Source organism: Macaca mulatta, chromosome 10 (genome assembly GCF_049350105.2).
Source record: "Macaca mulatta isolate MMU2019108-1 chromosome 10, T2T-MMU8v2.0, whole genome shotgun sequence".
In the NCBI taxonomy this organism is placed as follows: Eukaryota; Metazoa; Chordata; class Mammalia; order Primates; family Cercopithecidae; genus Macaca; species Macaca mulatta.
Genome location: NC_133415.1, coordinates 72,766,651 through 72,904,084, shown reverse-complemented (window position 1 = coordinate 72,904,084; position 137,434 = coordinate 72,766,651). Strand labels below are relative to the sequence as shown.

Genomic DNA, 137,434 nt, shown 5'->3' with positions numbered 1-137,434 from the left:
ATGAAATAAAATAGTACTCCATCTTTCAACATATTTTCAGAAGTACATTGTTCAGTAAAGTAGTTTCTGGGCTTCTCCACTAGATATGGTTTTAGAGTGTGATTTTTTTCGTCTGGCATGTCTTTGTCTATTGCTCTCTTTGTGGGCTGTTGAACTGAATAGAGACAGACATTACTCAGAATGAGGATGGAGACTGTCTGTTTTCTAGTAACAAAATTTTATTTTAAATGTCTACTTTGCCCCCATTTTTTTTTTGTAATGATGCAGTAAAAAATTATAGGATGCTTATCAGCAGACTATAATGTACTACAGATCCAAACAGAGATTCAGATCCCTCAAACACCTCTTAAAAAGATGGGCCAGAAGGTGCCTTACAAAAGGATGGGATGTAAACCATGAACTTATTTTTCTGATGCCCAAAACTGCCATGAAAAGTTCATTCCTTTCAAAATTAGTGCTTTTAAATGACTCAAAATCATTATTTTTTCATTCAAAAAATCACATACTTAGAAAGCACTGTATTTTCACACTGTATTTTCAGTTTATTGTATACAGACAAGAGCTCATCACTGGTCTATTTAATCATTAATATCTTTACTTTTCATAGTACATATTTTTACAGAATTACATTCCTGCATTTAGCCAGAACAAAACAGTTCAGTTAATTTTGAATATTACTCATGTTTACATAGAAAAGAATGAAAATATTCTACTGGAAAACAAGAGACAATTCATCTTACTTGCATCTGGAATCTTCTGTGAATCATGGAAAAATATTAACTTGACTCATATATAAGGATTTCCTCTCTATTAAATAAAAAATGACTTATCTCTATACCTTTTCAGTCTTGTTACCGAGTGTGAGAGTTTATTTTTCCCCAATGTCTTCTCTAAATGAAGTTTTAAAAATGTATTCTAACGTCCAGCATGATGTAATATTGAGTCATAAATCAAGAGACCAGCGTTAGGGTTTCAACTTGGCCATGGATTTGCTGTGTGGTTTTAGGTCTAATCACATAATTTTTATAGGCGTCAGTATCTTCACCTGGAAGAATCTGCAGGGAACTGAGTATGAATGCTCCCCTTGGCATGAGCACTAGGTCAAAGCCTTTGGTGACACTTAGTATGAATTTTACCTTGACCATCAGGAGTTTGCCCTGGACCTGCCTCAGAAAGGTATTATGTAAGGGATATTGCATTCTTCTTCCCCAGAGTCAAACTGTTTTCAAATTCACTTGTAGCTGGGAATGAAGAGCTCACCCTATCAGGGCATATGTTTTCTATTTGGAAAACAGATCTGCGGAGGCCATTCTAATCAGTCTCACGTACCTTCCTTTGAACTTGAAGGCTCTGTAAACAAAACAATACCTCCAAACTATTCCAAACACCAGCATGAGCTGCCATCCTTGATAAGTTAGTGTGTGAATCTCCCTTTCCTTTTTGCTTTTATTGGAAGCGACATAGAGTATTTCTGCATTAAATTAAATCTGGCCCACATAGAGCTCTTTCATAAGGAAAATGCGAGAACATGGGTTGTTGGCAGAAGTAAGGTAAATATAGAATCTCTGATGGCATTTGGGTGCTATGAAGCTTATTCATTGCCATAGACCAGCATGACTACATTGTTCACAAGTGGTGAGGTTGGGATAAAGTAGTGCAAGTCTTCCAAAAGATGCGGTATTAAAATTCATGCTAATCACTCTCCTGCCATTTTTCTACATGCCCACATGTCTAATTGTGCTAACTTCCATGGACTATTTCACTTCTTTTCATACCTCTTTTTGGTTACTATGGAAAGAATTGGCTCATGAGTCTGGGTGGAGAAAGAAATGATGACAGTCTTGAGTTTGAAATGTATTCTGGAGTCTGAAAAAAAAGGGATTTGAATGAATACTGAGCTCAGCTGTGTATAGTCAGTAGTTTAAGTGAAGCTGTGCTAACATAAATCTCGTGAATTAGCAGAACATGAACTTGAAGACAAGTTAGCATTTTGTGGGGAAACAGACTTATTACCTCTGGCAGTGAAAATATGACTAGTTGTATTTTGTTCAAAGCATAATAAACTATATAATGACATTACAATTTGAAAAATAACTTGATTTTGAATTTACAGTTTTGAATCCACATGAGCTGTCTTCAAAACTGCTTATCTTACATTTCCTTCACACTGATATGTGATATTGATCCAATAAGGAATTAATGGGGGACTACTATGTGCTAGGCATTTTGCTAGAGGTTGAGGATATACATATAGCTCAAAATCGACTGGAATTCTAGGCACTGTAGAGTTGAGACATTACTTATTATAATAATTGTAATTTGACTTCTGAGGTTCTTTGTGGGGGACATTCTAATGACTTCACTATTACATTCATGGAGAGAACTCTGAGGTCTTGGCATACATAGGTCCATCTCACACTTTGAGAATTTGGTGAGGTTCCCTGGAATGATCTAGGAATCCAGTATTGACATTTGCTATTCAATTTAGCATTCAATTCTTTTCATGAGGCTTAAGGGTCATGGTTTCAAAGTCTTTTCACCTATGAGTAAGAACGAGTCAATTTGGAGAAAACAGAGCAAGCAAATTTTCCTGCTTGTGATCATACAGATGTTTCTGGAACATAAAGGGGAAGAGCCAGGTGGAATCACTCAAAGTTTGCAGTGCATAGAAGGGTTTGTTATTCTGTTTGTGAGTGATGAGGAGATGAAGCTGAGTTTTATGGAAAACTGGGAAAAATTCTTATAAACCAAATAATTCATTTACAAACACATTTTCTGTTATATCTTGTGCTAGTTTTAGTAAGTATATACTCCTGGATATATATTCATTTTATCTCAATTTTAATATATTGACACAAAGTTGATTATATACTCTTGTTTTTTGTTAATGTCAGTAGGCTCTTTAGTGGTGTCCTCTTTTTCATGACATGATTATCTGTGTTCTCTCTCTCTCTCTCTCACTTTCTCTCTCTCTCTCTCTCTCCCCCTCTCTCTCCCTCTCTCTCTCATCAGTCTTGCCAGGGGTTTTTTCTATTATTATTATTTTTTTCTGATACAGAGTCTTGTTCTGTCACCCAGGCTGGTGTGCAGTGGTGCAATCTCAGCTCACTGCAACCTCTGACTCCGGGGTTCAAGCGATTCTCCTGCCTCAGTCTTCCAAAAAGCTGGGATTATAGGCGCCCACCACCACACCCAACTAATTTTTGTATTTTTAGTAGAGATGGGGTTTCACCATGTTGGCCAGGCTGGTCATGAACTCTATTAATCTTTTTTAAGAACTGCAATTCGACTTTATAGTTCCATTTATTTTATTAAATTTTGTTTTTATATTTATATTCATTTTTCTATTTTCTTTGGATTCACTATGCTGTTCTTTTTGTAATTTCTTGATATAGACCTTAGATTACTGACTTTCAGCCATTCTTTTCTAATGTATGGATTTATGACTATGAATTTCCCTTTGAGCAAGATTTCAGTGAAGCCCCGTAAGTTTGATAAGTACTATTTTCATTGTAATTCAGTTTAAAATGTTATTTAATTTTCTTTGTTTCTTCTTTGAACAATGGGCTGCTTAGAGATGTACTGCTTAATTTAAAAATAGATTTTCTAGTTTTTTTTGTTGTTGTTGTTATGACTTCTACTGTGGTTACAGAATAACATTTGTATTATTTCAATTCTTTGAAATTTGGTGAGATTTTCAACATAACCCAACATATGTTCATTTTGGAAATGTTCTGTAAATGTTTTTTAAAGATTTGATTTCTGTGGTTTAATACAGAAGTTAGGCTTGCTCATAATTTTGTATATGTCTGCTCTCTACTTTCTCATTTTTTGGTCTGCTTGCTAACTAAGTTTTCATCATGAACTGCTGCCATTTCTATCAAATTCTAACTACATCTATTGAAATGCTGTGTTATTTTATTCTTTATTTTATTAAGGTGCTGAAGTATATACATTAATTATTTTATTTTATTTGTTTATTTTTTTTAAAGCCTGTAGCCCAGTCTGGAGTGCAGTGGTGCAATCATAGCTCATTGCAGCTTCAAACTCCTGGGTTCAAGTCATCCTCCCTCCCTGGCCGCCCAAAGTGCTGGGATTGCAGGTGTAATATATGTTGTCCTATATGTTGATTTCTCAAATGTTAAATGAAACTTTTCATTGTTGTTCCTGATAAATTGTCTGTTTTTATGTATCTCTGGATTTGTTTGCTAGTAATTTCTGCCTCTTGGTTTTGTGGCTTGACGACTTTTATCATTTTGGAAAATCTCTAGATATCAAACTATCTTTCAAGTATTTTTTCCTGTCACATTCTCTCTCTCCTTTCCTTTTGGAGTTAAAATTAAGGTATGTTAGAACCTTTCAGTGTCTCCCATATGATTTTTATATTATTTTCTGTACTTTACATATTATTTTTCAAATTTCAATACATACATTTTTTCCTGATCTGTTTTTTCATTTCATCAATTTTCTCTTCAGTTTTTTATGTTATTAAAATCATTCATTGAGATATTAATATCTGTTACTGTATTTTTAGCTTGATAATATTCATTTAATTTTTAAAAATAAGTTTCTATTTTATTCCAAAATTCTTCTTCTCATCTCTGTTTAAAATTTCTTGAACATATTACTCAGCATTATTTTTATGCTTGAGATCTTCATATTCAGGATATCCTGTGTATCTGTTTTTATTATATTTCCTCCTGCTTTTTGGTCATTTGTTTTGGTCATCTTATTTTTAGTATTCTGTTTATTTTTTGTGGAATACTAGACAATTGTGTTTGATAATTTCTAGAGACATTTTGAAGCCTCAGTTGATGTTTATCTTTCTTCAGAGAGGATTTATCATTGTTTTCGGTAGGCAGCTAAACTAGTTACTAACAATCCCATATCACCTTAATCCAGTTGGGGATTGAAGTGATTTGAATCTGGGTCCAGTCTCTTTGAGGTCTGGGCTACTTCCAGCTCAATTTTCTTTCTTAGGTGTGGTCTTAAAGGTACCAACCAAAAGACCAGGGTGTTTACCAAAGATCTTCCTTCGCATGCAACACACTCCAATCTTTGTACTTCTAGCAGTATGAATCTAGCAAAATCTCTAATCAGTTTCTCATACTCTTGGTTTCCACATTCAAAGCGGGGAAAAGCCCTGGAGGAAAAGTGGAAATCAAATGCCAGGATCATTTTTAAAATTTTCCTTTTTAAAAACTTATTACTCTACAAATCCTCACTGCCTTGATAGCACTCCAATGCCTTTAAATAGATTTAAAATCATTTTCTGCATCTCTTCTTGTTGTTTTCAAGGGGGTGGGAAAAGGCCAGGACTACTTAATCTACCTTTTTTCCCGGAGCTAAACCCATAACTAAAAATTTGATTCAATGTACCTTTTTTACCCATGGTCTTCTCTATTTTAGAAAATGTCTTCAATTTCTCAAGTCTAAAATATAGGAATCATCCTTGATTTGTCACTTCCTCACACATCTCACATCCAACTCATATGTACGTCCTGTGAGTTCTACTTCCAAAATGTTTTTTGAGAATTTCTGTCCTCTTTGCTACCACCAACTCTGAGCCACCTTTCTTTCTCTTCTGTTTCATAGAAATAACCTTCACACTGATGTTGTTACCTCCATTCGTTCTTCACAGCAAGAGCTATCTTCTAGTAAACAAACTCCTTCTCTTTAATGTAAATAACTTTACAGTGGGCTGAATTCAGATAAAATACACCTCTTGGCATGGCAGCCAAGGCCCTACCTATAGTCCAACCTCATCTGGAAAACATTTGCTCCTTTTAAGCTACATGTCAGCTACAGTGGCCTTTTCTGTTTTCTTAAACACAATTTCTTTATACAAATTTTTTCTTTACAATTTCTTAAATATACAAAATTATTCCTCCCCTTTCTCCACCCATAAGCTATCACAGGGTCTGTATACAAGCTATACCACCTTTCATTCTTTACTGTGAGTTCAGCCCTTTAAATCTTTCAGGTATTCACTTAAATACCACAATAGTGATGTCTCCTGCAATGTGAGATATCGATATTCTGCCCTAGAATTGTAAAAGAAAGACAAATAAAAGTGAAGAAGTAGTAGTTATGGAATGCTTTTCAGGGACATGAATTGGGACAAAACTGCACAAGCACAGGGCTGATGCCAAGCTTTGGGAGGGGACAGACCAGCACTGAGCACCGTGGAAAACATGCTTGGGAGGTAGAATCTATTCAAGTTTTGAAGAAACTTGGGAGGCAGGCGGAAGAGTTTAAAATTGCCGTAGAGTCAACGTAAAAAGGGTAAAGAGGAAGGATGAGATGAGGAAAGCACAGGTTAAAGCAAGTTAAGCTGACAGTAGTATGTAGGGTAGCCTAGAGGGCAGGAGGAATGCTGAGATCAGTGAGGTCAGCCTGGAGGCTGCTCTGTAATCCAGGTGTGAGGTGATGAAGCGATAGTCGATAGTCGGGGGTTGGCAGGGGTAGGGTGGGGGGAAGCAGTCAGGATGGAGAGGGGATGGATTTCAAAGGGCAGATTGGCAGAACTTGATGACTGACAGGGTATAAGAGATTAAGAGGAAAAATACTTCGAAGATGGCTCCAAGATTTTGTGCCTGGGAGACTGGGAGGTGGAAAAATGAGAAGGAGAGAGAATGAATTTGTTGTATTTATATGTTGATTTTGAGGTAATAACAAATTATACAAGAGCAGAATGGCCCTGGAAGAAGTGGAAAATAAGGAAGTTTTATCTTCAAAGAAGAGGATAAACTTAGAAGTGTGGTGATAGACACCAGGGTCCCAGAAGCTAAGAGATGTCTTTTGGAGTATGCCACTTTCCCTCACAGAGTCAGCAGCCAGACGGAATGAAACCACAATGTCTGGCCTTAGAATGTGGACCCAGCAATCTCACGGTGCTCATCTGTTTCTTGACTTCCTTTTTCTGTGAGAAGATAGCAAGGACTTTGCTGACCACGAGAGAGATAAGGGGAGGTCATTGTTTGGAATCCTCTTGCTATGAGTTTCTAACATATTGGGCTTATAAAACCCTAAGTGTGTTTTTGCCCCAAGTACTTTTCTTATTTTTTAAACCCATATGTATTTTGAAGTCAATTTAATCCATATGTTTCTGATTAATTTATGCTTAGCTCATCAAAATGTTGTTTTAAGAAGAAAGCTTATAAAAAAAAAAAAACAGAGTCATGCTTCACCAGCCGCTGATGAAATCAACTCCAGAAGACTATGGCTCAGTCACAAAATCAGATGAGCTCAGGGCACAAGGGGACAATGGGTTCCACAGTCTGGAAACTCACTGTTGTGACCTTAGGAAGACTATGTTCAATACTTGATCGGGTGGGGAGGGGGAGCTTAGGCTTTTGGTTCTGGGGTGTATTTATTTTTCATTTCTGGATGTATTTATTTGTTCCTTGTATTAACTATGATCCCTATACTTAGTTGTTCAGACAGCTTCCAGGTTGTTCATAAAACTAGTAATAAGTGGGAGGAAGCTGCGATATGGTATAAAATGAGGAGTCTATTTCTATACGTGATTGTGTTTTTGTCAGTTGCAAGGCATCTCTGTACAATGGTTCATGGGAATTTTAAGAGACAATGTACATATTTTACCTACTTGGGCCATAAAGATGGAATTATGATGTATAGATCATAAAGATAGAATTATACTGTATGTCTGTCACTATATTGAGAATTGTAAACAAAATAGTTTTCAAAATAATTCATTATTTGAGATAACCTGTATCTTAGAAAAATCCTAAAAGGTAATAAATATGGGGGCTTTATTCCAGAGTTGAAATTTAGATAACTTTTTTTCCTTAATGCCAGAACAGTTGCATAGACATCATAAACAATTTTCAAGAAAATTAAATTTTGTCTACTTTATTTGAATGTTTCTTCAACATCACTCACTAATAGATTAAAATGAGCAACTCTACCTCTCAGATCTATAGATATAATTTTGCTGCTTTCTCCCTCAATGTTGGTTTCAGCCTTATTTTTCTTTTCTTTATATTCCTCACATACTCTTTGAGTGATCTTAGCCACTCCAAGGTTCGATGGCCATCCACGAACTAATGACATCCAAATTATATTCAGACTTTAGTGAACTCTCTTATGTTCTATACTTGTGTAGGCAAATGCTTCTAGTTAAAAGTGCAGTGGAATAAAAAAGGTGAACATGCCCCAAACAAAACTCAACTTCATTTCTCAAATTCCTCTTTCTCTTCCCCTGTCTTGTCCTATAATCCCTGTTGTGATTCCTGGTATCATCATCCACCTTGTAACCCAAACACGGGTGTCAGCAAAGGTTCTTCTTTCTATTTCACTGCCAACATTGAATCAGGCACAAAACTTTCCACTGTACCTCTTAAACAATTTTTATATTTTTTCTCTTTTCTTCATTTCCACTGCCACCACCAAGAGTCAAGAGTCTCCAGCTAGTATGATTTTTTGTTCTAGTCTTGACCATCTCCATTAAAATCTCACTGCTGCTACTGCTACTATTCTAAGGCACAAATATGGTCATTTTGCTCAGCTGCTTAAAACCTTGAGCATTCCCTATATTCTACATGATAACATCCAAACCAGTGTGTGTTGTGTCTAACATACTTCATTATTTCCCCCCATTTATATCCTAAAGCTCATTTCCTTCCACTTTCACCATCTCACACTAAATTCTACCATCCTGGAGTTCAAGGTCAAGTTCTTCTAACTCACATCTTTTTAGAGCTCATGCTGTTGCATATAATATTCCTTTTGCCTGGAATGTTCATCTTATATTCTCTTTGTATGTATCACTCCTATATTTCTTTTGGGCCTGGGTTTAAATAAAACTTCTTCCAAAAAGCCTTCTCTTATTTCTTTTGTATTTATTATTATTATTATTATTCCCTTATTATTATTATTTTTTGGAGAAGGCATCTTGCTCTGTCTCCCAGGCTGGAATGCAGTGGTGCGATCTTGGCTCACTGCAACCTCCACCTCCCAGGTTCAACCAGTTCTCCTCCCTCAGCCTCCTAAGTAGCTGGGACTACAGATGCATGCTGCCACGTCTGGCTAATTTTTTGTTTTTAAGTAGAGATGGGATTTCACCGTGTTGCCCAGGCTGGTCTCAAACTCCTGAGCTCAGGCAATCCTCCTGCCTTGGCCTCCCAAAGTGCTAGGATTACACGCATGAGCCACTGTGCCTGGCCCTTCTCTTACTTCTTATCCACATACTCTGCAGAAGCCTCTGCTATTTTTTTTCTGTCATAATATTGACAATACTTGATTTTATTTAAATTGCATGTTTAGTTATATACCCATGCCAAAAGAATGTAAACTCTTTGAAGGCAAGTTTCATGTTATTCTTACTTACCACCGAACCCACAACTCTTAGCAGTCAATACCTGGCACATAGTAAGTGTTCATTAATATTTAGTGAACAAAGTAGTGAAAAGCTTTTTTCATATCTCCATACTTTCACATACATTATTTCCTCCATCTTGAATCCCTTTCTTTGTCCTATTTAATCAGTGAATCTCTACTTTTGCTTTGATAATTTATATCTCACAGAACTAATTTCTACAATATAACACTCTGAGAAATGCCAATCTAGCCCAACTCTCTCCTTTGACACAACAGGAAACTGAAGGCAAGAAAAATAGGTACTATTGAAAGTGAGACAGCTGGCTATAATGGAGAACCAGAATGCAAGTACATTCCCTAATATGTCATAATTTTTTAAATAATTATAATTTAAACAATCTAACCTATTTACACTTGGTTTTATTTGTAAAACAAAAGACTTGTCATTTTTGTGACAGCAAATTCATCTTCAATTACTTTTTACTAACAAGGACATATTTTGTTAGCCCACTTTTGATTCATCCAATAACAAAAGGAAACTCGATAATCGGGAGTGAGTATTCATATGCCATTGATAATGGGAGAATGAGAACATTAACAAAAGGATGAAGTGAGTTGCACTGTCTGAGTACATTTTTCCACAGTAATAAAAAGATCAGTGCTGCACATCATCAGAACTTGGTCTTTCCTTGGGAATTTGGTGTTTATTTTAACCAACACTTAAAAAAATATGTTGCTCCTCCTAAAGATGTAAAATTTCACCATTTATTAAGTCTTCTCGGCCAAGTTGAGAATTGTAGCATCCACATTCTCACATGTAAAATATTTCCTAATCGCAGCAAACGTTTCACATCTGCTGTGGATAACTGGCCCAAAACCAAGAAATGGAAGCATTCTTAGAGGATATTTGTTGATCCCCAGCCAGTCTCCTTGACACTGGAGAAGAACCACAGTGAGAGGGACTACTTCCTCCACTGTCTTCTCCCCAAGTATTTCTTCTTTGGTTACTTGATGACACCCCTCTACATAGAAAGCACAGCCCTCCACGCTAATATTCAGGAACCATGCCAGAGTTCAAGTTGTGTTTTCAGTTCTGTCTACCCTTTCCACACCCATTGGAAAGCCAAGAACAGATTTGTGTGACTTCCAATTACTTCTTGGCTATCCTAGTCTTACTTTCACCACATGGAAATTCTTCACCCATTGTAATCAAACTTAACTCCAACACTTAATAAACACTCAAGTGGTGATTTACAAAGATTCTGCTAATACTCATTTTCTCGTTCTGTTCTTATTTATTGGAATTATTTTCTATTGTAGTCTCCACTTCATAGTCTCATTCTGTTGTGTTTTTGGCTAACCTATCAGAGTAAATGAGAAGAGACTCTTGTCTGTCTCTGGAGTGAAGGGAAATGGAGTTGTCCCAAAGATTATTCACATTGGAAATGATTTTCATTGTGCTTTCATTATGATCCAACTTTTTCTATTCATTGGAAGCTAAAGTTCAGTTAGTGATAAATCTCTTAGCTTGTGGGTCATTTTCATTACTATCACCTGATTTCCAGGCATAGCTTTAAGTGACAAAGTGAGAACATTGACGATTAAGTCTCAGAGGGTGTGATGCACTGGCACAGAAGGGAAGATTTTAAAACAGCACCTATTTTGTGGCAAGTGGCAGAAAATCTAGCATAGACTGCCTGAAAACCTAACTCAGAATTAAGCCAAAAAGAAGAAGCTGGCTGGGCATGGTGGCTCACACCTGTAATCCCAGCACTTTGGGAGGCCGAGGTGGGTGGATCACCTGGGGTCAGGAGTTTGAGACCAGCCTGACCAACACAGTGAAACACTGTCTCTACTAAAAATATAAAAACTGGCCGGGCATGGTGGTGGGCACCTGTAATCTCAGCTACTTGGGAGGCTGAGGCAGGAGAATTGCTTGAGCCCAGGAGGCAGAGGTTGCAGTGAGCCGAGATCACGGCATTGCACTCCAGCCTGTGTGACAAGAGCAAAAATCTCCATCAAGAAGAAGAAGAAGAAGAAGAAAAAGAAGAAGAAGAAGAAGAAGAAGAAGAAGAAGAAGCTATGACATAGAACTTAAAAGATCTGAGGTAGAAGAAGAAGCTGTGATGTAGAACTTGAAATATCTGAGGTATTTTGTCTTCAGGCATGGTTGGATCTAGACTGACACGATGCCATTAGTACTAGGTCTCCCACTATCACCTCCGCTTTCTTTTCTGTTTTTTGTTTTTTTCTTTTTTGAGATGGAGTCGTAAGAGTAATCTGTCACCCAGGCTGGAGTGCAGTGGTGTGATCTCAGTTCACTGCAACCTCCATCTCCTGGGCTCAAGCGATTCTCCTGCCTCAGCCTCCTGAGTGGCTGGGATTACAGGTATCCACCACCATGCTCAGCTAATTTTGTATTATTATTATTATTATTAAGTAGAAATGAGGTTTCGCCATGTTGGCCAGGCTGGTCTTGAACTCCTGACCTCAGGTGATCCACCTGCCACGGCTTCCCAAACTGCTGGAATTGCAGGCATGAGTCACTGCACCCAGCCTCACCTCTGCTTTCTTTTGTGTTGGTATCATTCTCACACACACTCTCCCTCCACTGTGGCAAAATGGCTTCCAGCATACCTCCATGCATACATCTCATCTCTTTGGTAATCTTAGTAGAAGAAAGAGTGCTTCTTAGAGGTTTTTGCAGCAAGAGTAGTGAAACTAACTTTGATTAAACTGACTTGAGTCACATGTTTTCCCTGAACCAATAATAATAGTTATGTGTGGAAGATGCTAATTGGTCAGATACAGGTCATCTGCCATCTTCAAGACTCTTGGAATAGGAATAGGGTTGAGATAGGATCCTGTTACCATAAGAAAGGAGAAAATACACTTGGCAGAATAAGGTAACTCATGTCCACTAAAGTCTTATACTGAGACACAGGTGCAAATAAAAAAATATGAACAAACCCTGGTTGAAAAAAAAAAAAAAACAGGAATAAAAATATCTTTGGGGAAAGACTCAAAGTCTGTTTATATGACTGTTGTCATTGAACACAAACCTGATAGCTTTGAGACCATGGCAGCCCCAGAAACCCTTGACAGGGCCTACTTACCAGAAGTTAATCATTGTTTGAAACTGAGATGACTGTTCACAGGTGGTTTATTGTGGAGGTGAGTCATGTCTGTGGACAGAGATATAGTTTGGCATCACCTGTGAGGACCAAGCATAATAATGACCTATTATCTATTTTGAAATAAAACCACTTTTATTTCCTTTATTTATTTTTAGTTGTGCAAAAGTCATACCTGGGGATTTCCAAGGGGATATGGTGAGAGCCAAGTGACTATTATTGTGTTTCCTGAGACAATGTGGAAGTAAGACCCATTTGCCTGCCTTTGCCCATCAGGAAATTGCATCCTTCTTCCCCCTGATAAGGGAAGAAAAAGTTGGGGGGTGGTGAGCACAGCTTCTAGTAATGAGATACCTTAGGAGAGACGGAGGCTAATCACAGATTGCGTTTTGCCTCCTTTCACCCTCTAGACTTTGTGTAAGTGGATAATTTGGATAATGTGACTGCAAGTAAATCAGTGGTAGGTTCCATAAGGGCGTTATCCAGTCTGAGTGTGGAAATATGTTTGGAAGTCATGCTGGTTCGATCTACAGTGGCTATGCAGCTCTGCATTGAAGTGTGGAACTGATGGCCCGTCTGTGGGTCTTGAGAATTTCAGCTGCACTTGGAAAGGCAGCCTTTTCTCTACTCCTTTGTTCTCTTCCAGACTCCTTGCTCCTGGAGCTTGGGGTGTTTTTTGTTGTTATTTTTTGTTTTGTTTTGTTTTTTCCCCATCTCTGTTCCCAAAACAGACAGCTGGAAGATGTTTCACTTTTTGAAAAACAACTGTGTAGGACATGAATAAATTCATTTTTGGTCAAGATATTAAAGTCTACTATGGAAGAATGGTCCCTAAATACTCTCCAGGCTGTCAAGGGACCAGGAGAAGCATGAAACCACATGTGTTGACATGGAACCTATCATTATCGTGGGAAACTCTCATTGCAGGAAGGGACCCTCCCTATAGGCAGCACTTTACCAAGAGAAGCTGCATAAAAGATGATGGCGCTTCTTCATTCACTGTGTCCTCAGATGGAATGAGGAACCCCTGGGCCTGTTTCCTTAACACACTCTCCCCTGTTTCCTCCTCTTTCCTTTGGTGGGTCCAGGCTTGTCCCTAACTGCTTCCTTTGTTCTATTTCTTCACTCCCATCTTTCTTCGGGCCTCTGTGTCTGGAACAAGCTCCCTTTTGCAGTCTGCCAAGCCAGCAGGCTCTTTGCTGACCTGTCCTCGGTATGTTAGCTTTGAAGACATTCAACTCTATCTTTTCACTAAGGTCAGGGGTTTGGAAGGAGGAGGGAGGTTTGTAACAACCTTCAGATGAAGGAAAAATAAAAATAATTCCTTCTGAAGCTTTGGAGAGACTCACATCCTCACCTCCACACTGTTCTCCACACAGAACAGTAAACTCTGTTCTGTCAGTGAGTAGTTTCTTCCCCCCTCAAAAAAGCAAGGTTATCATTTTCTACTTAACAAATAATGACAATACATAGAGCAGCAATAATAATTTCTATAACAGTTTCCAATTAATTTCACACTTTATTTCCTTTAATTCCCAAATGATAATTCTCATTTTATAGTCAGGACAACAGATTCAGAAGTTACATGTTTTACCAAAGACACGTAGCTGGAAAATGGTCTTTCCACATGTAGCAAATGCTTCCTATCACTAGCAATAAGCGGGAGGAAGAGTAATGAGAGGGTGATGTCTTGAATTAAAGAAAGAAAACTGACAAGTTTGTGTGAGTTAGAATCTAGGGAAAAGATGTTTAAAAAGATTCTTATTTTTATCTTTTAACCATGTATCAGAATGTGAGTCCCCAAAGTCCTGACCCACCAGCTCACGGCTATAATCCCAGCAGTTTGGGGAGGCCAAGGTTGGCGGATCACCTGAGGTCAGGAGCTCAAGACCAGTGTGGCCAACATGGTGAAACCTTGTCTCTACTAAAAATACAAAAAATCACCGAGCGCGGTTGCGGGTGCCTGTAATCCCTGCTACTCGGGAGGCTGAGGTACAAGAATTGCTTGAACCCGGGGGCAGAGGTTGTAGTGAGCCAAGATCATGTCACTGCAGTCCAGCCTGAATGACAAGAGTGAAATTGTGTCCCAAACAAACAAACAGACAAAAACAAACCGTTTGTATTTAATATTCTCTACCTGGATTCTGAGTGGAAATGATGACTCTCAGACGCCCTACAGAGCAGCACTCGCCTGCTACGCCATTCATCCTGCTTTCGGAAGCTCCTAGTTTTATTTAAGGTTCTCCCATCTGTGTGCCAACTACCCAACTCATTCTAGCTTACTTAAAGTGAAAACACTGATTCCTAATTGAGTCAGCAGATAGCAAAAATTGCTTATGTATATACTTTCCACGTGGGGGATCAGGCCTGTCTTTCGGTGTTTGCTCATTTTATCCTGCAATTCTATGGCTGATAACTAAGGAATTTATTTCTGTTTTCTTTCTATATTGGTCTTCATTGCAGGAAATGGTATTCAGTAACACTGTGAGGGCTTTCTTCACATGCAATTGGAGCTTTGTTTTCTTTTCTTGTGCAGTGCACAAGTAATTTCTTCCTGACTTTAAAAAAGTAAATGTTTTATTTCATTCCCCACACTACTCCCAACTTTCCCTATCTAAAGATACAGGGAGAAATGTGAGTCAGGATATGTAGAAGGAATATTTTACATGTGTCATTTGAAATTCACAGGCTAGAGGAAAAGAGTCACCAAAACTTTGCAAAATTCTCTGTGTTTTCTCCCAGGCATAAAGCATCATGAGTTTGTCCCATAATTGGAGACAAGATTATCAAGTAATATCGAGGGCTTGGTTCAATAGAGGAACACATGGAAATGAATCTCATGCTGTTGGCAGTGTTTATGTATCTGCAGGAAACCCGAGGCACAGTCCCACTATAACTGAAATAATTAAATCCTTTGCTTATGTTATTTCACAGCTTTTGCAAGATTTTGCCAGGAATGAAAACTGAGACAACTATTGGTAGATGAAAATAGTGATTTGAGGGGACCTGGAGGTGGATGTGTTGTAATGATAAAGAGACAATTTTTTAATGTGATTGGACTGAATGTAAAAGGCAGGGTGTCTACACCTCAGAGTGAAGTGGGCAATGATCAGGAGTAGATTATTGTCTGCTTCTCCTGGTGCTGCACAAAATTTAAGAGCCATTTACAAAATGGAACAAATGAAAACATAAGCTAAACATCAAGTGGTAAGAAAAGATTTCATGATACAGAAATTATTACTAATTATTTTAAATATGTAGTAGCAACATCATGGTTTAACTCATTTAATTCTGGTCTGGACAACAAGCAATGAAGGATAAGGAATAACCTAAGGAACACTATTCCTTTGGTGATAGGTTTCTAATGAGTGAAGATTTATCTGGTTCTGTGTTGTCTACACTCAAGTGTTTGGAAGACAAGGCAAAAAAGTTCCACTAATTCAGACACTTAGAGAATGGGCTAACTTTTGGGAAACCAATATTATGGGAACAGAGACACCCCTCGAACCTTTGAAGAGGTGGAACAAAACCAGGAATGGCTTGAGAATCATGGAGTTGTCCTCTAAAAAAATGCTCTTTACCTACACATAAGCCAGTTGGGCATGGGAGGGAAAGAACGTGGCATTCCTTTGTGTGTCAGAGAAGCATATTGACTCAAAAAGAAAAGGAAAAAAAGAGAGAGAGAGAAAGGAAAAGAAAGAGAGGAGGCAAGAAAAATTAAAGCAACAGGATGTAATTATTTTATCTTTTAATGTCTGTATCATCACCTTCAGAACTCTGATTTTGATTTGATTGGTTCCTTTTCATTTAGGATTGCAACTCTCTATATAGTAGCAGGTGTGAGAAGCAAAGAGTATTAGGACAATACCCCTATAAGCTTCCTTGAAAATTATGCTACCTTGTTTAACTAACCAAATAAATGAATGTATGTTGACTTTCTAAGGGAAAGATCCATGGGATTCATTCCAGAATTCTTTGACAATGCTCAGTTTTCCCAGAGAAAAATAGAAACTCTCATTACAGAAACTTTATACCTGGGCTTCATTTCTCATATTCTCAAAGTTTTCACCTCTACCATCAATGTGGCATCCTGTAACTGGCAGCCTTATCTTTGTCTTTTTATTAATATGAAAACCACACCACAGTTGACCTTCACAGTCTTTGCTAAGCTGGTAACAGTGCCAATGAGGACCCAGAGTGGGAAATTTACCTATGTTTTCTCCCCTCAACAGCTGCAAGTGAGATCTGAAGTAAGGGGCTGGATAAAATATTCTTAGGACATTTTGGTAATTATGATTTAATCCAAAGGTACAGTTAGACATCTTTGAAAGGAATTGTGAGCATGTTTCTCTGAATTGCTGAGGAATGCCAGGGTTCTGACAAACACATAGTTTTTAAGGAGATCCAAAATTTCTTCAGTATTTATCATCTTTCTGAGACATGGTTCCCACAATGCTCCTGAACCTGCTGGAAAAGCACATAGCTTCATATTTCCCTTTGCATAATGATTTATTTGTCTGTTTCAATTTGACTTAGATGTTTTCCTATAATCCTAAAGATGCCCATTTGTTATAGATGATAATGTATCTATTTCCTTTATGGGCAAATGCTGTCATTCAATGTGGAGAGAATTCATGCTTGACATTCCATGTAAGTCTTGTGAAGTGTCTGGGAACTTTCCAAGTCTATACATTCTAAGCAGTGGTGGGGAAAGAGGTAAAGAGTGTGGGCCATGAAGTCAGATTGACTGGTTCAAATCCTTCTACTGCTTCACTGTTATGCAACTATAGATAAGTCCTTTAATCTTTCTGTGCCTCAATTTCCTATCTACAAAATAAAGAAAATACTAGTATCTAACCAGAAAAATTGTTGTGAGGCTTAATTGTGCAGCCCTGCATGTATATGAACCCCTTTAGCTGTGGAAGTCCAGAAATATGCATGGAGTTTCTAGGATACTTCTGGGACAAAGTCGGGGAAACCTTTCTTAGACATTTCCCTGGAACATGTCTTTTATTGTTCCAATGCTTCTAGTCCTACACTGGCCTCCTAGTTAAAACCGGGTGGTACTGCTGATCGTTCATGGACATCAGTCATCAATTGACCTACAGCTCACAAGTAGCTGGTAAAGGTTTCACTGTTGTCATATATGCCATCCTTATTGATGGACAGAAGGTTTTAGCAATTTCAAATGTCTGGATTCTGTTTCACCACTTACTTAAAATTAGATCCAGAGTGATGAAGCAAAGATTCACCAGATGCTGCAATTGCACCTAATTCTTTTCGTTTAAAAAGCATGGAATATTAACGTTCCAATGACAGAACATTCATCTTTTTCTAGAATATACCAGGGGCACATCTCTTAAGTATAGTCTACCTGCACCAGTAATTGTAAACACTGAAAGCTTTTAAGCAAGCATATGTCAAAGTGGCAATTTGTCATCTTTGCAACAATGACCATGCTAACTTTAAAACTTTGTTCGCTACTCTTTCTTTCCATTAGCCTATTAACTAGGACACTTTAGCCCATGAATCATATCACTTATTTTTGGAACTGGAAGGGAGAAAGTCATGTTGTTTAAAATATGATTTATATTAAGGAATGTAAAAATAATTTCTGTCCAAAAATAACTGAAATAGCACTTGCCAATACTCTAGGTTCAGAAGGCCATCAAGATTTTTTTTTTGCAAATATTTATAACCCCACATAATCTATTACCATCTATCAGGTACATTTTCTAACTTATATGTTCTAAAATCCTAAAATCCTGAAATGTTAGATGTAAACTTGGGAATCATTTAGTTCTACCACCCATTTGATGATGAAATTTCAAACCAGATACTTTTTTAGTTGACTGACATGCTTTCTGCTCTTTTTTAAAACTAAAGTTTCTTTACAAGCTCCTTTAAATTATCTTCTACCCATATTTGCTAAAAGCAGTAATGAAGTCAAGGGTCACTGTTCTGGGCAGATGCCTGTGGATATCAGATTCCTAGGAAGACCAAGTTTAGGAATTTAGCTTTGGAGGTCTAAATTCCTTTGAAGCAACCACGTTCATGTCCTGTTGCTTTAGAACCATGAGCTCAAACAAAAACCTTCTTCTGAGGCATTACACTTTTGCTTGTAGTTATCCTTAGTACTCTTGTTGTAGCAGGTCATTTTTCTTGCTGCCTTTTCTGCTAGTTTTACTTTTTTTGAAATATATAAAATTGTTTGAAATATAAAATCCCACCTCTCCTCAGCCTTATATTTGGAGTGTTCTCTATCACATACTGAATCTTTTCATATTCTGTGGAAGCCTGATGGCTTTCTCTGGAATTCAGCAAACTGGGCACAGTGGGTCTTTCAAAGGCAAGTGAGTATTGTGAGCAACACTTTTTCAAGGTGAAGAGTGTCCCCTTATGTCCCCTTATTCAGATAGCACTGCCCCTGAGAGGTCACTTACTGTTTCTGCTAAAACTGACCTTGAGCTCAGGTGTCCTTTAGACATGACTCTGAAGCTGAGTTTCTCCATTTCCTAAGCCTGATTTTGGACAAACTGTTGGACCCTTTTGACTCTTCATTTTGCCCCTCTGTGCATTGGGAACCAGGACGCCTAGTTCAGTGGTGGCCATGAGAGTCCACTGAAGCAATGCAAAACATTCAATGCAGTGTCTGGTGCCTAGTGGGCCTTCGGCAGCCTTGATGCCTTTGGGGCAGGCTTACTTTAGAAGTTTTAAGAAATCTCAAAATGAGTTCTATGATGTTTGCCTTGCTTGGACACAAAATGAAAAACAGAAAATCTGCCTTCTCACCCTATGGGTGGAGTGTTGCTCTTCTATATTTTAATTCTTTTTAATAAGAAAAGGGCGTCTTGAATGTGGTGGGAAAGGGCAGCCCACATGGTGGGAAGTCATGTAACACAAGATACACTTTATTGCATGGCGTGTTTCTGTACCACAGATGTGCACACAGATGTGGTCATCAACAGAGATAACTAGTTTACAAGCCCTCCCTGGAAACTCCTCATCGTTCTTAGTAGAAAAGTGATTTTCAGCCAAGGCCTGCACTGAAGCTCATCCCATGATTAAAGCATTTCCAACTGTTCTACGCTGAAAAGAAAGAAAAGAGAAATGATCAGCAGTGCTTTTCCAGCCAAGGTGTGAGACCAGAGGTCACCTAAAAGGCTAAAGTCTATTAAAACAAGTATCTGCTGTGGCCTTTTCTTTCTGACTTTCCCTCCTTCCCTCCCTCCTTCTTTTCCTACCTTCATCCCTACTTTCTTCTTTATTTCATTTCTTTCTTTATCATATATTTTTTCTCCTGCTCTCTTCTTCTTTCTCCTCTCTCCTTCCCCTTTATTCTTCATAGAAAAATATCACTTTATGTCAAGGAAACACTGAGCAACATCTACTTATCGTTGAGCCTGTCAATGTGGAGAGGACACATTTCTTTACTTTCTAAATTGTGTAACTTTAATATTTTTTTTTTATTGGTGAGATGGGATGGAAGTTTTATGCAAATGTCTAAGGCTGCAGTTTGTTATAATAAATAGAATCTTTTTAGGATTCAGGAAAAAACTTGGGTTCAACCCTGGTTCATAATTCTCAACTATATAGTATTCTCAAATACAGTAGCTCTGTGGGCTAAATAAAATAAATGTATGAACACAAGGTATCTCTATAATACACATAGAACTACAGCTTAAGTCTCATTCTCTATAATAGAAGTAGGGCCTGAAAAACAGATTCAGGTGCATGTCATTTTGGGCCACAAACATCTCAGAAGGAAGGGGAGTGAAGGAAGCAGATGGAGCAGGTGGAGGAGCTGAGCTTAGGATATGGTCTCTTCTGGAGTCTGGATTTACCCTAATCCCACAGAGAGCTCTGGAGTGTGAATTACACACATGGAGTTGTTCCTGCCTTGACGTGGTTGCCTGGTCTTTTGTATTCTTCATGTCAGTCAGCCCTTGCAGGTAGGAGGCTGCCCCTGGGCTGGGGGTGGTGAGGTAACCTCCTGGGCAAATGGCCAAGAGGAATTCTCTGGAGAAGGGGGCAGTTATGAGCCATAGCAGCCTCCGCTTGCAGCACCTGGGGCAGAGGCACCAGTCTGGTAAAAGGCGTTGGCTGGGATACCAGAAGCATCCACTATGGGGCTCAATAAATGGTAGCTAAACTTAGTATAATACTTGGCTGCCGTATGTCTAGTTCAAGTCCTTTGCTGTGGAGGGTCAATGTACACCTATCGTAGTAGTTTATGGCCTTCTCAAAAATCGGAAAAGCAGGTTCGCTTTTAACAAAATAACTATACTATTCTCTATAGCTAGGCTTCTCCATCCACCCACACTGAATTTGGTCAATTCCCTTCAATGATTCACTGATGGGAATAAAAGCCTTTCATTGCAACGTACTGAAGGTTTTCATAACTGGAGAAGAGGTACAAGTCTCGTAAGTACAACATGACTTGGAAAGAGAAAGCAATCACATACAAACCTGGGCTCTTAAAAAATCCAACAACATTATCTGCAAGTAAAGACAGTATAAAATAAGATGCTGATGAGAACCAAGCAAGAATGACTATTGTAGAAGAACAATTAGCTAGACTTGAATGTATTTTAGTTTCTCCAAACATTGGGTCTTTACAGTGGTTTGCGATTTGAATATTTTGTTTAACATTTATTGGGTCTCCTAATTGATATTTTCCATCATTTCAACTCAGTGATAGTGCCTGGGTGGAAGGTAGGGGATTTACAGAAGACATTGTCCAGATTTGTTTTGAGTCTGTAAGTCTGGCCATGTCAAAGTGTAATAAGACAAGCAGGAGAACAATGACAACAGCAGTAAAAACCTTAATTGAAATTATACCTATGACTGTTTAATCTAGCTCTGCCGGTTTTGCAGACTAGGAGCTAATTCTTCCCATCAACATTCTTCCCTTGGGTTGCTCTTGACAGCTCTTCTGTCTATATAATATTACCTTTGCACACATAAAATCCCGTTTTTTTTTTTTAACTTGAAACATATGAAAGCTTTGGAAGGGTTTTCATGGGTATCCTCATTCTCATTCCCTTCAAATGCTAGTCTCTTCTGTTCTTCAGACTGCTGGATCAATCTTTTTCCACCTTCTGATCAAATTATAAGATTATATTTACTTTCCTGTTAATGAAGAAGGTACCTGTGATAGAGCTTTGCTATTTATCACTCTGCCCTTCAAAATCTATTAAATGAGGAAAATATAAATTAACTCTTATTTGCAAAAATTATACCACATAAACATAGTTCATTTTTTATATTTTATAACCTATACACCTCTGTGGGAGACATGGGATATTAATTAGCTTTGTAGAATATAAAAATGATACTATGGTAATTAACACTTAATGTTAGCCTATGTGTGTCACCCCAATAACTTCAGATATACTTCCTTCCTATGTAAAACAATACATTTCCCTTTGTCTTCTGGAAGTTAGAATGATGGTTGACCCTTATAATTGTTAAAATGCTGCCCAAAACAATAGCCTGATTTGGCTTGCTGTATAAAATAATTTATATAATAAATTAATTACATTTTCCTGTGATTCAGAATTCTATCTTGGCAAGATACTTTTCTGGACATTGGGCAATAGCAGTGCTATCATTTTCTTGTTTGTTTGTTCCTGAACAACAAGAGGCCCTCTTTCACTATCTCTGGCTTTTTCTCCTTACATAAGTGAAATGAGTTCATGACAAAGTAATGTTCAAGAGAGCAAAATGATGACAAAGCCAAGAGCATGAAGTGACTAAGGCTTTGTTGCTTGTGGCTTGAGGGGGTGGGAGGCACCACCCTCTGAGGTGTCTGAGTGGGTCACCCAACAGACTTGCCAAGGGCTGGGAAGGAAAAAAAAAATAAGTTGGACAACTCTGCTCTTGGGACAAGTCTCAGAGTTACATCGTTAGTAGTGATAAAAATGTGTGTGGGGATTAGGGCACGTAAGTGAAAGGAAAAGAAAGGAAAGGAATGGATTGGAGTGGAACAGAGGTAGAGAAGAGAGTTTTGAAGTGTGATGACTCTGGCTTCCACTCGAAACCATACTTCTCATCTTTACAAAAATCCAGGATGCATTTTGTCTATGAACTAGCCCTTTAAGATGCCTACACACAAGCGGAAAACAGAAATGTTTGAACTTTACCATTATTCTTTTTTGGCATAAAATATATTTATGTAAACAAAAATAAGTCACAAGTTATCTCAGTGGTTGATTTTGCCTTAGAAACTTCAGCTTTTTTCTTTTCTTTTTTACCTTGAGTGTTATGCTGAGATATCGGGGGGAACTACTTGTTTGTAAGTCAGGTCATAGCTAAATCTAGTTTCAGTTCTTTTCTCCAGCACATACACTATGTGATGCTAAAAGTATAGCCATTTTACAGATAAGAAAACTGATCCCTGTATAGTGAAATTTATACTATTGGCTAAATATAGTGAAACAGAACTTTGACTCTGGGCAATGCTAACTAGGAAACTGCACTCATAAGCATTGCTCTGAGTATTGCTATAAAGGGCCCTAGCTTTCACCAGGCCTTCTAATCTTTCCTTTACCCTGTAGTCAACATGTTCTACCTGCATTGTGAATCTATTCATTTATCTTTCTGCTTAAAATCCGTGGGTACTGTTAAAAGGTGAACTGTATCCCCCAACATTTATTTGTTGAAGTCCTAACCCCCAGCTCTTCAGAATATGATCTTATTTAAAAATCAGGTTCTTGCAGATATAATTAGTTGAGGCTGTTAGAGTAGGCCCTAATTCAATATGGCCAGAGTCCTTATTTAAAAAAAAAAAAAAGTTGGACACAAACATACATATATGAAGAACACCATGTGAACATAAACATGGCCATCTACAAGCCAAGGAGAGAGCCAGGAACAGATTCTTCCCCCACAGTGCTTAGAAGGAGCCAACCCTGCAGGCACCTTGATTTCACACTTCTAGCCTCCAGAACTGTGAGACAATTAATTTCTGTTGTTCAAGCTGCCCATTTTGTTGGGCTTTGTAATAGCAAACCAATACAGATACCTTTCCATTATTCTTAGCATGATGTGCAACATCCTACACCTGGAAAGCAAGGAGTAGAACATCAAACTAAAAAGCAAATGTGACTCAAGCTAAGCATAGTAAGATTTCTGGAACTGTGAATGGGCTTAGTAAAAATTCATTATGTAATTGTCATAATCTTACATGCCAGGAATCGTATTTACACAATGCAGGAATCTTACATGCCAGGAACTGCTGCATATTTAGGTGTGAAGTAAACTGACACAGTGCCTGTTCTCAGGGAGCTTACACTGAGGCAGGCAACTAATTACACATATAATTAATTACAGTAAGAGTGAAGAGTAGTAGCAGAATGTCCTAAAAAGTAGGATACTAGAGGAGCCAGCCTTCTTCTTGAAAAAATCAGGAAAAGCCAGAAAGGTTTCTGTGAGGCAGTCATGTTTTAACTTATATCTGAAGAATGAGTAAAAATTAGTTAATAAAAAGAGATGTTGGGAGAAGTAGCTCTGAGGTCAAGGGGACAGAAAATATGAAGATTCCAAAGCCAAAAGCATTATGCCACTTTCCAGAACTCAAAAGAGGAAAGTATAAGTGGAGCAGAAAAGGCGATGTAAAAAGTTGTGCAGATGGAATAGAAGCAAATAGAGTCAAGTCCTGTGGGCAGTGACATAATCAGAGTTGCAGACCAGAGTTAAAATGTGCCTCTGGCTGCACTGTGAAGAATAGAGCTGAGGAAACCACTTACGAGGCTACGGTAAGAAGTAAGAGTGGGCCAGCAGTGGATGGATTTAAGAAGTAGTCCATTGATGGGATCTAGTTGATAAGGTCCAACTATTAAATAAATGTCATACAGTCTGGAGAAAGGGAGGCATGTGTTCAAGTTGACTGCTCATTTTCTAGCTTGGCCAACTGAGTGGAAGGTAGAAGGTTCACTGAGATAGGAAAGATTAGATGAGGTCATTTTTTTTTTTCTTCTTCTTGGGGGAAGGAGGGAGAGAAGAAAAAGTTGAGTGCCTAATCATGCCTTTGAAGCAATTGTGAGATGTCTGATGTCCTGCAGGACCTCAGCCTCATTGGTCAGGATGTCTGAGCCACTGGAGATGTAAATTTGTCTGTCATTGGGATACAGATGGTAACTGAAGCCATAGGAGCAATTGAGATCACCTGTCAAAAGATGGTAGAATGAGTAAAGAGAAGACTGTGCACAGTTGAGGAATTCTAGCCTTTCAGGTTTGACTGGAGGAAGATGGCCCAGCAAGAATGATGAGTGACAGGGAGAAAAGGAGAACACCCAGAACGATGTGTTGTCATGGAAACCAAGGGAATAAAAGGAGCTTCAAGAAGGAAATCATGGCTGGTAATCTGTAAACCATGGAAGCAGTTTAAGTTTAAAAAATATTCTGGCTGTTGTAGCCATTTGGCTCTTAGCAAGACCTCTTGCAGGGGCTTGAGTGGAGGAACAGATGGAAGGTGTAGAGGATGATATTGGTGTTCTGTCCACATCCCTCTGAAAGTCACTTGCATATTCCAAGGACTGCTTATTATGAACACCTGTAACTCCTTGCTTAGGGCTTTTATTTATTTTCATTATTTTATGGCTGAAGAGTACCCTTAGCCTAAGCACAGAGCAAGTCAGAATGACAAAGAGTTTATGTCCTCAGACAGCTCTCAAACAATGACAAACAGAGATTTGAAAACTATTCCAATCCACTGACCCTCAGTTGGAATAATGCTGAAGAATGTTTCACACTGTCTCTCAGAGTTCCCCAGAGGGATCGACTGGTTTGATACTAATCTTCAAGAACTTGCTGTCCTGTCTTTCTCTGATATACTCCTCTACTCCCCTACCAGTGTTTCTGGGAATCACCTACCAAATAAATTACTCACTCTTGAATCCTTGCCTCAGTGGCTGCTTCTGGGAAACCAAAATCATATAGAAGAAAAGAGTTAGACCAGTAAGTATAAACTTAGTGAGAACAGCTGGAAAGGGGTATCAGGAAGAGAAACAGGGTCAAAAATGGCTTATTATAATCAAGAAAGTGTGCTAAGCTTATTTGACGGAGGGTGGAAGGAATATAAGAGAGATAGGGGAGAGATCTTATAGGAATTCATATGCACAAATATGTTTTTTTTTCTGATGCTGTTGGTTAAAATATAAAAGGAGAAAAAAGAAAAGAAAAAATAATACAATTTGCATTATAAAACTTAGGAAACCTCTTTCTAGATAAGACAGAGGCACAAAAGTTTCCTCTTCAAAAGCATAAAAGAAGTCCTGATGTTCTTGGACTTTTGTGTGTTTAGGAATTTCCAGCATCTCTAGAATCTGTTTAACCACTCCATGACACATTTTTTCTCTCCAGATGTAAAAACTGAAGAGTCAGTTGTCAGTTGAATACTCTAGTATTATTTTCTCAGCAATTATTTTAAGGAATGCATTTGAATAAAATGCAGTTTTGGCATCATTTAAAAAAATGGATGATGATTTATGCTTTTCTTGCAGGGACAAGATGGCTGTGGGCATGAGTCATGACTGTACGCTGGGAAGATTCCGATGGGAACCTTGCTTTTGCTGGTTGAGCCATAACTTACATGGACTTGAGGCTGTGCGTGGCTTTTATTAACATGTGCATTTTGCTTGTTAAGGCTGGAACTTCATCTTTTTCTTCCCAGCTAAAGCCCTGTTTGTATTTCACACACACCTGATTCAAAATCTGTGCTTGGAACCCAGAGTGGCTTGGGAATAGTAATTCGGAAAGATATTTGATTATTTGTCAGTTAAAGTAGAATGATGTGTTCTCAGCTGCAGCTGGGAAATGGGCTATTTCTCTGCAGGGGAGTAAATTCAAATGATAGACAAAATTCTAACTCTTCCAACATCCCTGTCTTTGTGGAGAAGGTTTGGCACAAATCAAAATTGTTTAAAGGCCAAGAAAGGTACAAATCATAGCACAGATCTGTGCTTTTCTCAACTGCACAAAGAGCTGTTTTGTATACAGTTTTCACATATAATTTTTCTGGTGAAAAATCCCTGTCCTGGAGCAGATGTGCCATGGAAACAACATTGAAGTTTTTAAGGGGCCAAGGTGAATGAAATGTAAGACTGGTTCTTGAAGTTTTCCAGGTTAAAATAATCTCTCTCATTGTCCTTGGAACTGGTTTTCAAAATGTGTTTTACAGCTTTGCTTCTCAGATTTTAACATGTGTACAAATCACCTGGGGATTTTGTTAAACTGCAGACTTTGTTTCAGTAGTTCTCGTGTGGGGCTTGAGATGCATTTTTGATAAGCTCCCAGAGGATACTGATGCTGATCTATGTTTATCCCTGAATCCTGCTTCGAGTGGCGAGTAACAGAGGGATATAGAACGTTGGTCATGCAAGATTCTGTCCAATACAAAGATTCTCTAGTCTCATAAGTTCAAAAAAATTCACATTTTTATCTTTCTCTCTAGAATTCTGCAAATTAACATATTAAAGACTCTGAGAAGATTTGCACTGATAAAGTGTGCGGTCAAAATTGATAGACCAAGAACTATTTTAATATGCTGTCTCCCAACAACCTATGGAATTTGATTTTGTGAAAGGAAAGGATAATCTGATGTGCTCTATTCATGGGAATATGTGTTCGGGCACTTAAAGAGATTGAAGGGGAATTTTAGAAAATGTTTGACTCTCTTTGTGGTGACCCTTGTAACCTTTCTCAGGTGAGTGTTACTGCTTCTCTAAATAAGCAAGATTCTAAGTCCAGCTCTCAATATCCCCAGTAGAATAATAAACTTTCCACCTAGAGTTTTGGTATTGAGAATGTATGGTGTGCCTTCTAATCAACTCTAAAAATTGTTCAGGGTTTAGGTGCCACCATGCCCTGTCAAAAGGCCAGCTTAGGAAAGTGTCAGACAGGAAAACTAGACCAAGGGAATTTAAATGCCTCCAAGCATCTTAAATTGTTTGCGAACCTCTGTGTGCCTATGAATTGATTCTCTAATAATTTCCCATGAAGATTCCTGGCTTCTGCCCCAGAAATGATTATTCTTTGAGTCTTGGGTATATCCTGAGAATCTTCATTTATTTAAGCGTTTCCAGGATTTTCTGATGCAGGTGTTGTAAGGACCACATTTTGAAATTAAGTTCTATTTCCTCAGTTATAGAACAAGCAATTGGGCCTCTTTGTTTTGGCTTTCTGAACAGGCACCTTTGTGAGTCATGCTTTAATGTTCTACTCTGGATTTTTATGGAGACTATATATGAATGAAGGAGAATGTGTTAGCATTTTCTCTGGAAATGTTATTAAAGATACTGTCATTATGCCAGGCTTGAGAAACTTCTGTAAAGGGATCCTCTTGGCAGTGAAATATAACCTTGATCCTGTGGTTTGGAGTATGAGATCACTACGACAGATCATCACTTGACATGTCTTATGGTAAAAGTAAATGCACATTTTGCTCCTTTTTTCTTAAGAAACTCATTGGCATTACTACAAACACATAAGCTTATGTAAATTTTACCCAAAATTGTTAAGTTGAAACTCTAAGTCATCTGTGGCTTTAGGCACACCCTGGCATATCCCCATACTCTGGCGATATTTTCTCCACAGCTTGAGAAATATAGGACTGTATCCTGATTAGGGACCCAGAAATAAAGAATGAGTACATTCGCCTTACAAGGTTCTTTAGAAATAAAGACTTTCTGATATTAATATTTTTATATTGAGATACTTTATAATAAGAATTACATCATTTTCTTTTTAAAAATGTCAACTTGATTGGTTAGAAATTCAGAGCAAAATTAAATGCTTAATTAAGGTAATGTTTATTGGTCTAGTTGTTTAATATATTTGTAAAACATTTCCAACTTTTCTATATACATTTAATTTCAACTTTTCTGGTTAGTTATCTTACTCTATATGTGATTTTTAAAAATTATACTTTTAAGTTCTAGGATACATGTGCACAATGTGCATGTTTGTTACGTAGGTATACAAGTACCATGGTGGTTTGCTGCACTCATCAACCCGTCATCTACATTAGGTATTTCTGCTAATGCTATCCCTCCCCTTGCCCTGCAACACACAACAGGCCTTGGTGTGTGATGTTCCCCACCCTGTGCCCATATGTTCTCATTGTTCAACATGTTCTCATTGTTCATATATGAGAACATGTGGTGTTTGGTTTTCTGTTCCTGTGTTAGTTTGCTGAGAATGATGGTTTCCAGCTCCATCCATGTCCCTGCAAAGGACATGAACTCAACTTTTTTATGGCTGCATAGTATTCCATGGTGTATGTGTGCCACATTTTCTTTATCCAGTCCAATATTGATGAGCATTTGGGTTGGTTCCAAGTCCTTGCTATTGTGAATAGTGCTGCAATAAACATACATGTGCATGTGTCTTTATAGTAGAATGATTTATAATCCTTTGGGTATAAACCCAATAATGGGATTTCTGAGTCAAATGGTATTTCTAGTTCTAGATCCTTGAGGAATCACCACACTGTCTTCCACAATAGTTGAACTAATTGTCACTCCCACCAACAGTGTAGAAGTGTTCCTAGTTCTCCACATCCTCTCCAGTATCTGCTGTTTCCTGAATTTTTAATGATCGCCATTCCAACTGGCATGACGTGGTATCTCATTACGGTTTTGATTTGAATCTGTCTAATGGCCAGTGATGATGAACTTTTTTTCATATGTTTGTTGGCTGCATAAATGTCTTCTTTTGAAAAGTGTCTGTTCATATCTTTTGCCCACTTTTTGAAGTGTTGTTTGTTTTTTTCTTGTAAATTTGTTTAAGTTCCTTGTAGATTCTGGATATTAGCCTTTTGTCAGGTGGATAGATTGCAAAAATTTTCTCCCATTCTGTAGGTTGCCTGTTCACTCTGATGACAGTTTCTTTTGCTGTGCAGAAGCTCTTTCATTTAATTAGATCCCTTTTGTCAATGTTGGCTTTTGTTGCCATTGCGTTTGGTGTTTTAGTCATGAAGTCTTCATCCATGCCTATGTCCTGAATGGTATTGCCTAGGTTTTCTTCTAGAGTTGTTATGGTTTTAGGTCTTATGTTTAAGTCTTTAATCTGTCTTGAGTTAATTTTTGTATAAGGTGTAAGGAAGGGGTCCAGTTTCTGTTTTCTGCATATGGCAAGCCAGTTTTCCCAACATCACTTATTAAATAGGAAAACCTTTCCCCATTGCTTATTTTTGTCAGGTTTGTCAAAGATCTGAGGGCTGTAGATCTGTGGCATTATTTCTGAGGCCTCTATTCTGTTCCATTGGTCTATATATCTGTTTTGATAACAGTATCATGCTGTTTTGGTTACTGTGGCCTTGTAGTATAGTTTGAAGTCAGGTAGCATGATGCCTCTAGCTTTGTTCTTTTTGCTTAGGACTGTCTTGACTATATAGGATCTTTTTTGATTCCATATGAAACTTAAAGTAATTTTTTCTAATTCTTGAAGAAGGTCAATGGTAGCTTGATGGGAATAGCATTGAATCTACAAATTACCTTGGGCAGTATGGCCATTTTCACGATATTGATTCTTTCTATTCATGACATGGAATGTTTTCCCATTTATTTGTGTCCTGTCTTGTTTCCTTGAGCCGTGGTTTGTAGTTCTCCTTGAAGATGTCCTTCACATCCTTTGTAAATCGTATTCCTAAGTATTTTATTCTCTTTGTAGCAATTGTGAATGGGAGTTTGCCCTTGATTTGTCTGTCTGTCTATTATTGGTATATAGGAATGCTTGTGATTTTTCAACACTGATTTTGTATCCTGAGACTTTGCTGAAGTTGCTTATCAGCTTAAGGAGTTTTTGGGCTGAGACAATGGGGTTTTCTAAATATACAATCGTATCATCTGCAAACAGAGGCAATTTGACCTTTTCTCTCCCTATTTGAATACGCCTTATTTCTTTCTCTTGCCTGATTTCCCTGGCCAGAACTTCCAATACTATGTTGAATAGGAGTGGTGAGAGAGGACATCCTTGTCTTGTGCCGGTTTTCAAAGGGAATGCTTCCAGCTTTTGCCCATTCAGTATGATATTGGCTGTGGGTTTGCCATAAATAAGCCTTAATATTTTGAAATATGTTCCATCAATACCCAGTTTATTGAGAGTTTTTAGCATGAAGGTGTGCTGAACTCTATTGAAGACCTTCTCTGCATCTATTGAGATAATCGTGTGGTTTTTGTCATTGGTGCTGTTTGTGTGATGGATTACGTTTATTGATTTGAGTATGTTGAACCGGACTTTCATCCCAGGGATGAAAATGACTTGGTCGTGGTGGATAAGCTTCATAATGTGCTGCTGGGTTTGGTCTGCCAGTATTTTATTGGGGATTTTCACATTGAGGTTCCTCAGAGATATTGGCCTGAAATTTTCCTTTTATGTTGTGCTCTGCCAGGCTTTGATATCAGAATGATGCTGGTCTCATAAAATGAGTTAGGGAGGAGTCCCTCTTTTTCTATTTTTTGGAATGGTTTCAGAAGGAATGGCACCAACTTCTTCGGTAGAATTTGGCTGTGATTCTGTCTAGTACTGGACTTTTTCTGGTTGGTAGGCTATTAATTACTATCTCAATTTCATATCTTGTTATTGGTCTATTCTGGGATTTGACTTCTTCCTCCTAGTTTATCTTAAGATGTGTATATGTCCAGGAATTTATCCATTTCTTTTAGATTTTCTAGTTTATTTGCATAGAGGTGTTTATAGTATTCTCTGATGGTAGATTGTATTTCTGTGGGATCTGTGGTGATCTCCACTTTATCATTTTTATTGTGTTTATTTGATTCTTCTCTCTTTTCTTCTTTATTAATCTGGCTAACAGTCTATCTATTTTGTTCATCTTTAAAAAAACAGCTCCTGGATATACTGATTTTTTGAAGGATTTTTCATGTCTCTATCTACTCTCTGATCTTAGTTATTTCTTGTCTTCTGTTAGCTTTTGAATTTGTTCACTCTTGCTTCTCTAGTTCTTTTAATTGTGATGCTAGGGTGTTGATTTTAGCTCTTTCCCGCTTTCTCCTGTGGGCATTTAGTGCTATAAGTTTTGCTCTAAACACTGTTTTAGCTGTGTCCCAGATATTCTGGTATGTGCTGTTTTTGTTCTAATTGGTTTCAAAGAACTTATTTATTTCTGCCTTCTTTTCCCTATTTACCTAGTGGTCATTCAGGAGCAGGTTGTTCAGTTTCCATGTAGGTGTGTGGTTTTGAGTGAGTTTCTTAATCCTGAGTTCTAATTTGATTGCACTGTGGTCTGAGAGACTCTTTGTTAAGATTTCCATTCTTTTGCATTTGCTGAGGAGTGTTTTACTTCCAGTTATGTGGTCGATTTTAGAATAAGTGCTATATGGTGTTGAGAAGAATGTGTATTCTGTTGATTTGGGGTGGAGAGTTCTGTAGATGTCTATTAGGTCTGCTTGGCCTAGAGCTGAGTTCAAGTCCTAAATATCCTTGTTAATTTTCTGTCTTGTTGATCTGTCTGATATTGACAGTGGGGTATTAAAGTCTCCCACTATTATTGCATGGGAGTCTAAGTCTCTTTGTAAGTCTGTAAGAACTTGCTGTATGAATCTGGGTGCTCCTGTATTGGATGCATATATGTTGAGGATAGTTAGCTCTTCTTGTTGTATTGATCCGTTTACAGTTATGTAATGCCCTTCTTTGTGTTTTTTGATCTTTGTTGGTTTAAAGTCTGTTTTGTCAGAGATTAGGATTGCAATCCCTGCCTTTTTTTTTTCTTTTGCTTTCCATTTGCTTGGTAAATTTTCCTCCATCTCTTTATTTTGAACCCATATGTGTCTTTGCACGTGAGATGGACCTCCTGAATACAGCACACTGATAGATCTTGACTCTCTATTCAATTTGTCAGTCTCTGACTTTTAATTGGGGCATTTAGCCCATTTACATTTAAGGTTAATATTGTTACGTGTGAATTTGATCCCATCATTATGATGCTGCTGCTTATTTTGCCCATTAGTTGGTGTAGTTTCTTCATAGTGTCGATGGTCTTTACTTTTTGGTTTGTTTTTGCAGTGGCTGGTATAGGTTTTTCCTTTCCATATTTAGTGCTTCCTTCAAGAGCTCCTGTAAGGCAGGCCTGGTGTTAGCAAAATCCCTCAGCATTTGCTTGTCTGTAAAGGATTTTATTTCTCCTTCACTTATGAAGCTTAGTTTGGCTGGATATGAAATTCTGGGTTGAAAATTCTTTTCTTTAAGAGTGTTGAATATTGACCCCCACTCTCTTCTGGCTTGTAGGGTTTCTGCAGAGAGATCTGCTGTTAGTCTGATGAGCTTCCCTTTGTGGGTAACCCTATTTTTATCTCTGACTGCCCTTAACATTTTTTCCTTCATTTCAACCTTGGTGAATCTATCAATTATGTGTCTTGGGGTTACTCTTCTCATGGAATATCTTTGTGGTGTTCTGTGTATTTCCTGAATTTGAATGTTGGCTTGTCTTGCTAGATTGGGGAAGTTCTCCTGTGTAATATCCTGAAGTGTGTTTTCCAGCTTGGTTCCATTCTCCCCGTCACTTTCAGGTACACCAATCAAATGTAGGTTTGGTCTTTTCACATATTCCCATATTTCTTGGAGACTTTGTTCCTTCTTTTTCATTCTTTTTTCTCTAATCTTGTCTTCATGCTTTATTTCATTAAGTTGATCTTCACTCTCTGATATCCTTTCTTCTACTTGATCAATTTGGCTGTTGATACTTGTATATGCTTCACGAAGTTCTCATGCTGTGTTTTTCAGTTCCATCAGATCATTTATGTTCTTCTCTAAATTGGTTATTCTAGTTAGCAATTCCTCTAACCTTTTATCAAGGTTCTTAGCTACCTTGCATTTGGTTAGAATATGCTCCTTTAGCTCGGAGGAGTTTGTTATTACTCACCTTCTGAAGACTACTTCTGTCAATTTGTCAAACTCACTCTCCATCCAGTTTTGTTCCCTTGCTGGCAAAGAGTTGTGATCCTTTGGAGAAGACACATTCTGGTTTTTGGAATTTGTAGCCTTTTTGCACTGCTTTTTCCTCATCTTCGTGGATTTATCTACTTTTGGTCTTTGCTGTTGGTGACCTTTGGATGCAGTTTTTGCATGGCCATCCTTTTTGTTAATTTTGATGCTATTGCTTTCTGTTTGTTAGTTTTCCTTCTAACAGTCAGGCCCCTCTTCTGCAGGTCTGTTGGAGTTTGCTGGAGGTCCACTCCAGATCCTGTTTGCCTGGGTATCACCAGCGGAGGCTACAGAACAGTAAAGATTGCTGCCTGCTCCTTCCTCTGGAAGCTTCTTCCCAGAGGGGCACCCACCAGATGCCAGCCAGAGCTCTCCTGTATGAGGTATCTGTTGACCCCTGCTGGGAGATGTCTCCCAGTCAGGAGATATGGGGGTCAGGGACCCACTTGAGGATGCAATCTGTCCCTTAGTAGAGCCCGCGTGCTGTGCCGGGAGATTAGTTGCTCTCTTCAGAGCAGGAAAGTTTCAGTCTGCTGAAGCTGTGCCCAGAGCTGCCTCTTCTCCGAAGTGTTCTGTCCCAGAGAGATGGGAGTTTTATCTATAAACCTCTTACTGGAGTTGTCACCTTTCTTTCAGAGATGCTGTGCTCAGAGAGGAGGAATCTAGAGAGGCAGTCTGACTACAATGACTTTGCAGTGCTGTGGTGGGCTCGGCCCAGTCCAAGCTTCCAGGTAGCTTTGTTTACACTGTGAGGGGAAAACCGCCTACTCAAGCCTCAGTAATGGTGGATGCCCCTTCCCCTACAAAGTTCGAGCATCCCAGGTTGACTTCAGACTGCTGTACTGGCAGTGAGAATTTCAAGCCAGTGGATCTTAGCTTGCTAGGCTCCATGGGGGTGGGATCTGCTGAGCAAGACCACTTGGCTCCCTGGCTTCAGCCACCTTTCCAGGGGAGTGAACAGTTCTGTCTTGCTGGCATTCCAAGTGCCATTGGTGTACAAAATAAACTTCTGCAGGTAGCTCAGTGTCTGGCCAAATGGCTTCCCAATTTTGTGCTTGAAACCTAGGGCCCTGGTGGTGTAGACACCTAAGGGAATCTCCTGGCCTGTGGGTTGTGAAGACTATGGGAAAAGAGTAGTATCTGGGCTAGAATGCTCCATTCCTCAAGGCACAGTCCCTCATGGCTTCCTTTGGCTAAGGGAGGGAGTTAGCTGACTTCTTGCACTTCTGGGGTGAGTCAATGCTCTGCCCTGCTTCTGCTCGCCCTCCATGGGCTGTACCCATTGTCTAACCAGTCCCAATGAGATGAGCTGTACCTCAATTGGAAATGCAGAAATCACCCTCTGCATTGGTCTTTCTGGGAGCTGCAGACTGGAGCTGTTCCTTTTTGGCCATCTTGCCCGGGAATCATGATTTTAAAAATAAGGCACATTACAGTATTATAGCTTTAAGTTGATAGAGGATAAGTTATTAATGATTTTTGATTATTGACTTAAATTATCTCATCCATTGATATCTTCTTACTATTTAAGAAAATATTGAATACTCTTCAATATTACTGTGGTTGATTCAGGAGGTTCTTCTTGAGGGTTCAGCATGTAAAACTTGGAGCTGCTATAAGGCAAGGTGATGTAGAGGTCAAAAGAGAACAAAGATTATTTTTCTGAGGACTTCTGGGTAGCTCTGCTCCTTTACGCAGAGTCCCAGAAACCGTATCACTGTATTCCTCTGCCTTTACATATCCTGTGAAGTATTTTTGCATACCTTCTCTTATTCAACCTTCCCCAAAGCACTATAAGCATCATCTTTACCTTAAAGGCTGAGGATTGAGGCCCAGAAGACATTGAATGACCTGCCCAATGTCAATCAAGGAAGACACAGAACTGACATTGAAATTTGGTCTTTAGATCCCAAATCCACAATTATCCTCCTAGAGCACAACTCCGTATAGTATGCCTGAATTGTCTCATTTGTTACAGCCTCTTGACTTTGCCATTTGTTCAAAAGGCAAAGTGGTTGGATGAATAATAACTAAGTAAAAGGTATGTGTAAGAAAGCAAAAGAAAACACGTTTGTTTTAAGAAATCAACATGCCAGAGTTTGACAAAGTGCTAACTGAATGCTTCTGTTTGGTTATAAGGTATTTGGGTTTGTCTTGAAATAAAATACAGGGATGACTTTAGCACAAAGGAATTTTCTAAAAATTTCAATTCATTGGCTAAACAAAGCATATTATTTTAATAGGAATAAAGTCCACATGAGTATTGCATACAGATAATTTTTCACCAACAAACTGCATTATCCCCATGCCTTAGTGACGTCCTGGACTAGGAATTAAATGACATCCACCGAATATCATGACAACAGTTAACACTGGAAACAGTTAACACTGGGAAGCAAAACCAAACAAAACAATCAACAGCAACAGTCAATTAACGTATTGTTTGTTCCACATTATCTCAAACATTTATTCTGATTTTAAATATCTTAATTGCCTCCTTTATTTGATGGAGAAAGTACTCAGTTGTGGACCATTTGAAGTGCTGCATTGATCCTTTCAGGTTGGAGAAATTTAAGTTAAACTGACAAATACAGTCAGTCTCAGTCTCTCTGTCTTTCTTATACATGTACACACACACACCCCGCCCCCATACACACTCGAGAACAAATATTGACATATGCAATGGGGCATGGTGAATACTTGATAAATAATTATTGAAGAAGAAAGATCAGTGAGATTGCCCTCTGTCTTAGCCATTCTCACCATAGCCACCCAGTGAGATGCACATTGACCATGGGTCACTATGCTGATGAGGAAAAGGCTTTATATAAGTGACAAAATCCCAGGGCAGAGCCATTGTGGGGACATTATAAGTGGGTAGTAATCATCTGGAGACCAGAGACATGTCTGACACTTGCTCTATATCATCCACACTATCTAACACTATCTAACATATCTAGCACCTAGAAGATGTTCAATTAGACTTCCTGACTGGCAGAGTGAGAGAACCAATGTCAACTACTTTCATTGTCTGATACTGGTGAAGTGGGAAGGGAGAAAGGTTGTGTAGCAAATATGTATGGAGTAAATGGAAGTCAGGAAAAAAGTGAATATTTTCACTTTTACCTCTCCCTTCTATGTTTTTTCTTAGAGCATATATTAATAATTATAATAATCAATGTTTGTATTGGAATATGGTTTATTATGTAACTTATACCAGTTATTATTTACCACTATTTTTACATTTCTTTATGTACAATTATAGCACATTTATAAATAATACACGACATATCCATTAGATACTTATGTGTAAAAGTTATACATATTCAACATTTAACTTCAAAGTCAGATCCTGTAATATGAGAAATTTTACTAAATGTAATGCTCTAGTCCAGTGACAATAAAACTTATAACATGGAGTTGATTCTCCCGCAAAGGCAACTTCCTTTGCCTTCTTAGCGGAAGTGAAAACTTTGACCTAATGAAATGGTAAAACAAACCCCCACTTACATTCAGTTGCCAACAAGAAGGTCCACAGCCCGAACACAGGAACTGAGCACAGGAAATTCAATATTTGTTTTGCATTATAAGACTATTGGAGCCATAAAACTATTTTTTTTAAATTTTTGATTATTAGAGATTTGAACGATGTTTACATGCAAGATACCAGTCCATAGAACACTATATACTGGCAGAATGCCAGCCTGTACACATACAGCCTCTATTGTGTGCACAGACAGTGGCCATTGGGCTTTGGCTTTTATAAATTGAATTAACAAACATTTAATGGAAACCAGGTTTAACAGATAGCTTGGCCAGATTGAGGAGGAGGTTTTTTTGTTGATGATTTTTTTTTTAAATTCCTTCCCACTGACAACTGTTACAAAAGCAGACAAATATTAACTCTTCATCTTGTCTATCAACTCATAGCAACACACATCTCTTGCATCTACTTAATTTTTTATTTTAAATTTTAATTTATTTATTAATTGTTTTTACAATTTTGGATTCTCCCAGACATCCATTTGCTTCTTACCTTCAAACAATGAGCTCCGATATGGTGGTCATGGGCATTGTGGCTGGGGTTCTTAGGAGGTGGGTGTACAGAATTGAATCCACAAGTACTGTTTTCTTGCCAGTGAACACTTTGAAAGACACTGAGAATAAATTGTTAGGGCTATAAAATCTATATCCTCTTATCACATCTACTCTGCGGGATAGACTTTTCCACAGTGGCTTGTGGAATCAAGGGTTCCTGCTCTGTTTTCACTGTCAAGTCCATCAAAGGCACAGAGTAGCCCCAGAACATTAATGACTACATGAACACTTATAAGGTTCAATTTCTATTCATTCACTCCCTATGGTGAAATTAATTGTCATATATGCATATGAAATATGAAATCCTACTGTGCTTTATTAATATAACTTTATGGAAAAGTTTGTTTTGGAAAACATTAACTTATATGCCAAATTCAACAATACTTTTCATTATAAATTAGTGTCTTTATTCTGAATACTTACAGTAATTCTCCTTGAAAAAAATCTTCAAGAATATAACTCCTTGTTATTGATGGTTTGTGGTAGATTTAGGGTTGTCAGATAAAATAGAGGATGACCAGTTACAATTAAATTTCAGATAAATAAGGGTTTTTTAGTATAAGTGTATCTCTAGAAATATGCAGGACAAAAATATTCTTTGTGTATGAAATTCAGATTTAACTGGGCACCTTGTATTTTTATTTGCTTAATCTGGCAACTCTAAATAGATTGTAAATGTCTCCAGCCATCAGAGTTTAGGCTTTTCATTGTCTAATACTTGCCCGGCTTGCATGATGACCTCTAATAATATAAAATCTTACTAAGAATAGAGATTTTTAAGTTTGGTTCAAAGCTCTCTACATTTACTTAATAGACACAGTATTCTTAGGCACTATTTTAGAGAGTATGAGTCATATTTGATAATATTGAAATTGATTATGGGACATTTTTATGAGTCATTTCATTGTTCTTTAATCAAAAAAGGCAGTGGGATGTCAGGAAACGAGGAGCAAACCAGAATTCTGGAGATCTGAGTGCTAGTTTTGTCTCTGACTCAAACTATCCCTGGGTCCTTCTATTACCTGTGATTGTGAATATATCAATGACTGTGGTGGATTCATTGCACTAAGGACTCCAATTATTTTCCCCTTCCTGCGTTCACAACTCTGACAAAAAAGGATGGTGGAGCCTATTTGCCTACCCCTTGATTCTGACTGTGGCCATGTGACTAGTTTTGGCCAATGAGATATTAGCAGATGGAACACATGCAGAGGCTTGAAAACCAACTTCACTTCTATGTTTCTGCTTTTAACTATGTGCTTCTGCCTTTGCTAGGAGAACATGCCAGGACTGGCCTGTTGGAGGGATGGGAGAGTGAGGTGAGGAGCAATATTTAGGTTTTATGCATTCCTGACTCTCACCCAAGAGAGAAAATAATCAGATTGACAGATTTCACTTTTCTCCAAGACTCATTACTCATTTGTTGTGTGTAGATTTCGGCAGGGGTTCAAGAAAGCATATTGATGCATGTATGTTGCAGTCTTAATGCAAATCTGATCTGGCCTTAGAACTCTGGGCATACCAAGAACCTAAGGGTAAATTTATTTTTCATACTGCATTATCCCTTTGAAACTTAAAGAAAGACAAGGAGGAATATAGAATAAAAAGCAGATTAAAATGAAGGGTGCATGCTGAAAGCTGGTTGGTCCATATGGTAAGAGTTTTATGGGCATCTTAAGTGGGACATGTGAGGGTGTTTAGGTGTTCATTAGTGTGGTCATGAGATTGGCTGAGTTTGGAAATGAATGCTGAATGGAACTTATTTCACCTAACTGCATGTCCAAGTTTCTATGACTCTCTGACTTGTTATTTACAGCCATCAACAAACAGAGTAGGAAGATATGAATGTTTTTGTTTGCCATGCTTGACAGAATGTTGAATTAATATCTGAGCTCTACATGTTAGCAACAGAACTTTTCGTCCTGATTTACAATTAAAATATTTGATTTGTTTCCATTTCTTCCAGGTTAATTGAAAAGCTAGGATCATCCAGATCAGACCCAGCTGGATGTCTTATACCTCCTCTTCTTTGTCAGTAGACTCCTGAGTTACTAAGTTCAATAAGAAAGGAAAGGGATGGAAAGGAGTGCCTCATTTCAGGTGTAAGCCTTTATGATGTCTTCATATACTCCTGTACCAGTAAGTAAATTGAAGTTTTACAGAAGGTTACAGCCCAGGCTTAAATAAAACATGCAAGGTACTATAAACCTAAATTCTCATCAGACTTTGACAAGGGTTCAAGAGTGTATATTCAGAAACCTGTGCATATAATAGTAATAATAATAATAGTAATAAAATTCACATTACTAAGCAGCTCTAATCTAAATGTCAATATAACTCTAAATAATATAAGCAGATGAAAGCAGTGTGCATTTTCTTCAAAGTTTCTAACTTTGGAAGGAATTCCTAGATATAATAGGTATGTGGGAAAAAAAAATCGTGTTGACAGCACAACAATTCATTCACTTCCTAACATGACTAGTCATGTACTGTACTTTAGTGCAAACAATAAGGTTATTGTTCGGATGGGAAAACAAGCAATTTGTTGGAAGGTGAAAATGTTCTATAACCTGATTTTATTTTGGCAGGCTGCACGTCATTTTTTAGTCTTAAAAGATGTATTTAATAGACACACGTTTAAAGATTTGGCCATTTGTGAAAGCAAGGATTCCTTCTAGTTTTTTTACTGTTTTTGTGTGGGATTTTTTTTTGCCTTTTTATTTTTATCTGTTTAGATCCAGTGGCCTAACATTCTGATCAAGGATAGCAGGGTCCCAGATAACACTGTCTGTTCTATTTCTCTCTAGGGTGCAAGCGTTGGAGGTTTGTGGTTGGAAATCCTTCAACGGTGACAATATGCCAATGAGTTGATATGAACCAAGACTGGATGAATGAAGCTACTGGTAGGTTCGGTTTATGCTCCAATTAAGAGGACTTTGCCAGAGCAGCCTCATGGTTGGGGCCACCTCCTTTCCTTATTTTGCACCACTTTGTTGACTGACTATGGTCCAATAAGAAGTGGAGCAGGGAGGAGAGAAGAAAGAGCCAGGTACTTTGAGAGAAACGATAGAAGTTTCCAAGGCCTTGCATCATGTCTATTCCCACATTTCTGAGCTCTACAGAATTAAGGCATTCTGTTTAAGTTAATGGTGTCTGGATATTTGCAAGGTGGCTTTGGGGGTCCTTAATGATCTCCGAATAAATACCACTCACATAATGTTTAGAATCTATTTTAAGCAAGACACCTGAATTTAGTCTGAGGTTTTTCTGGAAGTTTCTAAACCTAAAGACCTGTTTATGTTTTTCTTTTTTGTGGGGGAAGGGGTTGCCTTTTAGTTTTAAAAAATACCCTATTTGTATTTTCTTCCTTTGTTTTGTTTTGTTTTGTTTTGTTTTCAGTGGCATGATCATAGCTCACTGCAAACTGGAACTCTTGGGCTCAAGCAACCTTCCCACCTCAGCCTCCTGAGTTGCTGTGACTTTAGGCATGTGCGGCCATGCTAGCATAATTTTTTCATTTTTTGTAGAGATAGGATCTCACTCTGGTGCCCAGGCTGGTCTCTAATTCCTGGCCTCAAGCAGTCATCCCACTTCAGCCTCCCTAAGCACTAGGATTACAGGTGTGAGCCACTATGCCTGGTCCTGTATTTTCTGTCCAAGCAGAGAATGGCAGGCACCTAGCCCTTCCAGGCCACCTTTTCCCGCCAAAAAAAAAAAAAAAAAAAAAAAACTTTAGGTACACACACACACACACACACCCTGTTAATAAGCTCTTCCCAACCTGCTCCTCTCAGTTTCCATCCTTCCATCCTAGTGTGAAATATCAAAATATCTAAGAAAGATTTAAGGCAAGTTCTTAACTAGAAGGGGCTGGATTTCCAGCTCCTTATATTCTGTCTACAGAAACTGCTGTGGGCGCCGTGGTCAGACGAGATGCTTCTTCCTACATTTGTTTATAGGTTCCTCCCAAACATTTGGATCACTCTGGTTTCCATTTGAGTGTCTGCGGCTGAGAGCAACCATGTGAGCAAAAATAGTCCAGGGGCAAAACAAACTCAGACAGGCCGTAGTGTGCAAGGAACTGCAGCCTGAAATATCTGCATTGTCATCAGTCAGTGCTAAAAGGAGGTCAGTGATGTTTCTGGATTTGAGGCATAAGCAGGATATGGAATCTTGGAAGGTTTTATTCTATTGATATCCATGTGATTTGGGGGTTTTTGCTAATAGTTCTTGCTGCTAACTTTGAGTGCCAGAGTAAATAACAGTGGCCAAGGAAAAAAGACCTCTGGAGCTCATTTAAAGAAAAATGAAAGGAGTTTTTTCCTGCCAACCTGGGCTTCATCTTTCAACCCACAATTAAGAGAGATTGAGACTGAGACAGATATGCTGCAGTCTGGCAGACAGTTTGTAAAAGAGGAGTAGTCATTTTCAATTTAATTTTTATGTATTGGTCTTGATGACTGACCTGATGATTATCGTATTATTGGGTGTTTACTATGTGCCCCTCATTAATTATGACATTTAGTTCCCTCCAACAATACTTACAAGTAAATGCTGTTACTGACCCCAATTTGCAGATAGGAGAACTGACGGATAAGCTATAAGTGGTTTGCCATTGATATATGGTTGGAATGTAGGGAAAATGAAGATGGATCTGAACTTCAGGAAGGTTGCATCCAAGTAACGTGCCTAGTAGTTACCCAACATTTTTGTTAATCTAGCCTTAGTTTCTCAACATACTTTACTTTTTCCCCTTTTCATGAGGCTACTCTGAAAATACCTGGGATCTAGATTAGAGAGTATGGAGAAATCAGTCATTGACATGGCTGTTAAAGTTTGAGGGATATTAGGGGATTTCAGTGGTTTCTGCCAACACTATCATCAATAAATGCAGATAATCAGGAACTGATTCTATCCTAATTTACACAGCCATCTTACTCTTGCTAAGACATATTTCCCTTTAATGTTTTTCCATTCAGAAAAGTAATTTCTGGGATTTAGAGACACACCATCTTCCGAGGAACTCCACAATCTTTATATCCAGATTTTTTTGGTATATAAAACTTGGTACCTGTTTGACCTTAGAAATGGCCTGTAGGTTAACTAATAGGATGAAGATGTCAGGGAGGAAGGGGACGCCGCCTAGCATAGTGATGATGATTATTGGCTGTGATACCACTAACCAAGTCCAAATATTGATGTTAACACTAATTTTTGCCTTTGGCAAGTTAAGTAGCCCTTCTATGCCTCAGTTTCCTTACCTGTAAAATGAGTGTAATAACCGAGCCTGCTTCATGGAGTTATGAGGTTTATAATGGGCATTTTAAGCATTTTAAATCACGTTCTTTACCAATACTCAATACAAATTAGATATTTTTACTCGTTCTTAAAGGTGTGACACTTCAGTGACACTAAAGTCACCAGGTGTAGATTGTGTGTACTTTCTGAACAAAATATTCTAGAGTTTTGCTTATCAGTGATATAAGATTTTCTGTGTTCCATGCATTTAATTTCATATGTAGATGGCATTGCCTCTCTGCAATTAGCCAGGTTGGAAAAATAGGTGTCATTTTCAGAATCTCCTTCTTCCTCCCTCTGTGCATACAATTTGCCACTCAAACTTATAGACCATCCCTCTGTTGTGACTCTGAAATTGCCTCCTTTTTGTCCACCAAGTTGAAACTACTTGGCATCTAGTGCAAACCAGTGTCCTCATATCCCCACCTCCTGCTCCCACATGGATCCACCTCTTACTCAAAGCCTCTTGGCAGCTGTTCTATATGAGATTCCTTTGCCCTCTCAGCTGCCTTCTGCAGTTTCTTCAGATGCCCTAACTCCAGCCATAACTTTATCCCTTCTACTCACTTTCATGGCCCTTTCATTTCTTAGCAAATTCTTATTTCCCACCTGTACTTGAGGTCCTTCAGACTTTGCATTATCCCCCACTTCCAGAGTGTGCCCCCATCCTGCATATTATTAATAATTTCACATTTCCTTTGCTCTTCACTCAGTTTTGGGACAGGTCTAGCTCTCTGAAATCCAGCGTTGCTCAGAGTTATGGTCCATAACCTTGCCAAGATGGGAATATGCAACATTTTCTGTTAGACCAGTGTCTTTCATACTTTACTCTTTCAGGGATTTGACTGAAACAGGAGATTCTAGGTTAGTAGGTCTGGGATGGGGCCTGAAATTCTGTATTTTTAACAAACTCCCAGGTGATGCAGCAGCTGCTGCTGTATCTCCTACGGAACCTCTTAATGTTTCTCTCTGCCTTTCACCCTCACTCCTCCATCAGCTCTGCTGCCAGAGCTGTTCCCTTAAATAATTCTGCTTAGTTATTATTAATGGTTCCCCATGGCTTATAGAAACAATCCAAACACATGTGTGGAGCATTCAAGGCACTCTACTTGAAATCCTACTGAATATTCAAGGACCAGATAAATATTAATAACAACTCCTCCGCAACTGACCTCTACTCCTTGTCAGCCTTCATCATCCCTCTGCACACAGGTTCCTACTTTGCACCTCTGTACTGCCCTTTCATTCCTTTACATTCATAGATACTAGGTGCTCTGAAGAGCTCATTGAGCATCCCCCACAGTCCCAGAATAAGCTAAGAGCTGGGGGTATAGCCAGCACTCACGAAGTGCCTGTTCACATGAATTGTGTTAGACTTTGAGTAACCAGGGCAAGGCCACAGGGGTTGGTCCAGCAATGGAGTCCAGGCAAATGATCATGATGAAAGGTTTTGTTATAAACCAATTAAAAAAAAAAACTGGGGAAGAGGTCAGTTGTAAATAATAGAGCTATGCATACCAGATGCAGAACAGAGAGGAAAAAGTACTAAGCCTCAACACTGAAAATTTTAAGCACTGATTGAAAATTACTACCAGCTTCCCTCTTTGGCAGATGGTATTTCTTGAAAAGTGTTGTTTCTATGACAACATGGATCTGAGAGAAGTATATCATTAATATCTGGGTGTTAGATTTGAGGGTTGGTAGGACATTATTGATTCTGTCTTCATGGTTTTATAAGAATATTTACCCAAGATTTTGAATCCCTTTCTTTTTCTGTCTTTGATAAATTCTTAGAACTCAATGGGTAATAATTCATTACTTCAAGGATGGGTGAAGATCCATTTTTTCCCATTATAATCTGCTTTAATTATGTATTTAATTATACTTATAAAATGTAAAGTTACAATTTTTTAAAGTATTACTTTTTTGTATACTAGGAAAAAGTGAACAGTTTTACAAATGAGTTTAGTTGTTATTATAATAATCCTGAATTACTGAGTCATTGGTTCAGACTCATTCTCTATGATTAATTTATAATCCCAGCAGCCAATACCTACTTTAGGAAATTAGGATTCAAACAAGCTTTCCGTTCTTAACATTATATGGATACATTCACCGGAAGCTGCAAAGACTCCTTTAACTCAGGACTTGCATGGAGGCTGCTGTGTAGGCAAACAGTGGCTCCCCAGATCCTGTTTTATTATTTGGTTCAGCCACTAAATAGTGTGTGATCTTAGACTGTCCCCCTTAATTCCCTGAACTTCAGTTTTCTCACATACAATAGGCTAGATCTGGAAGAAATTCATTCAATCAGAAGTATGTATGAGATGCTGGTAGACCAGGGGATATGCTTGTGTGATTAGAGTCCTGTCCTCCAGGAACTCATAAGATACATATATAAGTTGAGTAGATGAGAGATAGAATGCAATGGGAACTTGTGAGCTAAGAAGACAGGATTTTCCTAGATTCATGAGCTCTGTGTTCTTACCATATTGAGTTTTTAAAATTTCTGTTTTTTGTTTGTTTGTTTGTTTTGGAAACCGAGTGTCGCTCTGTCACCCAGGCTAGAGTACAGTGATGCGATCTCGGCTCACTGCAACATCTGCCTCTCGGGTTCAAGTGATTCTCCTGCCTCAGCCTCCTGAGTAGCTGGGATTACAGGAGTGCGCCACCATGCCAGCTAATTTTTTGTGTGTTTAGTAGAGATGGAGTTTCATCATGTTGGCCAGGCTGGTCTCAAACTCCTGACCTCAAGTGATTCTCCTGCCTTGGCCTCCCGAAGGGCTGGGATTACAGGCATGAGCCACCACGCCCAGCTGAACTTTTTAAATTTTATAAACACAGAAGCGTCTTTCCCATTCTGTGGTTTGGTGCCTTCTGCCTTTGCATAAATGTGACCTTTTTCTTTCTCTCTGCAACTCTTTCCTTTGTTTTTCTACCTTTTCCTGCTTATCCTTTACGATTTACCTCAAGAGTTACTTCACACGACTAGGTCTGGACATCCATAGCCCTCATCTTTGAATTATATCTCAGCAGCATATTATGGTATCTATTTATTTATCTGTTTTCTGACTAAATATAAACTCATAGGACGGGATCTTTTCAAAAACCTGTGATAGTAATAACTACTGCATAGTAGATACAATACATATGAATTAACCAATTAATGAATTAACTAAAAAGGGTCCATAATTGGTTAATTATTATTAGTATTATTATTCTTATTTTGAGACGGAGTTTTGCTCTTGTTGCCCAGGCTAGAGTGCAGTGGCACAATCTTGGCTCATTGCAACCTCTGCCTCCCAGGTTCAAGCAATTCTCCTGCCTCAGCCTCCCAAGTAGCTGTGGCTGGGGTTACAGACATGCACTACCATGCCTGGCTAATTTTTTATATTTTTAGTAGAGACAGGGTTTCATCAAGTTGACCAGGCTGATCTCGAGCTCCTGACCTCAGGCGATCACCCACCTTGGCCTCCCAAAGGGCTAGGATTACAGGCGTAAGCCACAGCGCCTGGCCCCAATAATTAGTTAATTACCGATGCTTGATAATGTCAGTACTTTATGTCTCTCAAAATATATCTCTTTATAGCTCTTAGGTCCTTGTTTACAGAGCTCAAATGATTTTATAGTGATGTGCATCATATAAGGTAGTATGTGACTGTAGAATTGTTCTATTTTGTAACAAAAATTCAAATAAGATGAGTTTTGGTTTGACACTTTATTCTTATTTCATTTATGCAGCCTTCACCTTGCCTCCCAGCTGTCTCTGACTTTGGACTCAGAACCTTGACTGAGTCTCTGACTCCTATTTGACCTTTCTCATATCCAGCTTTGATTTTCTTTCTGTTTAATGTATGTGTAATCTTTACCAATGCTTCTGTGACCTCCCCTGGTCCCTGAAACATGTATAGTTTAATTGCTCTTTAAGAAATTTACAGCACCCATGAATATAAAACTAATTGTTTGTTGGCTGCATATTTGTAGCCATTAAAGTGGGCAATATACCAACTTGTGGCAGGTAATCAATGACACTTTGAGAAAGAATAGACCCTCAGGTTTGGTGTAGTTAAGACAACCATTTGCAAGTTACTGCTTTATTTACTAAATCTCCACATATCTGAAGGATCATGGAGAGGAGGATAAGAGCCGTGTCACAGAGGTGTAAAGGACCAGGCATTCCAGCCAGGGCTACATCAGAATCACCTGTGGGCTTTTAAAGCATCAGATGTCCAGACCCTTTCCCCAGAGAATCTGACTTGGGAGGTCTGGGATGGAGCCATAGCATCATGGTGCGTAAAACCCCTACAGACAGCACTGACAAAGAGCCAGGGTTGGGAAGCTCTGTGGTAAACTTAAGACAATTAGGATAGATTTGTCCCAAGGACTTCATGACTCCCTCAAGGGATGGACAAAAGTTATTGCTTTTGAAAATGTGACCCTGAGGGCTTCCATTGTCTTTGTTTCTGAGAATATATTTTGATTTTAAAGCTGTTCGTGTGAGCTAACCAGTTTTCATGAGCACAAAAACAATGCATTAATTAAAGTCAACCATTAAGTTGAAGCAGAAATGCCAGTCTATGGACTTGTTGATTGTTGACAGATTGTAGCTGAGGAAGTAGAGCCAGTTCACAGCCTATGCATTGTACCAACAGGATTAAATGAGTTGATCTTTAAAAATTCTGTAGCAGATGATTTAAATGTATTCATGGACTTTCTTAGAAAATAAGGAGGCTGTGTGGTCTCCAGAAAAAGAAATCAGGACCTTGGACCTCCTCCCAGGGCTGCTACTAACCACACATGTGACCTTGGGCCAATTATTTAACCTCTTGAGGTCAGTTTTCTTATCTGTAAAATGCATGGACTGTATTTATTCTCCAAGTCCACCCTCAATATAAAACTCTATAATTTAATATAATTTAAAGAATTTTCTTATATTTCTAAAACACCTAACAAGGTAAAGTTCTCCCTGGAAACAAAAGCCAAAAACTGAAATATAACCAATGTTATATTTTGTCCTGAATTTCATGTATCAAGATAATTTACGTTGGTTCACCAGTGTTTCTCAATGTGGACTAACAGAGGCTTCCTGCTAATACTCCATACTTGGTTTAATCTCTCAGCATTTCAGTAGTGACATTCATGGAAGAAAGATAAATCTGAACGACCCCAAATAATAGATCATTCAGTTCAGTTGAGTAAGCTTATTCTCTTACATCTTTTTCTGAAGAATAACATGCAGAGAGGTGCAAAAATTTTATCTATACAGTTTGATGATTTTTTCCAAAGTGAATGTGTCCGTGTAACTAGCAGTCAAGTCAAACCAATAAACAGAACATTAAAAGTGCCTCCAGGTGCCACCTGGCATGCTCCCTTCTAGTGACCATCTCCCACGCTCTAAAGGGTAAACTCCCATTATCCTGACTTGCAATATTACAGACTAGATTTTGCCTATTTTTATGCATATTTGTGTTTGTCTTCTATTGATATTATGTTTTGAAATTTCATTCACATGGCAATGTGAAACGGAGATTGTTCATTCTTAATTGTGTATAGTACTTCATTGTATGTGTATGTCACAATTTAATGTTGATTAGCATTTGGGCAGTTTCCAGTTTGAGGCTCTTACAAATCATGCTGCTATGAACACTCCACTCATATGTCTTTTGATAACATATATCTGCATTTCTGCTGGGTGTATTCCTAAGAGAGGAATTGCTTGGTCATGAGGTACATCACACTGTTGTTTGATTGCTTCGTAAGAAACTGGTGTATTGCTCTGTGCTGAGGTCCTAGATATGTTCTAGCACTCAGGGGTCCAAACCATCACTTTTGGGTTCGAAATGCATGAAAGAAACATGCACATCTATCTGAACTACAAATAAACTTTCTGCTTAAGTCTACTTAGGCTAATGTTGAAACATTTGTTCATTCAACACAAACCACATGGTGGCAGAAGGAGAGAGACCCTCATTACACCACATAGTAGCAATAGGACCTGCAATGTCATAATGAGTTAAAAAAAGAATGCCTCTTTAAAAGAAAAAAAAACAGGAAAGAAAGAAAAACATCATGTTCTGCTAATAATCCCATTTAAAGTCATCTGGGGGGTATTAGGTACGGCGGGACTGCACTTTGTTTTGCTTTGTTTTTAGTTTAACTGAGGTTGTAGACAATACACTCAGGATCTGGAACAAGGGCCCCCCACACATCAGTCCCTCCACTTGATCCTAAGATTTGGTATATAAAAAGTGTTATGGTTCTTTCTTCCAAAGTCTCCTGAAGGATCCAATTTTAGGTCTCTCAGAAGGTCACGTGCTCACTATTTCCACTGTGCATGGGTGGAGCAGTTTCGCCTGAAGGACAGTTCCAATGCCTTTGTGCTACTATTATTGGAGATTTGTTTCTGCCTGAGGTCACGTCCACCTCATCAGTTAGTGGCCTGCCGGCCCTTCAATGAAAGGGGCCACTTTAGGTGATGCATTTGGCTTAGATTTGCAGCAGATCCTGAGAAAGTCTGTGGGTGACTGAATGGGTGTCTTCAGGAAATTGGAAAGACCTCACTTATCTTTATCAGAGACTCGATCAAGGTCTGGGAAGGACTAAATGAGTCATAATGCCTCTCCCTGTCAGCTTATGAAGAAGGTCCACTCCTGTTGTACATATAGGGTCTTGGATGAGCTTTGCTGGAAGCAGAGCCTGAGACAGATTTGGGTGCACATGACTTAACGAGGATGAGCTTTTGTAAGAAGGCGATGAGTGAAGCAGAGTAAGGCAGTGGAAGATATCAAATGTGTCATTTTGCCTGCTTCTATAGCAGAAGGAGGAGCTCTAGAACATAAATCGTATGACCCAGAGGCTTAGGGGCCAGCATTTTGTACCCTCTTGTCATTCATGTCAATTAGTCATCGGTTGTAATGTAGGCTGCCAGTGAACAGGGCATGTGCAATCTCTTAGGCAGGGACACTCTCTTTTGGCCAAGGATATTTCTTCAGAGAAGTGGACAGCTGAGAGCCATTAGTAGCCAATAGAAGCAAAGGGATGGACGCAGGAGTCAGGAAAGGAAATCCAAGTGGGGATGGTAACAGCATCTGCTGCATACAAATTGTGATTCTTAGAGACCTTTCTCCAGGGCATAGGAGTAGGGGGACCATTTTTTTCTAAACGTCTGTTTGGTCTTACTTTATGATGGCATCTTCTGCTTGCTGATAAGTATCTGGCAAATTTTCATCAAACTCATTCTGGGGAAAAAAACTGTCCCTTCTCACCCAACTCCCAGTTTCACAAACACTCTATACTCTTTTCCTGATTCCTAATATCACTCACCTCTTATATCCAGCTGATAATCTACTATATCTCTCACAATCTGGCAAAATATCTCACCTCCTCTCCAAAATCCAAAGTATGTCTCTCATCTTCAGCCAAATTTATCTCCTTATTCTATGGCATCAGCTCCTGACACACAGTCTAACATTTAAACGCTGGTGTTGTTCACTTTTGAGATGTATTGTATTATCGTCATACATAGACTATAAGACTGCTTTAGGTAGGGATTCTGCAGACCATGAGACCGTGAGAGGAAGATTTAAGTGTAAAGATGTGATTCCAGGAAGCACTGGTAGAAAAATGTTCAAGTGAGACTGGGGAGGGCCGACAAGCAATTCAAAGTACATTGCCAAGGTTACCACTGTCAATGATTGGCACATAATTCCACCAAGGACTTGTGGGATGATCTTCAGTGCATATCTTAAAATTGCACCACCCAAGGGGAAATAAATGGGACATTTATCTTCCAACTCTTGTTCATTATTAGTGAAGGCTTCACCTGGGCAGCTAACTCTTTGGTACTACTAGTGTGTATAGGCCAACCTCTTCCTACCAGAGAACATACTTAAGCTGATAGAGGTAGGTTCTCACAATAAGAAGTCTGTGAAAGTTGAGAAGATATGGGTGGGATATCTGCCCTGAGCTTCTGGAAGACAAGAATGACATATGCATCAAATTCCTCCATTCCAGTTTACAGAGATCATGTATTAACATTCTTGTTTCACTGATATGTTGGTTGCTGATAACTGAGAAGTGGTGTTAATGTCAGTGTTAAATACATATTTATATTAGCAGTCTTGTAAGATTTAAGGAACCTAAGGAAGTAACTCAACAGATGAAAACTAAACTTTTCCAGGATTAAATGTCACTATATTTTTACCACACTAATTAATGGAAGTTGTTTATCAGGAGTTTCATGAATTTGATGAGGCCATATCATAGGTTGAATACTCAAGCATATTGTATTTGGGGGAATATTAGACATCTATGCAGTTTGGAGCATCTACCACAAAGGCAAATTCCTAAATTCAGCCTCTAGTTGTCACGGCACTCAATCACATTTCTCATACTCTTCTTTCTCTAGGACAGTTTTTTATTTTCATTTTTTCCAATTTTTCTCTAATGTTTTCCAAATTCCTATAAACTAGTTTGGTTCTAAAAACAGATGTAATGTTGGTCGTCTTTCCTTTCTGTGTCAATATCAAATGCACCCATTTTATAATTGGGAATCTCAAAGTTTAAGTTCTGCATGCAAACTTGCCTCTTTGAATATTGTGTTTTTTATTCTTTCATGCATTCAACAAATGCTTTTTCCGTGCCTGCTTTGTGCCAGGCACAATTCTAGATGCTTGAGATACATCATTGAACAAACATCTATTTACTTTCAGTGGGCTTATACTGTAGATGGGGAATAGTGTCATTCAATATGCAAAATAAATGAGTAACTAATATAGTATACGAGAATATGTTGTATTATGGGGTAAAATTAGGATGGGATAGGGGTATAATGAACATAGGCGGGTGAGTACAAATTTTTTAAAATATTCTAAGCAATGTTTACAAAGTTTTAATCTAAACTAAGAAGTGAAAAAAGGGAGGTTTGTCAATCTTTTTATTTCCGTTGGCTGGAAGCTACATTATTTCCTTTTCTTTGAAATATCTCTCATGTTTTCTTTTATGTCTTCTAGTTCCTGAAATTAACCACCAAACCTCCCTTCTCCTGAATGCTCTTAGCCCATTGTTACCCATTTCCTTTCACATGTAATAATTTTGACTCTCATGACTTTCGCCTGGCTTTTTCTAACACAAATATCACTTCACAGAAGCAAAGCCAATTCCCAAACACTCTATATTTCTCCTACTTTTACAGTCAATCTTATTACTTCTTTTGACATGCTTAACGTGTTTCTTTGGATGTCAACCTTGTTTTCTTTCCTTTTCTTTGCTTAGACTATCTCCTTTTAGGAATAGAATTTCTTCTTGCTCATTTTCTATCCTCCCTCCTTCTCCCCATGCCCATCCCATACAAAAACACCACCCACAGAGGTAAAAACATAAGTCTACACAGTTCATATGCTTAATTTAGCTGATTCTATGTGTTTTGATGCACACGGGACCAAATGGCCAAGTGCTACTTATGACTTCTTTCCAATCTAAATGACTGCTTCTTCAAGGAACATTTCTAAAACATGATCACAGTTTGTTCTCATGCTTTTTTTGGGGATGGGGTGGGTACATTTCTAATGAATCTAAGCAATGCAAAGATTGCATTTTTCAAGAATATCCCAAATGAAATGCCTTTTCCTGCCTAACTGTGCTCTGTCAGATGCTACAGACATTTGGTTTCTTCTTGTGGGATCTCTGCCCAGCATATTGCTTTATTCAACCTTGTATTTATCCATCTGTCCTCTCTGGTCTTCAACAGATATATTGTACATTTATAGATAATGAGGAATTCATTATTTCAGAACCTAAATATGAGAAATGTCTCTGAATTCATATCGAGTTGTAAAAACAACAGAGTAAAACTATTTTTGCTTTCTCTTGCTTTCCAAACATATTTAGGACCAGGAACAAGTTTTATTACATTTGCAACTCATTGGAGCTTTACTTTATGACTTAAGTTAAATATAAGTGAATTTATTTTTGTAAGATCCAGAAGAAATTTTTGTTACATAATTTTTGTAAAAGCTGCATATACATTAGATTTGGATAAATCAAATCTTATTTTAAATGTACAAAATGGCTCAATGTACAGGAAATTTATCTTGTCTACAAGTAATTCTTTTAAAAATTAATATCCAAGTTCTCTATGGTCAAATGTTTCAAATTGTTTCCTCCTCCTCCTCCTCCTCCTCCTCCTTCTTCTTCTCCTCCTTCTCCTCCTCCTCCTTCTCCTCCTTCTCCTCCTCCTCCTCCTCCTCCTCCTCCTCCTCCTCCTCCTCCTCCTCCTCCTCCTCCTCCTCCTCCTCCTCCTTCTTCTTCTTCTTCTTCTTCTTCTTCTTCTTCTTCTTCTTCTTCTTCTTCTTCTTCTTCTTCTTTCTTCTTCTCCTTCTCCTTCTCCTTCTCCTTCTCCTTCCTCTTCCTCTTCCTCTTCCTCTTCCTCCTCCTCCTCCTCCTCCTCCTCCTCCTCCTCCTCCTCCTCTTCCTCTTCTTCTTCTTCTTCTTCTTCTTCTTCTTCTTCTTCTTCTTCTTCTTCTTCTTCTTCTTCTTCTTCTTCTTCTTTCTTCTTTCTTCTTCTTCTTCTTGGACTTGCTCTGTGCCCAGGCTGGAGTTCACTGGCATAATCAGGGCTTACTGCAGCCTCAACTCCTAGGCTCACGTGATCTTCCTGCCTCAGCCTCCTGAGTAGCTAGGACTACATTAAAGCACTCTCCAGTTATTTTATTTGTTTGTTTGTTTGTTTTTGTAGAGACAGAATCTCACTATGTTTTCAAGGCTTTCTTCTTTTTATTTGATTTCAAATTAGGTAGCCTAAAACTGGGATGAGACCACCAATACAATTTTTTTTCATTGCGACATATTTATAAGTAATAAATTTAATTTATACAATTCATCAGAATGTATAACTCTGAATTATTTTTATATTCTTTATCCTCTGATTGTCTTAAGGATTTTATGACTTGTCTGGTGAATTTCAAGACTTGCCACTGTGGAGTGGTAAAGAGTAGAGTTTGGCCACAGAGGTAGTCCAAACCACTTGAAGAATGTGCATTAACCCAAACACCTCTAACTAGACATGTTCACGTGTCAGAACACTGAGTCCAAACTTGGACTCGGTAAAATATTGGATGCAACAGCTTAACTGGTTTAGGCTAAATCTCCCCTTGAGATTTCCACTGCAGTTGGAAAGATTCACAAAGAAATAATAAAGCTTTTTGGTTGTTGTTTGGCCTTAACATCAGAAAACACTGAGTTTTTTTTTCTTTTTGTTTCTCCAGTTTTTGTTTGTTTGGTTTTGTTTTGTCTTTTTGTTCTTAGAGAGAAGGACTCATTGATATATTTCCTAAACTCTTTTCCTGCTACCCAACCTACCCCAAACAACAAAATCCAGGGGAAACTAAAAAGACCTGAATCCCATTTTAAACTATGTGAAGTTTAATTTTTTTGTTACCAAAAACAAAAACAAACAAACAAAAACAACAACAAAAAAATGGTGATCTGTATTTTTGTCCCGGGATTTGGGAAGCCTGGACTCAAAAAGTGGTCATTAATTGGTATTAGAGTTACATTTTTATCTACTAAAGATGTGAACTAGAGAACAAACTGGGGCAATGATTAAGATTATTTGCTTAATTGAAATCAGAGAACCCCCTAGAATTTTGAATATGAATCCATATCAGAGCCTTAAAGGTTTATAATGCTAGTGTTATAGATGCATGTTTTTCTTTGACTATATTGAAGAAATTTTGAGTTCAAACACAGAGAAATGCTCAATTCTAAAACTATAGCAATAATTATTATTAATAGTCCACCAAGAGTATCCTGATATTTATGGCTACCTGTGCTCCCTGGCTCCTGAGCACTTCTGTTTCAGCAGACACAACTTAAGAAATTAATCAGTAGGTTAGGATTTTTCTATGTGCTTCTCTCACTAGGTAACTGGTTGTAAAAAAATGGACATTCTTAAATTCCCTTGGGGCTTTTCTTTCTCCATTTGTGAAACGGGACAAATACAACTTGATTTTGTCTTTAAAGCAATGATTAAACAAAATGAAAACGAAGTGGCTATTGTACAAAGAGTCTCTCTCAGTATAAAGTGTCTTTATTAGCAGGCCCATTTTGAGGATTAAAAAAAAAAAGCATTGTGATATTGAGAAATCCAAGGTCCTTGGTTCAAATCCCAGGCCCATTGCATATTTTATTTTTCATTCCAATCATCTGTGCAAGTCCTTTCTTATCTCAGAACTTCCATCTTCTCCATTGTTCGCTAAAGTGACTAAAATCTACTTTTATCTCCCATTTGTGAGAATCGAGTAAAAAATATGAATAGGAGCATGTTGTAAAAGGCAATGAGCCCACTTACCTAAACGATTGTTGCTGTTACTTTAGTTGTTTTTGTTGATATCATTATTACTATTGCTGAAAAATAAAATAGTGAAGTCATCCTGGACCTGGACGTTTGAGAGATAGTTTGCATCCATCTGAGGAGGACATAGCAACAGCGTTCAGCTAAAAAATAATCACAACTGAATAAAAATATCTCTTTAAATATTAATTTTGAAATTTATGCTCTCACTTCTTCATCTTCTATAAAATTTCTCTTGAATAATTATACTTGTTAAACAAATAAATAAGTGAATGAATGATTCTACATGCTGCTTAAATGTTTTTAATTACTCTATTATTCTGATCAGTGCTTTGCCTGCATTCACTTAACCTGTATACATTTTACCCATATAAAAGTGTGGCTTGATGGTATTCCCAGCTGACTGCATAAAATGAAAAAGACAAATAAGATCAAGTATTGATGAGCTTTCCAATGTCTTACGTGCTGCTTGTGGAATGTAAATTGATACAGATCCTTTGGAAATTGGGGAATGTTTGTTACAGGTGAACATATGAATTCCCCCAAAACCAGTAATTCTACTACAAGGATTAAATATCCCCTCAGAAATGCATGTATTTGTACACCATACAAGAATGTTCATAGAAGATTTATTCCAATAACCAGAAACCTGAGGCTACTCTGACACCTTTCAACAGGTATATTGAAAAAGAAATTGTGGTATATTCATACAATGGTAAACTACATAGTGATGACACTGAATGTACTACAACTATCCAATGACATGGGTGAATTTCACAAACATAATGTTGAGCAGAAGTACCCAATCATAAGACTATATAATGTATGTTTCCATTTGCATGAAGTTCAAAAGCAAGCAAAATGATCCCTTGGTGTGAGAATTCAGGGTTGTGGTTACCTTTGGGGACACGGGCTGTGATAGTGACCAGAAGTCATCATAAACATAGCTTTTGGGACATTAGCAACTCTGTCTTGATTGAAGTGTTGGCAGCTTATGAACGTGATCTCCATATGTGAGAGTTTTCCAAGCTTTATGCTTAACATGCATGACTTGATTTGGATCCCGATCTCGAGACTCTAAGAATGACTATGACTAGTTAACCAGTTTGGTGAGATTTTTTGGAACTTAAGGAAAATTTATTTCCTTTGTTTTCAGAATTAGGTTGGCATTTTGGTGACTTATTGCTGAAAGAATGACTCTATACTCTTAGTCTATTTGTCTTCAGGACAAACTGGAGTTAGAAGCCCCTAAACAAATGGTGATTATGACATCTAAACTTTGACGGCAGAGCCATGTAGGTCCTTAGTTAGACCATGTATGACATAACTCAGTTAACTGAGGCAAGGTCTGTTTTATGGCCATGCAGGGGTCATGTTCCTTGGGACACGCAAGTGCTCTGTATGAAGCCAGGATGGACGTTATTTCTCATGCAGTTATGTGGGGACAAAAAGCTGATGAGGCCCTGTTCCAAGTCCTTCAGAAACTTACATAATGTAAATCCATTGACAAAGTCTTTATTACTCTCATCTCCAATTGAAAGTGGCTGGAAGCATCACCCTGCCTCTCTTCAAAGCAGTGTAAGATGCACCAGCTTGACTCAGAGCTGGAAGCAGAAGTCATGCATGACTCTATATTCGCACTGACATCAGTTCTACCACTAAAATACCTGACCAGTGGCTGGTGTTTGTTATTTCTGTGGTGCCTAACATCTGCATCATACGGCAAGATTCATCTCAACTTCTGGGCAGTGCCCTACTAAACTCGACCTGGAAATTGATTGCCTCTGTGCAGTTGATGCCTGCACTTCCGGGCTCAGTGGCAGGGTTGACTCGTATCATGGCCTACAAAGCTCCTTGTGCAAAGAGCTCTCCAGTAATCTGGTTGACCTGGAGCCTGTTTCCACCAGTTGATAATTTTGCTCAAGTGCTTTCAGAAGCTAGAATGGCCTGATAAGTTGGTCTTTGTATAGAAAAAAAATGCAAAAAACTAGAAGACAACTTGTTCTCACAAATCATGTTTCAAGGAACTATTTTTATTCCAAGATATGAGAAGCAGTACTTCTGACATGTTTTATTGTCTGGTGGCTAAAGTCAGATTCTTACATAAAAGTAAGAACTAAAAAATGTTAATGTTATTCGAGTATGTAGAGACCACCCTTGTCAACAGCAGCATATTATAGATGAAGGAACTAAGACCAAGACACTTGCTCTGTCATTATCTCTATTACTATGAACCCTCAAATGGTGCCTGTCCTTCTTGTTTTATTTTCATATCCCTCTTTTCTCATTCTTACTCCCCTCTGTATTTCCCTTGTCACTCTCCACTTTATAGCCAAAGAGAAACAGAAAGAGTGTAACGTAAATGTGGGAGGTACACATACAATTTTCTTCTGTCACGTCTTTTAATCAGCATCTCTTTCAACTCATACTATTCTCACTTTATCATCTCATGTTTTTTTTAATTTGGACACTTTCAATATAGTTTTATCATTAAGAGACATAAAGGTTTCAATAGCCAGTGGTGATTTTTAGGATTACACAGCTCATATTTTTGGCTTTTTAGTGTCAAAAATAAAACAATATGGAAAGTGCCCAAATCAGCAGTATAAGCCCTTGTTGCAAAATTATACCCATATTCAAATTACAATATTGGTAGTCAGATTCTTTTTCCCTTAGAAAGGACATTTTTAACAATAGTTTTCAATGACAGCAAAGAGTCACTTATGTGTAACAGAAATCATAACCTAAAAAAAAAGCCTTGAGAAATTGACACTTACTTTAGAATATCTTTTTATATTAATTGTCCTAGTGCCAATCTGGTAGATTTAAGCTAAATTACTTTAGAAAGCATTCCCAGGCACAAATGTGGCCAGGGAACTCTTCTACAATTTGTAAATTTTGCTGGAGGACAAAAAGTGGAAGTGGTAATAAATTGAATTTAAAGTCACAACTAAACAATGGTACTTGTATGTGTGTCTGTGTGTGTCAAACGTAAATGCAACTGGCTCAGATCCACAGAGCACACAAGAGCAAGTCTTCTGAATTTCAGAACTGACCAAAGGCAGAACGAACTTCAAATCTGGCACGTGACACTCTACAGTGTCTCCATCTGATGAGTTTGCAAACTTCCAGTGAAAAAAAAGCTATGTATTATTCCATTCATATAGCTTTAGGGTATCAAGTTTTTAAGTACTGTAACTGTTTGACCTCCATAGAAAAAAGGATAGTTTTAATTCTTTCCAAAGCTGTAGTTTGTGCATCTGTGGACACTCCTTCAATATTTTAGGAGAAGGTATGAGGCATATTTAAAATAATACCATATTATTACTCACTTTGTCAACAAAATTTGGTGGTTTTTCCAAAGTGCCATATGAAGCCACATGAGATTTCTCTTGATGGGCTAAAAACCTGGCATCCCATCAAGATGATGCTGTTTACGCATTCAATCATCATTTACTTTGTGGAGGCAGAAGGAAACTTTTCAATTAATTTTTAAAAATTGATGTTTAACATAAATTCATAATTTCTTACATATGTATTTTCTGAACCAAACAATCAATTTCCCTTTTCTTTTTTTCTCTTTTCTTTTATTTTCCTTCCCTTCCCTGCCCTTCCCTTCTCTTTTCTTTTTTTTTTTTTTTTTTTTTTTTGAGACAGAGTCTTGCTCTATTGCCCAGGCTACAGTGCAGTGGCACAATCTTGGCTCACTGCAACCTCCACCTCCCTGGATTAAGCAATTCCCCTGCCTCAGCCTCTCAAGTAGCTGGGATTACAGGCGCATGCCTCCATACCCAGGTAATTTTTTTGTATTTTTAGTAGAGATGGGGTTTCACCATGTTGGCCGGACTGGTCTCAAACTCCTGACCTTAGGCAATCTGCCCGTCTCAGCCTCCTAAAGTGTTGGGATTACAGGTGTGAGCCACCATGCCAGGCCTCTTAATAAGAGGCATATCAAACCATTTACATTTAGAAAACAAATGCCAAATGCCAGGTGAACAGCCTTTTGCCATGTGTCATTCAGTTTTAGAATTTCTGCTCACTTTAATTATATTTCTGGCAACACTCAACTGCTTCAGATTGTACCATGAAACCTACACTTACGTGGAGCAGAAACTTTAATAGAGCTAAGGCATGTGAGCAAGAAGTGCTTTTAAAATTTCCACTGAGGGCATTCTCTACTTTGGGGACTAAGGAGAGTTCTACATTTTACCAGTTATGGAAGGACTCTCAAGTTGAAATCTAAGTGAAGTGGTTCCATTAATCCAATTTATCACTGTGATAATGTAATGTACTGTATGGATTGGTGATCAGGGCAGTCGACCAGTTTTCTCTCCCTTAACCTGGCTTAGTTTCCTCATAGAAGAGACATTTTCAATATACTAAGTTTCGGCTCTTGCCTAGCGAGTTTTTTCTTCCATTATTCTTTATACTGGAAGAGTAGCTGGTTTCAAAGACATAAGTTTCCCAAATCCCCTAGCTGATGTTTTCAGGGCTTCTCCCACATCCTTAGTCTTTACCATTTCGGTACATGTTTGCCCGAATCCCGACTGCCAGAGAGCTTACTCCTTTGCCTGAGGACTTGCCCTGGATCCCGAAGCCTGTTTGCCCATGCAGGAGGCAGGTTGGAAGTCCCAGGAAATTAATGATCCTTTGGAGAAGTCTTTAGTCAATGGCTGAAGAAGTCAGTGTATAAATACCCCAGCTCTCTCTCCCATTGGGGAAGCTAATCCGGAAGCATGTGCTCCACAGGCTTCCAGAGTTCCCCAATAAGACTGAGATCCAATTGCCCACAGTGATGACTTGCTTGACAAAGCACCCCTGTTGGTTATCTTCCCTTGCTAGTCTGACTGCCCACCTCCCCTACTAGTATTTCCTAAAATCACCTCTGAAACAATTTCTTCTTGAATCTTTCTCTCAAGTTCTACATCTAAGTCTACATCTGGGGAAGTTCTGAATAATTTGTAATAGAAACATCTTTGGCTTTACTCTTCCCCCTTAAAAAAACTAAATAAGCCACTTCTCATCCCCAGTTATGCAGGGGCTATGTCTCCACTTTAAGGCATATTTTCTAGGTATTTTTTGTGGCATATTTTTGCCTTGGAAAATCTGCCAAAATATATATAAAATGACAGCTCACTTTAATCACACTTAATGAACACTTGCTCTGAAACTCTGGCTAGCAGCCAGCTGATACCTGGATGCTCCAAACTTCAAAAGTTGTATAGCTCAGCGGCTCTGGTAAATGCAATTCAATCTTGAAATTAAAATGTTGCAGAGATAGTTTCTGATATTGTTTTCCAGATAATTGGCCTTAATAGAGTAAAAATAACGTTCATATTTAATCTTCTTTCCTTTTCCTCTCAGCAATTTAAGGAAAAGTTTAACTTAGTTTACCAAGGCCCAAGGCAATGCTCAGCTATATCAAAATAAAATATAATAAAGCTTTCTTAAAATACATTTCTCTGAATTCTATCTCAAATCTGTAAAATCAGGACCTTTGAAATTGAGGAATTAATGTTTTACAATTCCCCAAAAATAATTTTTATACAGTCTCAGGTTATATTGCCTTGGTGTGTGATAGTCGTTTTTTTTTTTGTTTTTTGTTTTCACTTTTCCTTTCTTCTAATCTCATAGTTAAGTTGAATCAGATTGCCCTATTCTTTTGACAATCTAAAGGAAACATATTTGTATGTACACCCTGTAGAACAGTATTTACTTAAGTCTAGGTTTAATAGAAAATAATAAGTCTAATAAAATACCCAAGTTCCTATAATAAAAATGAAACAATAAATGCATAGAAATATGAGGAAGAAATTACACCCATTAAATGCACCTAGCCTGATGAGTGATAGGACGGCTGCTTATTCAAGTTGCAAATTTTACACATGATCGAAGCTTTATTTAGTCGAATGGAATGTGCTTCCTGAATCTGGCTTCTAACTAAGCCAGAGCACAATAGCAAGTATTATGTGATTGGACTGAGCTCATTCCCTTCTCTGAGTCATTGTGATTCAGTCTTGACTGCCTCGTTCTCTCAGGTAGCCTATCACCTTACTTTTCCCCTCTGGTTTAGAAATTCATTCAGAATGTTATAGAAACCAACTTGATCATCCTTATACATCATGGGTTCACGCTCCAGTCTTTCTCTAAAAACTTCTGAAATCACTGGGAATATTTAGCCTTATTTTACAGTTAGAAAACATAAGCTCAGTGATTTATAGAGATAAAATTCACAGAAAGTGTCCCACTAGAGGCCAAGATGAGACTGTCTCACTGCTAGAGGATCACATGGGTGGATGAATGCCATGCTAATTGCACCAGCAAAGTAGAGATGACTCCAAAATATATTTTTAGGATAATTTAATATTTGCAATTCTCAAGAACAATATTAAATATATCATCTTTAGAGGTTTCTGAACACTCATATATGTCCTTACATTTATTAGTCTTTATTTTGACATATTTAGAGAAGTAGGGATATATCAAAATCAAATTATAACTTGTGGCTTCTGAATATTCTTAATCCAAATATTTCCTATCTCCATGCATTGCTTAGCCACTGAGCACAAACCCATAAGATATAGTATGAGGAAAGCATTGTCAAGATGATTATATATTCTGGAAAGAATTTTGGTTTTCTTACTGGTTACCCTGGGTTTTCCATGCACTCATCCAAGTCAATGCTAAAGTCTCAAATTGTTTTGAGCATCTGAATTAAGGAAACTTAATATTAGAAGAAACATACTCCATTCCTAGACAGGTTCTCAAGGCTAACACATTTCTAATGCAGATGGAAAGGTTATTTATTGGTCAGGGGTGTTATAAAGTGGCCCATCTACCATGGCTCTTAGACTTTCCAGGAAAGTGGCAAACCTCCCTGTCTTTGTTCTAACACTCTGTTTAGGTCTTGCCTTTCTAAGACTTCTCCTTATATACTGTATCTCTGAGTGTGTCCCCATACAGCAAGGAGATGTTAGGCTCTTACCATCAATGGAAGAAGATTCCCATGTTTCTCTCAAGTCATCTTCCTCCAAAATTCAATATGAGCTCATTCTGGGCCACTGATCTGACTATGAATTCTGGGAAGTGTGCAGTTATCAGATAGTGATCTAGAATTCGTACAACCTACAAAAGACATTGTTTGTAATAACTTAAACCACATCAAAGCTTCCCCTCCCCTGGAGACTGTAGTGAAAGCAGAGCATCATTAGGCAAGATGCCTGATAGAAACATTAGCTGCTGGTTCCAGTTCCCCAACAATAAAAAAAAAAAAAAAATCCCAAGGACTTTAGCCTTGCTGACCACATTGCTAACATTGTTGATATCGTAGGGCTTCGTGGATAGTCCAGGCTGGCTTCCATCTATTTCCCACCTATAGTCCTTGACATCTTCCATGCCAGTGTCACATTGCTGTGCTCAGGGTGAGAACTCCTTCTTCTTCCCTCTAGCATTAACTTGTAATCATTTTGATCAGATCTCTGACACAGAAGTTTTGGTGACTTAGTTTGGCATAATTCTTTTAGCATAACCACTCACATTTAACTCATTTTTCCATTTTTTATAGCCCCAAGTTCTCTTTGGAAATACAGGTTGGCTTCTCTTGGAGATAGTTCTAAAGATGATCTGAGTAAAAATATACAATAGGATACATCGAACAATTCCCTTACAGCTAAAAATCCCTGGACTAAGCTGAGTTTCTTCTGAATCTAGAATGTAAGCACTGGGGTAGCAGATTGGGAAGAATATAAATTCACTGAAATGTAAGTTAACACATGAAAAATTCCACTCTCCAAACAACCAATTTGCTGAGAGCCAATCTGGCTGCCACTTGCATATGTACATTGATTGGTCAAGAACTATCTAGGGCTCTTAAAATGGGAAAGCTATTTTTTTTCTTACCCTGTATTATCTGAAAATCACTACTTGATATGGTTTGGCTGTGCCCCCACCCAAATTTCATCTTGAATTGTAGCTCCCATAATTCCCACATGTTATAGGAGAAGCCCAGTGAGAGATAATTGAATCATCAGGTTGGTTTCCCTCATACTGTTCTCGTGATAGTGAATAAGTCTCACGAGATCTGATGATATTATAAGGAGAGTTTCCCTGTACAAGCTCTCTCTCTTAATCTGCTGCCATCCATGTAAGATGTGACTTTCTCCTCCTTGCCTTCTGCCATGTTGTGAGGTCTCCCCTGCAACGTGGAACTGTAAGTCCATTAAACTTCTTTCTTTTGTAAATTGCCCAGTTTGGGATATGTCTTTATCAGCAGCATGAAAAAGGACTAATACACTACTAAATCAAAGCAATTTAATTGTACTTTACTTTTTACAAAGTATAAGTAATTTCACCCCTGTCTTTTTACTTCTTATTTTCTAATGTGATGCAACCTATATATAATTTAAACAAGCAAATAATTAAGTAAGTAAGTCAACAAATAAATCTCAAAAAAACAAATCTTTCCAAACAGTGGCCAGAAAATATCAGTGGTCCAAAGAAGCAATATAAATTATATAATACAATAAATACACACAAACACACCATCTTTAATACAATTCACTGACTTTCTCTATAACTTTAATAGATAATAGTACAGTTCAATTGAATGTAGATTAATTTAGTGTTTTGGATTTGTAAACTTCTTCTCAGTCGTTTACCATTTTATAGATAAATGACAAGTTGTATTAGTCAGCATTGCTGAGATATCAAATGATCCTTACATTTTAGTGGCTTAAACCACAAACATTTATGCCTTGCTCACATTTCATGCCAACTAATTTGGGACTGCTCCATTGCATTTCTTCTCATTTTGGAACTGAGGATCAAGGAGAAGTGCTCTTTTGGCTTTGCTATTCTCTTGGAAAAGGAAAAAAGATGAAAGTCATTTGTGCAGTATCCCCTAATGCTTCTGTTTACATGTCATGACAGTTTATATTCCATTGAATAAAGCAAGTCATGACAAGGTTCAAAATGAAGGGGGCAGCAAAGCACATTCCTCCCTTGGAAAGGCACAGAAATCACATAGCAACAGATGATGGTGCATATTCTTACAGGCCAAAGAGGCATGAATAATTGAGAACAGCAATATAATCTAATACAAAATTATTTTTCTTAAATGCCATTATTTTTTCCTGGATATAGAAAAATGAAGAAGAAGATGGAGCTTCATTACTGATATACCAGTTTTACTTGATTCTGGGTGTGTATTTGTAAACAAGAGTGGAAGCTTCCATGTGAACATGAATATGGATGCGGTCAGGGGCATGAGCCTGATGAATTAAGTAGGTCAGCATATATAACATAATACAAAGGAAGACAGAAAACCATCCTGCAGTTTCTATCATTCTTTACACTTGTGATATATAAAACACTAGAAGTTAAGATGCACTGGAAGTTCCCATTTCAAAAATGACAGTGGGCAGTACAATCACAATGTAAATTGTTATATGTGTCAATTAGTAATGACTGTGTACCAATCCTACCCAAATCTCAGTGGCTTAAAATAATAAGATTTGTTATTTTCTTAAGTATATGGAAAGATTGTGTGGTTTTTATTCTCTTAGCTGTATTCACTCATACATCTGCGGTCAGGTTTTTCCACCTATTTGGAATGCAGCTGGATGTATGTAGACTGACCTAGAATGATTATAGCCGAGGCAGTTGGTTTGTTGTCCATATCTCTCATTGTTCAACAGGACAGCCTAGGCTCGTTCACATAGCAGTGACAGGGTTCCAAGAAACAGAGCAGAAGTTGTGAGGCGTCTTGAGGCCTGCCTAGGAACTTGCACAACAGCACTGTTGTCATCATAGCCATTCACCAGATGAGCCCAAATTCAAGGAAAAGGGAAATAGGCCCTACCACTTGAAGGCAGAAGCCAAGATATCATATTACAAAAGATAATCCTTTTAGATTAAAAAATGAGTTATTTTAGAATACTTTTATGTATACTGAAAAATTATGAAGATAATAGAGAACCATATACCCCAAGCCCAACTTTTCCTGTTATTAACTTCTTATATTACCATTGTGCATTTCTCGCAACTAAAGAACCAATATAAATGTATTATCACTAGTAAATTCCATACTTTATTCAAATTTTCTGAATTTTTATCTAATGTTACTTTTCTCCAAGGATCCTATCTAGAATACGTTACATTCAGTCATTAAGTCTTGTTAGGCTCCTCTTGGTTGTGATAATTTCTCAGCCTTTTCTAAGTTTTGATGACCCTGACAGTTTTTGTTAGAGTACTGCTCAGGTATTTAGTAGCAATTTTTTTTTTTTTTTTTTTTTTGCTGGCAAGGGAGTCTCACTCTGTCACCCAGGCGGGAGTGCAGTGGTAGGATCTCAGCTCAGTGCAACTTCTGCTTCCCGGATCCAAGCGGTTCTCCCACCTCAGCTTCCCTAGTAGCTGGGATTACAGGCACCCGCCACCATGCCTGACTATTTTTTGTGTTTTTAATACAGACGGGGTTTCACCATGTTGGCCAGGCTGGTCTCAGACTCCCGACCTCGGGTGATCCACCCACCTCAGCCTCCCAAAGTGCTGGGATTACAGGCGTGAGCAACTGCACCCGGCCAGAATGTTTTTCAGTTGGAATTTGTCTAATTTTTTTCGCATAATCAGATTGAGGTTATCAGTTTTTGGAAAGAAGACCACAGAGGTTAACTGCCACTCTTATTACATTAAAACAAGAGTACCTACTATTGACATGCCATCACTTTTGATATTGACCTTGTCCACCTGAGCAGCATAGTTTTGTCAGTTTTCTCTGCTATAAAGATATTCTCCTCCCCTTTTCTATATTGTAATTGTTGGAAGGGAGTCGCCTTGTACAAAACACAAATAAGAGTAAAAAGTTATGTTCTGCCTCCTTGAAAGTGAAGTAGCCAAATAAATGAATTATTTGTAATTCATCTGCATGGGAGAGTTCTCTATTTTTCCTATTTATTTATTTATTTACTTGCTTGTTTAATTATTTATTTGTAACAGTATAGACATACGAGTATTTATTTTCTACTTTGGGTTATCATTTAAGAGTATTAATACTATTTTCATTATTTTCTTTCTCAAGTTGTTCCAGCTTTGGCCGTTGGGAGCTCTCCATTTCTTCTGCGTCTCTTTGTCATACTTCTATTATTGTGGAGGATTTTTAAAAAACGTTTATTTTTTAGCATTCCCTTAATTTTTGGCATTACAGAGACTTCAGCCTTCTCTTTTATATTTTCTGAGTTCCAGAATCAATCATTTCTTCACGAAAAACTTGTTCCTTGTGTTAGAGAATAGTATTACAAACTAAAAGCTGGGTCCTGGGTGTGCTCATTACTGCTGGAGTGTTGTTGCTGCTAGGCCCTTTCAGCCAACAGAATGATAAAATGCACGGGTGTATACTCACCTGTGCATATCCTTGTATCTCTGAATATTTCTATATGCAACCCTGTGTACCTATATTAAGCAAAACATGAGTTCTTACTCATATCTCCAACTCTATTATGATGTGGATCATTTTAGCTTCCTCTCTTTGCTTATTTGTAACCTCTTACTCCAACACTAAGAAAGCTGTCACTTTCCATCTGCTATCAATTTACTTGATTGTTCAATTTCAGCATAAATGTATAGTGGTTTCAGAATTGTTAACTTGAACTCTTATGGGAAACAGCTTTATCAAGTAGAATACAGTGCTTATGTGCAGTTCTTTTTCATCTTTTCTCTCATTTCCAAAATTATTTAGGTCAGCACCTTTTCTTCTATCCTCTTCAGTTAGATTGTTTCATACATTTGTAATATAGTTAGATTCTTTTGCCACATTGTAAATTCCATTCTGGAATTTCCTGACCTCCTAATTTTTTTATTTGCATGCACTGAGGTTCACTCTGTGTTGCAAAGATCTGGGAGTTTTAACATATGCAAAATGTTATATGTCCACAATTACTCTATCCTACAGAATAGTTTTACCTTTCTAAAAAACAAACCAACAAACACAAATACATTTTCACCTATTCAACCCTCTTCCCACTCAGATGACCAGCAACCACCAGCCTGTTTCCTGTCTTTATAGTGTTGACTTTTCTAGAATGTCATGTTAATGGAAGCGTAAATTTATAGCCTACTTAGCCTGGTTTCTTTCACTTAGCAATACGCTTTTAAAGATTTATCCATGATTTTGCCTGGCTTGATAACTCACTCTTTTTATCCCTTGATAACTCACTCTTTTATATCCTGTGAAGGATGCAGAACAGCTTGTTTGTCCATTCATCTGTTGAAGGACATTCTTATTGCTTTCTATTTAGGAAGATTAGGAATAAAGCTGTTATAAACATTCACATGCAGGCTTTTATGTGGACATGTTTTCAAATCAACTGGATAAAATCCCTAGGAGCACAATTAGTGGTAAGAAACTGTCAAACAGTTTTCCAAAGTGGTTGTATGAGTTTGCATTCATATCACCAATGAATGAGAAATCCTGTTGCTCCACAATCTTACAGTAATTGGTATTGTCAGTTATTGGATTTTAGCCATTGAAATTAGTGTGTAGTGCTATTTCATTGTTATTTTCATTTGCATTTCTCTAATGATCATTTTTATAATCAATCTACTGCATCATACATAGCAATCTTTAATGAAATAATTTTTGATTATTCATAAATTGTATGAATGGTTATTCAACATCTTTTAGAATATAAATTATTCATCATGTAATGGTTGGCTAGTTTAACTCTGGGGAAATCTGCGGCCCTAGGGATTATATATTTATGTTGCTTACTTTTACATCCTCAGCACCTGATACATGTTTAGTGCTCAATAAATTTCCTTCTATGAATGGACAAGCTTAAATTCATCCCTGCTAAAACATTTAAAAAATCAAAATATTAATTATTGTGCCAAGAGACCCAGAATTTCTTTGGGATACTTCTCAGTTTTTTAAGGTGTATTTTTTTTTCCTTCTTATTCTTGATCATCCTTTTCCTAGACCTTGATGGTAACACTTGGAAAGATGGAAAAGTATAAAAAAAGTGTATCTACTTCCTACTCTCTTTTAGCACTCTTTAGCTGATATAAAAGCACTAACTTACATTAACATATTGGCTTATTGCTGGAAGTCTCTATGAGAAACTGGAGATTCTAAGGAAAGGCAGTTCAGTGATGGGGAGACAGGGAGAGAGACAGTTCTTTAGTTTTTACGTGTAGTTTTGATATCTTCTTTTCCGTGTGCATTTAATTACTTCACACTGAATGCATGCAAAGTAAAATTTTTTTGAAGACAAACATTCCACATGTATTTTCATGCCTTTATTCTTGTTCTAGCCTGAAAGTGCATACTCTGTGTAAAGTTCATTTTACCATTTCCTGTCATTATACTTTATATCCACACGCACAACTGACTTGGATTTTTTTATTGAAGTGAATCATTAATTTGCCAGTAAACCACTGTTAAACCTTATTAAGAAATCAGTTATTTCTCAATCATCTGTTTAAATAATTGCCCCTTTTTAATTAAGGTTTTGAACCAGCTTGGCCTAAGTCAATGGCGTTATCCACACAAGTACAGTACTTGAAAACCAACAATATCAACAACAATAAAAATAATTTAAGATTGTTTTTCAGGAAAGACTTTCTTGAACTGTGTAATTTCTCTGATTTCACATCACCACAGCAATCATCAACAGAGAAGACTTCTGTAACCAAAGATGTGGATTTTTATTTCCCCACACGCCAAGCAGCAAACACCAGCTGGGTGTCCCCCAGTTCAATTCCAATGCTATCTACCTAGACATAACATCAGATCCCACAGAGTGGGAGCTCTGTCTCCAAACCTGCCTGCCTCCAACTCTTTTCGAAAATTTTTATGTTTAAGTTGCAAAGTACATGTATAGGATGTGTAGGTTTGTTGCATAGGTAAATGTGTGCAATGGTGGCTTGCAGTACCTATCAACCCATCATCCAGGTATTAAGCCTAGCAGGCATTAGCTATTTTTCCTAAATAGGAAAATATTTAGGAAAAATATTTCCCCACCCCCTGACAGGCCCTAGTGTGTGTTGTTCCCCCAGTCCCCTGTCCATGTGTTCTCATTGTTCCCACTCATAAGTGAGAGCATGCAGTGTTTGTTTTTCTGTTCCTGAGTTAGTTTGCTGAGGATAATGGCTTCCAGCACCATCCATGTCCGTGCAAAAAACATGATCTCATTCCTTTTTATCTGCCCCCCACCTTTTTAGACATCAGTTTCATGTCTAGGCCTTTGGGACTTCTGACTGGCTGATTTCAAGTTGAAGTTCCCACAACCCTCTCTTTGGGTTGGATTAATTTGTTAGAGAAGCTCACAGAACTCAGGGAAACAGATTTACTGGTTTATTATAAACAACATTACAAAGGACACAGATGAAGAGATGAGTAAGGAGAGGTAGGGGAAAGGGGTGTGGAGCTTCCATGTCCTCCCTGGGCAGCCACCCTTGTCCAGCCATCCAGAAGCTCTCAGAACCCTGTCCTTTTGGGTTCTTATGGAGGCTTTATTACATAAGCATAACTGATGACACTGTAGAAACATGACTGGACAAAAAGTGCATGATTTAAGCCCAGCAAAGCCTGTCTGTTCACACTTTCTTGGCCTCTTTGGGTAGCATTCCTTCCTCTAAGGTCTGGGGCAGAACTCTGGCTGGAACGAGGGTCTTTTGACTCACAATCAGATTAGTGTCCTACCTTGCGCTGATGAAGGGGGGACAGAAGAAAGTCAGAGAGAAAGAGAGTGAGGGAGAGATTTTGTTTCCTGAGGCCTAAAGTGCCCCAATATTATAATGAAAGACCATGGCAAGGGTTATGGGAGTTATAAGTCAGGAACTATGTACGGACACACACAAATACGTAAAATATCACAAATTGACTCTCTGAGGGAAAAACTGTCTTGACTAATTCTTTTCTTTGAAAAAGCTGTTACTTTTCTGTAATAAAACTGTTTAAATTTCCACCACTATGGAATTCCATGGAAACTGAAACACCAAGTGATACTGGTACGCTGGTCTTTGTGAAGACAGGGCAGCTTTCTTGTCTTCTTGTTACGAACTCAGGGTTAGAAGACAAGGCTTTGCTCCTAGAATGTCAGTTTCTTTATTTCAAAATGAGAATAAGAAAACTCATTTTGTTTCGTACTCTCTTCCCCTACCCCCATTTTATTGAGATATATTTAACAAATAAAAAATTATACATGTATTGTATACAACGTGATGTTTGATGTTTTGATATATGTGTATATAGTAAAATGATTAAGTCAAACTAACATATTCATCCCTTCAAATACTTATTGTTTTTTTTTTTTCTGGTTAAATCTACTTTTTTTTTTTTTTTTTAGCAATTTTCAGGCAAAGTATACATTATTTTTAACAGGAGTCACCATGCTCTACAAGAAATCTCCAGAACTTATTAATCCTGAGTATAAAACATACTGCATATTAACTATATTTATACTTCGACTTCAGTTACACCAATTGTCAATATTGATAACTGAAACTGTACCCTTTTGCTTGTTTCATTTCTTTCTAAGTGGTATAAAGTCAACCTCAAATGTGGACCCATAACACAGGTACCACTTGTGGAGCTGAAATACGTTATCTGATTTTTATGGTGGCAAAGCAAGTAATATAGGGGGCAAGAGGAATTTTCCATGGTTTGCTGATGACTGAGTGCATGAAAAGATAAATTTAATCTGATGGCTATTAATACAGACAACTCTGGGTAGACCAAATCGAATAAACCCTAAGCAAATATTTAATCAATATATTGTGGTTTGAATAAAGGAGACTGAAAATGCCTTAGCCCAGGGCTCAATGTAATCATGCTGACCGCAGTTCTGAGAGCTGGTTGCTGTCTAAGGAGAATGATGATCAGCGTTTCCCAGACGCATCAGTCTAACACTAAATCCACCTATTTGACCGGCCCTATTAAAACCATATCAATCATTGGAAACTGTATTCCCAGACTATGCTATTTAAATTGCTGCTTAAAAAATCAGCATTTTCCATTATGCTAAAGATCTCAACCCGTTCGTTCTGCAAAGCAATGTTTTATTTTTAAACATTGGTTTATTTCACATGGAGGAATCAGTCTATACATAACTCTAGAGAATATTCTTTTTTCCCCTTTAATTTTAGAAACAAAAGGAACCAGGTTATTGTGGTCTATTGTTGTATCATACCCATTATTCAGTCTCCTCTTGTGAGAAAAGTATAACCCTCAACTTGCTGCCATGCAAATTGCAGTGATTTCCCTTGGAGGGAGGACTTCCTTAGCTCAATAACATCACTCTGCCCGTGTGACTTGCTTTCATCAGTGGAATGTGACCAAAGTAATGCATACCATATCTGTAGTTTTAAGTCATTTATGATTCCATCATCTTCATTTTTCTTTTGCTATGAGAAGGGTATGTCCCCAAGAAGGGCCGATTCTACATCTTGGATTCTGGGATGAAGAGTATGTATCAAGCAGATTTGTAGTTAATGTGCAGCTTCCATAACCCAAATATAAGGCAAAGAAGAAAGTAACCGATATAAACCTTTGTAGCTCAGAGCTGCTGGGTTTTGGAAGCTGTTGGTTATTGCAGCATAATGTCGTAAATATTGGCTTACGCGTTTAGCAAGGATTCCGAACGTAGTGAAAAAAATCCTTTTCTTAGAAACTTGGTGATAGCCAAGATCTTTCTCAAGCTACATTTATATTTATCTATTTATTATTTTTGCAAACATACAAAACATTTCAACATTGTGAAATTTCTTCCTTTAAAAATAATACTTAGGACACATAGGTTGATACTTTGTTTTTAAATATCAGGTTGTGTTATATTCTCTACCAGGTCCTTATAAATATTTCCAAGTCTTAAAATACCCCACTGATAAGTTACTTTGGAGCTCCATTTTACAGAGAAGGAAGTTGGACTCAGAGGTGACATTCTGCAAGCCACAAAGACAGGGTTAGGATTTCAACCCATGCCACAGCCCCCAGCCATGCACATTTTATCACCTCTGTCACTTAATAATCTTTCAAATTAAATGATGTTTTAATTATTCAACCAACCCCCACGAACTCCTCCAGAGCTCCATTTGAAGGATAAATTGGTCTTTAACAGTTTTTTTCAATGCCAACATTCTGAGGCATATCACCTTTTCCGTATTTATCTTAGACACGGAACATTTCCATATTCCAGTGTAATCATGCAGATTTCAAGGATGCAATTTAGAAAATTAGACAAAAATTTTAGTAGGATGGCATTTCCTTGAGTTTCATTTTATTAATATTTGCATTTCTGTTACTTCTAATAACAAAAGTAATTCACTTTTTTGTAGAAAATTGAAAAATGCAACAAAGCTGTAAAACTAAAATAAAGAGTGCTATGATTGATGCATTTCTCTGAGTATAATTTATATTTCAACAGAAACTTTGCATACATTTAAAAAATTATGCCAAAACATTGATCTAAAACTTTTAATTGATAGATGCATTTATTAGCAATTTATTCAATACTTATTAGGTAGCTACTCAGTGCTAGACTGGGCCTTCGGATACAGTGAATCCAACAGACACTCAATATCATTGACATTCTACATGGAAGACAGATAATAAACTGGCTTTAAAAAGGGACAATCAAAGCTGTTAAATATTGGGGCATATCCCCTAAAGAAATTTATCAGGGTGAAGACAAAGATGACTCTTTTGGATAGAGTGTGTAAGAAAAGTAACAATTGGGTTTCATTTTAAGGGATGAGAATGAATCAGCCATGCCAGGAACTGGGGAAAGACCTCCCAGTCAGAGAAAAGAGAGAGCAGAAGGCACTGACCAAGGAAAGAGTGACTTCTATAGCAGGGACAGAAGGAAGCCTGCACGGGTAGAAGTACAGTGAGTAAGGGTGGGAGCAGTCTCGGGTGGTGAGGAGATGGATATGAAAGTGGAGTTCATCTCACGTGGAATCTTGTAGGACGTAAGTAGGAGTTTGGATTATTTCGGGGTCAGGGAGAAAGGGAAGTCATCAGAGTGATTATATGACTAAAGCTTTAGCATGTTCACTTCAGACGCTACATGGCAAAATGCACCAAGAGAAGGCCAGAGTGGAGACTTCTATTTTATTTACACATTTTGTCTGTATTGATCGCACAGTTTCATCTCGGAACCAATGACAATAACTTATTTTGCAACGATTTGGCTAATAGAAAAGACAGAAAAGGGCCGGGTGCGGTGACCCACTCCTGTAATCCTAACACTTTGGGAGGCCAAGGCAGGCAGATCACCCGAGATCAGGAGTTGGAGATCAGTCTGACCAACATGGCAAAACTCTATCTCTACTAAAAATAATAATAATTAAAAAAAACTAGCCGGGCGTGGTGGCAGGAGCCTGTAATCCCAGCTACTCAGGAGGCTGAGGCAGGAGAATTGAACCTGGGAGGCAGAGGTTGCAGTGACCCAAGATGGCGCCATTGCACTCCAGCCTGGGTGACAAGAGCAAAACTCCATCACACACACACACACACACACACACACACACACACACACACCAGAAAAGGGGAAATTGCAACTGGACATTTTTTACAGGATTCCAAGTAATAGATAAGGGTAGTTTATCTGTTACTTGGATCGAGATACACGTCATGACAAAATAATTTTATCATGTGATATAAACTACTCTTATCTATTACTTGGATGGAGAGAAATAAATAGATTTCAGGTTTGTTTTGGGGAGAGAATCCATAGAATTCAGTGACAAATTAGATGTGGTGTATAAGAAAAGATCCCTCAAGCATAGTTAGCAGTTTTCTAGCTATAATGACTATGAAAGACATGGAAGTATTTTTTCAGATGGGGAAGATGTAGACCAAAAAAAGCAGTTAGAGAAGAGAATGTTGGACACTGAAGGTTTTTGAGGGACAAATAGAGATATCAGGAATCAATTGTGAGATCCAAATGTTAGGTATTGGCTCAATACATAAATTTGAAGAACTGAGCATTTAGACCAGAGGTTAGCTAACCCTTGCATGTGGGCCAAATCTAATCACTGTCTGTTGTCTTACGGCTGTGTGAATGTTTTTCATGTTTAAATGGTTGGAAAAAAATCAAAACAAAAAAAAATTATGACATGTGAAAATTAAATTTTAGTGTCCATACATGAAGCTTTATTGGAACACAGCCACACTCATTTGTTGATGTATTATCTATGGCTACTTTTATACTACAAAGGTGGAGTAGAGTATCTGTGACAGAGACCATATGGCCTGCAAAGCCAAAAATGTTTACTATACAGCTATTTATAGAAAGACTTTGCCTACTATTAATTTAGATGGTATTAAACCTATGGGACTGGACTGTACAAATCCTAGAAAGTTTTGCTTTGTCTTTGCATCCAGCCAGCCAGATGTCCTGGAAAAATGTGGGAACTTGGAGAGAGGACCATCCATTCACTTGCCTGCTGTGAGTCTCACTTGTGGACTCTCTAAGGAAGAAACAACATCAGAAGAGAATGATAAATGACTGAAGCCAGACAGGGTTCCTGCACTGCAAGCTCCAAATTAACTCTAGAGTGAACAGATCTGCAAAGTTAAAAAAAAAAAAAAAAAAAAGAAAATATGGGAAAAGGGCCTTCTGTTTATTTTTTCCCCCTTATTAATTTACCACAACCACTGTCAAGTATCCCAGTTTCTGTCTGGGAAGAGCAGCTGGCGGGGACAGTGATCAAAAAGCAGTTGGGAAACCCCAAGAAACGATGGAACCCTCATAAAAGAATCAAAGGACAATGTTTTTCAAACCACTTGAAAAACTAAAGCCTCCATTCTGGTCATGCCATTGTGTTTTTCGTGATGTGTTAACTGCAATGAAGGACATGGGCAGTTGTGGATTGGGGTGGAATATTTTCAATGAAACACCAGCCTCCTGAGGGACAAGATTTGCAGGAGCCTGTGCGTTAGCATGAAAATAATGTCCGCAATGTATCTTAACTGAGAACCAGACACGCATTTGTTTAGTAGAACTTCAAACAAGTGTTTACAATAGAGTATAAAACATATTGCATATTGGCCGGGCGCGGTGGCTCAAGCCTGTAATCCCAGCACTTTGGGAGGCCGAGACGGGCGGATCACGAGGTCAGGAGATCGAGATCATCCTGGCTAACACGGTGAAACCCCGTCTCTAAAAAATACAAAAAGCTAGCCGGGCGAGGTGGCGGGCGCCTGTAGTCCCAGCTACTCGGGAGGCTGAGGCAGGAGAATGGAGTAAACCCGGGAGGCGGAGCTTGCAGTGAGCTGAGATCCGGCCATTGCACTCCCGCCCGGGCGACAGAGAGAGACTTCATCTCAAAAAAACAAAAAAAACAAAACAAACAAACAAACAAAAAACATACTGCATATTAACTATATTCACACTTCTACTTGAGCTACACCAGTTGTCAGCATTGACAATATATTTACTACACATCTTATAGGTAGTAATAATTCTTTTGGGGAAGGTTTAGCTGATAGAAGGGAGACGGGGATGGTAGTTATGTACCTCAGGATTGCAACTTGAGAGTGAATGGCAAGGAAATCACTTAATCTTTAAAACACACACACACACACACACACACACACACACACACACACACACACACACACACAGTATTTCAAAATCTTCACTAGGTATTTGAAGTGGTTTTTTATTAGTGTTTTGAAATATTGACTGTGACTCAAGAAAGGCTAGAAGATGCCACATCCATTCATATTTTTCTGCTAGGATTCTTATGGCTTCTAATTGTGGTGAACCAACCTCATTCTACCAGTCATACAAGCTTACAATGACTTGTCAGCTTTTCCATTCCCTGGTCACTTAAGTTAAGTGTATCCATTTATTTACTTCTCTTCAATATTGCCCAAATCTACAGGGAGGAAAAACATTATCTGAGCCATTATATGTTGAACTATTATTAGGAAATATTTGGCATTTGTGTATAAATAGTTCCAAGTGTAGAACAAAATGCCTATATTAAAATTTCTGGAACTTCTTTTTCAGAAAATTTTATCCTTTAAATAGGCTCATAAAATTATTTTGTCATGACGTATATCACAATGTAATATAATCTGTTTATTTGTATTTGTGTGCATATACACACACACACCATACATCAGACATTATGTTATAAATTTCCTATAGCCAGTGGCTATTCAATAAATTTTGGAAGAAAGAAATACAGACCTATCCATACATCTGGAGTAGCTTTGACCTTGACCAACTTAACTTCTACTGTCCATAATCATGTAGTATTCTATTTAGAGCATCCCAGTGTTGTTATTAGAGCACCTTGCATATACCAAGTGCTCAATAAATGATGGCTGAATGCGGAATAAAATCAGTACTGACACTTTCCTTTTTAATCCCCAAGGGCATGGCACATATTTCAGTAAATACCAGGTAATTTCAACTGAAAATAATTTTACTGTAAAATTTACAAAGTGTTTAAGTATCCAGTATCTCATTTAGTCCTTACTATAGTTCTACAAACTAAGTAGTTTTATCCACATTTTAAGATGAGAAAATTACGCCCAGGGAAGTTAGATGACTTGCTCAGGGTCATCAACAAATAAGTTATCATGAAGGGAATGAATCCAAATTTGGTGCCTTTGCATCATCCACTTTTTGTGTAGAGTTGATAAGTCAAAAGCCTGTCTCTCATTTTTAAGTCAGGGTGCCAGGCATACGATCTTGAATGTTGAGCCTCAGGCAATTTGTGTTGTATGAGCAATTTGTGTTATAACCAAATAGTGTTGTTTAGCCATTTTAGATCAGCATGTATGGTATTCATGCCTATGAACCTACCTCCTTTTCTCTTTACAAACTCATAGGCTGACAATTTTTGTGTGTGTGACAATTCATTGAAATGAGATTACTTCATTTTTGCCTCTTGATTTTTGGTGTGCTTTCTTGTTCTTGTTTAAAACATTTGTTTTTGTTTTGATATTAAGTTTCAGTGTCAGTCTTGTGAAGATGTAAGATAGAATCTATACATGTACAATACAATGCATACTCCCAAAGCTACAATAAGCAGTAACATTTTTGGAGGGAAAAATCTTGGTAAAGTGAACAACACGTATTTTGGGGTTTGAGATCTAGGTTTGAGGCCTAGCCACAGCACTATCATGTTCTTTTTGACCCAAGCCAAATCACTCAACCTGCTGCAATCTCGGTTTTGTTTTCTTTTTTAATCCTGGGTGATGGGCATGATGCTGACTGTTCCTCTGGGTGGTTCTGAGGATCTTGGGAGGATGGATATAAGTGCAACTTAAACTCTGGAGCCTTTATAACTGCCAGGCAGCATTATTCACTCAAACATAAAAATAGGTCATTAAGCATCATCAAAGGGAAAAGTAAATGTTCAGGGATCATCTCTGCTGCACTGTTGCTGGGGAAAGAGGCTCTTTGTCCCTTTAAGAGCTCTCAGACACATCTCTAGTCACATCCTAAAAGCCTTCCTAGTTGTGTAGCTTAGGTGCATCCGGTAGCACAGCCGTGTTCTGATCTTCCTGGCAGATGTCATAATTTACTGTCACCCCCATGCAGGAATGCCGGGCGAGGGGCCCTCATGCCGGCTCTGTGATCCATTGCCTGACAAGTCCTGAGTGTCAACCTCAGGCAGGCCCAGCGGAGGTGGAACACCATTTACCTGATAGCGCCTGTGATAAAGTGGGCAATTAGACGCACTTGGAAAAGCCTGGCTGGAAACTGGCTGGCATTTACAAAACATTACAACCAAGTCAGGCTTCATAAAAGTTAATGGAGAAAAATGAAGTCCTTCAAGATCTACCTTGCTCTCTAAGGAAGTCAGGAACACAGGACTCTAGCTTTATTTCTTTTTGTGTCTCTCCCACCTTTTCACTCTATTTCCCCCAGACAGGGTAATATATTCTCATTGGAGATGGGAGTAAAGAAAAGCGAATTGAGAGTTAAGGTCTTAAGTGTTTGATCTCAGAGGCATGCTATTTCTTTAGTCTTCAATCCTCTCTCTTCACCTCCTCTCTCTCTCTCTCTCTCACACACACACACACACACATGCACACACACACTCTCTATACTTCTACAGAGTACACACACTCCATATTTCTCTTTCTATCTCTGTCTCTCTCACACACACATATGCACACACACAGACATACACAATCACAGTGCTAGGATTTAACTTGGCACCTTGGCTTACAATTTGCCTCTCACTGGAGTTTCTAGAGACTGGTGCCAGTTCAAGAGCGTGATTTGTTTGACATGAATTCTACAGCCCCCCCTTCATTTCCTCCTAACTGGATAGCTTCAGTTTGCCAATGATTAATGAGTCTGGAAGGTGAGCGACAGTTATCTTAAGGGCTCTCAAAAGTTTATTTCAAGAGACTAGCCAAACTCTCCTGCTACATTAACTGCAGTGAGGTTTCCTGTTTAACAGCCCATGGAAAATAACTGCCTGCCGCCCAAACTGCCATGAGCGCAGCTCTGTTTATTGGCCGACAGTGTGCGTGTTCTCCCTACCACTTCCTTTCAGGCAGATGAACATTTTACCTATGAGAAGAGGGAAGTCCATTGTGAGGCTGGTCCAATACTGGGACTCATTTGGACGTAGAGGATTTCTGAAATTGGAAAGTCAGGACTGACCTGGAAAATGTGCTTACAGATAGTGGAACAGGAAAATGATTCCCTCCCCAAGGCCAGTTCCTGCTCCTCTGCTGGGTGGAAAAGGTGGGAGGAAGGGACAGGGTGTTCTCTCTGTGATTGGAATTCCCCTGTAGAGTCATAGAGGATGAGCAAGCCTTTGGTTTTCCTTTTTCATATTTTATTTTGCACCTACAATAATAAGCATGCAGAGAGGAGACAGAGAGGCCTACATGAGCTTTTTTCCTTTCTAAATAATGACCAGCTCTATATCAACCTGAAGGCTACTGAGGGATGCTGGTGGCTGGATGGTGGGGCCTATTTAGGGTTTTGGCCTGATTAAAAGGTAGTCCCAGGGACATGGAGGCCCACAGGGTGCACACTGGTGCCAGCCACTTCAGTGGGGTGGGGGAAATTATTGGGCCTGCTGCCTCAAGTTTGAGAGGACATCTGGGATTCTGGTCCAACAATGTCACAGTGTCTTTAACACGAATAAATAGGCTTGTTTCTGCAGTTGTAGGTTGGGGAAGGGTAAGCTAAAATGGAAAATAAATACTTTAAGACCCCAGAAAAGTTCTGGAGACTGAAGTAGAGAGATGATGGAGTGCTCTTCATCCATGTACACTTCAGCCTCTCAGGTAATCTTGGTGACACTGCCAAAATAGACCCAAGTTACATTTTCCTTATGATCTCATTTTACTGGGCTTGAAGCCTACCTCACTCAACATCTTTGGAGAGTACATTGAAACGAGCTGTTTGTAAGACAGTGTTAAAGGAAGTGACATTGTGTGTGTGTGTGTGTGTGTGTATTTGTGTCATATACATGTATGAAACAAAGATATTTGAATATATACATATAGAAAGAGAGTTTCCTAAAAATCCATCTCCCTTGGGGAATAGTCTCACCTTCAGGGAGAGGTGCTAGAGAGGGTCAGAGATTCTCCTGCTCTATGCCATAAGACCAAAGATAGATTGCAATTATGATCCCAATTCTTTGCCTCTGCTCTATCTATGCTATTTGAAAGCCCCTCCCATCAAGAGGTGAGGTCTGGGTCTATTTCTCTACTCTTAGATTATTGGCTGGCCTTGTGACTTGCCTGGGCCTATAGTGGAGGTTACACTGTGCAAGTTTTGCCTAAGCCCCGAGATGTCTTGTGTGTCTCCTCTTGCCCACTCAATCCCTGTAAGTTGCAGCCACGACATTATGCCCTGAATAGCCTTCTGGAGGATGAGACATGAGGGGACAGAGCCACGTCATCCCAGTGGGTCTAGCCAAGGCTGTCCTAAATCAGCCAATGGCTAACAGATCCCTGAAATATGAATGGGCCCAGCAGAGCCCAGGCTAAATCACCAACCTACAGACACAAAAACTCAGTAAATCGTAAATCTTATTGCTTTGAGCCAGAGTTTGGGACTGGTTTGTTATGTGTGTTATTTATTATCACAGCAATAAATAACTGATGCAGGTGCCTCCGCTTAGTGTTCTCTTTCCAAGTCTCACTTTTTTTTTTTTTTTTGGTCACTCATTTACATCTTTGGTAGTGAGGCAGTCTGATAGTGCCCTTTATCTCACACGATTTTTCAGTCCTTCATTTGGCTTTACCTTCATTCTCTTTTTCTTTCCTCACTCCCACTCACTTTGCATAAGAACCCATTTTGTTTTTCTGTGACACTCTTAAGTTAACACCAGACAGCCCTGTCTTTAGTAGGGAATTTTTCTCAGTTCTTCCCAAGCATCTTCCACATTTTTGGTTCTTTTGATATTTGAGAGAAAGAAACAAGCAATAAACAAATCTGTGATGCATCAGGTGATACATGGTGCTATGGAGAAAAATTAAGCAGCATATGCCAAATAATGAGAGTTGAGGAGAAGGGTGCTGAGTGGGGAAAGGGGCACTTCTTTTTCATAAAGAGTCCCTGGGCAAGGCCTCTCTGAGAAGGAGGCATGTGAACAAATTCTAGGTGAGTTGATATTTTTCTAGACTATATTGGAGTAGGATGAAGGACATGTAGGTCACTCCCCTGGTTACCCATTTCAAGGATTGATATGGAGACGTAAAGAATCACCATGTAGACATAAAGAATCACCATGACTTGCCCAATAAAGTGCCACTCATCCATGGTCACTGTGGGAAGGGGGCAGCATTTCAGGGCTTGCAATCCTTTACGTGCTTAATCCTTCTAGTATCAGAACTTTACCAAGCACCTGCTGGGCCTGAAGTCTAAAGAGCTAGATTTTTACATCTATGCTGCCACAAGAAAGTCATGTAACATTGACAAAGTCATTATTTTCTCTGGGTTGATTTTTCTCATCTGGCAAGTGAAGGATTGAACGAGATGCATTTTAAAGAAACTACCAAGTCTGTCATTCTATGGTTTTATGAGATTATGTAGCTAGTGCTACATTGAGTTTTGCAGGAGAAAGAAAAGAAGAAATAATTGTGATAATAATATTGCCCTCCTCACCATCCCTTATAATCTCCTCTAATTCTTCACAAAGACGAGAGAGAGAGAGAAAGAATAATACAAGGGGGTAGAAAATAACACATGCTTTAGGAATCCAAGCAATACTTTTTCTCTTCCTCATTGAGTCTTTGTGCCTTCTGTCCCAAATCCAGAAGAAGCTAGTCTGCTTTCTCGGAGCTTTCGTATATCTAGAGGTCTTTACTCCTTTAGGCATCTGCCAGATCCTAATTCTGAAGGATGATGTAGTATTTGCATGTTAAAGTTGCTACTGTGTCCCCAGTTCAGGGCTCTGAAGTGTCTCTTGGTGATGGGGCACGGCTGCTGATAATTTTGGATGAGAGGTTACCCATAGTGAGCTTCCACTCATTTTCTACTCAACAATAAAGGATTTACATGACATGTGAATAGAGGGCGGGATGGCTGGCAAGGAGGAATGAGGCCAGAAATGGAAAAGAATACATAAGCCAGAAAAAAACCAGCTTCTAGAGGAAGCATTGATAGCCAAAGCCTGCCTGCTTGGGCCTGGCTCAGCACACACCCTCCATTCTTGATGCAGGTGTTGTCAAGGTTAGAGCACGCTGAACTGCTGGAACTGCACAGAAAATGTAATTCAGGAGACAGTGAGGGAGAGGAAGTGGGGCTGCAGCAGCCAGGAATGGGCATAGGGCCTTCCTGCATGGCCATTTTCACAGCACAGTAAGAATAATAGAATGAGAAAATATGATTTTACAAGAAAAAATTATTAAAGAAAAAGAGACAAAACATCACCATCATGCACACTCACAAACACAGACACACACACACAGAACAGGTTATTGACTACAAGGAATGAATGTTTCCGTTCTATCGCCAAAAAGATCTGACTCTCTTTAACTGCTATTTACCATTTTTTGTTGTTTTTTTATTATTATTTTCAAAATCCTAGTTAAGCAATTACCTCAACCACTTTTGAAAATGTAGTATAGTGAAGTGGTTAAAAATGAGAGTTCTGGAGCTGAACATCCTGAAACCAAACCCCAGTTTCTACCACTTTCTGTTTTGGGTCTGGATACATTAGCTCCCTATTCCTTAATTTTCTCATTTATAAAATGAAAGTTATAACAACTTATATGTCATAGAGTTTTTATGAAGATTAGATAAAATTATATGTGTGAAGCACATAGAAAATCAATGCCTTAATCATTTGCTACAAATATTTTCAACTCAAATACAATGCAGCAGTTTTCAGAGGTCTAATAATGAATAAGTATAGTGGTTGGGGGTTATGAGAGATTTAAAATGTATACATAAAGCCATTCCTCATTTACAAATTAGTTTAAGAGGAAGAATTATATGTAAAGAATTTAAATAGGGCAATTATTCAAGACAAAATAAAAAGTAAAATCAAATAGAAATATTAATGAAATAGAGAAGTGATAGGTTCTCTATTTCTTTTTACAATGTGTGAAAAGAGAATATAGTTTATTGGAAATCAATATTAAGGTAGAAAAGAGAATCTCTACTTTTTTATTTAGGCAGCATTTCATCAGTCATTTAGTTTAATCTTTTGTTTATGATACGAACCTTTTTTATGATTTCTCTGAGATCTTATCAGTTAAGGAGTGATTATTTTATATGGCTCATAGTTCATTCACTCAGGAAGCAATCTATTCCATTTTTGAACAGCTATTAAGAAAAGATAAATAAAAAGCTATTTCAAAGAATACTTATTGGAAAGAAGAAAAGGAGTAATACTGTTAACTTGGGAAGAGCTTAACTGGAGTAATTCTATTGAAAGTTTGGTTATTCATATTGATATCTCTGCTAAAAATAATTTTAAAATTCTGAATAAAATATTTTTAAAGGATTAATATGAAGTGTTAAATAACTCATAAGATGGAAATTGTAGAAAAAGATGCAACTCAAAAGATAGACAGAAAACGAAGTTTGATTTTACCATAAAGACAATGGTCAAAACTGAGAAATGTGAACATTGGTTTTGGGGACTTTAGCCTTGAGGAGAAAAAAGAGAAATAAATTATACTCAGAGCCTTCTAAGGCTGAGGAATCATCAATTTCAATGAGGCATTAAAGGATTGTACCATCAGAACAGAAGTGAAGAAGAAATAAGGTGGAACTTAGATGAATTTGCCAACAAATTTGCAATTCCTTGGTGCCTGTTTAGAAAAAAAGAAAACACACACACACATACACATACACATACACACAGTTAATTTTAATTTAGAGTAGTACCAGTGTTGGTAGTGACAATGAGTATATGAAACAAATAATACTCATCTTGACTAAAGAAGGATAACATTGCCATAGCCTCAAAATACTTCTAAAAAATAATTTTCAAATAAAATGAGAAACACAAAGTCAAATAATTCCAAGTACCTACGGAAGCAAGGAAATGTGAGCAAGAACCAGCAGAAAACCAAATATAAAAATGAAGAGTGAAAGAAAAGAAAACAAATGCCAAGATTGTCACATTCTAGAATTATTAGACACATTAGAGAACAATTTGTTTCCTGGATTTAAAGATTTAAAGCCACATTTGAAAATGTTTGCAGAGAATAGGAAAGTTTAAGAAGTGATCTAGCATATTTTTCAAAGTAATATTTCTATCCCATTGGTTACTCCTTTTTAAAAACTAAAAAGTATTATTTCTAGAAATAAAAATATAATACTTAAAAGTTTTAAAGTTTAAAGTATGAGTTTAAATGCATATTAGACACAATCCAAGAGAGAATTAGAACTATAAGAAATTTTAGAATAAATTATTCAGGATGTTGCATGGAGAGACAGTGGATGGAACACAGAAGGTCAAGAGGCAAAAATGATAGATTGAGATGAACTAATATACCTTTAATTTGATTCTGTAAAGGAGAGAATAAGAGGTTAATGTAGAGATAATATTTGAATAGATAATAAATAAAAATTTTCTAGAACTCTTTAAGGACAGCATCTAGAGATTTTTTTAAAAAGCTAATAAATCTCTAGAAGGGTAAATAAAAAGACATTTACACCTAATCATTCTTTCATGAAACTGCAGAATTCTAATGAAGAAGAAAAATCTTGAAAAAGAGAAAAGAAAAACAGATTTTTTAAAAGAAATGACTGACGGCTGACTTAATAGCAACGGTGAATGCCAGTAGCAATGGAATGGTGACTTTAATGTGCTGAAGATGGCAAGTGTCATCCTGAAAATCTATCTCCAGTGAGAATTACCTTCCATGTGAAGAAGAAATTTAGATTATTTTCAGACAAACAAAAAGTGAGAGGATTTGCCACCAGCAAACCTACACTAAAAGAATTAGTAAAGAATGTTCCTGAGGCAGAATCAAGCTGAATCCAAAGAGAAGATCCAAAGTGAACAGGGAATGAAGAAGAGGGAACAAAGTGAATATGTGGGTAAGTCTAACAAAATATACAAAATAACAATAATTAAACATGATAATAAGGTATTAAAGATTAAGAGAGAATTTAAATGCAAAACAACATTAAGAGATTTACTTGAATGTGATAAAAATGAGTTGAAATGTTCTAAGGACCTTGTCTTTTCTAAGGGAAATTTGAAGTATTGATTAATTTTCAACTTTGATGTATATTAATGTTTTAATTTGTAAAGTATGATTTTCAAATTAATATTTAAAAATTAGAATAAAAACATTTAAACTGAAATATTATAAGAAGGAGAGGAAATACAGTAGAACAGTCAGAGAAAAATAAAAAGTAAGGTGGTATATTGTAAACACAAATGTATTAGTAATCATTTAAATGAAAATAGACTACTTGAAATGCAAATAGACTGAATAATTACAAGTAAAGAATATTAGTTTGGATTAAAGAAAATTCCCATGAAATCTGGTACATCCATAATCCCTGGAAGTGGGGAATTCATGTTCTAGTTTATGAGGGTGGTGTTCCCTGAAGTTGTGTAGTATACATCCTATGCGCCCCTGGATCTAACAGAAAAATAAAACAGAAGTAGAAGCTTGGAAAAATATATACTATTTGAGTGTAAAACAAAGGAAAGGTGGTGTAGAAACAGCAATACTAAACATAATAGATTTAAGGCAAAAGGTATAGTCACTTTATAATGTTAACAACTTCAATTCACAAGAAGATGTAATGATTTTACCTATCTATGCACCTAATGATAGAGATTCACAGCATATACATCAAAAATTGATGGAACCACAAGAAGAAGTGGACAATAAGAGAATCAGAAGAAGATATAGGCAAAACTACATTCATATGAGAGACTTTTAACACATCTCTTTCAGAATTGAAGGAACAAACCAACCAAAAATAACCATTCAGAATTTTAGCATATTATCTTGCTCAGTAGTTAATAGAATTGCAAGGAAAAATCAATAAAGTAAAAAGTAGAGGCTGAAATGCACAAACTAGGTATTTGCATTAGTCTGTTCTTGCATTGCTATAAAGAAATACCAGAAACTGGGTAATTTCTAAGCAAAGAGGTTTAATTGGCTCACAGTTCTTCAGGTTGTACAGGAAGCATAGCACACCATCTGCTTCTGGGGAGGCCTTAGGAAGCTTACAATCGTGGTGGAAGGTGATGGTGGAGCAGGTATCTTACATGGTAGGAGGAGGAGCAAGATAAATCAGAAAGCACCACACACTTAAATGACCAGATCGCAGGAGATCTCATTATCATGAGGACACTAAGTGCTCATTATCACGAGCACTAAGTCATGTGGGTTTCACTCCCATGATCCAGTCACCTCCCACCAGGCCCGTCCTCCAACAATAGGGATTACAATTCAACATGAAATGTGGGAGTGACAAATATTCAAACGATATTAGCATTCATTACAAGGAGTAACTAAACCTTCACAAAGTAAAATAAAGCAGTACAAATGATAAAAACAGGGCAGAGAAGATAAACATTGCCAAAATTTGGTTCACTGAAATGACAAACGAAATTTTAAAACATTTAGAAAATTAATTTTAAGAAAAGGAAAAAAAAGAAAGCACAAATAATCAAAATCAGGAAGACAAGGAGGCCATCATACACATAATGCAGACATTTTTAAGATATTATGAACATTCTTGCATATAAATGGAAATTTTAGAAAAAACTTGAGAAACAATCTTAGAAAAATATAACCTGACTCATCTTACTACTTTTATATACACTTAATGGGAACCTACAGGGGTTTGAATTTTAGAAACAATTGTAAAAGGTCTTAAATATGTTCATATACTTTTACTTAGTAGTCTAAATTCTCAGTAAGTTTTCAAAGGAATTATGCCTAAATGCAAACAATAACAACAACCACCTTGCAGTACAAACACATTCCACGTAGTTATTTATTCAAAGAGAAAACTGGGCCAAATCAAGTGTGAAACTATTGATGAACAGCTAAAAAATAGAGTCAAATGGACCAAACCATTGTTTTCTTTTAAATTCACTTTTTTGAAAAACGAGAAATCTATTTTTATTTCATTTTGTTTATATTTGGGCATATACTATAAATGTCCAGCAACAAAAACATTAAGTAAATAAGTAATAGAACTATAGTATGAAATCCAATGAAATCTTTAGAGATGGTTGTGTAAAAGTCTTTTTATATTTTGGGGACTCTTGCCCATTTGCATAAGTTCTGTTAATCCTATGAGAGGAAAATACAAAACCAGTAGGGAAAAAAGAACAAGATCATGGCAAACTGACAAGGCACAAAATTTCAGTAAATCAAGTCAGGATTCAAAGAGAAAATCTAGCTTTATAGGTAAGCAGTATTAATAATAGTAAAACCCCATTGTCCATTGTAAAGCTTAAGACAAGGCTTCATATTTCAGCTGGCGGAATTATTACCACCCTCGGGACTCATGAGCACAAGTCCATCTGTGATCAAAGTAACTCAGTTCCAAGTTCCACTGGATTTGGTGGTGATGTTCCTGATATGCCTTATTTATCAGTTCTATGGTGACCATTAAAAAACAAACAAACAAAAAAACTCACACATACACACCAGCACAATATTTTAAAAATTGAAGTTCATTTTATAATCAATAAGCACACTTAATGCAATGTTATTTTTCATTATTACTAGGTTGATAGTCTGTCTTAAAATTTAAGGCATCTTATTGTCAAGGAACCATAGTGTTTCCAGGGTTTTCCAGACTAGTTCGGAAACTGTGCCTGTGGGTAACACCTGGCACTGTAGTTAGCCTAGAGGACTTACAATCATTGGAAGGGAAAGGAGACCAGAAGTGAAATTGTAGATCATAACACAATCGAGATATTAACAAAGACTACTTCCGGGTCTCAAAAGCTTGTGCCCTACTATGAGAGACAGGCTAAGAACAGCTACAAAACCCTAGAATATCCTCTAGCAAATACTAGGAGGTTGGTTCATAAGACCACTTTTCCAACTGCTACGCCCTCTGTTGGTAGGCACAGTTGATGAGTCTGACCTCACACAGACTTTTGCTTCTGTCTTTCAAAGTCTGCAGGTTGCAAGGTGTAAAGCTGTGGAGTTTCACTGCCAAGTTCTGTGGCACAGGCTATATACTCTAAGAATTTAGAGGACAGATATTGAAAAGGACTAAGGAAGGATTAATGAGTTAGAGTTGGGGCTTAAAGAATTTCAGCAGGTAAAAAGGGGGCTTTTCCAAGGCTAATAAACATGGAACTTGAGAGCGGAAGAAGCAAGGTGCATTTTTGGCATAGTGTTTCTTCTGGAGCATTTCCTGATTCAGCTCTGGAAGTTCTTCTTTGGCTAAATGAGAATTGCAAAGGCAAGAAACTACTTGGAAATAATTGGAATATGACATTATATTTCTCGCTGCTTCTCCCTCCTGACACAGAATTGGAGCCTAAGCCTCTTTGAAACTTTTCAGTCAAAGCTGGATTTTCATGCTGACGTATCTTAACCATACAGGCCCATTCCACATCTTGCAAATCTTGTGCCAGAAAAGAATTTCCACTGCCTTGCAAAGCCATCCTGGCACAGACAGACCTCTGCGGGCATAGAACAGGATGAGCACAGAAAGACTACACAGCTTCCCGTGCTTGACAGGGTAGGAAGGAGGCTCTGTTGCTATTCCCCTCGGGGGAAGAATCCCACACACTAAGTATAATTTCCAGGCATGTTGAGTAATGGGGCAAAATTAAATTGGACTCTCCTTCTGTCTTAAACCTAATTAATCTTCTTCTACCATGTGTTTACTCCACTAAAATATGGCATTAAAATTCCAGCACTTTAGTTTGCTCTTTCCAGCAGCTTTCTATAAGCAGTAGTAACCTGATCTACTAGTTCATGAAATCCTAATATGGGATAATTTAGAAAAGTGAAAGGGTTGGTTCTCAGCAAATAAATAAGATATTGACTTAGGAATTTTAGATCCCAACAGTAGAAAAGCAGTGCCCCAGAGATAAAAGTATTGTTATTATTATTATTTTGTTGTATAGCCTTGAGTCTAAGAAATCTATCATGTTAGTTGTTAGTGTAATTACATGCTTTGTGATCATCCTCCTTGCTAAGGACTTGTGGAAACAGAACTACCTAATCTATAACTGTTAGTAACTCATATTTATTTTGAATTTGTTCTGGCTTCTGTTTTTCACATACATAAGTGTCAGATTTGCTGTTGTGTGCTAGGAAAATAAATGTTTACTTCAAAGTCAAAATCAACCATATTTTGGTTTCATTGTACATCACTGCTTCAGGATAGAAGAGCCCAGGATTGAGCTAGTTGAACAAGGATATGTTTTCAACCTGCCTTAATAATTACAACTAGAATCTTTTCTCCGCCCTTAAGTGAGGAAATCCCAGACCAAACCTCTCCTGCATTTACTTGTTTTGTCCACACTAAGACTACAAAAAGAGAAAACATATTCTGGCAACAGTCATCCTAAGAGAAGATAAGAGTTATCCTAAAAATTGCAAAATACCTAGCATGTTGAAACATTTAGAAATATACCACAAATATTCATGTTTATGGGTTTTTATATGTGTATTTGCATATATATGCATATATTATTATGATAAGCTTAATAGGAAAGATTCCTGCATATTATAAAACTTAGACTTATCACCAACTCTAGTTTTATGACATTGACTAGAAAGGAAAGACCAGAAATAATGGTTCTCTTTAGCTTTAGATTGAATGATTTTTACCATTTATATATATTTTATTTGATTGGCATAATACAGTGGAGCACATGAGCAGGTCATGTACATAATTCTTTTTTTTTTTTCCCTGAAGGCCAAGCATATAAGAATATAAGAATGAAGTTCCAAAAGATTTTGTACATGAATGATTGCAACAAGATGACTATTGATATTTAGGTATGTTTTAAAAGGACAGAAACTTAATTTGTTGTTTCTTATTGTATTGTTTCTTTAATATTTACTTAATCGCTTTCATTACTAAATACCTAATATTAATTAATTGAATGAAGAAAGGAAGAAATAAGTGAATAAAAAATACGTCTATACCAAATGACATATATAAAGTTAAAACAATGATCAGTTAGATCATAAATATTTTAGCTTCTGCAGTTCATACAGTCTCTGTTGCAACTAGTCAATTCTGCCATTTTAGAACAAAAACAGGTATGGATAAAGCATAAACAAATGAGTGTGGCTGTATTCCAATAAAACATTATTTACAAAAAGAGTCTATGGGCTGAATTTATCCCATGAGTTATGCTTTGTCAAGAGGTTATTTGAGGCATCAAGGGCAGCACTTTTTTCTCAAAATAAATAATTAACTTACAGGTGTTTTAATAATTTGCAAGACTTCATGAAAGGATTGGCTCAGGGGAAACACAATTCACCTAAACGATTCTACTGACAAGTCATCAGTATATAGGTGGTGTACAGGACCAACCAGGCCTTTAGACTTTCTCTCCTCCCTGTCACTAAATTCCATTTGGCCTTGCTGTATTTTATGAGCTATTCTCATTTCCAGCCTAATACGAGGAAAATGGGTAGATGGCATAAGAGAACATTGAATGTACTGAAGGCAGCCCAAATATTCCATGCATTAGTCACTTCGGATATCCAGTGGAGTGAATGCGGCATTCATTAATGCCAAGTGTTGTCCCGGGCAAAGTCCAGACAGTCTGCTGGCAGCAAGAAAGCTAAAGGCAAGAAGGCCTGTGTCGATTGTCGTCTGTACTTATGAGCCTGAGAAACAGTAACTATGAATCAGCCTGTCTGAGACTCTGCTGTCTTTATTTGCAACAGTAAGGAAGATAATATTTTAAAAAGCTTTCAGGAATAAAGTGAGTCTTAACCACTAGAGAGAAGAATCACAGTCTGCAGCTACATTGCCTAGAGGCTTAATGATGATTCATTGCAAATTAGACCAATTAAGCATACGCCCCATACTGTAGTCTTGAGTGGCTTAGATAAGATCATTGGTTCCCTTTGACTCCTGGGATCCTAAAATAAATGGGATCTCAGAAATTTTCTGGTTCAGGGCTTGTGGAATGTTAGAAGTATGAGGCATCTCACTGGAGATCTGGTCAACCCATTTCCTTACAGATGCGTAAACTGAGCTCTGGTGAGATAAATGACATCCAGTGATTCATAATTAGTGGGTGGTGAGGTAGAACTTGAGCCAGCACTCTTGATTCTGGGTTGATAGTTTGATTCATTTATTAAGGCAATTGTTATGTATTCAACCAATGTAGTTTTCACATTGTTTTCCAAATTGATTTCATCAGAGAACCCCTTTTGTTTCCTCACATGGTTTGGAGAAGACCAGAGTTCTCCAGAACCTACTTCAGGAACCTCTTTAATGACTACTCAACACCTTCAAGCTCTTTCAACTCCACCCACACGTGCTCTTTACAAGTCTGGAAAAGGAGATCCAAAGAGTCTAGGCTGTTGGCTCCTAAGCTTGTCTGTATATTAGAAGTACCTACAGATCATTTAAAAATTCCAACTCCAAACCACACCCAGACCAATAAATCACAGTCTCTAGGGGCAGGACAGAGACATCATATTTTTTGAAGTTTCTCAGGTGATTCTGAAGTACAGACAAATTTTGGGAGCCACTGGGACAGGGCATTTCTACCTCTGCTATATCTCATGTAGGAAGGCATCATCCATTATGGTGAAAACATGATTTGAGGACATTAGAAGAGATGGAATGGCATTTCTTAAAAGGAGGCCTTGCCTCCATCGCGAACACACATCACTGAGGAGTTCTGAAGAACAAAGGAACAAATATGGGTGAAAGTGCTCTAGAAAACCAAGGGATTTATATAATATATTCTATTATTTTAGGATGCATTCAAACTTGAGCTAGCTGTGAATGCTGTTTTATCTACCTATTTACTGGGACGAATTATTTTGAAATTGGAGAATCAGTAAATTTTCAAAAGCACTTAACTTTTGAAAGTATGCCTGAAATTAATTCAATTTTTCTCCTGAGATTTTTAATATTGCTGCTGCTGCTGCTTCTCTAATGGTATCTCGATGGGAGTCTATCTGTTGTAGGATCCCAACCTAGCAGTTCACCTGCTCTTCTTTCAGAAAAGCTTTAGTACATAGTATATGCTGTTTAAAGACGGTAGCAAGAGTTTGGGTTCATTCAACCTTTATACAGGGTAATTTACTTGTGCTGGCTTAAAAACTAAGACCCAAAAACTATTTTTAGAAGAAATTATATTTATCCTATGTTTAAAATTCAAAATATTTTAGATGCATTCAATGAAAGGGGATGCAGGTTATGTTGCAATTCAGCTGCTTTCTTTTATTTGATGCTCTCACGTAAAAGGCTTGTCACCATATTCCATTTAAACACAATTTTTAAATTTTTTCTGAGTCTTCTTAAATCAAATCCTCCTCTACCAAACACAGTTGGGCAATAGATGGCTTTGGAACAATGAGCTGAAGAGGAGGATGACGATGTACCTTTATATATTTCAATTAGAATAACACTCCAGTCGCATTGTTGAGATTGTTGTTTCTGGATTGCAGTTCCAACGTCATACTGAGTTTGCTCATTTTCATGAGCCAAGATGGGCTCTCCGGTCCTTGCTTCCCTGGCTCATCTCAGTTTGTAATAATTGCTTCCATACTTTCCCATTCGTTCCCTTACTTGGGGTTTGTCCTCTCGTCCCTTCAGTTCCTCTACCCTTCCAGAGGTAAGGCAGAACAGCAAGAGCCCCTATCCCAGGGTTGTTTATCTAAAACCAATTCACTGTCTCAATACAGTCAAATGCATTCTAGTTTCCAGTGACTTGAGGCTGTGGTCGCATTGTAAGCACACAATACTTACTTAGGTTTTGTTTAATTGGGGTGGCTTTAAGAGGTTCTGGGAGGAGCTAAGTGACCCCCTACTCCCAGCTACCCCGCAGTGTATTCTCTCCCGTAGAAGTTTAAAATTCAAGGCAAAATAAAACAGTCTTACAATTCCTGATTCTTATACTTGTCTTCAAAAATCTTGCTTTCTGGAGGAAATAGATTTGTGAGACTTAGGAAGGAAAACCCAAGAAATACTTGCCCTGAAAACCAATGAACTGGGATCTATAATGGAAGTGATATTGCCCTTGTAAGAAAGAAATCTCAGACATTGGTAATCTTTTCTGTTGTCCCAGTGACAGACTTATCAAAATAAACACACAACGATGCTCTCCTGAAGTGGCAGAAATTCTTCCTGAAATTCTAGGAAAGTGATCATGATGGGGAGATCTCCAGAGCAGAGTCACTCAAATCAAGACAAGATAGGAGAAGAGGGAAGTGGAGCTGCCCATCAAGAGAAAGAAAACAGACTGATAGCATCTCCACCTTCACCCAAAAAGGCCCAGTCTTTGCTTTTCTGAGATTTTAACCGGAGTTACACTGATCAAACTTCCATTCTAACCAAACGACAGGTCTTTTTGATCGTTAGTTTTTATGTGTGGGCAGCCTGATGTCCCAGGCATCCATGTGGTTGGCTCGGTATTTTCATCCCGTCCAGTGGATGCTGATCTTAGAAACCACATGCCCTCAGCTGCTTCTACTTCTGGAGCACCATTTCCAGTCCCAAGTTAACAAAAACTAAACAGTCATAGTATATTTCAGGAGGTGAAATTGGAAGAGACAGGAAGGAGGAAGTGGTATGAAGATGCCCCATGCTAAGAAGACACAGGTAACAAAAGAATTGTTAAGAGGTATTTCTATCAATGCAGCAGAGCACTGTAGTCTGTTTATTTCGATAGGTGTGTCAGTAGGACAATAGAAGAGATCTTTAATGTGTTGAGATTTTTCTTTTTGTGTAAGCACTAGTTCTTCCCAAATTATCCTATTCCTTTGGTTTTCACAGCAAACATTTCTTGGCTTTTCTTTCCTAAATCCCACAGATAGAAATTGAGGCTTTATTAAGTACCAGACCAAAGGATAGGTAACAGTAAATCTCATGAGACTTAATTTACTCTACAAATGAACAGTTCAAACGCCTGAGTTCTCTGTTCTCATGGAGATCCAAATACTTATTTAGAAAATTATGTCAAGGTTTTTAAGACAGTCGCTTTCTTGCAACCATTTTGAGCCACATTTTTAGTGGGTATGGAGAGTGCAATCAAGTACATGAGGACATGGAATATCTTTTTGTAGTATTATTACCATAATACTGTCTGAGAATTCTGATTCATCCCTCTCTATGAGGGGGGTGACACTTGCTTCCTGTTGTTTCTGTGTGTCTGTTTGTTCATGTATGGGTATGTACCTGTGTGCATGTGTGTGCTTCTTGCATATTGAACATGAACATCATCTGTTCATAGTGATTCCAAGGAGAGAAATTCACACTAGTGTCCAAAAACAAGAAAAAAAAAAAAGCAGAGATGGTGACCTTACTTCTTAATTCAGAAGACACATTCCATGCTGTGTTTTCTAATACTTGTGGATCATAGAACCATGACTTGTTTTTTTAATTTAAATTGTTTTTCCTGTTGAGTCCAGGTAGGGCAGGGGCTCTCCTATGGCATGCATGTTAATAACTGAGGCACATATCACTGCCCTTGACTCATGTCCTGCTTTTTTCCTTGTTAAACCTCTTTCCACCCACAGTCTCCTTCATTCTCTTCATTGCTTCAAGGAAACCTATAAAAGCTCCTATAAAATACTAGGGCACCTGAGAACTGACATTAGTGGGAACTTTGTCTAGCTCCTTTTACCGGGGCTCTTATTTTGTATAGGGGCAGAGGCAACCAACTCCTCTGAGCTTTTGAAAGAGAGTAAAACCACTGAATGAGATTTGAAGGAGGGCAGAAGGTCGAATCCGCATATATCAAGATCTGCACATGTAATTTGCAGTACGCGTCCCTGTATGGGGCACATGGGATGTAGGTGATATGAATGTGTTCATTTAGTTGTATAACAATTTGTGATTGAAGTCCTGGGTACCAGGCAAAGCATACAAGGATGGTTCTGCCTATAAATTAACAGGAAGCTCTCAGCCAAAGAGACAGGGAAACAATTTCAATATTTCTGGAATCAGAGAGCTCTGAGTTCACATTCCAAGATCTGCCATATAATTAATGTAGAATCACGGCAATAAACTTAACCTCTGTAGGTCTCAATTTTCTCAATGAGGAAGTAAGGAAGAATAGCACCTGCTGTTCACAGAAAGAATGAAAAGTAAATGGCGTCCTATATGTAGAGAGTCTGGAACAAGTGAAGTGCTGAAGAGAAATTAGGTGCTTTTCCCTTTTTAATCTTGTGATTGGTAAGTGGACTCTTTCATATCCCAAGACCTTACCTTATTTTGATCAATAACAGCCACATGGAGAGAGTCAAGTCTCCTAGAAGCAAGACCCGTTGGCGTTCATCCTGCAGCAGACATTTCATTGCCTTAAAAGGAGCTCTGTACCTTATGAAAAGGAGAAAAAGATGCTGCCTCAGACTAGGGTGAATTTACTGCTCCCTGATCCCTGTAATTTAAAGGGTTAATTTGCTTTCATCTTCCTCCCACTGAGAACCAATGTTATTATGGGATGCAGGTTCCCACAAAAATAAAGCGAGATGCCTTTTTCAAAGCATAAACTGGCAAGACCATAGTTAATTTCCATGAGTCAAGAAAGCAAAACCCTGGGCAAGTCTTTGAAAATTCACTTGGGACCCTTTATGTCAGAGAGACGGTGCTTAAAAGACAGGAATCCCATACCTTGGATTCACTTTCCCATGAAAGGCTGCAGAAGTCACTACAGGAAACAAAAAGCAATTCACCTTTACTCTAACCGACCCTTCCCTTCTTCTCCAACTTCCTCCCTCCCACTGCAGTTTGCTACCTGAAAAATTCTAGCATGGGGAGATAACTTGCTTTAACACTTTATTACTCAAAGTGTGGTCCATGGACCAGCAGCATCCACGACACCTGGAAGCTGGTTAGAAACACAGAATATTGGGAACCGCCCAGACCTGCTGAATCAGAATCTGCATTTTCACAAGATCCCCAGAGATTCATGTGCACTGTGGAGACGGGGAAGCAGTACTTGAACTGGCATCCATGTGGACGGACCATATCAAAGCTGCATTTCCTAATCTTGGGAATGCTGATCGAAACTATTTTTATTGTGGATCTTTCATTTTATTTTCCTGTTATAAAAAATATTTGATAGAAAGGAACACCCCAACACCAAATGGTGCAGGTGGAAAATTTAGTCTGAGAGTTTTGGAGCTGTGGATTGTTAATCAAAGGCTTTAAGTTCTATGTAGGCTCACTGAAAACCTGCATGTACATGCAGTGATATTTGCAGCTTTATATGTCATTGTCTAATGGGATTTTATCACTCTTACCTGTGAGTAACTCAGGCCAGCTTTGAAAACCATACTTTTGTTTTCTTGTAGGAACAATTTTATATGGGCCTCTGGGTAAAATGAATACTGTTTGACTGACCTAAACCACATCAAGAAAATTAAAGGGTGAAAAAAATTCACACAAAATTTAAGCACAGTTAGGGATACTGTGATACTGTGAAACTAAAGATATCAGTTAGGATATCTTCAGTTTTTAGTTTATTTTCTTTGTTTGTTTGTTTTTAAACTGAGGCAGGAGGCTAGGCACTGTGGCCAGCAATTTGGGAGGCCAAAGTGTGTAGATCACTTGAGCCCAGGAGTTCTAGACTAGCCTGGGCAACATGGCAAAAATCTGTCTCTACAAAAAATACAATTAGCTGGGTGTGGTGGCATGTTTCTCTAGTCCCAGCTACTGGGAAGGCTGAGGTGGGAAGATCACTTGAGCCTAGGAGGTCGAAGCTACAGTGAGCCAAGATCGTACCACTGTACTCCATCATGGATGACAGAGTGAGACTCTGTGTCAAAAAAATAGTGAAAATAAATAAATTGAGGCAGACATGTGGACTAATAAAATATTGGTGAGTATGACAAACATGCAGTTCACATCTGAATATAATTATAACATGTATAAATTCTGACACATTTTGCAAACACTGTTTATTAGCAAAGAGGTGTTGAGAATCAGCATATGCACATTTTGTTAGAAGGCCTCTTGAGGAATGTGAAATAAAGACAGTTTTGCCTTCCTAAGCTTCCTGTAACTAGAGGGCAAAAATGTGTTTCTGGCTCACCATTACCCATTACGCAGCAGAGGAAGCCATATGAGTGAATAGGAAGAAGGGAAGTAGGAGCGAGAGAAGGAGAGCTGAATCCTACTGCGTACCATCAGGGAAAACTTGCATGTGTCACCAAGGGGAGTTATTAACCAGAAGCTCAGCTCACTGGCTCTGCTAACCTCCTGAGCCTACACATCACACACCCTGCACATTTCCAGTCACTGGGGAAAGTTCGAGGAAGCAAGCCTTCTGGTTGGATTGGGGACAAACCACTTTTATTCATGGGAAATAGGAGAAGTGAGTTGGTGGACATGGCCTGTGACCCCCTGACAGATGGCCTCTTCACACTGTGGCATAACGTGGCCTGGTATGCTTTGATGGCCTACCACGGTGGTGGTCTTGATGTGTCTTTCAGTGGACAGTGATTTTTATCACCAATCCATAACAAACTATTTTGCCGACAGAAGGAAAAGGAGGGAGGGGGAAGGGACAAGCAGTGGGTAGCTGATAACAGTCTACATTTAGAAAGGGCTTAGAAAGAGTCGTAGCAGCATGCTTCAGGGGCTGCCTCTGACTGCTAGCTAAGCTGCTTCCGGATTTTCACACGGACACAGAGGGACACTGAAGTCTACTCTGTGCTTCCAAGTTCCTAGTTGTCAAAGAGAGCTCACACAGATACAAACCAAATTTGTAATGCTCAATGTTTATATCAATTTATACATACATGAAGTATATGTGTATACTTTATACATGTAAAACTCATGTAACTATAGGCTTTAGATCTGTGCATTTTGCTTCGTGTAGACTATCCCTCCTTAAAAGTAAGTACATAATTTAAATAACTCAGCTGGATAGGAATGCTGAAGGGAAGGAATGAGGATGATATGATACATGATTGGCCTGTCATTGATAATTAGGGTACATGAGGGTCCGTTTACCATTTTCTCTTTAAAACCCACGGGCAAAGAAGCAGTTATTTTGAAGTCAGAGGGTGGTTTACCTTTACAAGGAAGGAAGGGGTGGTACTCAGAAGGGCACCAGGGATGCCAGCCGTATTCTGTTTCTTGACCTGGGCAAGTGGTAACATGGGTGTTTGCTTTGTGAGAAATCATTAAGCTCCATGTCATTGTTTTCTGTATATATGTTGCATTTCACAACAAAATTTTTCCACACTTCTGTACCTTAAAAGATACTATAAAATACACGTATAAAAACACATGCTTACAGATTCATGAAAGGATTATCCATCATATGCATTCCTAGATCCTGTCTCATGCATACATTAGAGCACACAGGAAAGAGATGAACATGAATATCCCCCAGCTTTCTGCCCGATTGATTGTCTCTAAGAGAACAACATAAGCTCAGTAGTCACCCAGACGGTGGGGAGAAGTTAACTAAAATATTTTTCATCTTGTGGGTGTTTCCAACCCCGGGTCCCTCTAATCAAAAAGTTCACATCTTCCTCGGAAGTAGGGGCAATACGTGTTCACACATTTGTTCTAAAGCAGTTGCAGCTTCCCTCAGGACCTTTGCACCTGCTGTAGCCTCTGCCTGGCATTGGCTCCCACTGAAACTTGGCAAGTACTTCCTCACCAGCTTCAGGATTTGACTAAAATGGTACTTTCTCACTGCTAAAATCTAAAACTGCTATGACACATTTATTGACACTTCCTAAACGCCTTCTCTGTTTTAATATTCTTCTTTGAACTTGAACATTGTACTTCATTTTCTCTCTCTCTCTGTCTTCTCTCTGCCTCTGTTTCTCCTTTTGTCATGACAGTGATTTTTGTCCGTTTGGCTCACTGCACCTAGAATAGTGTCTGGCACATAGTAGATGTTCACTGAGCATTTGCTGGATTGATTGAATACTAAACAGAGAGAGGCAGGAATAAATACTGATACTAAAGTCAGTCATTGACATAATAAACTCATTGTTTACAAATGGACCTGTTGGCTTAAGAATCAGTTTTATCTTATTGTATCATATTTGTTTTTGTTTATTTTGTAACTGCTGCAGGTAGATTATATTTTGCATGTTACGGGTTGTGGAGCTTAACCTGAGATCTTTGCTTGTGCCATGCATCTAATCAGAAGTCATGTTTGGAATTCCAAACACCAACATATGAGCCAGCCCTTGAAACACAACCTCTTTGGCGATAGAACCATACCTCAAGCATCTCCTAGGTCAGTCTGTGGATTCCACGGCCACTCCCAAGTTTGTACTGCTGACAATTATTACACCAGTTAAAGGACATATTTTCTAGCTGATATCCTGCCGTTGTTATGAAGGGGATGGATTCTAATTGCCAGTTTCCTGCATTTTTCTTCAACATTTAGCTTTTGCAAGAAAAAAAAAAATCACTATGAAAATTCCACACGTTACTAGGATTACTTCACAAACAGAACATTCTTGACTTTGGAATTCCCCCCAGACTCCGAACTGAGCTTATCCATACAGAAAGCTTGAATTCATTTGGAAATGGGAGGAAAGCAGGGCAAAATGTTATCTGCGAGCTATGCCATTTGGCTTCCAGTGGACACACGAAATGGACACACATCAAATGTCAACCGGGCTGATAACAGACAGGAAGCACCGCTGCGGACACAGCAAGCCTGGCCTTCACTGGCAGCAAAAGCCTGGATGAAACACAATTGCTCTAACCCTGAGTCACCCCAGGCACGAACAAAACTAGGCCTGCAGGTGAGGATGCTGGATCATGGTGCTTGAGCATTTAAGGACATCACACAGAAAATCAGACTGAAGTCTGGCCAACAGGGAGGGCTGAGTTTATTTATCCATTGCTGAGAGATGAGCAAGGCAGAAAAAATAGGCCCTGGTTCCAAGTCTTCCCTGGCTCCATGATCAGGAAAACAGGACAATATATACAGAAATAAAATACAGAAATTTCCTCTTCACCATCATTTTGAATCTGTCCTGGCACAGATTTGCACTGACATCAGCTCACAGCAGATTCAGTATGAAATTTATCTTCATAGACATGTGACCCTTGGCTGCCAGTAGGCTAAAAAATATAGCCAACAGTGGGGCAAATAAAGATAAAGAAGTTTGTGGAGGACAAATACTGCATTTCCTACACACAGCTTTGTAATTCCCCTGTCCCAGCAATGAATGGAAAACAAATGGATACAGTCAGCGACCAGGGAACCTTTGGTGTGTTATCTGCACACTACTGCTTGTGAAGAAGTAGATAATCATTTTGCATGAATAGGGACAAGATGACTAATTGATATTACTATGAATAAATTATGTACAAGGCAAGCAGACAGAACTTCTCATAAAAATGTCATTTTCAACTCACAGGCTTTGTGCGCTAAAGTCCTTGTTCTATTTTCATATTCAGGCAGCTTTAGCTTAAGCGTTCAGGAAATGATTGCGTGTATATATGTGTGTGTGGTGTGTGTGTGAATGATTTATGATTTTTTAAGTGTCAGACTTATTGTTTTGCCTGCCATTCTTTTTTAAACACAAGTTAGATTTTTAATTAAATCACATATGTTTTGAACTCAATATGTATGTATATTTTACTTTGACTACCTTTAGGTTATGGTTTAATAACTTTGGTCTTAGTTTGCCAAAACTGGTACATGTTTTGGCCTTCCTTATTAATGTCTTACATTTATACAGCTGTTTTCAAAGCAGCTGTGAAGTATTTAAAAAATTTCTTCCCAAGGGGAAGAAACTTAGTATAAGCAATAAAAAAAAGAAGGGGGGGAAAAAAAAGACAAACATTCTTCTATGGAATTCTGTCAGTGTATTTCAGATAGACCAGGAAATCAGCTAAGCTAAGCAAACATAGACATTTTATGTGGCAAGAACAAAGTAATAGCCTTTTTACTTTAATAAATCACTGTCATAATTGTCCCAAAGTGATTTCATTTGAGAAACAGACTTTGGGGAAGTCCTCCTTCCCAAAATATCCACCTTATCTGCCTTTTTCTGATAGCTTAAATTCCACTGTTTGAGAGGGCTGTATAGAGCTAAAGGGTGCAAATATCTCTGCAAAGGAGGAGTCACTGAGATATTTACACTTCAGGGTGAGGTGTTTAATCAAATGTGATAACTAACTGGGATGTGTTTTTCTTGTGAAGCCACTAATTCTAAGATGGGAGGGGTGTCAAGATAGTGGTGGGAAGGCTTGACAGAGGAGGTAAGAAGGTGTCAATGACAAAAGTCAACATTCTCCTAATATGTTTGGGGGGCAGTGTATGTTTTATCCCTTGTTAGTCCTTTGGTCTGTGCAGCCTGAGATTCTCAGAGTTTAGTTTGAACACATAAGCATCTTGGGGTGTGGCAGCTTTTCCCAATGTCCTAAGTTTTCCCCTCACCCTAGAATTTCTGCAGTCAACCTCTGTTGTTAGAAAGAGATTCCTGATGGATTCTTCTTACGCATGTGAGCACGGAGGAGGCAGAAGAAGGTTTGAGAATCACTTGCAAGCTTATCCATTTGTCTATAGTGAAAATAATTTGAGGCCTGATGGGACATTGCTCCCTGGGCCTTCCTAGCTCTGCACCACTAAGAGAACACAAAGGAACATTGCAGTCTTCATTTTTAGAGGTGGCCTCTGCCTCTCCCATGGGCAACTACCCTCTCTGTCCAGGCCACCTGTCTCTTTGTTTTTCCATCTGCATGCTACCACATGGCCGAAACAATGGCAGAGTTGTCCATGGGCATGGTAGGACTCTGGGTCTTTTCTTACAGAAGGTCAATGCCGTGGTTGTGTGATGGAGAAGCTTCAGGGATTATGAGCTTAAGGTAGGCGGTTGGCATTCTTGAGTCTCTAGGAATCCATCTGTAAGGGGAAATATACACACACCATGGAATTTCAGCCAATCACGTTACCTTCCCAATTTTAATATGTCTATGAACCACATATAGAGAATTACGTACACATTTTTAACTTCCTTTCTTTCACTTTCTTTGACTTTGAAATAAAAACTGAGCTCACCTCACTTCCACTTTTTCCTTCAACGTGCTTGCTACCATTTTAAATTATGTCTATTTGTGTGTCTGGCACACTGGACCTAATCAACACATATTTGTTGAATTTTACTTGTCTAGTGTTGTCAAAGAAATCTTTTCAAAAATATAAAATGTGATTCACCTAAAAATACAGAAAATTGGTCAGCAAGTTTTTTCAACTCTATTATGAGGGCATCTATAGCATGAAAATCTAGTTCCAAAGACAAATAGAAAATCAGGTTATGTGGCACTTGACAAAGAATACTGAAATACAATGTTTAGGTTAGACACAAAACTGGCTAATGTCTCACAGGACAATCAAATAGTCACCTTAGGAGTTTTTTTTGTTTTGTTTTTTCTACCCGACAGAGGCTCTTGCATCTTTACTGGATGAAAATCACCAACATCTATCTTTGCCACTACATGGCAAATTTAATGATAACAAAGACTGTGTCTTTTAATTTACACACATTAACTAAATTTACAAGAAAACTTTTGTTGTATCCATAAATAAAGAATGAGTATTATTTTCTATCAATGGAAGGAAACATGCTATGGTTGTCACAACAGGACAGATCAGCTGAAAGATGTAAGCAAAAGATAAAGGCTTATTTAACATTGATAAAGCATACAGTTGACTATGCACAGATTTGCAAAGAGGCACAGAAAGCCTCTGTTATGGAAGGTCACACTTTTCTGGTCTTTGCTAGTCACAAAGGTGTCCCACTGCTAAAGACATGATCAGGATGACGGTCTTATTAGGTTCTTCAGGGATCAGTCTTTGCCAAAAAATCTTTTTTTCCTCCTTCTAGCCCTTCCCACCAACTCTATAGGCTCTCATGCTCTCATTACCTGCCTGCCTGTCCAATAGGTGCACGTAGCTGAAAATGTATGCTTTGGGACACTGGTGGAAGATCTTTCTCCCAGGTGAACCATGCCCTTATGAAGCCCGAGTTTTAGGTCTGCTGGAGATCTATCCTGGCAGGCAACATAAAATCATTACAATGAATATTGTCTGCCAAAGGTTCTCAATCTAGAGTCTGCTCTTTCTCTGTTATAAAGGGAGATTAGCAAGTGTTAGAGAGGTGTTGAAGACATCCTAGCACGACATTGAGACTTTCCCCTATGACACTAGCAGGGTGACTGATGAAGAATAAAAAGTGAGTAACATTTTCACTAAGTGACTGTAATTGTTTTAATACCACATCTGTTTCACACATTGGGAGACATAGGGCTAGAGATGATGACTAGCACCCTCAGAGGGCCTAACATTCTTATTTTTATTTCTCTGAGAATAGCATTTTAGGAATAAAAGAGATGTTAGCAAACTTCTAATCTAAGACTTTGGACAAAATATTCAAACATAGAATATAGGGACAGAGATTAGAATTAATGACTCCCAACTGTAGTCCAATGCTCCTACAAGTCTAACAGTGGCTTCTCTTAGAAGACTTAAGGGTAGCTTTGTTTCCTTTCTATGGAATTATGTTTCTGGGTCCATTGCTCTAGGCAGAAGAGACTGGATAGGTATTAGGACTAGATGCTTTCTGAAAATGTAGGCAGAGACCTAGCAGGTAGCATTGAAATAGCCTTATTAAGAGGAAGTACAGCCTCTGGTGCCAGAGCTGCTCAGATTTTGTTTTCAGCCTCCACTTCTGACTATCTGTGTAATCTTGGGTAAATTATTTAACCCCTTTGAACTTCTGTTTCCTCATCTGTAAAATGGGGATGATATTTTGGCTTCTCTCATTGAGTTGTTGTGAAGATTAGATGAGTAAATGAAAAATGCTTAGAAGAGTGCCTGGCACACCATCAGCACTGTAGAAATGCTAACTGCTGCTGTTACTGGCCTGCCTAACTCTCTGATGGTTTCATTCCTCCTTTTGTTCTCATTCTACAGCTAATTCTGTTGGTTTTAGAAAATAGCATTTATTCAGTACTCAAGGTCATATTCTTCCCCACATGTTGGCAGAGGAGCCTGGATCCAGCCTGCTCGTAGAACAAAATTCAAGTAGATTGTGCTTTTGAAAAGGAAACAATGAGTACTGAAGGAAAGAAACCCAACTGGCATTTGTTCCAGGAGGACAAAATGATGAAAAACAAGCAAGAACTTGGGAGTATAGTAAACACGCAGAAAATGGCTGGGCAAGATAATAAAGTAGATATAAAAATTAAAAAGTTTTAATTGAATCTAAACCTAAAGGGAATTTAAAATTGTCCTTAAATAAAAAATAAAAATTTGGGGATCCTTAATTAATGACCCTCATAAGACACCCTCGGTAGGAAATACCAGGATTCCTCCATCAAGCAAATGTTCTGATGGTCTCAATCCAGACGGCAGCATTCAAAATTTGGATGCTTATGATATGATCTGGTTTTTAGCTTCTGATTTTAAGGAGTGAATTCAGACAGATCTTCTGATGTAAACAAAGGGGTTTACTCCATTTCAAAAAATTATTTTGAAAAACATTCAGCTATAATTGCTATGTGCTAACCCCTATGGTAAGAGCTCACCTCAAGGAGTTTATAATCAATTAAGTAAAACACAGATCACATTAGTAAGTAGTGACAATGTCAAACACTTTAACAGAGGTGAACATAGGGTGTTGTGGTCCGTTTGTCATCAAACTTGGTCCTAGAGAAAGAAAAGGGACAAGATCACAGGAGGAAAACCCTGACACTCTGTATGCTGGTGAGACACTGCTTTGTTCAGTTTTGGGAGTACCATTTTAAGAGGGACGTCCAGAGGAGGAGAAGATGGATGTTCACAATAAAGGAAAGTGGCAGTGTTGATACTTATCTAGGGAAAAGATGAGGAAGGGGGCCCTGATATCATCAGGAAGGCAAATTGGGAGAGTATCATGAAGAGCATCATGGGAAGAAGTGAATTCTGTCTCTATTGGTTTGCCAGGATGAGTGGATAGAAATAATAAGGAAACAGCTTTGAGCATATTATGATAGTCTGTAATAAATTATGCATGCTACTGACAGTAGAATATGATATATTTTGAGGTGGTGAGCTCCTGACCACTAAGGTGTTTCCTAATAACCACACCAAATGGCTGTCAACCAAGTGACCTTACTATAGGAAAAATTTGAGAGTTGCTTCCAACTCTAGTATTCTCTAACTAGTAGAAAAATCAATTCAAAATAATTTTTTTATTTAAAATGATTCGAAAAGCAGATCTCTTCTACAAAATGATGCAAACGGGTGTCATCTGGCACATAATCATCAGCCAGATACATTTAGATCCAAATTCTAGCCCAACTTCTTACTACATGAGTGTGTGATTTCATATAAGGACATTCTCAAATAACTCTAAATTTAAATCATATCCTCAATCCACCCTCTTCCGTGGAGCCATGTCCCCAACAAAGCAGCTGCTAAGGTGTGAATTTCTGGAGCTTCAGGGTCTTTCAGGACCTTGCTTGTGTTCCAAACCTAATTGGTCTTTGCATGAACATTGTCTCTTAAATATTGTGTTAGATATTTTTACTATCACCCCTCCAAGGAAATAATTTGGAAGTGAGGAGTGGGAGAGGGAAGGTAGAGCTTGAGGAAGAAAGAGATGACATGAAAGTTAAAGACCATGTGGTTTGAGAGGACAAAGCAGAAATGGGTGAGGAGGTATAGAGATATAATGTGATGAAGGACAAAATATTACACGAACTGGGGCCCTGCAGTTCCCCAGTAGCAATGAAATAAACTACTTTCCAGCTTTGTAGCCAAGGGCAAATCATTTGACCACACCAAACCTCAACTTCCTCATCTATAGAATGGGGATAATGATAGCAACCTCGCCTCCTTTTGTTGTTGTGAATATTGACATGATCCATGAAAAGTAAGGATAGAATATGGCACAAAGAAAGCTATCATTACTATTGTTATTGAGTGAATCTGTGCTAAAGGCTTTGCATGACCCATATCATTCAACCCTCAGCATCCCTACTCATCATTGAAAAAGGTGGTAACTCCTAGGTAACAAAGCACATGATAAGGGGGCCCACCATTAGGGGGGACAGATCTCTACCCTGAGTTTGTGTTGATGTTATTAAGCCCATTATCACTCCAGGAATCACGGGTGGATGGCTGGACTGACAAAGCTTTGCTGCTATAGCAACACAGGCCTTTTTGATGTCCTTGCCTGATAATTTCTCAGGCGATGTTGTACATAATAAACATTACATGACCTGAAACCCAACTAGAGCACACTCAGCAATAGAGAGTTACCACAGCCAGTAAGGCATCAACACAGCACAAGAGATATGAGTAAAAGGGAATAAAAGGAATAGCTAGTCTTTAAAAAGTAGCTATGAAAATTGAATGCAGTCATAAAGGCCATTTCTAAGTGCTGCTATTCATAGTACAGATTTTGAAATTTATTTTGCATTTTTTTTAAAAATGGAAAGATGGTCAATGGTTAATTTCAAAATCAAGGTAGATGCAATTGTGGGTAGAGGAGGGAATCACGTCCTAGGCATGATTAGTAGGCACAGGAAGAATTCCTAGAGAAATAGGGAAGAGAGATGAAGGGACTTTGAGAGACATTTTCTAGGTATCTTCTGTTCTGCTTTTTAAATTCATCTCCTCACCTAGCTGTGTTATTTAATTTCTTACATAAGATTCCATTAGGCCTCAGCTCTGGGAAAGAAGTTCTCCATTAAAACCCAGCAATTAATTGATTCAGTGTCCAAGATTGCTGTCTGTCTGGGCCAGTCAGATTTAATACTGATGGAGACTTTGACTCCAAATTACATCTGGACAACACAGTGTTCTCAGAAAAATATGGTAACATCCAAAGAAAATGTACCTTCCAGGTGCAATTGCATTTGAAGATAGCTGGGATCAAGGCTTCTATCTTTATTGGGATCAAGTTAACTCAAAATATCATCAAATCTCAGGGCTCAATCAATAATAGCTATTTGACTCCTGGGAGACCGGTTTCAATTAACCTTCAAGGAAGCTCACCTTGGTTTTTGTTCTGTGTTTATTTATTTTTTCTATTCTCTTCCACATTCTTGGTTAGGAGTAATGACCTACCTTTTCCCATATGACTAGAAAGGGGCTCTTGGCTGTACTCACAGTCAGCGATAAGAGGAGGAGTCAATAATAGCTCAGTAGTGGACCATGTAAGGAGAGACTTTGAGATCCGGCATCGTCCTGATACAAGTGAAGATCTTTATTCAAGTACTGATTTTACCTTTCAGGGATCTCCTCTCTCTGTCCACCTTCCCCTGGAGTCCAGTACATTTATATTGTCCCTGAATTCTGAGCTTTCTACCTGGGATAGTGTTTCAAGGTCATCCCCCAAATAATAGACCAATTGTTTCCTCGTCTGTCATCTTTACCATCCCAACACATGCCTAGACATCCATGTGCTGCCCCAAATTAAAGCTATTATTCAACAATTGCTTGGGAAGGATTTGGGCAACTCATTTCATAAAGAGTACTCATGGCTTAGTCTGACAGGGATTTGCATTGCATAAAAATATATATGTGTGTATATATATATATACACACACACATATATGTGACATTTAAGACATACAGGAGAGGCTACGGTGGAAGGGATTTTGCCAGTGGAAAGTGTTGAGTGATAAGAATTGACCAGAAAGGAAATTTATAGTGGGCGTCTATTGTGTTGTATCAAAGAAAAGGTATTATATGTGGTTAGAAGGCAGAAAGAAGTGGAATTAGGAAACTCTGAAGAAATGCTGTCAGACTTTGTGGAGGGAGAGGTCACCCACAAAAGAAGAAAAAGGAAGCAGAACTGAGGACTGCTTTGCATTTGTTTAGAGACAGTTGTAAAGGGTGCCAAGAACATGGTGTGAATCTGAACAAACAGAGTGGGGTGCCCAAGTCAGGCATGAACTGGATGCACCTTCACTGATGATAGTGGCTGGAGAATGAGAAAACTACAAGCAGAGGAAAGAAGCAGCAATCAAAGGTGCTGTGACCAGCCTGGAAGTTGGTGGGGGACTCACAACCCCATGGCTCTCTACAAATAATTCTTTTCACTGGTCACTCCCTTTCTACTCCCTGATTCATCTAATCTCTGTCATGGAATTGAGTGGTCCCATGATGTGAAAAGCTCTCTTGCAGCCATTTCTTTTGAAACTCTGCACATTCAGGTTTGGCTTCTAACTAACCAGCCTCTGATCACCTTCGTGGCTTTGCCACCAAGCAGCTTTACAGCCACCAGAGGGATTTCATCTACTTAGGCCTTGTGTAATCTACAAGTAAGGGTAGACTAATATAATGCAGGAAGGTTAGACTTCCTTCAACATAAAATATGTGGTGGGTTTCACAGATTCTCATATTTAAAAATAAAAATACTTGAAAGATATTTGAAAACCAAAGATCTGGAGCAACCAAAACAAACCTTTAAGTGGTCCCAGTCATTCTGCTTTTGTTAATGAAATTGTTCTTGGCCATAATAATTTCTGATTTATTGAAGATTGCTTTCCTATAATAATCAGGCTGAACCCTCATCTCTTGATATTTTGCTGCTATGATGGCATAGAGAGGACCAGAAGCATCAGCCTAGGGGAGAGAGAAATTATGTCCATGATAAAGGTTTTATCTAGATTTTACAGTAAGTTTGTGGGGGAAAGAAAGAGGTTTCAGTTGACACTAGCAAGCAGTAATAGTAAATGGTAACCTTTTAACATAGCACTTACAATGTGCCAAGCACAAGGCATATAAGAATTCATTCCATTCACACAGCAAATTCTATAAAATAGGTATTAGAGCCCCATTTTACAGATAAGGAGACTGAAGCACAGAGTAGTCAAGTAGGTTGACCGAGATTATGCAACTATTAAGAGATGAACCTAGGATTTAAAACCAGGAATCTGTGACTTGATTCAATGGGCATAAGATGATGGTGGGATCATTCACTTTTAAATCTCTTGGTAAATATATTATTGGGACAGAGAAATTTCTCCTGCATGTCAGTTCACTTAAGATCAGGCTACTTAACATTCAGATTAAATTCCCAAACGACTCTGCAGAAGATCTGGATTGCTAATTAATCTAAGAGTTGGCACTGTGTGGGAAACTAATAAAAAGAGTTCTGGTAAATTCCATTTTACTTTTTCTGATCTTGTAATTACTCTGGCATGAGAAGTGCTTATAGAGAAAACTATTTTAGAAATCACTAATATATTACCTTTAGTATTACTTTTAACTTTAACAAGCACCATCCTTCAAAGAACTCCCTCTGGACAGAGATGGAAAGTGAAGCCAGAGGGTTATAGTAAAGTGACTTCTTCAAGCTCCAAAGTAAATGATGTCACAGAAAGGTCAACACTCAGATTTTCTGACCCCAGATGAAAGATTTTCATATGAACTACATTGCTTCTGTATTTCAATCTCTGTCTCTCTGTCTCTTTGTTTTTGTATCTGTATTTCTCCATCTCTCTCTCTCCCCCTACTTCCAAATCAATAATCTTAGCATCTGTATAACTCAATTCCCATGGGAGTTGAAGCAGAATGCTTGAAGGCACTGCTTAGAGAGGCACAAGACTGAGCAACCTTGTCCTGCAGATTCTTCTCCTAAAGCTTCCAAGCAGCTCCTGACTACCTCTCAATCTCATGATCACTATCTCAACTCAGGACTTCACGAATTCAGACTTGGACCTCAGCCTCGGGTTCACCTGCCTCTATGCTTCCCTTTTGCCCAGTCCATATCCCTGCCATTTGCAGTTTTATTTTATTTTATTTTATACTTTATTTTATTTTATTTTATTTTTTTGAGGTGGAGTCTCGCTCTGTCGCCCAGGCTGGAGTGCAGTGGTGCGATCTCAGCTCACTGCAAGCTCCGCCTCCCGGGTTCACGCCATTCGCTTGCAGTTTTATTTTAACACTCCTCATTTAAAATTTTCATGGATTTTTGTTGCCCTGAGGCTTACTCCATAGGTCTTTGTTGTGCAGAAGGCACTTGGGGTTTATAGGTAAGGCTAATTTCTACCTGTTTCGCTGTATGCCGGGCTGTCTTTACAGATACTTTAACAGCTGTTAGTTTCTGAGGAAGAGTACACATATTCTGAGGAAGAGTATACATTTGTGAGAAGTGAGCACAGTGTTCTCATTAAGAATATAAACTTAAAATGTAATAACCTGAGCTTGACTTCCAGCTCTGCTCCCAATAGCATGGGATGGCTGAAAGGTTAGTTGGAGGATGTTTGGTCACTCCCATGTCTGGCAGTTGACAGGTGATCAGCCAAGAGCTGGTTGACTCTCAGCTGGTCCACCTTGGATCTCTTCCACATGGCCTCCCATTTCTAGCAGGATAGTTTGAGCTCATTAACATGGTGGTCCCAGGGTCTCAAGTATGCAAGAGAGCAAGCCCCAATTCACAAATGTGTTTTAGTCCTCTGCCTGCATCACATTTAGTAATGGCCAATGGCCCATGTTTCTGAATCATAAATTTGGAGTAAGAATTAAATGGCATGAAATATGTTAAGTGCTCAGTACAGTACTTGACAACTAAACTGTACTTAATTGATATTATTCACTGTTTGCATACAAATGTGAATCCTGCAGCAGTTAAGATGCAAAGAACATTCTTTAACCTCTTGGAAAATCTAAGTTTTCACTCCATTTTTGCTATACAGTTTAATTCAGATGGCTTCTCCTTCTCTTTTACTACCTTATTCCAGAATATTGATGTGTGAGTCTAAAGGATTTACTTGATTTCTAGTGGGGGTCACTTTTAAACAACCTGTGGGGCAACATTAACATATGTAGACATCACAATGGGCCACAATAGGTTAAGAAACTATGGTTGAATTGTGATGATAAAAAGTACCTCAGAATGTCCTTTGGATTTACTGGCTTCATTATAGAAGAATTATTTGGATAGGATTTTCAGTTAAATTCACAAAGCCCATGTTTTTACATTGAAGTCAATTTATCAGAGTTGTGAGAGGCTACATCTGGCTGTGCTCTAAATAGTATGGAAGACATCCACAAATTGGTCTTACGTTAGAATACAGAAATGGCTGCAATTATTCCCTTCTCTGTATCCAGATTCTCAGTGTGATTTTGCAGTTCATCCAATCAAGAGAGTTAATGTCCATTTCCCTATACCTTGAATCTTGGCTGGTCTTGCAACTTGTTTTGGCCAACAGAATGCAATGGAAGCAATGTTGTGTGAGTTCTGAGTCTAGATACTGAGAAGCCTTGCACACTATTGCTCTTGAAGTGAGTCAAGCAGCATCTGAGTGAACAAATCTGATTTTGCCTGCTGGAGAATAAGAAGTGATGTGGAAGAGGAGCAAGGCTTACCAGCCAACAATCAGCCAGCCCTTGGCAAGTGGCCTGCCAACTAGGAGGCATGTGAATGAGGCCATCCTAAACCAGTCAGTTCCTAGCCAAAGCAGCAGATCAGCACAGGCCCATGAGTGAGCACAGCCAAGATCAGGATAGCCTGCTGAGCCTAGGAAAATTGCCCAGGCAACTATGTTTTCCAATGGTTTTGCACAGCAGAATCTAATTGACATAGGACTGACGGTTGCAACTCTCAGCATTCTCCTTGGCAGGCTTCATGAGTAACCTAATAACTCATGAGACCCAGATGACCCAATATTCTAACTCTACTTAGCGTATGAATGTGACTTGGTAGAAGAAGAATTAAAACATGTGGCAGATAACGCGGTGAAACCCCGTCTCTACTAAAAATACAAACAAATTAGCCAGACTTGGTGGTGGGCACCTGTAGTTCCAGCTACTCGGAAGGCTGAGAGGTAGGAGAATGGCGTGAACCCGGGAGGCGGAGCTTGCAGTGAGCCGAGATCGCGCCACTGCACTCTAGTCTGGGCGACAGAGCGAGACTCCGACTCAAAAAATAAAAATAAAATAACATAAAATAAGAAGAAGAAGAAAAGAAAAAGAAAAAAACACGTGCCAGAAAATTCTGCCATTTTTTCTGGCACAAGCATGGCAGAGGGAGTTTCTATCTACATTCCTTTTTGTGCATGTATAATACACCCACGGACTCAATACACGGATGTTTCCTATGTGCAAACATACCACAAAATGTTTCTCTATGGACAATGTGGCACAAAATAAATAGCATAATTTTCAGTTAGAACAAACTAGGTTTTCACCTATATTATTATTGTGTGACCTTGAGAAAAATTATTCCATCTCTTTGAGGCTCAATTTTTTTCCAAATGCAAAATGAGAAAAACAATACTTGTTTTACCATATTAACTGGCACCTTGGGATTACTACGTTAAAGCACTATTTGTATCCTGGTTTAAAGCTGGTCTCAAGCTTTTTTAGCCTCCTCCTATTGGGAAGTGTCGTCTATGTCCTGTTCCCTTGAATCTGGGCAGGTTCTATGATCGCTTTTACCAACAGAATAAGGTGGAAGGGATGCTGTGTCAGTTTTCAGGCCCAGATTATTAGGCACTGGCAGCTTCCACCTCCTTTCCATCAGTTTTCACTTCCTGTCTGTTGGAACTCACTTTCAGAGCCCTGAGCTACCACATGAAGAGATCAATTACCCTGCTGAGAAGAATATTTGGCGGCCCAGAGACTACGCAGAGAGGGAGACGGTCTCAACTGAGATCGGCCTTTCAGAAATCCCCACTAATGAGCCAGGCATGGGAGGAAAGCCACCCTGGACCTTCCAAGCTGGTCCAGCTGCCTGCCAAATACCAAGAGTGACCTCAGGTGACGTCACATAGAGCAGCAAAATCAGCCAGAGAAACCCTGCTGGAATTCCTGACTACGGAGTCATTACATATAATAAGATAGGTATTGTTTTTAGTCACTCAGATTTGGAGTAGTTTGTTACACAATCATAGATAAAGAGAACAATTTGGTGCAGGGCAGGCCCTTGGGACACAGAGTGATTGAGCCTGAGGGGTTTCCCGTACCTAGTGCAGGACTGTCAGTGCTCAAACCTGGAAAGTTCCAGGTAAAAGGGAGTGAGTTGGTCTCCCTTAATATGCTAGAGATTATCATTTTGTTGTACAAAAGTGAAATTAAACAACTTTGTGGTAATTTCATTTCTAGCAAAACTGCACTACGTTCACCATGAGATTTGATACCTTCCTAGGAGGTGAGAAATATTTCCTGATGGAAATACTGCACAATGCTGTGTTTCATAGAAGGCAATCTCCTGAAAATCAGTTCTACTTGATTTTCTTATCTATGAGAGGCAACTTTTTGTTTAATAGAGGCTTTCTTTAAAACCCTCATACATGAATAAAAAACAGCAATGTGAGTCCCCAACAGCATTTCAAATTTAAGGATCAACAAAGCATTTTTACTGAACATTTGAAATAACTTTTATTGATAGCTATCTCCCAAGTCTTGCTAGAATTAGTATCCTTTTGATTGTTATTTGGGAAAGGCTTTTATAATGTATATAATTACTACCTTATTTTTTCCTAATATAAATTTATATCATTAAACAGTTTAGATTCTATTTGTATAATTGCCAAAATAATGCTCTGTGTTGAAAATTTAGAAATAACCAGAAAAGAATAACAATATGAAAATATTTTAAATAGATAAAGGCATTTTACCTTTAACTGCTCTCCAGTCATCATTAAAGAAAAACAAAAGAAATTTAAAAAAAAAAAAGGAATCTGCATTGCCAAAGACATTGAGAGTTCTTTAAGTCTAAAATGAGGAAAAAGTGTGAAAAAAATTGATGAGTAGAATGATACTTTGACGCTTGGGCAAAATCTAGGGAAGATAAAGGACACCAGTATGTGCCCCTCCCTGCACAGCCCCATGCAAAGTCTAGATTTCTATGGAAGCAAGCGAGAGGCTCCTGAATTACACACCAGTGTCTTTTAACTGAACGATGGAAGTCCGAGATGTGAGTGGTTCATTCATGAAACAGAGGGTTTCCCTATAGACTTGGTCCTACACTGCCCAATGGCAGGAGGCCAAGAGGCTCAAGGGGAAACTCATCTTTGCAGTAGACATACTAGACAAAAGTATGCCAATATTTTGAACACTTTTGACTTCTCCTGCCAAATTGCTTCCCAGATAGTTTGTAGTGATATAGATTTACACAAACCATGTTTAATGAGTTGCATTAAGTATTATCATTCTTTACGTCTTTGCTGATTAGGGCAAAAAATACAGCTTTGCTTTTTGTATTTACAAGTGTATTTTAAAATTTGGAGTGAATTTAATTCATTTTCCACATTTACTAGAGATTTATATAACTTTTTGTTTCTGATTTGCCTGCTTATAACCTATATTTGTGTTTTGAGTGTCTTCATTAAGGTTATGTTTATTCATAACATTATTTGCCAAAATTATTCCCAGAGGGCTTTTTTCTCTAATAGTTGTATTTATTTATATTTTTAAACCCCAATTACTTCTTCTTTGGGGTGATTGGAGAATTTAGCAGAATAGAGAACTGGCGTGATTTCCAGAATGTTACGGGATTCCACAGTCTAGGCCTCAGTTCCAATGTACTAGGGATGCCTGTCTATGTTCAAAAAGCCCCATAAGAGAAAACCTCTCTTGAAATTTCTATTGTTCTATTCAATTTTCCATTATCTCAAATTGCAGGTTTTCACCCATGCAAATATAAAGACACTAACTTTCATCTCCAGTACTTTGCAAAAGTATTTCACACAGTGGCAGCCAGCCCTGCCTACTGGCCAGTTAAGAGTCTGCAACTAACTGGCAGCCACGTGCCCAGGATGCTACTGCAATGGTGGAATACTTGCTCTTAGTTTGACTAGTTTCTCTTTGTTCTTTTGTGGATGCGTATACTAACTGCCACAAAGGAGGGTGCAGGGACTTTGGGTCTGAGGAACCCCTCCTGTGGATGGATTGGGCGTCAGGGGTCTGTGAGACTCAAGCCGGTGTCTGGCTTTATCTCTCCTGGAGTCCAGGACTGCACATAAATACCACCCTGTGTTCCCAAGAAACAGTCTGCCCAGCCTGCCCGACCCTCGGGGAGTCTGGCGAAACCGAACCAGCTCATGGTTGCTAGAGAATTGCCTGCTTTCCCATCTGAACTCCCCACCCTCAGCTGGTAGGGTTTTAGGGTGTGTATTTCAGTTTGTCAGAAAGAGATCAGTTCCTGTGCTGAAAGGCAAGCCCGGGGCAGTATTTGACAGAGCTGGGGACACCAGGAGGGACAATGACCATGTAAGTGGTTCTCACGCTGGACCTGGCATTGGGTGCCAGCTTGCACATTAACTCCTTTGACGGTACTTTCGCCAGTTTACTCAACATTCTCAAGGGATGGCTTTGTCAATTGTTTCTCTGGCTGCTATTTTGACAGTCGATAGCCCCTTGATGCCAGCTTAGGCTGTCTAATAAGAAAGAGGCCAACGTGAAATTTTAAACCCAACAACTGCTGGATGTGGTGTGGGGTGGCTCCGGCTCTGTTCTCTCCCTTTTTTCCTCTCTCCTGAATGGTAATGGGCCTTTATCATTGCACTTTTTTTCCTTATTCCCCCTGGCTTTTGGGAAGGGGAATCATGTATTACCCTAGGTGGGTCAGCATCAGGGGAGTGTTGAAACTTCCAGCGGAAACTGACAGAGGATGGCAAACAGATGCAATTTATGATATTAAGAGGATTCCAGACAAATGTCTATGTTTGGGTTATTCTTTATGTCAATTTCCAATAAGCAGCAACAATAGACTGGATAAGAATCAGGCTCTGACATAAACAGCATGGCTCCTGGAGAGGGAATTTATGAACAAAATCTCTTTCCTGTAGTCGCATTGACAAGACACACAGACGTCACACCTCCATGTTATTTGTAAACAGTGGCAAAAGAAAGGAACAGAAATAGGAATGGCTTCCTTCTCTAAATCCCCTAGTTAGGCATGTATCTTAGCATTCCAGCAAAAGCACATTCCTGGCATCCCCCTAGTGTCTATTTACGAGTCGGATCCTCTTTTTAAGAACAAATCTACCGTCTGAAACTAGCTACCTTAATATTGCCTTGATCCTTCTAAATTGCTCATATTGCAAATTATCAATACAACTTGTAATTTTTACCCATTGAATCTATTTTCATTTTAACTACCACACTAAGCACCATTTTGTGTTTTACCAACTGAAACAGTTTGGAAGAAATAAGATGTTCATTTTTCTTTCACTGACTCTTTAGCCCAAATTAAAGTGCAAAAAGTTGAATGTTTTTAAAACATGTTTTTGTTCTTTCAAAATCAAATGTAGTAATTTTTCTATGCTTCTATTTTACAAAATAACTTCTTAAATTTTTTTTAATTCTATAGAAGTATTAATTTAAAATTTTAATTCAAATTAATGTAGATTTTTAGGTATATGATTGCTAATATTTCAGGGTTTATCATAGTCTACTATTTCAATTAGTAAGAGTAGTAATTGATGTATAATTTGTATTAGCTCAGAGGGCCCAGTGTTAACATATTTCTGATAAACCCGAAAGCCACAGAAAAGCGAAGGGGCAGAGGTAACTCATTCAAGAATTTAGCATTAGAAGTTATACCTAATGTAAATGACAAGTTAACTGGTGTAGCACACCAACATGGCACATGTATACATATGTAACAAACCTGCACATTGTGCACATGTACCCTAGAACTTAAAATATAATTTAAGAAAACAACAACAAAAAAAGTTAACTTTCAAAACAAAAAAAACAAAGTCCCTGTTACTCTCCTTAATTGCCCTGACCACACCCTCTTTTTGGGAAGTAAAGAGAATAACACACAAACCGGAGATTAAGTTATAGTCATCTGATATTAAAGGGGAAGAACATTTTAAAAATGCATTTGCTGATCATTGCCACTTGCTTTGCAGAACCTAATACATCCCCCTCTGATAACATCAAAGGAATTAAGGCCCTCTTTATGTAGCAAATGCTTTTCACAGTTCAATAACCATTCCTGTTGCTGCTATAATATTTCACTCACATTTCTCCATGCTCAGAGTAGGCCTCAGAACTGGAACTGTTTCATTGCTATTGAAAGCACCTTCATCTCTCCTTGCCACATCGTACTGCCTTTCTCCAAATATTTGCCAGTCGTAATAATTATATTCCTCAGTAAAGTGGAAAAATAATTCTTCTGCTTTGTCTAGTTTCTGAGATATGGAGAATAAAAATGACCTGCTCTGGAGTTATCACCCTTTTTCCTCTCTCTGTCTAAAGAGCCAAACCAAGAGGCAGTGGTGAGTGGCTTGACACATGAACCAGAAACAAACAGCAAAAGACAGGAATCAAAAGCCCCAATGTGACTGCAATAGAAACCATTGTTCAAGGCACTTCCTGGGAATTATTTAGGGATTATAGTGTCAAAATTGCTTAATCTGTAGGAAATACCCCAGGCCTTCAATTCGCATCAGCAAATATGTATTAAGTGCTTACTCTGTGCCCAGGACTGAGTGAAGAACTTAGGGGAACAAAGAGAAGATATAAGTGCATTGCTGTATAAGCAAAAAGTGTGAGCAGACTCTACTGAAGGAAGTAAAAAGGGAGGTGTGTGCCCCTGTGCATATATTATCTTCTTCATATCTTACTAATATTGAAGGTAGGCCTTCTCAGCTCCACCCTAGATCCCCCTTAGACAAAACCAAACAAGAGTTTTCTTGCAGGTTGGTTGTTTCAATTATTAGTTTGAGGAACAGACACACTGAAGGTTTTGAAACCTAAGAAGGAGGAATCATTAAAAATCAACGTCTGTCAGACAGAGCAAAAACGAGATGAGGCAGGACTGAAAAAGAATCTCAGATCCTTAAAAGGACTGTTATGAAGACCTAAGGGGAAAAAAAAGAAGAATGGGAAAATAAACTAAATGGGATGTATTTTGTATGTTTTATTTTAGCAACACCAGAGAGGAAAAAAAAACCGAGGGATACTCTCAAGTCTCTAACATTTAGGAAAGTCTTACCCATGTTTAGTTTTCATTTTTTATTCTACAAAATCAGAAGACCCCCATCTAATTTTTTTCATTAAATCACCTAGATAACTCTCAGGTTTCTAGACCCATTCCCACCCCCCTCGTAAGGAAAGATTCAGCCAAGCTTGTTGTTTTAAAAGGTTTCTAATCACAGGAGAACCACACTCAACTTTGCTCATTTCCTGTGCCAATTAACAGCCAGGAATGGTTGTCTCCCCACTGTTACCACAAGGAATTCCAGGGACTGACCCTTTCAAACTTGACTCCCGGTCCCTGGGAAAGTGGCATCAGTTTTGGAAAGAGGCAGGAAGTTGGAAATCCAGAGGAGTTACAGCCCAAGAGCCTGAGAACCAGAGGGGCAGGGCCCCAGGAGTGAAGGAAGCTTTATTTTTATTTCTGAATTTTATTCTGTAATGAAAGTCTGGGTCCTGGGAATAAAACAACAGCAAAAATACCTTGTTTTATTGGGCACTCAAGGAGATTCCTGGGCCTGGTGAGCACTGTATAAATCTGCCAAAAGGGCCCAAGTGTCCTGATTCCCAGAGTTTAGATGAAGGGAAAGAAAGCTCCCAAGGTTGGCTCAGCAGAACTGGAGTAGGGAGAGCAAGAAGCCCAGGATTCTCATACAGGCCTAGGCCCCACACTTACAGCCTCTCTGACTTCCTCAGAACCCAGAGGCCCAAAGTGAGAAAAGGAAGTTAGAAGAGAAAGAGACAATCTAAGAGAGCCAGAATTCTGATTGATAAATTGGAAAAACTATTTTCCCTGTTTGGAATGATTACCCTAGTTCTCTCTGCTTGACTGAATCTTTGAAGCCCTTCCTCCTGCAGGAAGGTGTCTCTGACTATTCCAGTATATCAGTTATCTATTGATTCAGTGATCCTGTGTGATAAACTACCAAAAACTTCGTGTTTTAAAACAACCACCATGTATGAGGTTTCCAAGTCTATGATTGGTCTGGGAAGTTCTGCTGACTTGGGTCAGGCTTGGATGATTACACTGGGGCTCACAACATGATTAAGGTCAGTAGATAGGTGCCAGCTGGTCCAGGATGGCCTGGCAGAGAGCCACTCAGCTCTGCTCCATGTGGTCTCTCATCCTCCAGTGGGCTTGCCCAGTGTTGTTCTCATGGTGACGATACAGTTCTCTGGGAGAGAGAGGAGGGTGCAACCTCTTGAAGCCAGATTCAGAAAAGACACAAACAATATCAGCCAGGCGCGGTGGCTCAAGCCTGTAATCCCAGCACTTTGGGAGGCTGAGACGGGCGGATCACAAGGTCAGGAGATCGAGACCATCCTGGCTAACACGGTGAAACCCCGTCTCTACTAAAAAATACAAAAAGCTAGCCGGGCGAGGTGGCGGGCGCCTGTAGTCCCAGCTACTCGGGAGGCTGAGGCAGGAGAATGGCGTGAACCCGGGAGGCGGAGCTTGCAGTGAGCTGAGATCCGGCCACTGCACTCCAGCCCGGGTGACAGAGCGAGACTCCGTCTCAAAAAAAAAAAAAAAAAAAAAAAAAAGACACAATATCACCTCCACTGTATTCTAGTTGTTAAAAGTAGTTAAAATGCCAGCCCAGATAGGGCAGGTATTGAAATAGACCCTGCATCTTGATGGGAACAGTTGCGAAGCCATGTTGCAAATGGTATGGATATATGGAGGTTCTGAAGATTGGGATTATTTTTGCAATCAATCTATTACAATCAACCGCTGCAAATTTGTTGAGGCCAGAAATCCTGCATCATGTTTACCACACTGTCCCTTGCTTTCAGTAGTTCTCTAATTAAGGATTACTAATGTTGCGGGACTTTTCCTTAGTTCAGCTAAAGACAGGGTCCTTGTCACACGAACATGAAAATGTAGGCCAGCAGACAATTTGAAGAGTGAGAAAAATGGGATTTATTGGACAGAAAGGAAGAAAAGGGGAAACAGAGACTCTTAGCGAAGGGAGAGAGTGTTTCCTGCCTGTGGGCTTCCCACACTGTAGACTGAATTCCAGGTTCCACTCAGGAAGAGAAGGGGCCAGGGTCCTCCCCACTGCAAATGGCGAGGACTTCTGTGGTTCCACCCCAGTGCACAGGCTGATTGGAGTTTCTCTGGGGACCCCTTCCCTCCTGACTATCTCACTAATAAGAGCACTGATTGTATCTCCAAATTAACAATAAATACCTGGAGGATAACAGTTTTCTTTATTCCTGTACCACTTACAAGGTTTAACATTGGACTAATCATTTTCTTGCTAATTTCTTCCATTGTTGTTTGAATAGGAGTGAAAAGTGACATCCAGAAACTCGAGACCTTTTGTTTCCAGAGACACTATTTTTCTAGTACTATGTTCATTTTACTTACTGACTGGGACTTAGGGTTAAGAAATGTACTGAGCTGAGCACAGTGGCTCATGCCTATAACCCCAGCAATTTGGGAGGCCGAGATGGGTGGATCACTTGAGGTCAGGAGTTCCAGCCAGCCTGGCCAACATGGTGAAACCCTGGCTCTACTAAAAATACAAAAATTAGCGGAGCACAGTGGCAGGTGCCTGTAATCCCAGCTACTTGGGAGGCTGAGGCAGGAGAATCTCTTGAACGTAGGAGGCAGAGGTTGCAGTTACCTGAGATCGTGGCATTGCGCTCCAGCCTCGGTGACAGAGTTTATTTATTTATTTATTTTTAAAAAAAGAAAGAAAGAAAAAGAAATGTACTGCCTGGGTTCCTGGACTTAAGAAACCATGAAGACATTTTGGTGTGTAAAATTCAGCAACACATTTCTTTGATTGTGGGAAGGAAAAATGTAGGGGGACAAACATCCAAATTTCTATTCCAAGTCACCCTGCCATGGCTTATATTTTCAAAGAAGCGTGTGGTATTCTTCAAAGTATGCACTAGATCTAGATCTTGTTCTCATCTCCTCTTTCCTAACTTCCTTCCTCCCTTGCTGTCACTCAGAAAGCAGCAGATGAATTCCAATCAGCACTGTCAGCTAGCAAAGGGAAGGTCACAGTCAGTAATAACATAGGCAGGCTCATAACAAGATGTTTGAAATACGCCCCAGAGCTATCAGATGAAGTAGTGGATACTAAAGTGTATTCTCAATCTCATCTCTTTGTTTAACTTGACGTACAGGCCAGCTGTTCAGCAGCCTTAGGAAACAAATGCAGGAATAACTAATTAAAGGAAGATGTTTCCAGGCTGAGTGAGAGGAGAATGGTGTTTTGATGCACAAATAGTTGGCCTCCGTCATAAAACCTTTCTTCCTCTCTCTGTACCACAACCATTGTGAGCACCACAATCCAAGTGGAATTTCTATAGTCACTCAAGATATTGTAAAGGGTGGTTATGACTCCATTGTTTGGGAGTCCACACAACAGACTTGCCTAGGGGCATGTGCTGCTAAGAGATCTCTTGCATGATGGGACTATGACTTTCATGCCTCCCAAAACGTGTCTACCTGGGGTCTCTCATATGCCATGGACTTACCCCTGGTGAACACTGGTGAATAAAAGACATTTGGCTATTGCCCTCAATAGCTTACAGTCTATGAGGGAGACAAGTGGCTGAACCCTTTGCCTGAAACTTTCTTTTGCCAAAAAAGCTTGAAAATTTATTACCTAGATGATATGGTTTGGATCTGTGTCCCCACCCAAATCTCATCTTGAATTGTACTCCTGTAGTTCCCATGTGTTGTGTGAGGAAACCGGTGGGGGATAATTTAATGACGGGGGCAGTTTCCCCCATACTGTTATTGTGGTGGTGAATAAGTCTCACGAGGTCTGATGGTTTTATCAGGGGTTTCCGCTTTTGCATCTTTCTCATTCTCCTTTTTCCTGCTGCCACCCATGTAAGACGGGACTTGCTCCTTCTTGTTTTCTGTCGTGACAGTGAGGCTTCCCCAGCCACATGGAACTCTAAGTCCAATTAAACCTTTTTGCTTTGTAAATTGCCCAGTCTCTGGTATGTCTTTATCAGCAGTGTGAAAGCAGACGAATACACTAGCGTAGACAAGAAACCAGTACCCCCTTTTGTTAGACTGTCACATATAAAGAAAGTCCCCTCTGTTCTCTTCTCCAGGATAGTTTGTCTTCCCTTCTAAGACCCACAACATCTTACATTTCCTACCACTCTTGACTAATTTATGCTTTTACGCCTATTATCACTCTATCAAATTTCTATGATGCTATGGTAAAGAAATAGGAAAGCCTTTGCCTCACTTTTACTTTAAGGCATTGGATTGCAGTAGTCACTGGATGTATCCACCATGATGATTTCATTCCCTTTGCTGTTCTCAATGTGTGGAGAAAAGGAATTGTGTGATAAGATTATTCTAATGGATTAAAGGAGGAGACATAAGAATCAATGCCTACAGAGGCCAAGCAGGAGATGAAACTATGATATGAAATGAAATGTAATAGGCGTTGGTGGGCACTAGGGTGAAATGAAGGTCAAATGCCCCACATAAGAGGTTTAGCTGTTAATCCCAGCCAGTTGTTGCCATGAGGGATTGTGGTCCTATTATAGCCAGCACTTTCAAATTTTTCAAGGGTATACAAAAATCTAGATTTAATGTAAACTCCCTCAATTTTTTTAATCTTGAGGAATAATTAAATGTGTTTTTCTTTCCCTTGTAAACAATGTGTAGGCCACACAAAACATGTGATTGGATGAGATATGGCTTTGGGACTGTCAACTGGGTTTCCAGAACAAGGAATCTAATGCTGCGCTGAGATAAACCCTCTGCATCTTCTCTTGCATGGAGATGCAGGCCAGTTGAGTAAAATGTGAACCAGAAGGTCCTTTCTCCAGCATTTAAAATCCAGAGAAGGGCCCTATAGCTCTACCAGTCCATATGAATCTGTGTAGGAGGAAGCAAAATATCCCTGAGGCATGGATGTCAATATGCCAAAAATCTGAGGCATGGATGTCAATATGCCAAAATTTTGCCTTGTCCTGCCCTTGTGTTATAATTGTCATTGAGGCATTTGAGTTTGATGAAATCACGTGTGCACCTTGCTGTGTCTGGATGGACTACCTGTGTACTTTGGGTTGAGCCATCTGGAAATGGTAAGTTCCTGGGTTTGCCTTCTGCAAGGGAGGCAAAAAAATTAGTCTCACCAGAGGTGAGCTAGGGTTGTTGGCTGTACTCCAAGGAGCAAGACTTCAAGCTGGCTTCGAATTGTTTCCCAAAGCAATAGATCTATTCAGAGATTCCTTTTGGTTCAGTTTAAAGAAACCACAGAAAAATTTGCAAACTAAACTCACCAAGACAAGATGATAATAGAAAGCAGACTTTTCTTCTTTGGATGTCATAGCTGATGGGAGCATCTTCAAGGGGGCACTGGAGCAAACCATGTTTTGTATCCTAAAGGTTTGGGGGAATGTGGAGCTGGCAGGACTCTGCTTTGAGGAGTGCACATTACGCATGCTCCAGAGCCTTGGCACTTTATATTCTTCACTGCCTAAAATGCTGTTTGGCTCTCATCATTATAAAGACCTGCTCCTTTAAGATTTTTATGCCCCTGCACAATCTCCTCACACAGTGCTCCCTTTACGAACTTATCTGCAGTAGCACCTGCCACTATCCTTCTTTCTCCCATCTGGCTTGAGTTTACTTCATGAAACCTCTCACTACCTTCTGCTGACATTTCCTTGCATATTAGTTGTCTTCTTCACTAGAATATAAACTCATTGAGGATAGGTATTTGTTCATAGATTCGCTCCTGTTTTCTAATGCCTGGAAAGTTTGCAGAACTATGTAAGTACTCAAAATATGTGGTCATTGAGTGAATCTATAGCTTGTCGTGTATATAGTAAGGCAGTGTATATTTTGAGCTAAGCAGATTACAGCTGGGTCTTCCCAAGCATCTTGTTTTCCTGTGTCACATTAGGTGCCAGTAATGAACACGTGTACTTTCCCATATCTGTATCACACTGAAAAGCTCTCATATATTCTTTCATTTATCTTAAATTTTGTCAGTTTGATTCAACTGCTTTTGGTAAAATGATGCTTCCAGTATCCAAAAAGGAAGACTTGGCCGGGCACGATGGCTCACACCTATAATCCCAACACTTTGGGACACTGAGGTAAGAGGGTCACTTGAGGTCAGGAGTTCAAAGCCAGCCTGGCAAACATGGAAAAAACCCCGTCTCTACTAAAAATACAAACAAACAAACAAACAAAATAGCTAAGCATGGTGGCATATACCTGTAATCCCAGCTACTGGGGACACTGAGGCAGGAGAAATGCTTGAATCCAGGAGCAGAGGTTGCAGTGAGTTGAGATTTTGCCACTGCCTTCCAGCCTGGGCGAGAGTGAGACCCTTTCTCAAAATAAATAAATAAATAATAAATAATAAAAAGGAAGACTTAAAATACTTTTATCTAAACCGTTCAAAATATACTTGGGCACTCTAAAGGCCTTTCTTAAATTAATTCGATTGTTTAAGTGTGCATGGATGGAATAACATTTCTTTTCATAGATGAGTAGATCTAAAATTGAAGGAAGACAAATTTGTAGGCGTTAGTGATTATTTGGAAAATAATAGCTTCGGTCATTGGATCAGCTTCCCACCTGTACAACTCACCAATTTCTAATACTAGCATTTCAAATTTTTGTATCCTTTATTTTACCCATTCATTGCCCTGTCTTAAACACGAATTCCAATTACTTTTCTTTCTTTTTGAAAACTGATGTAATTTTTAAAGCATGTTAATGAACCAAGAAGAAATACTGTTTCTAGGCATTTTCCAAAGCTAGAGTTCCAAGATTTAATGTTACTCTAAAACAAGTAGGCAATGTGAAAAGAAAAATCAAACATATCATGCCTTTCACTTTATTTCCCATACAAATATAAATATATTCGAAAGTCGATATTGCATTCCAATACATGCAGGGAGGTGGTGGTAGGAAGAGGGAACCAGAGGATAGCTGGAGCTGGGCAATCACTTGAATGCTGGCTTACGGCAACCCTTTGTCAAATGATATTGATCTTTGGTTCCAATCTCCAATTACTAAATAACCAAATTAGGCATATATTCTTTAAATGACTCTCTGTGCTGATATGAAAAGGACTGGAAAATATACCAAGAAAATTACTATCCCATACATGTTTGGCTCCAGTATTCTGCTAAAAAAAACTCTTGTTTTTGTGGCAAAAGACTTTCTTACTAAATCCAAAGACGATTTCCCAGCCATTAGCTTTCTTGTCTTCTCAGCAATGTTTGCACTGGTGACTCCTCTTCCCTTCTTGCTACCTGACCAACCTGTAGTTCCATAATTCAGTGTTCCAGTTTTCCTCCTACCTTCATGAAATCCTTTCTCTGCCTTTGGTACTGGCATCTCTTCTACCCATCCACTGGATGTTGGCTTTTCCAAGGCACAGGTCTAGTTCTCTTCTTTTAATCAATAATCTCTTTTCAGGAGGTCTTAGCTACATGCTTCCCTTCAATTACCCACTTATTATGAGCTAGAGTCTTATCTCCAGCCCATATCTTTAAACTTTTAGACATTTAACCACTTGTTAACTTTTATTAAATGTCTCAAAGACAATACAAATCTAACTAGTCCAAAATCCAAAACTTATGAGCTCATAACCTGAACTTCCTCTAGTTTTTACATTCCAGGTCATGACGTGCACATTTATCCTGTAATGCAAATCACAGTTGAGTCCTCTCTCTTCTTTATCCCTTCTCCAAACCAATTCCAACTTTATTTGTTAATACATCTCCATTTTGTTCACTTCTCTCCAAAACTATAACCGCTACTCTAACCTAAGCTATCACTTTATTTATACGGAAAACTGCAAACACTCCAAATGGGTCTAACCTCACCTATTTTAGCTCCTACCTTCCCCCAATCTATTCCCTTGGGGATACTCAAAGTAGACTCATTACCACCAGCTTCAAACGCATGCATGGTCTCTCACTGCACTCTGGATAAACAGCACACATTTAAACCCCACGGAGGCCTTCTTTTCCAGGTCTCTGTCCACCCCTCAGGCTTTGTAGCGTACGGTGAACTCTCTCTTCCTCCATGTAAGCCATACCAATCTTTATTTCCTTTTTCTTAATGCTCCTTTCCATCACAGGGTCTCCCACGTGGTCTGGTGTTCCATCTTTCTTAGGTTTTCTCCCCTATACCTAGTTAACTCTTATTTTGTCCCTCAGATTTCAACTCAAGGCCTACTTTCTGAATTAAATGTCTCTCACTCCTGACCAAATCAAATCCCATAGCACCTCTTCTTTGAGTAGTTAACTCAAACACAATTTTATTTTTATTTGTGATATTATTTTTGTGCTTTTTAATATCTCATTAATTATTTGTTAATGTCTGCTCTTCTCATAGACTGCCAGTTTCATAAAGACAGGAGCCATCTCTAGTTTTCCCAGTATTCTATGTTTACTGTGTAACAGGCACATCACTCATAGTTGTTGAGTGAAGGAATAGCAGGAATGGCAAAGTAGTGTTTACGTTTAAACTTCTTTTCAAAGGCACAGGCAGATTAAGGGTCTGTGTACCTTTGGGCCCCTAGAAGAGAATAAAAACCAAGGCAGTGGTTGTGGCCTGGATTTAATGCCTCTGACCCTCAAATGTGAAGATGTTCTGGAACTGCAGTCAGTAGACTCAAGCTGAGAACGGAATGGAGGATCCGTCAGAAGTCACAGGAAGTGAAGAGGGATGTTGCCCAATTCTTTTCCTCCTCTACTTTATGAGGAACAGATAATCTTCCATCAGCCTGGTGGATTAAATACATTCTCTTTAAAAGTTTCTGTTCCCCTGATAGCAATCACTAGAGATTCAAAGCAGGAAACATACAGTTTTGGTGATAGGAGTGGAAAGGGGAAGGACACTGAATTTTACTGAGAAAATCGGTCCTAATATCTAAAAACTGGAAGGTGAAAAGCATTTACCAAAGGGAAATGTGAAAAGTGGTCCCTACAAAAATCTTAGTAACTAACTGCGTAAAGCTTCCTGTGAGCTGTACACACGCAACCACTCTGGTCCTGGGTTTCGGATAACCTCTTTGCCCTTCCTATAAAACCACTCCAAAATCCTTACACTGTTGGCATTCACATGAGGTCTCTCAGGATATTTCTTACATTCAGAAGTGATACAAGTAACCTCTGGTGGACTATGTGCACAGATTTCTGCTTCAAAATATAAAGTCACTGTATACATACTGTTTCTTCAGGGCTAGATAAATAACTGCCCTGATGTTCCCATTTGGAACAAATTGAGAGCAGCCCAATGCAATACATAGGGCCTTGTCAGTAAACAGAAGACATTTTTTAAATGTAGAAATATAGTGAACCCTTGCACTAGGACTAAACTCAGAATGCAATCTCTCTTCAGAACAACACATCTTAAGGTTTTCCCAGTTCTGCAGAACACAGACTCATCCAAGCTCTAGCACTGGTCTTCGTGAATGCCCCTTCCTTTTGTGGTTTTGCTTTGACCTGTTTGGGTGACTGGGATGACAGGGACTGGCTCAGATAAAAATTGCACTGTCCAAAGTCATTTTTATTTAACATATGCAATATTTCTAAAGCATTGTATTTAGTTGCCAATGTCTAAAAGTTAAAAAAAAATTATGTAAAATTCCAGATTCTCAACCTCTTTTAAAACATTGTCCTGATGACAAGAATCGTCTAGGCATGGGTTGCGCATTTTACTAAGGTATGTGTCCCCAGGGTGCCACAGTCTTCACCACACCATATTTCCTTGATTGATTTGTTTGTGCTACCAAAATCTATCACTGACAATAGAGATATTTACGACTTTTCTTCCTCGAATGATAAGCAGGCCAAAGTTTAAGCCACAAAGAGTGTATTTGAGAATTCTTAGTTGGCTTCACAGTAGTTTTTGAGGTCTTTTTAGCATATAGCCACTAATGAAGCTCTTTAATGGCCTATGGCTACATCATGTCTTTTTCACATTTTGTATTCCTGGGACTCTACTCTGAACGTATGTCAGCAGCAAACAATTCTCTTGTTCTATCCATTACTAAAGTTAGGAGATAACTTTTAGGGATGATCTCCAAGACAATAACCACTTGTTGGAAGTGGAAATCATGAGCTTGTCCAGTGGCACAGAACATTTTTCTCTCATGGAGAGTTTTGAAAATCTGTTGCCTTTATATACAATAAAGATTATAAGTACAATAAAGAGAAGAATGGTATGCATCTCAAGCTTCAATCTCAAGAATTTATCTGGCGGTAGTGAGCAGTACAATCTTAACTTCTCTTTAATTTTGTCTTTTTCAAACTAACTTCTCCCTTTGTTTGATAAATTATATGGTTTGAATGTGTGTATGTCACATGAAAAGGTATTTGAAAGATATTTAGATTCTTCTTTGGAATTATGTAAAAGAAGCATTTGGCTATAAACATATAACTGGGTCTGAGGTCATGTACATACATTTTTTTCTAGTTGCAGCCAAAATCAGGTTTGGGGGTTTCTGATGAGCTCTTTTTGTGGTTATTGCTATTAAAGAAAAATGGATCTTTCTGCTGCACGCTTAGAAAACCAGACATTATCACCACTTGATTATTTATTTACTGGTACAGCTTGTTTCACTTATTAAAGAAAAGACAAGGTTGAAATTGGATCTATTCAATGCATGTTCGTGGCTTTATGTGTCTGTAGATAATAAGCAGCCTTGGGTGTTCAGTGTTGACTTTCTAGGCTATAATTGGCATCATTTTGATTTCTGTTTGGATGAGCCCACATCATTGCAGAGTCTGTAGCTTTAAATAAGAAAACACCTACAAAGATGAGAGGGGCAAAAATGTTCCCTTTGGAAGCAGTAGGGGAGGGGGCAGGAAGGGGAAGCTTTTGTTCAGTCACGGAAAATGGACGTGTGTCTCATGGTAGCCGCAGTTTAAGTAAACATAAACTCTGAACCAGAGATCATACCCGCCATTTCCTCAGCACTAGCAATACCAAACCAAAATATAGTTTTATTTGGCTAACCCCAAAGTAGGATGTGGGTGCCAGCCTTGAAAACCACATGATCAGGTTTCCAGCAGACACCACCAGGGCTATGCTTTTGTCTTAAGCAAGAAAGTCACCAAGGCAATACTCCTTGTAGTACCATCATTATGTTTAGCAAACAGATGCAACCATAACAACAGTTAACTTCGGAGACAGCAGTTCACTACAGAGAGAGGTCGAGAGGATCTTTTACCCTTTTTGCATAGAACCTGAGCTATCCCATATTATCTCTACTGAGAGAAGAGGCATTAAAAGAGAGGCAATGAGAACCTAGGGCATAGGCTTAGGTAGGGGGGTGGATGGGGAAAGAATCCTCCCATCTTCTTGTGAGTTCTAGAGTTAGCCAATCTGGAATCCATGTTCAGAAGCATCACCTTGACTTATGTGGAAAGTAGTTTTTTCCAAGCTGTAATCCAGCAATGAGCAAAGCATTAAATTGTGATTTCAACATGTCCTCATTTTGTCTTTTCTCTTATAAAGAAGATTCTTCAGGGCCCGGGTTCATTCCAGTCATCCCAAGTTCGGTAAGCATCCAGCCAGGGCTTGCTGCTTCAGAGGTTTTCATGGTGTGGTTTTATTTATTTATTTACCATGAAGTTGTTGTTTTTCCCCCTTCTCTGGAGCCAGGGAGGGAGGAGCAGATGATAGAGTTGGGTGCCCCGAGTTAATGACTAGCCCTATATTCACAAGCTCATTTACTTTTGTCCTCACCTGGCGCCTCAATGCTGCCAATGAGTGGGAATTAATTTTATTGAGGGCCACTCAGTTCCTTAAAAGAAAACTGCTCACTTGGCTGGAAATGCTTTGACAGAAGGTAGAGCAGCCGGTCACATTCGAACACTGTGTCTTCTAGATTTTGGAGCAGAGGGGGAGTGGCGGATTCAGGGGGAGGAGGGGACCAAGCAGTAATTTCACACGAGCTATTATGGGGTGGCCCAAATCCCAGCAGAGTCCATCAACAGGCTCTCGTGCTAAAGACACAGCCTGTTGTCTCTTTATCTGCCACTCCCCACTAAATCTGTGCATGACCCCCCAGCACCCTTCTCAACAATCAACTGCCCATAGGAAGGTAATCATCTTATGGTGAATTGGAGAAGAAGAAAAGACGCTCTAGGAAAATGTTATGATAATAGAAAACTCTTCAGTGTTGTAACCATCTGGTGTGCTGCAGTGACAAAGAAGGCGATAATTGAGTGCCCAATAACTTCTTTTGGCCTGAGATAATGGGCACTCACCCTGATTTGTGTTCTTCACAAGAGTAATTCGCCATCATTTCACACCACATCTGCACCCCATTTCCTCTGTCAATACAGCCTTACACATAAGTTACCACACTTAATTAAGTCCACATCATTCTCCTCCAAAGAACAGAAAAGTTTGCGCAGAGCCCCGAGTGGCCGAGAGGCACAAATGAGGTTTTAGTGACTCTTGTTTTATGGGAGAAATGGAGATTGATGAAGGGCTCATGCCACCAAGGTTTGGCTCCCGGGTGGGGCAGGGTGGGACTGTGTCTCCGCAGCTTTTGGCTGGGCAACAGCTGTGGATAAGCTTAGGCAGGCAGCCCTGTGGCCAGGCCTGCTAGGGGAGGGGATGCAGACCCCATTGTCACATAATCTTGCTTTTGAAATTGTGCTACAATTGATTCCATCTGATTTCTAAGGTGCTGTCACCAGTGCATCATTAAAAGTCCTTTAAGAAACTGGAGAATAGACTAGATCACCAAAGGCGGCTTTGTCAGCCCCCTCTCTCTTTCTTTAGTGTGTGTTCCCTTCCAGCTGACAGAAGGGGCAAAGCCTATAAGCTCAGGACAATTAACAAGGATAATTTCATTTTTCTTTAATCAACAATGCAAAGTTACTGGGAGAATCAAAGCAATGCTCGTTCTAAGAGAGGGTCTTTAAAAAATCTTTATTTCACCATCTTCTTGAAGTGAGAAGAATCATTCCACATTCTTATGGTTGACCATAAGATTCTCTTTACTAAAAGGTTTATTAGGGGTGTGTGTGTGTGTTTTCTCCTACAAACCACTCCTAGAGGCTTAAAACTTTCCTCTTCCTAAGAGGCTTGTAAGCAGCAGACAACAAGGAAGACTGAGCCTAATGAGAAGGGCATTAATCAACCACCCAAGTACCAATGGATGAAAGCAGAGATTCCTCCAGTCTCCCAACTACCTTAGCCATAAGTAAATTAGCAACTCTTTATCCTCCCTTTAAATGATAAGGAGGGATCCGGTGCATGGATCTTTAAGATATTTCCCACAACAAGTGTCAAAATACGCTGAAAGCTCCCAGGGGTCCAACTCCCACACACAGTATGCCCTTCATTTGTTTATCTAAATGCTGACAAATTGCAGTATTTTAACAGCCTATCTGTGGGCTTGGCTTCATTTGCATGGCGTGCCCTCTATCTTTGAGCCGATAATGAGGCTCAACATAAAGCCCTCATTGAGGGCTCTGCAGAGGCTGACAGTGATGAATACAGAGCAGGAGAATTAGGTGGTTTAGAGAAGAATATGCTATTGTGTACAACCCCTATCCCTTTCTCTTCCCTGCTGCTCATTTTCAGGTCTTTCAAGGAAACTGCCTCTATATCCTTTCTAGTTAGTGTCTTTTACCTTCCTTTCACTCTGAATGGGCACCATCTTCCAAATCATCAGCTGAGCCTAGTGCTATTTTAGTCACTATAATTATGTTCCCATTTTATCCTATGAAATGCTAGAGGTTTCCTTTCACTATGAAAACCACTGAGAAAAGCTGGAAAGCATTGTCCTGGGAACATGCGGCCCCTCCACCCACTGAATTCTCAGATACTCTATTTTGCAATGCAGAATCCAGCCACCTTCTGTTGGAAACATTCAGCCACTGTTACTAGACAGAGCTGTCACTGAGGACACTGTTGAGATGTGGCTGATGGTTGGGGAAGTTACAGAAATTTAGTAATTCAATTTCCTTCAGAAATTTAGCAGTCTGAAGGTATGTGCTCAAACAGCTAATTTTGGTTAATGGTGTTTATGTTTTTAAATTGAACACAGAGAGGATTTAGCTTTGTCAGAATGAGTGATGCGACATAGGGATTTTCTCTAGGGAAGAGTGAATTTCCTGTCTTGGAAGGCATTCCTCAATGTGATGTGTGACAAAACAAGCTTTTGGTGATGAAACAATTGGCTTATAGCATAATATGTTTGGAAAAGAACTTATGGATAGATGGATCTGACTGATCACTTTATTTCTTCTAAGGGAAGAAACCCAGAAGGGGAAGAGGTTTGTCCAAAGTCACACAGCAAGTCTGTGAACTAACCCTTTCTCATGCAAAGGTCCAAGAAAGAACATGATCTTGCTGAATGAGCTCGCAGAAAGACTCACATACTGCTGTGCTTTACTGCATCTCAGTTTCTGTCATCCACGGCTCTCAACTTGTTCCATTTTGATATGCCTTGGCTCATAAAATCTCTTCTTTTACTAGAATCCTTTAAAAGGATCATCCGTAATTCTCAGATCTCTGCCTCCTCTGACCCTGATTCTGGGATCCAGGATTCATTCTCCCTATTTCTGTAATAATGAAGTGGGTTATCCTCATTTAATCTGCTTTCTTCCTGTTTTTCTGGTTAGTTGACCTTTTAGGTACACCCTGAAATCCTAGCTTTTTGGACTTCCCTACTCTCCCTTGCACACTGTCTAATGGGATGCACAAGACCTTGAATTTACTAGAAGTCATACATGGTCAGCAAAATTATAATGCTGATGAGCAAAAGGCCTACTTTGCCTGAGAAATGGCTGAGATTCCATCCAACTCTCTTTTTTCATGATGCTATGGAACTCCAAAAGTGTCTTAGAGCCTGTAATCTTTAAATGTCTGTAACAAATTTGGGTCTATGCCCACATCTTTTTAAATAATGCCTTTTATTTTCTCTACTTATTAATTTAGATACATGCTCATCCAAGAACGTGTGGAAATTAGAAAACTGTAGTTTAGTCCTCACCGTCTCTAGTTCATCAATCTGATCATTATTAATGTATTGCTATGTATGTCTCTTCACTTTTTCAAGTATACCAACATTCTGTTCTTACTATAATTTTCAGGCCTACATATTTCTTTCCATTGACATAACTTTAAAAAAAACCACACACAAACACTATATAGTACATATTATGGGCCTAAGAAGTATTGTTTACATAAACTGATAATAAATGGCTAGCAGGTCCCATGAAAGAAGGTGAACAACAATAATTTAACGTGTAATGGTTGGTTTGTATGCAAAGGAAAGTGGAGAATTGTTATTACAGAAAAGCACACAGTTATATAATTGCTTTAGTTATAAAGTCAAATAGTTTCTTCCCTTGCATTTTCTGTATGTAAGAATCCTTAAGATATATAGCATAGGGTCAAACAGAATAAAGAGCACATGCTTTCAAATCTTTGCTCCATTCCTTATTATTTAGGAAATTTTCTTAATTTTTCTGAGATATTATTTCTTCAAGATGGATAGCAATGCCTTCCAAGATTTTCATAATAATTTACCATAATGCATTTTAGCCATTTAGCATAGTGCCATTTGCAGAAACAAAGAAGAGTTTCTGCAAAGATAGGAGCTTGATAAACATGCTTGTGAAATCTGAAATTCGTATCTGTGATGGATTCTTATATCTCCAGGATAGTGTTGGTGTAATCTAAATCTTCCCGGTGGCCTGGGAGGGGACCAGCTGATCAACTTCCATTGTAAGGATGTATTTGCCACTCTTCTCCCAGGGGTCCACCCCCGGAACTGCTTCAAGGGCCACTGGGAGAATGGTGGTGAAAACCATCTGCCCTACTGTGATGGAAAAGTGATTGATAAAATTTTTGCACATGTCCCTTGCCAGTCAATGACTGGGGTCTGCCTGTGTCTGGATATGTTGCTCCTATAGGCATTCAAGTGGACATATGTAGGGGTATTTAAGTGCTAATTTTTGCTTTGAAAAGAAAGGGAAATTTGCATTGGAAACATCATTAAAAACACAGATTGAGGATGTAACATATGGAAACTAGATAGTAATCCTCACAGTTCAGCATAATAGCACCACTCTCATTGTGGAACTCAAGAGAGCATATACATTTACTGATCCCACTTAAAAAAAAATCAAAGAAAAAATCCAAATCATTTGAAAGTGTATAATGCATTGCAACAATGCATTAATGCATATTTAATAATGCGTAGCAGAATGCATTCCTATGATGGTTGAAAACCTAGTGTTAAACTGAACGAGGGTTCAATTTATTTCCTTGGAAATTTTGTGACCATGGACGAATTGTGAATCTACTTTGAAAATTGATTTTTGTAGTTGTTGACTTAAATAGCATATTTTCAAATGTGTCTTGCTATGAAGTAAAACAAAGATCAACATAATACTAATAGTAGATTGAATGACAAAACTTAGGAGGAGACCTAGGATATAGTTTCTGTTTCATTTTGATCATGTTTGTATGAGACACATCTACATCTTTCAGACAGCAAATGACACAATTAGCTTTGAACAAAGAGATCTTTACCTGCTGAATCAAAACCCCACAAGCTTTCCTCTACATCTGTCTTCATCTTCTTCCTAGTAATAGAATTTTCAATTTAGCTAGGCGAATGGCTTCCTAACTACTGTATTTTCTAGCATTTCCTATGATTAAGTGACTATATAATTAACTTCCGCCAATGAGATGTAATTGGAAGAAATGTATGCCCATTACTAAAAGTGTATTTTGACTTATCTTCTCCTTTTCTAGTTGGAATGTGATAGGAAAAGCAGGAGCTCCCACAGTCCTGATAGCCATCTTCAACCATGATGTACCTTGCCAATGATATCTACATGCAGCAGAATGACACAACAGAAAAACACTGAGTTCCAAACACCGTGGAACATCGTACCATAATTCTAGGACTAAGTTATATTCAGAATTTTTAAATGTCAAGGACAATATATACCTGTATTTTCTGTTATTAGAATTATTTGCTTTTTTTTTTTTTCAGAATGAACTTAAGCTTAACTAAAGTACCCACACTCAGCATTACCTTCTGAAATTCAATGATTATCAGATTTTCTGGAATCTTCCTGCAGCATATCAAGCAGTGATCTGTATTATGAGGGTGTATCTGCTGCCTCTTTGTGTGAAACCCAGGGACCGACTTCCAACATTACTTTGAGGAAGATGGGGAGGGGGTACAAACCCCATTACCATATGTTTTCCAGCTTCCACAAAATTCTGCTGTGACTCTACACAATTCTTCTGCACAATGATCAAATATTTAATATTGGATGCTACCCTAAACAAAAATGGCAGAAGGTCCAGTTACTCCTCACTCATTGCTCAATTAACAGGCACTGTTTAGAACCCCTGGTTTCTGATGAGCACTGGGATAAACAGTATTCAAAATATTCAGGAGACTTTTTTTTTTTTATTAAATTAACTTCATTGGCAAAGTCAGATAAAGATGAAAACCAAGAGTAATGGAAACTTAAACTGAAAAATAGGAATGTAAATTGTAGCATAAGTTTCTGAGGTGGGAAGATTTGGGCGGGTCACAGTTGTTAACAGTAGTCTTACATAGAGAAGCAGAGATGGTAGTGGGCTGTAGAGGTTTCATACAATAAATGGGAAAGAAGATATCAAAAATGTATAGCCACAGTAATCCTTTCATTTATTTAACAGCCTTGAGTTTGCAGGGCTGTGCTAGTTGTTTGGATGACAACGTTAACCTCAAGCAAGTAAACTTACCTTTCTAGAGCTTAGTTACCTCATCTGCAAAATAGAGATAATAACAGAGTTCTATCCAGGATTAAATATGTCAATACATGTCAATCACTTAGAATAGTGCCTAGTATATAGTACATACTGAATAATTACAAGTTATCATTATTGTTATTATTTGCAGAGGAGCTCAATGTCTAATGGAGGTGACACCCTATAAATATTTATGGTAGCAGAGTGCAATGAGTTTTATCATAGAGATGTAGATGCAGCACTCTGGAAAACACAGGAGGGGGGAACTAAGAGTTGGGAGGAAGCATTTGTGACTCCTCTCCAGATAAGTCATATTAGAACTTAGACTTGCAGAGGGGTTCATATCATAGTTTAGACTTGCAAAGGGGTTTCTTCAGATGACGAAGAACATTCCAGGCTGGTGCACAGCTTGTGTAAAGGCGAGGAGAGCTTGGCATGTTAAAAGTTTGGGAAACTAAAGTTTGATGTATTGGAAAAGGCTGATGGTGTTGGGGTAGACAGACAGAACGATGTACTGGTGCACACTGGTATAAACATAGCAAATGCCTATAGCTAGCATCCATTTTGATAGGGTCACATCTGTTCTGACTGGCTGGTACCTGTGCTGAACTGAGTCGTATTTTGAATAGCATCCCTAAAAAATAATGTGGAGGATGCTGTGGAGAATGTCAACACAGGCTTTGCACATCTTGGTTAAAAAAAAAAATCAGAAATAAGTCCCAATTGTTAGTTCACCACTCCACAGAGAGACATTGCTTCACAAAGACATTTGCTACATTTTTTTGGTCTCTGTATATTATCAGTAATGTTCTTGTATAAAATTTCTTAATATTATCTAATTAATATTAGATAAGCAATTTGTACTAAAACAAATGAACACAAGAAAACATAGATGGTGTGCTGTGGAAGAGTCTACACTCTGCCTTTTATTGTCTGAATGATGAGAGTATGCCTCATGCAAAAGTGGTAATGGAAGTAGAGCTGCTCATGGAATTGCCATCTATACTCCCCTATCTTTCCCAGCCCACAGATAATTTTTCTTTCCAATGATGAGTGAGTAGAGACCATGACTATCATTTCTGGTCATTTACTAAGCTGGCCTATGGTACCTATGTATTCTGTTCCCCTGCTATGCCACCATGGAGTATTATGAGAACACCTCTATTGGACACATGGAATGAGTAATGTTTGTCACCTTGATCAACTTTGATTGCAAGGTTAATTTGTAATCCAGACATAGTCTAGCACTACCCTAACTCATGATAGAACTGTTACTAGAAGTGGGATGTTACATATCAGAAACCTAAAATAGGTAGCTTTGGCTTTATGACTTGTAGCAGACAGTGATAAAGCTTACATCAGAGGCTGAAACATGTCAATCCATGTTTTGCAGGAACAAAATACTTGGTAAAATTGTCATCTGAGGAACTTTACTTGGAACCAGATGTTGTGGGTTCTGAGCCAGAAACTCTCAGGAAAGAAGTTGAAAAATAGAATCTTAGCATTGCTGTTGCTTTCCTTTGGCTAGATTTGACAAGGGATCACTGATTTGACAAGGGATCACTAAAATCAGGTGATTTTAGAGAGAATTGAAAGGTGCATGGAAAAACTTAAATGAAATAGAAATAGCACAGAAATGTGAGGCCTTGTACTGTGGGAAAAACTCGCAAGCCATAGAGGTTGAGATTTAAAAGGGGTTTTAATGTCAATTTACCACTAAGATCTTTCACAGAAAATGTATTTTTTACTGTGACTTTTTCACTACAGCCAAGTCTCTAAATAGCCTCCATTAAATTAAAAGCTAGACACACATGCTGAGAAGGTGAGGAAATGGGCATTTTAGATTACATATAAAATTACTTTCAGTGTGATTATTAATATATGGAACTTACCAGAAGTGAATTGGAAGCCTATTGAGTTTTTGAGAAAATTTTACTGCTGAAGAAGCAGTAAACCCTGTCTAAAACATCTGTGACTATTGCGGTTTTAAACAATTCTTAGTCTCCCAACTATGCATGGTCAGGAAATAGGCTGAGAAAGTTGGGTAGTCTC

At 38.6% G+C, this 137,434-nt stretch overlaps 2 long non-coding RNA genes across 4 annotated transcripts in view; both read left to right on the top strand.

The window, feature by feature from the left end:
- Positions 1–833, top strand: part of LOC114670446 (uncharacterized) — a 16,690-nt gene extending 15,857 nt beyond the window's left edge. For all 3 annotated transcript variants that reach the window (XR_003720057.2, XR_013398834.1, XR_013398833.1), the window contains one exon: positions 1–833. This exon is cut by the window's left edge and continues 5,736 nt beyond it. This is a non-coding gene — a long non-coding RNA (uncharacterized LOC114670446).
- A 32,184-nt stretch (positions 834–33,017) lies between these two features.
- Positions 33,018–77,057, top strand: LOC144331554 (uncharacterized). The gene is made up of 5 exons (XR_013398835.1): positions 33,018–33,802; positions 39,484–39,656; positions 40,325–40,420; positions 72,909–73,046; positions 74,546–77,057. It is a non-coding gene; the product is annotated as an uncharacterized LOC144331554 (long non-coding RNA).
- Positions 77,058–137,434: the final 60,377 nt, after the last annotated feature.